Source organism: Xenopus laevis, chromosome 7S (genome assembly GCF_017654675.1).
Source record: "Xenopus laevis strain J_2021 chromosome 7S, Xenopus_laevis_v10.1, whole genome shotgun sequence".
NCBI lineage: Eukaryota > Metazoa > Chordata > Amphibia > Anura > Pipidae > Xenopus > Xenopus laevis.
Window position 1 is genome coordinate 14,345,410 of NC_054384.1, and position 121,896 is coordinate 14,467,305.

General features: G+C 42.0%; 1 protein-coding gene across 1 annotated transcript; it reads right to left on the reverse strand.

Moving 5' to 3' along the window:
* Window positions 1–3,281: 3,281 nt before the first annotated feature.
* Window positions 3,282–120,370, reverse strand: LOC108697391 (receptor-type tyrosine-protein phosphatase epsilon). Its single transcript, XM_018227397.2, has 20 exons — window positions 120,030–120,370; window positions 56,441–56,541; window positions 44,354–44,465; window positions 41,170–41,243; window positions 30,409–30,545; window positions 26,076–26,166; window positions 23,893–23,969; window positions 23,757–23,793; window positions 22,038–22,135; window positions 17,330–17,449; window positions 16,407–16,567; window positions 14,401–14,536; window positions 13,727–13,876; window positions 12,957–13,050; window positions 11,328–11,404; window positions 8,707–8,841; window positions 6,843–6,968; window positions 5,966–6,117; window positions 3,797–3,932; window positions 3,282–3,638 (listed from the first exon to the last, which is right to left on the reverse strand). Exons 2-20 carry the CDS (start codon window positions 56,535–56,537, stop codon window positions 3,564–3,566), a joined length of 2,085 nt encoding a protein of 694 aa, XP_018082886.1. The 5' UTR covers window positions 56,538–56,541; window positions 120,030–120,370; the 3' UTR covers window positions 3,282–3,563.
* Window positions 120,371–121,896: the final 1,526 nt, after the last annotated feature.

Genomic DNA, 121,896 nt, shown 5'->3' on the forward strand with positions numbered 1-121,896 from the left:
AAAATTTGTTTCTTTTTAACCAAAAAAAACCACCAACACAGTTTAAACTTTTAATTCACAAAGCTTTTATTAAGAAATTACTTACCGAGTCTCTGCATGCGCTCCTCTTCTGAAACGGCGACAGGGCGACGATCCATTGTGCGGCGCTCCATTTCTCCTTCCTGCCTTCTATAGGAGATAGCCAGGGAGGAGAAATAGAGCGCCGCATGATTGGCCCCAAAAGTGACAGACCTGGGGTAAATACACCCAGGTCAATTCCGTTATCGGGTGAGCCAAAGTTTAATTGAAATTGCTGCCTAGCATGTAGAATTTGGGGGTTTCACACACCCGGACCATTGCCTTTACATAATCAGCCATTTATCCACTTTTCTTTAGGATAGAGCCGCTTTTTGTCTTATAACTGTTTATACCTAATACTTAAAAAACAATATTAGTGACTTGTATCAATGGGAAATCTGTGTAACAAAAAGAGGCGCAGCATTTATTTCTTTGCATTGATACAATCAAGACATAGAAAACAAAGTATGCATAGGAGAAAGCGACATAATTCCATCAATGACCTCAAAAGCCAGTTGAGTTGTAGAGTCAATCGTTTACAGTTACTTATTGTTAATGTTTCAGCTTTGGGAAGGGCTTTCCCCTCTGTGACCCTATAACTGTTGTGGCCCTTAAACGTCCCCCTAGTTTCCCAAATAATGACAAAACATGCCGTGAGTTGCAGTTTAATAAAAGCTGCAGGAGTGAAATTGAATTTTTTAGTGGTTTCTAAATGACATATATGTTTTTTGTAGCTGCAACTTTAAAGGGAATTTAAAGGCAAAAAATAAAATCCAATTTTTACTTTCTTTAATGAAAAAGAAACCTATCTTCAATATACTTGTAACGTTTTTATAAGAAACCTGACTGTATGCAGTGAAATTTTCCCTTCATTTACAGCTGCAGATAGCAATTGTCAGACGGTCCCTAACTGCCCTGCAGGGAAACAATCATACTTATGAACAGCAGGGGAAGCCCCCGCCTTACTTCCCAGCCATGCAGAACTCAAGCAGCTTTGTTTGTTTCCCTGTAGAGCAGTCGGCGACTGCGTAGAGATTTGTATTGGATTTTATTTTTGCCTTTACATCCCCTTTACTGTTTCCAACTCCAGCTACAGGGACAAAGATCATGGAGCTAGATTTAAATAGATAAACTGGGATTCTATTTGGAGGATTATTTTGCTGCAGCCACTGGTTCTGCAGAGTTGGAGAAAGTTTGTATTAACCAATATAAAAACTATAAAATCCACATTAGATTAAATGACAACACAGGACCCAGTACAGTCTGTATATTCTGATTATTAATCAGTTTTGCTGTATCGGCTTCTGAGAGATATTATTTGACTTGTGCTGTTTTGATCATTTATGACTATCTCTAAGCAGCCCAGATCACACTGAGCATGTGCACAGTCTTGGTCTTGCAAATATGTTTAAAGTTACAAGATGGTGACCCCCTGTGGCCAACTTTGAAAGCATAAATAATTTGTTTAATTAGGCTTCTGGTGCATTAATTCATGCTTATGTTTAGTATACAAAATACAGCATTTCTAGCATTATTCTATTTTAGACTTTTGTTCCCCTTTAAGGCTTGAAATTTCAAATTTTCCAGTTTGGAAGTCATAGTGGAAGATCTATGTGGAAGATTTTTTTTGGCCAGGGTCCGTGACCCTGCCAACCTGAGTTCATTTTAAGTTGCAAGACAAAATAAATAATGATGACCAAGTGAAAGGTTGCTCAGAATAGCTCCATCTATATTAATAAAAGGGTGAACATCCCCTTTAATGGATCATTAACATTATGTTTAAAAAAAAAAAAAATCGTTAGTATAGAAAGAAAAAAAAAAACACAGACATATTAAACTTTTAAATCTAAGGATGCACCGAATCCACTATTGTGGATTCGACCGAACCCCCGAATCCTTTGCGAAATATTTGGCCAAATACCGAACCAAATCCGAATTTGCATATGCAAATTAGGGGTGGGAACGGAAAAATGTTTTGCTTCCTTGTTTTGTGCAAAAATTCACGCAATTTCCCTCCCCGCCCCCTTAATTTGCATATGCAAATGAGGATTCGGTTCAGCCAGGCAGAAGGATTCAGCCTTTTTCAGCAGTTTTCAGATTCGGCCCGAATCCTTCTGCCTGGCCCGAATCGGTGGATTCGGTGCATCACTATTTAAATTGTAAGTCTTTATTATGAAATAAATTACTGAAACTCCGCTTGTGCTCCTCTTCAGAAAAGGCGACACAGCGACGATCCATCATGCGGCGCTCAATTTCTCCTCCCTGGCTATCTCCTATAAGGAAGGGAGAAGAAATCAAGTGCCGCATGATGGATCGCCTTTTCTGAAGAGGAGCGCAAGCAGAGTTTCGGTAAGTTATTTCTTAATAAAAAAAAATAGTGATTTAAAAGTTTAATTTGTCCTTCTGTTTTGTTTTTGTTCTATACTAACGAATTTTTTATTTTTTTTTAAAAATTGATGTTACTGGTCATTTAAGGGCAAGGGCACACTAATCTACTGAGGGAGATTAGTCGCCCCACGTCAAAAACGCTTCTTCTTCGGGCGACTAATCTCCCCAAACTGCCTCCCCCTAGAGTGTAAGTCGCCAATGGGATGGCACTCGGAACGCTTCGGTTTCCGAAGTGGCCCGAAGTTTCCTCGTGAGGCGACTTCGGAAAACAAAGCGTTCCGAGTGCCATCCTGCTGTCGACTTTCATTCTAGCTGGCAGGGAGGCAGTTTAGGGAGGTTAGTCGCCCGAAAAAGAAGCGATTTATCCCTGAGCAATTAATTCCCCCCCAGTATCTTAGTGTGCCCCTGCCCTAATACGTAGTCCACATGGATTAACCATTAATAGTTTTTAAACAAGTGCCCTAAATTTAAGGCCTATTGCAGATTTCATGGTAATTTATCAATTGTGCTTTTGCTCACCTAAAACATGGCGTCCACCAGCCCTACAACGAGCCCCCCACAAACTTGACCCCCTATTGTTGGCTAAGGGAATGGAGAGAAAACACTTCGTTATGACCCTCCAGCTATGAATTAATATTGATACAATGGTAAAAGTGACTTTATAATAAGGTTAATAGACTGAACCATAAATATCTCAGATAATGTTGCTCCCGGAGATCCGCCATCATTTTGTAGCGGTTGCTTTTTCATTATTCTCCACCTGAAAATGGCGAAAAATGTAACATCAAGCCTCTCGGACGCCCAGGGGTTAAAAAAAAAAAGGCAAGCGACCAATAGAAATTGCATATAAGTCTCTTGTAAGATAATATACATTTTCATTTGTAAATAAATAAATATATACATTATTGTACATGTCTCTCCCCGCCCCCCGCGTACGCTTTTTAATCTTTATACAACACGAGGCTGAGACGCTGGATGCACAGTAGGGTTCGAATACAAAAGCGGTTTGTCAAAAGCAGGATAAATTAACCCCAAGACAGTTGATAAAATTACAGGATTTGTACATATTAAAAAAAAAAAAAAAACAAGATCGAGACTCCTCCCCCCGGCTGCAGCTGTCACTTGAAATTGGCGTAATCGGAAAATATGTCAATGAAGTCTTGTACCACTTTATAGCAGAATTCATACTGTTCCTGCAAAAGAAAACAGAAGTTGCCATGGAAACACTCGTTTGCAATTATCAGGGCTCAAGATACAGTAGATACAAGGGGTTTCGGAGCTACTTTAGGAAGACAGTGAGGGCAAGAGAGATACAGGGACGGATTAAACCAGGACCCCCTTGTTCTCTTACCAGTGTTTGCACCATATGTGGCCTCTGCATCCGTAAACTTTTTATGGTCTGGAAAACATCCAGCAATCCTTCTGCTTTCACTCGCTCCAGAATGTTACTTAGTGCAATGAATGTGCCTGTTCTTCCTGCTCCCGCGCTGCATAAATATAGAGATGTATTGTTTAGGTTCACATTACTATAGGCACCATCTCTCCCTACTATACCTGCTATCCCACAGTCACACTCCCTTCCCAGAGACTATTATCCCACTGTTACTATAGGCACCATCTCTCCCTACTATACCTGCTATCCCACAGTCACACTCCCTTCCCAGAGACTATTATCCCACTGTTACTATAGGCACCATCTCTCCCTACTATACCTGCTATCCTACAGTCACACTCCCTTCCCAGAGACTATTATCCACTGTTACTATAGGCACCATCTCTCCCTACTATACCTGCTATCCCACAGTCACATTCCCTTCCCAGAGACTATTATCCACTGTTACTATAGGCACCATCTCTCCCTACTATACCTGCTATCCTACAGTCACACTCCCTTCCCAGAGACTATTATCCACTGTTACTATAGGCACCATCTCTCCCTACTATACCTGCTATCCCACAGTCACACTCCCTTCCCAGAGACTATTATCCACTGTTACTATAGGCACCATCTCTCCCTACTATACCTGCTATCCCACAGTCACACTCCCTTCCCAGAGACTATTATCCACTGTTACTATAGGCACCATCTCTCCCTACTATACCTGCTATCCCACAGTCACACTCCCTTCCCAGAGACTATTATCCACTGTTACTATAGGCACCATCTCTCCCTACTATAACTGCTATCCCACAGTCACACACCCTTCCCAGAGACTATTATCCACTGTTACTATAGGCACCATCTCTCCCTACTATACCTGCTATCTCACAGTCACACTCCCTTCCCAGAGAGTATTATCCACTGTTACTATAGGCACCATCTCTCCCTACTATACCTGCTATCCCACAGTCACACTCCCTTCCCAGAGACTATTATCCCACTGTTACTATAGGCACCGTCTCTCCCTACTATACCTGCTGTCCCAGTCACACTCCCTTCCCAGAGACTATTATCCCACTGTTACTATAGGCACCATCTCTCCCTACTATACCTGCTATCCCACAGTCACACACCCTTCCCAGAGACTATTATCCACTGTTACTATAGGCACCATCTCTTCCTACTATACCTGCTATCCCACAGTCACACTCCCTTCCCAGAGACTATTATCCACTGTTACTATAGGCACCATCTCTCCCTACTATACCTGCTATCCCACAGTCACACTCCCTTCCCAGAGACTATTATCCCACTGTTACTATAGGCACCGTCTCTCTCCCTACTATACCTGCTGTCCCAGTCACACTCCCTTCCAAGAGACTATTATCCCACTGTTACTATAGGCACCATCTCTCCCTACTATACCTGCTATCCCACAGTCACACTCCCTTCCCAGAGACTATTATCCACTGTTACTATAGGCACCATCTCTCCCTACTATACCTGCTATCCCACAGTCACACTCCCTTCCCAGAGAATATTATCCCACTGTTACTATAGGCACCATCTCTCCCTACTATACCTGCTATCCCACAGTCACACTCCCTTCCCAGAGACTATTATCCACTGTTACTATAGGCACCATCTCTCCCTACTATACCTGCTATCCCACAGTCACACTCCCTTCCCAGAGACTATTATCCCACTGTTACTATAGGCACCATCTCTTCCTACTATACCTGCTATCCCACAGTCACACTCCCTTCCCAGAGACTATTATCCACTGTTACTATAGACACCATCTCTCCCTACTATACCTGCTATCCCACAGTCACACTCCCTTCCCAGAGACTATTATCCCACTGTTACTATAGGCACCATCTCTCCCTACTATACCTGCTATCCCACAGTCACACTCCCTTCCCAGAGAATATTATCCCACTGTTACTATAGGCACCATCTCTCCCTACTATACCTGCTATCCCACAGTCACACTCCCTTCCCAGAGACTATTATCCACTGTTACTATAGGCACCATCTCTCCCTACTATACCTGCTATCCCACAGTCACACACCCTTCCCAGAGAATATTATCCCACTGTTACTATAGGCACCTCTATAGGTGTGACCATCATGTACCTGCAATGGACAACGATTGGGTGGTTTCCGGTCTGTTGCTGCTGTTTCTGGACAGCTGCAATGAGGTCTATCATTCCTTTCCCTTCTGCTGGAATCCCTATTTCAGGCCAGCCATGAAAATGAAACTGCCGAACCAACCGAGTCTGCTTCTCCTATAGGGGAAATAAGATTTCAATTCCATATTATTTATTTAAAGCCTCCTGTTACCCCTGAAATACATAGGACGAGAGGTATAAAATGGAGCTGGAGTAAACTTGGTACAAAGTAATTGCTTTATATGTACAAATAAACCAAGTAATAAAATAATGAATCGAATGCCGTAGCTTTCCAAATACCAGAAGAGCACAAATACTATTCTGTCATAGGCTGGGCCGCTATCAACAGAGGGTACAGGGGAAGGCTCTGTGGCAGAGGGGGGGCATCATTCACAGGTCATGAAAGGGGTATGGCTTGCAGGGAGTTGGGACTGTTTGCATTAGGGGCCGTGCAGGGGCCCCATTTCACTAGACTGGTTGACTTAATAATTGCAGCATCCTGCGGTGAGGGCCTTTCTGATTTAATAGTATGCGCCCCATGATTACAAATGGCAGTCCTGGTCATTGGCCACTGAATATTTCTCTACATATTGGGTGGCTTTGGCAATACATCAGGGAGAACCTCGATCTACACCACTTGTAATGTTGGTCTGGATATACAGCAGAAGTATGTTATGGGTGCTAATGGGGCGCACTGTAGCCAATCAGCTGCTAGAATTTTACTCTCCGTCACAGTCAACCTGCCATCATGTCCAGTCATCAAATGTGATTTTAATGAGCCGCCAAGATTCTAGTCTCCATCACAGCCAGCAAACATTAGAAATACTCGGCAAAACTTTTACCTGGCTGCTTGTAACTATGAAGTCTCTCACACTTATTGTGTCCAGGAGTCGGTCACTTTTAATCTCTATATTTATTTCCCCGTGCGTCACGGCGCCTTCCGATGGCCAGTACTGGCAGCATTTTTCCTGTGAAGAGACAGAATCAATTACGCTTTTACCATTGCCTGTACAAAATTGCACCAGTGGAGTTGCCCATAGCAACCAGCCTTAGCATTGTGGTAGACCAGGAGCGCCCATACTTTACTAATGCAAGGTCTGCTTGTGGGGGCTTATTTATTAAAGTCTGATTTTTTTCTCATTGGCCTTTCAAGGGCAGAGACACGGGCAGATTCTTTGGGGTGACTAATCTCCCCGAACTGCCTTCCCGCCGGCTGGAATGAAAATCGCCAGCGGGATGGCACTCACAGCGATACGTTTTCCAAAGTCGCCCGAAGCTGCCAAACGAGGAAACTTAAGGTGGCCATAGACTCCAAGATCCGCTCGTTTGGCGACATCGCCAAACGAGCGGATCTTTCCCCGATATGCCACTAAACTGCATGGCTATATCGGGGGTAATTCAAACGTTCGGCCTTATGGCCGAACGATCGAATTACGATGCGCCAAGCGGCTCCGACGGGTCGGTTGGGTAAAAATCCAACCTTCCCGATCGATATCGTGGCCAGATATCGATCGGGAAGACCCGTCGGAAGCCCCCATACACGGGCAGATAAGCTGTCAAATCGGTCCAAACGACCCATATCGGCAGCTTTATCTGCCCGTGTATGGCCACCTTTAGGGCAACTTTGCACCGATTGCCATCCCGCCAGCGATTTTCATTCTAGCCGGTGGGAAGGCAGTTTGGGGAGATTAGTCACCCCGAAGAAGAGGAGATTTGTTGCCGGGCAACTGATCTCCCTGAATCTGCCCGAGTTTCTCTGCCCTAAAGGAGATAAACACAATTTTTTTGTGGGGAAAAAAAACTCAAATTTTTTTGGGGGATTTATTAAACCCCAAGGGTGTTAAAAGTCCGAATAAAAAAGTACTCCAACTCAGACCTGCCGAGTTCATGTAGAAGAAGATGGAAGAAGTCCCGAAGATTTCCTGATCTGCGCTGGGTTTTGTGTAATAATCCAAAGATTTACAGGCATCAAAAACTGAAAAAGTTGCCGTTTTCAGTGACGAAGTCGCGTTATTCAGAGTTTTTCACGATTTTATCAAGTTTTTTCCCAAACAAGACATTTTCGGGGGAAAGTGCATTGACAAATAAGGGGGGAAAAAAATCTAATTTTGTCTGAGTAGTTTTAAGAAAAATTAGATATTTTTGGATTCTGTCTACCTTTTGAACATCCCTGTTGTAGACTAAGGGGGTTATTTACTAAACTCTGAATGCAAAAATCGAGAAAAATTCGGACTTTTAAAAAAATTGTGAAGTCTTCAGAATTTATTAAATCCCGAGGATGGAAAAGTCAGAATCAGAAAATCCTGCATCTCAGACCTGTCGAGGTTGCATATAAGTCAATGGGAGAAGTCCCAATGATTTTTTGATGTGCGCTGGGTTCGGGTGAAAAATCCGAAAAAAATTGAGAAATTCTGATTTTTTCCAGAAACAAAATTTTCAGGAAAGTGTATTAATAGATAAGCCGAAAAAAAACAGTGCGGATTGGGTCAGAGTTTTTTTCAGAAAATATTGAGATAAATTCGGACTGAGATAATTGTCAGCCTTAGCATTGTGGTATTGCTGGTTCCTATTGTCTTAATAGGTGATATTAGTAAAAAAGAAACTCTGTATATTTCATCCTAAATAACGTGTGACATAAGAGAAAGCTTAAAAGAACAGAAGTACGGCGGGTTGGACTTGGAAGGACAGAAGCACAGCGTCACTTACCTGTTCCCTTTCCTGCAACTCTGTGAGGATGACGATGGTATGAGATTTCCATTCCCACACCATCCTCCAGAAATCTTCCACCGTTTGAGGCAGTGGCCCTTGGGTTGCAATGAAATAGTCTTTCTGCCGGTAGCCCTGGAGAAGGAAAATGACATTAGTAATCGGGCTCTTCCTCTGTGCCCTCATCCCATGATGCACTGCTTTCTACTTCCGGCTACAGAATGTGCCATGCGGGGGTAGAACCTTGTTTAGTGCAATGGCACACGTATCATTTCCAGGTGGTGAAACACTAACAATTGCCCCTCTGTTGACCTGCATGGCACAACCCAGATACCAACGGCACAAATGAACAGAGGGGCAATTCCCAGGAGCGCAGGAAAACACTAATGATGGCCCCACGAGTCACTGCCTTTATAAAATATAGTTCTAGCACAAACTAATCGTCTGTCTCTCATTTTTAATCCTAGACCCCTCCAAAGCTCTTTCCTGAGGCGCACAGCACCATTAGACAGAAGGGCAAGGAGCGTGTTAGGATACTTTTCAATGAGCCTTTTTAATAGGTGAATTCATACCTCATGTATAAAAATAATGGGGACGCCCCCTAGGGGGACCCAGAGCAGTGGCTGAGGGTTACCAGCCTGAAGGCCATTTATAATGAAACTCACCAAATGACCAGGAAAATGTTTTCACCCTTTTCTGAACAAGCCAGAAATATAATTAATCAGCTTAAGTTGGAGCAATATGTAAAGGTGACCATAGACGCACAGATAATATTGTACAAAACAAATTTTCGTTCGATATTTGGTGCATGTATGGTGGGAAAAGAGCCGGCCGATGTCGGCAGAAGACTTGGATGTCGGTCGGCTCATCGATCGGGCTGGGCTGAAAATTTTGTGCTGAATCGTCAGATCCAGGTAGAATTCTATTGTTTGTACCTGTATATCTGACGATTCAGCTCTACACGTGTGTATTGAAATGAACAATCTTTCTTGGAAACATCTTTTCCAAGAAAGATCGCAATTGTTACGTCTATGGCCAGTGTGGGACTGGGATGTCAGGGGCCCACCAGAAAACCTTTGTCTGAGGGACCACTTTCCAAACTATTATTCCTCCTCTCCTCACTCAACCTTTTTATTTTCTTAGTCTTTTACCTCTACATACTATACTATATTCTTCCATTTTTAGGTCTCTTTTTTTCCCATTAATAAATAGGGAATGACCATGAAATAGACCAAATGGTTAGAGGCAAGAGGGCCCACTGACATCTGGGCCCACCGGGAGTTTTCCTGGTATCCCAGTGGGCCAGTCCGACAGTGTCTATGGCCACCTTAAGCCTGGAGAAAATGTGAGTCTTTGCTTAAATTCCATACATAATTACCAAGTCCTGGTAAAACTCCCCCCCCCTCAGTTTAATCAAATATTAGTAGTAGAAACAAAAGTCCAGGGATGCCGGAGTATCTGGGACGCTGCATCATAAAGGAGTGTTTTGAGTATCATTGTTTATGTTTCACATTCCTTTTGTATCTGATCCCAAACAATGCTGTTTTGATTAACCCCTAACTGGTTCTGGACTGAACTTTAACTCAGTGCTTAGTGGCTTCAGATCTGAAAGAAAGTCTCTGTTCCACAAAGCCATTTTAGAAGGCAGAGACACTTGGTCAGATTCTAGTCGCCGCAGGATTTACAGTGGGAAGGCAGTTGCCCCAAAGAAGAGAAGATTTGTCGCCGGGCGACTAATCTCCCTCGAATCTAACCGTGTGTCTCTGCCCAGAAGCCCAGGGGTCTTTATCTGGCAGGCTTCCCATTCAGAGGGATGGTGAGCAAGAGATTACGGGTCACAGCCAGGGTGCGACTGGGCCAGCGGGACACCGGGAAGTAAAGTTATTGGTACAGCAGCCACTGGCAGGACAAGGCTCCTCTTGTCATATGTCTTATTTAAAAGACAAGGGAAGCAATCAGAGCAGTTTATTGCCAATAGATTAGCCGCAATAGTACAAGCTGTAACACTATATTTATTCTGCAGAATGTTTTACAGGGAGGGGAGGAGGGAGTGGAAGAAAGGGAGGAGGAGAGGGAGAGAGGAGCAAACTGAGCATGCTCAAGCCCTAGCCCTGGAGGTTTAAGCTGAAGGCAGGAAGTCTGATACAGAAGCCCATGTGTACACAATAGAAGGAAAGAAATGCAGTGTTTCTTTTGACAGAGGACTCAGAGCAGCATTACTTTAAGGGTTTACTGGTGTATTTATATAGACCTTTCTGATAAAACTTACTTAATTTTAGCTTTTCCTTTAAAGTAAGAAAGATTAATACAAACTAACATTTGTACTGTATCTACTCCCCCCCCCCCCTGTGGACCACTCCAGTGCTGGTGGCCCAGGGACCTTCCCACTTTGTTCTATCAAACCCTAAACACACGGTTTGTGTAGTGCAGGCTCTAGTAGCAATTCTCCAGCATTTATATGTGTATAGTAAGTACAGGTAGGCTCCAGCCAGGGGGTTAGCTCCACAGTTACCCCCATTTAAAATACCCCCCTTTTCTTTGTGGATATGCTTATGTTAACTGAGCCCGTATGACAGTTGCTTTTCCCATAAAACGCATTATATGGCTGATCCTGTACTTACATCAATAAAAGAGGCATTTATGTAGTCTGTGTACTCTTCACCCCTTTTCATGGACAAAATCACTCTGTTGAAATCATCTGAAAGTAGAAGGAATATATTTCAATCAGTTCTGGTGAAAAAAAAAAATGATGACAGTTTGACCATAAAGTGATGGAGTTGTAGGCAGTGTGTATCTGACGGCCCTGACGTATTGTATTGTAAAAAGATATATTCTGCTTTATAAAATATGAAGGTTCTGAATTAATACGAGGAAGTTAGGAGGAAGCCAATGTGCTTTCCCCACTTGATCTTTATTAATACAGATCTGCCAAATGCAAGCGACACTTGCCTGTGACTGTTTTTGAAACCAAAAATTGGGTGCAAAAGTGTGAAAAACATGGTGGGTTGTGTTAATTTTTTTGTCTTTCCTATAATGCTAGGTATGTTTTGCAGAAGGGTCAGTAATATAATTGGTTGGTGAAGAGTGACGTTACGGGGCAGATGTATTAAGGGCCAAATTGAAAATTCAAATTTTTGAATTTTTTTTTTTTGTATGGTCAAAACTCTCAAATTCAAATTGTCAGTAATCCAAACTCGATTCGAATTTTAATTTTGAGATTTATCAAACCTTGCCCCTTTAAAGGACCAGTAACATCAAAAAAAAAATTTTTTTAGCATACATAGGAAAAAAAACACTAAGACAAATTAAACTTTCAAATCTCAGTCTTTATTAAGAAATAACTTACTGAAACTCTGCTTGCACTCCTCTTCAGAAAGTGATCCGGCGATCCATTGTGCGGCACTCAATTTATCCTCCCTGCCTTCCTTATAGGAGACAGCCAGGGAGGACAAATCGAGCGCCGCACGACGGATCATTGCCTTTTCTGAAGAGGAGCGCAAGTGAAGTTTTGGTAAGTTATTTCTTCATAAAGACTTTCAAAGTTTAATTTGTGTTTTTTGTTTTTCGATGTATTTTAACTAATTTTTTTAAAAACTATTTTCATGTTACTGGTCCTTTAAAAATTTGAATTTGACTATTCGCCACCTAAAACCTGCCGAGTTCATGTAGAAGTCAATGGCAGAGGTCCAGTGACCAATTTGAAGATGTTAATAGCCTTCCTGACATTCCAAGTTTTTTTTGGAGAAAAAACTCGATTCGAGTTTCCGGCTTGTTAATATTCGTTCGAGTTTTAGATATTCAAGTTAAATATTAGATGTTGAAAAAATGTACATGAATATGAAAATTGACCTTTGATATATATGCCTCTTCATGTCATTCTTTCACTATAATCCAAGAATATGGGGTAAAGCTGATAATAAGCCAATGCAGAGCACAGCCTTTATGGTTTTATTGGTGGCAGATAGTGATGGGCGAATTTTTCCAGTTTTGCTTCACCGAAAAATGTGCAAATTTCCCACAAAATCCACGAAACGGCGTAAATTCCAACGCCGGCGGCAATTTGACGCGCATTAAAGTCAATGGGCGCCTTTAAGTGTCGCTGGCTGTGGAATTGTCACCGGCGTAAAAAAAACGGCGAAACTAGGAAATTCGCAGCAAATTCGCACCTAGCGAATAAATTCACCCAACACTAGTGGCAAGTAAAATAGAATATAAATTCCAGTTCCTGTAACCTGAGCATCCAGACTTACAAGGAATAATCTGTATTACTCTGGCTTTCTTCATGTTGGCAGGTAAATTTCCCGTTCTCATGTTTTCCTTCATAATTCGAACGCTGGTGAGCTTCTGCAAAATCCACAAAAAGATGTTTAATTTATTACTAGTACTGACTAGTATCCTGCAAACAGAAGCGGGTCTAGTGATTATACTACTTAGACCAGGGATCACCAATCTTTTGAACCCGTGAGCAACATTCAGAAGTAAAAGGAGTTGGGGAGCAACACAAGCATAAAAAGTGTTCTTGGGGTGCCAAATAAGTGCTGTGATTGGCCATTTGGTAGCCCCTATGTGGATTGTCAACCTACATTGAGACTCTGACAGTGCACCTGGTTTTTATACAACCAAAACTTGGCTTCAAGCCTGGAATTCTAAAATAAGCTCCTGCTTTGAGGCCACTGGGAGCAACATCCAAGTGGTTGGAGAGCAACATGTTACTCACAAGCTACTGGTTGGGGATCACTGGCTTAGACAAACCAAGGCCAAGAGCTGAGGTCTTCAGACTTTTTAGGTTGGTCCTCCCTTAGTTCATAAAAACATCTTAGATTGTAATGACTGTAACAGTAACTTTCCCATTGTTAAAGAGATATTCATATATTTCATTCTAAATGGTCAGGAGCCTCGTTGGCAACAACTGGCCTACAGCCTTGAGAAGAGAAAAGCCTAGAAGAGAAATCTGAAAAGTCCAAGGACCTACACTGCCTAAGGGAATTTTTAGTTCTGAGCCTAAAGATTCGATCCTTACCTTGAATTCTTGCTCCAGCCCAATTTTATCAAAATGTGGCGCCGGAGTGTAGAGTGCCTGGAGGTGCTTTTCTAAAGAGGCCACATCAAGCTCCGTGTCCCCATAGAGGTAGTATTCGAGTAAGGCCTGGTAAATAAATGAATACTGCATCTGCAACGGAAGAAAATGGGTCAATAAACACATGTACAACGAGCAGATATTGAATGTATTAATTTCAGTTGGGTCCCTACTATTATAAATGAAGGGTCAGATGATGCCCACTGCCATGTTTCAGTGGTACATGCCATGGCATCTCTCTTTGGGGCTAATAAAGGGGCAATATTTGTGCAGACTGTACTGTATTCATGAGGAACGTGCAGGTTTCTGATCTCCATTTAGAAGCCCAGAGACCTATAACCATTCAGAAAAGGACAAAGCCTAATTGTGCAAAAACCGTGGTAGTTTGCTCCAACTTTTGCCCTCGGCCTGCACTTGCCAAATGACCACTCATGACAGTGTTATATGTTTATTTCTATCTTAATGAGATGTATATTACTCTTGATTCAGATATCTCTCGGGTTCCATGCCGGGATCCTAATAAATTTAAAGGAAACCAACTGGCGCAATGAATTATTTGGCCAAAAATGGGACAGAGATGCAAAGAGACGCATTAAGAATCAAGTGATCACACTTACATCCGTCTGGACCATCAGAGGGCGCTGATTCCTTATTTTTAAGACAAAATCGAAGACATCGACTTTCTTCTCTTCATTCATCATGTCTATAATGGCATCTATTACTATGAAAGTGCCCGTCCGCCCAACGCCGGCGCTAGAAGAAACGAACAAGTGAAATGACGAGTCAGCCGTAATCAATGGTTTGCTTCAGCGCTGAGAATTCAAACAATTCGCAAATTTCTTACATTTCGAAATGTGTTCTGATGTGAGCAACACAATGAAGAATTACAGAGGTTACTAGGAGAACTTCAGCTTGGCCTTGGCAATAACAGACTTTCTAGATTTGAGTTCAAGCCCCGTTTGGTGATGGTCCCCAATTTTCAATGACTTTCTATTTTCTACTAGTGCCCGTTCTTCTAATACTGAAGTGTCCAATTTTTCATGTTTCTAAAGCAGCTCTGGGAGTGGGGGTCGCCGACCCTCTAAACTTTTCTAGATTGATACATTTAGTTGATACAATTCTTATCTTTGTCCCTGCTGAGCAGAATCTCTGGGTTTCATTAAAGGCAGCTGTTAGAATTGATACAATAGTTGCTGATACTCCAGAGATGTTGCTGAGAAATGTATCAACTAAGTGTTGCAAAACTGTACCAGTTTAGAGTCTGCACCTGAATTACTGAGCTGCCAGACTCAAACACCAGAGACAGGGACATTCAACTTTAAAATATAATGGAGATAGGTTTCTTTTTCATTAAAGAACGTAAAAATGCGATTTTATTTTTTTTTCTTTACATGCCCTTTAAGAAAGGAGAAGACAGAACAGGAAAGAGAGATAAGGGAAGAGAACATTGAAAAAAAAAGACTGCAGTGATGCTAATGAGGTAAATGGAAAGGCTGGAGAGAAGGAGGAGTTAAGAGGGATAATTTAATTATGCCTTGAACCAGGCCCGGATTTGCGGCAAGGCCGCATAGGCCCGGGCCTAGGGCGGCATCAATTAAGGGGAGACATGCCTCCCAGCCACACAAGCAGTTTTTTGTCGGAGCACTAGCGCCGATCGGCTAGTGCTCTGAAACCAAGCTAAGAGGATGCACATGTGCGCTATCTTGAGAGAAGGAAGGGGTGACGGAGGACGCCGGCCTCTTAGTGGATGCGCATGCGCGCTATCTAGAGAGTGAGAGGGGGCGACGGAGGACACTGGCCTCTGGGCGCCCTCAGGGCAAATCCGGCCCTGCCTTGAACGCAAGTGCAAAAGCACTAAGGGGCACCCCTTATTTAAGGACTTCTAAGATGCTGAGATGCTGATAATTATCACTGCTTCAATGCCCTTACTGCGCCACAAGGGGGAGTTGCTGTGCAACAAATGCAACTAATTTTGTTCCTATAAGAGGAAAGGGATTGGTATCCTGTGTCTGCCGTCCTCCAACATCCTCCTTCCTTTAAGTCTCCTGTACATAAATGGCCCCAGCTGGATGCTAAAGTACTGCTATTTAGAAACGGTGGCCGGAGACGTTGGTGTGACGTAGCAGGGCTGTGAGATGAATGTTTAATAAGGCATGGGGGAATTGGCAGTCATCTACAGGGTGACACTTTATTCTGCTGATGTTCTGGCTGTGAGTGGAGGCTGTATGAAACAGAGGCAGTGTGGTCACCAGCAGTTTCGTTTTAGCCACGACTTCCTCCTCCACCACCTACAGGAAGAGTGAGTTACAGTTCAATGTTAGTGGTGAGAGACCTGAATTAAAGGTCAACATCGCCCAAAAATTAAACCACTTGATGGACATTTATAGATGATACCTGCAGCATTTGCAAATAAACAAGTCCTTGGCAGCAGAAGGCCTTTCAGCAAAAATAAAGCAGAAAAGGGATAGGATAACAGATAAAAAAAACAGATGCCAAACTTAGACTATCCCCAAGCTGCTCCTTGGTTTATCAGCATGTATCATTTAGAAAATAAGCCAAAGATCCCATACTACCAAGTCACAGACATCCATAGACAAGGTTGTGCTCACTGGACCGTACTTACCTGCAGTGAACAACAATGGGACCAGCATGGACAGGATTCACATGCTTCACTTTCTTTAGGAACTTCAGCATGCCGATCGGTGTGAAGGGCACCCCAAAATCAGGCCAACTTGTAAAGTGCAACTGAGTGATGAGCCGGGGGGCCTTGCAGCCATCATGGACCTGACAGTCAGAAGGGGAAGAAGCCAAACGATTTACCAAGAAATGAGTTTCCGTATAACAGAGAGCATCATGATAACTTGGCATTAGTAAGCTGCCTACTATGTACTGTATAAAAGTAATACTCAGCGTGCCAAGTCATGTGTATTGTTTGCAATATAAATATACTGCTGCCAGTATGCTTCCCTAAGGACTTTTATTTATTAAACCACGGGGATGGGAAAAGTCAGAATCTGAAAATCCGGCATCTCAGACCCGTCGAGGTTGCATATAAGTCAATGGGAGAAGTCCCAATGATTTTTTGATGTGCGCTGGGTTTTTGGCAAAATTAGGAGTTTTCGGGTGAAAAATGGATGAAAAACCTGAAAAGATCGTGAAAATCTGATTTTTCTCGATTTTTTTTCCCAGAAACAAATTTTTCGGGAAAGTGTATTAATAAATAAGCCCAAAAAAAACCTGTGCGGATTTGGTTGGAGTTTTTTTCAGAAAATATTGAGATAAATTCGGACTTTGGGTCAGGGCACACAGGCAGATTCGGAGAGATTAGTCGCCCGGTGACAAATCTCTTCTTCGTCGGGGCGACTGATCTCCCCGAACTGCCTCTCCTGCCTTCCCGCCAGGCTTAAACGTAAATCACTGGCGGTATGGCAATCGGAGTGATTCGTTTTCCGAAGTTGCCTCACGAGGAAACTTCAGGCGACTTCGGAAAACGAATCACTCCAAGTGCCATCCCGCCGCCGATTAAAAAGAGTGCACAAAACTTACCGGCTGTATGCAGAACTTGCGAATGGTGTAATCTACGAGGACTACCACGTCTTCGACAGAAACGCGAATATTTCCATAGATCCAGCAGCCCTGATCAGGCCAGTACTGGTAGCATTTGTCCTGTGTAATGTGAAAGCACAAATGGGACTATTTACCTTCACACTTCTCCCATTGCTTTATACTGTTATACCTGGTTCAGCCATATAAGACATTAACTAACTAGGCACAGCCTGTAAGATACTGGTATGATTTTGTCTCACTCATCCTCCCAGCTCAATGCTCATGTTTCAGCAATCCCACTCAATTGTGTAACACTCCTTGTCATTCATTGCACAGGTGTAGGACCTTTTATCCTGAATGCTCGGAACCTAGGATTTTCCGGATAATGGATCTTTCTATAATTTGGATCTTCCTACCTTAAGTCTACTAAAAAATCATGTTAACATGAAATAAACCCAATAGGCTGGTTTTTATATCTTAGTTGGGATCAAGTACAAGCTACTGTTTTATTATTAGGGAGAAAAAGGAAATAATTTTTTTTAAAAAATATGGATTATCTGGATAAAGCGGAGTCTATGGAAGATGGCTCTTCCGTTATTCGGAGCATTCTGGATAACGGGTTTTTGGATAACGGTTCCCATAACTGTACTGGGATTGGCAAAAATCACTGCTTGACGCTAGGGTTCCTACCATAGCCTTTCAAACCAGATACCAGTTAAAGGGCATGTAAAGGCCAAAATATAAAATCCCATTTTTACTTTCTTAATGAAAAAGAAATCTATCTCCAATATACTTTAATTAAAAAATGTGTACAGTTTTTATAAGAAACCTGAATGTATGCAGTGAATTTCCCCCTTCACTTTTACTTGCTCTGACTGCTGTGGATAGGAAACTTCAGATGGTCCCTAACTGCTCTGCAGGGAAACAATCATACTTTCAGATGGCAGGGGGAGCCCCCCCATCTTACTTTCCAGACTTCGGTAGCTTTCTTTGTTTCCCTGTAGAGCAGCCGGCGACCATATAGAAATTTGTATCCGCAGACCCAGTGCAGTCTGAATATTCTGATTATTAATCAGTTTTGCTGTATCGGCTTCTGGCAGATATTATTTGACTTGTGCTGTTTTGATAATTTATGATGATCCCTAAGCTTAACCCTGCCAACAGATGCCCAGATCCCACTGAGCATGTGCGTAGTCTTGGTCTTGCAGAGATGTATAACAAAGTTACAAGCAGCCAATTTTGAAAGCATACATCATTTGTTTAATTAGGCTTCTGGTGCAGTAAGTTCATGTTTATGTTTAGTATACAAAATAAAGCATTTTTGTCTAATGACAGTAGAACCGTGAAATTCCGTTTCTCAGGGGACATGGCATAACGGGTCATTTACAAGCAGTTGTGGTTGTGAAAAATCCCACGCATTAAAGGAACTTCCATCAAAAGGTGCCACTTGCACTTCCTTATAGTTGCACTGGGCGCCACAGGGGATTCCCGGAGCAACTGCCATCTCCAAACCAGGCAGTAGCTGCAAAGTTCCCACAGTGGCCTTTGTAAATTGCGCTGAAAGAATAAGGAATGCTCGAACACTGAATGCCAGAAATGTCACCAATTGCATAACTGTATATGGAACCTCTCCCCTCGGTGACTGTGCAGCAACACTGGAATTCTAAGGGGGGAAAGCAGCACTTTGCCCCCTAAAACGGTCACTGTTTTATGTAGGGATGCACCGAATGCACTATTTTGAATTCGGACAAACCCCCGATTCCTTTGTGAAAGATTAGACCGAATCCGAACGCTAATTTGCATATGCAAATTAGGGATGGGGAAATTTTTTTACTTCCTTGTTTTGAGACAAAAAGTCATGCGATTTCCCTCCCTACCCCTAATTTGCTTTGCAAATTAGGATTCGGTTCGGCCAGGCAGAAGGATTCTGACGAATTTGAATCCTGCTGAAAAAATCCGAATCCTGGATTCTGCATCCCCAATTTTATCCCCATTATGTAAACCATCTAAACAAATCAGTGTTAAATTGCTCAGAGTGCTCTTCTGAACACCTTGCAATACACATTCAATATTTTTTCTTTGTAGTTTCCAATCTTTGTAGTATATCTGACACAACTGCTCCACCTGCTGTGACTTCTTACAGTCGGCTGAAAACTAATTCTGTGAGAAAAGGATATAAAGCTATGTCCCAGATATGCTCAATAAAAGCAACAACTCCATCTGCTGTTTATTTTGCTGGCAGCCTAGAGTCGGCTAAAAACTAATTCTGTTGGAAAAGTTAAGTCTTCATCAGAGATCATCATGTGACTCTTCTCTGCTCACTAACTTCATATTCTAAGCAAAGGCTTTACTTTTCCAACAGCTGCAGACAGTCAGAAAAATGCAGGTGGAGTTGGTGCTTTTATTGAACATATCCGGAACATATATTTTCATTAACTCCTTAAACTAGGGATCTTATACGCTCAAATGTTGGATATGGTAGTTGTAGTGCTCAAGTGTCCCAAGAATGAGATCCCTGATGGAAAGGGAAATATCCACCAAGGAGGTTGTTAAAATTTTCCTGCCAGGAGGACTGTCAGCCTGAGAGATACATTAATCTTTCCGCCGTCAGACATGTCATCATAACAGAGCAATGCAAAGGCTTCTTCTCCATCCCCTGCTGATTAGAGAGATAAATATGACTCCAGCTGCCTCTCTTGTCTGCTAGAAGTAATATTTCTGTTGTGATTTATGCTCTTATCCTTCCTTGAATCAGAAGGTTAAAGCCAAAGCTGTGGTTATATACTCAGACTCATCTGGGTTCTTTTTTTTATAAAATATTGTTCCTAGGGATGCACCGAATCCAGGATTTTTCAGCAGGATTCGGGCGAACAGAGTCCTAATTTGCATATGCAAATTAATGGCGGAGAAGCAATCGCGTGACTTTTTGTCACAAAACAAGGAAGTAAAAAATGTTTTCCCCTTCCCACCCCTAATGTGCATATGCAAATTAGTATTCGGATTCAGTTCGGTATTCGGCTGAATCCAAAATAGTGGATTTGGTGCATCCCTAATTGTTACAATATCAGGTTTACCTTCAGCAGAGAACTGATCTGATTTATAGCTGTATATTTTAGGGATGCATCGAATCCACTATTTTGGATTCTGCCGAATCCTTCGTGAAAGATTCGGCCAAACTGAATCCGAACCCTAATTTGCATTTGCAAATTATGGGTGGGAAGGGGGAAAATGTTTTACTTCCTTGTTTTCTGACAAAAAGTCACGTGATTTCCCTCCCCGGCCCTAATTTGCATATGCAAATTAGGGCTCGGATTCGGTTCGGCCTGGCAGAAGGATTTAGCGGAATCCGAATCCTGCAGAAAAAGGCCGAATCCTGAATTCGGTGCATCCCTAGTATATTTACTATATACTCTCAGCACCAGCCACTTTTCTGCATTCTGCTGTTGGAGTCGGAGTCAGAAGGCATCTATCTACCTGCCAGCTCTGTCATTAAAGGCTACGCACCCAGAATATTTAAATGCACAGCAGTAATATTCTTCATAAACCTGATAAATATTGTGAAAAGGTTTTCTCCTCTGCTTTTAACAAAGGCTGTGGTGTGAAACATTCATTGGCTACTTACATGCTATTATGAACATGGGGGGCTTTCTACTTCGTTTGTTTTGTTCTTAATGGAAATATATAGTGATGGGCGAATTCGCTGCCAATTTATTTGCCAGGGGCAAACTTCCAACAATTCCGACGCCAGCGGCAATTTAGACGACTATTAAAAGCACGCCATTGATTTAAATGCGCATCGAATTGCTGTTGGCGTCAAAAAAAAAAATTAACCAGCGAATCTGATTAGATTCTCTACCTGTATTCCCTTGTAAACTGCCATGGAACAGTTTGTAGTCCACCTACTGCTTGAGACCTGTTCATCTGAGAATCTTGTTGGATGAAGACCATGTCAACACATAGAGGATTATGATCCCATCACTGAGCCAAGGTCCAAACAACTGAACGAGCATCTGCTCATTTGGTGGCCTTGCCAAACCAGCGAATCTTATAGTATATGCAAGGCTGAACTCTGAGGCCTGACATATACTGGCTCAAAAGATGGATTACAGAATCCGTATTAGTAAGTAATATATTAATAAATAAAATGTTTATAGAAATACAGCATGATAGAGACCTCTAGGCTATGTATTTTAATATGATACAATAACATTTTTCTATCTTGCCTATGACTAAGTGCTGAGTAAGCATGAAACGCGTTAGGCTCCATGAGGGGAAATGCTATGTATTTTAATTATTATACAATAAAAAATTTTTTATCAGCATGAATAAAGAGTTAAAATCCTTTTTTGCACTGACATATACTTGGACACAAACTTTCAGGCCGGTGCTGCACGCGTGTTTTGATTGGTGCCATGATTTTGAAGGCCTATGCTACACGTGGCAGAATAATTTGGGGCTAAAACCCATCCCATGTGAGCACTGACAAGCAGATGCCATGCCTGTTAGGCTTACTAAAAAGGTTTGTATCCCTTTTGATAGCTGTGGCCATGGAAAAGAATAAAAAAAATCGTATATAATGAATATTGCTATTAATTTCACACGGCAGGGCAACTTAGGCCCCTGCTCCATAAACGGAGAGGTTATAAGCAAGTACATACGACTCCACAGATTGTGTGCTATAATGCAATATTAAATATATAAGTGTTACCTCCTTCCTTTCTTTCAGGTTAGTAAGCATGACTATAGTGGCAGATTTCTGCTCCCAGATCATCCTCCAGAAATCATTAACAGTGTCTTGCTTGGGGCCTGCAAGGAAAGAAACACGGCAATGGAAATGATCATTGATGGCACCAGAACTAGTAATTAAAAGTAATATAATGATAAAGGTTCCCTTTACATAATAATAACAACTGCCCCGGGGGGGCGGGGGGGATAACACCACTCTTTGTCTAGCACGTGCCCTGCTTTTAAGGGGTGAGGTGACCGATCAATCTACTGAGTTGCAAGTGTATGGGACTTTTTATAGACTTGCTTGGAAGGTACAAGTCTTGCTTGAGGGGGGGGGGTACTAGGTTTCTGGAAGTTACTAGACTTTCTTGGGGGGGGGGTACTAAACTTGCTTATGGTTATCATACTTGCTTGGAGGGGTATTATACTTGCTTGGGGTACTACATTTGCCTGGAAGGCCCAATAATTGCTTGGGGGTACTAGGTTTGCTTGAAAGGTACAAGACTTGCTTGGGGGTACTACACTTTCTTAGGGGTATCAGACTTGCTTGGAGGGGTATTATACTTGTCTGGAGGGGTATTATACTTGTTTGTGGTACTAGATTTGCTTGGAAGGAACAAGAATTGCTTGGGAGTACTAGGTTTGCTTGAAAAGCACAAAAACTGCTTGGGGGGTACACGATTTATTTGGAAGTTACCAGACTTTCTTGGAGGTACTAAACTGTCTTAGGGGTATCAGACTTGCTTGGAGGGTTATTATACTTGATTGGGGTACTAGATGTGCTTGGAAGGCACAGTAATTGCTTGGGGCTACTAGGTTCACCTGAATAATACAAGACTTGCTTGGGGGGTACTAGGTTTACTTGGAAGTTACCAGTCTTTCTTGGGGGGGGGGTGCTATACTTTCTTAGGGGTATCAGACATGCCTGGAGGGGTATTATACTTGCTTGGGGTACTACATTTGCTTGGAGTACTAGATTTGCTTGGAAGGCACAAGCATTGCTTGGGGGAACTAGGCTTAAAGTGATACTGACACTAAAAAACTACTATGAATGTACATTAAAAGTTACCTAGACAATAGACAATGTTGATAGTTTTTTGCTGAGAGTTTTTTTTATGTAAGTTATTGTTACTGTTTTGCGAACGTGACTGTCCCACCTCAGCCTGTCAGTTAGAGTTTCTAATGCTAACGGACTCCTGCTGCACAAATATGGCAGTCCCCTCATAGAGGAACATGGGGCATCAGACAGGTAATGTAAAAGCATTGTGGAATTACTTTATGGCAAAGTTAGAAGTAGCTTTTCAAAGGCAATATTATGATAGATGTAAAAAAAAGTTTAATTTCTGGTGTCAGATTTAAGGTGACAATAAGATCAGCTCTTTTGGCGAGGTCACCAAACGAGCGGATTTTTCCCCGATATGTCCACCAACGGCAGGTTCAGCCCTAGGGCCGAACAATCAGATTACAATGAAGAGAATGAGCGACAACGGGACAAGGACTGCTTCATCTAGATGCGGCACTCATCTCCAGAAAACTCTATGATCGATATCTTGGCCAGATATCAATCACGGATACCTGTAGGACTACTGGGTACTAGACTTGCTTTGGGAGTTCTATATGCAAGAATGTAAAACCCACTAATTGTAATTAATAAAAGAACAATCACAATGTCACTTAAACATCCAAACAAACCAATTACCTTGGGCTGCTATGAATTTATTCCTTTCCTTATAACCCTGGAAAGAAAAGTAAAAAAAAAAAAAACATGTCATCAGCGGGGGGAAAAAAACCCAACATTGAGTATCCTATAAAAATATAAATAATTTATCTCTTACATCTATATAGGAGGCATTAACGTAGTCAGAACAAGGGACGCCATCAACTGGCATCAAAATAACTCTGGATTGATCATCTGAAAGACCAAAATAACAACAGAAATTAAACACGATTTTAATCGTTTTTTAAACAAAACTCAACATTTTTGTTTTTTATCCCAACAGAATCTCCCACCCGCATCCTATTTGTAGGTATTGCCCAGGTAGCCCTTTGTTTTATCATCTGTTCACTGCCTTAGGGAGGGGGATCATTATGGGTTTTACTTCACTGGATTGTAAGCAGCATTGATTTACATTCATGTTTTTAGGGAACATCAATGAATGCAAGAAGAAGTGTTGTGTGCATCTCTCTCTCTCTCCTTGGTAATTGCCTGTATTTAGAAACAACAGCCTTTCTAGATCAATTGAAAGAAACATACAATTATCTCTCCCAGCTTGGCTATTACTGCCTGGTCTTTGAGGAAGGAATGAATCAGAAAACGACTCCTGGAGATTAATTACAGTATTTTAATACGAGCATTAATTAATGCGGAAAGTATAGTGTATAATTGTTGCAATCGTTCTTTTTCCGTTCAAGCTCCTGTTGAAGGTTCAGCCTTGGTTCAGAGCCCATCTTGAAGGTCCACACTTTGGTCAGGTCCCCCCTTAGCTCATGAAATAGATATAGAGATAGGGCAATATTGATGTATTAGTCCAAGAATATCTGGGAAAGAAAATTCACCCCAAATCTCTATAGAACTGACCTTTAAGATGGGTTTTCAGGTTTATCTAGGAGAGCCAATGGTCATTTTTAGATGTTCTCACCTTAACTGTGCTTCAAGCTGAGCACCCCTTTGTCACTGCTCCAAGCATCCCCAGGGGAGCCAGCCCCACACTTTCTAGCAGTCTGGTTATGTGGCGAAATAATGATAGTATAGGGGTGTAGTGGTACAGATACATGGACAGTTATTGAGGAACCCAATATTACACTAGGGAATTGTGGGAACATCTAACAAGATTCATGACCAACTCTAGGATAGCATCATAGAACTCTGTACACAAGAGTAGCATGGTGACTAGTGATGAGCGAATCGCATTCGCGAAACGCATTGAAGTCAATGGGCCTTTTTTACCAGCAAGACGTTTTTACGCCCCCAACAAATTTTCTTGCTCCAAATGCATTATGGCATTTTTTTTCTTATGGCGACTTTTTTGTCGAAAAGCATTAAAGTCAATGGGTGTTTTTTCTTATGGCCGACTTTTATCACAATGCATTAAAGTTAGGTATGCACCGAATCCATGATTTGGTTCGGGATTCGGCCTTCTTCAGCAGGATTTGGATTCGACCGAATCCTTCAGCTCGGCCGAACCAAATCCAAATCCTAATTTGCATATGCAATGCAAATTAGGGCCAGGGAGGGAAATTGCATGACTTTTTGTCACAAAACAAAGAAGTAAAAATGTTTTCCCTTCCCACCCCTAATTTGCATATGCAAATTAGGGTTCGGTTCGGTATTCGGCCGAATCCTTTGCCAAGGATTCGGGGGTTCAGCCGAATCCAAAATAGTGGATTCGGTGCATCCCCAATTAAAGTCAACAGGAGTTTTTTTCTTATGAGGACTTTTTGTCCAAAAGCATTAAAGTCAATGGGCATTTTTTCTTATGGCGACTTTTTTGTCCAAAATCATTAGTCAATGGGAGTTTTTTTTTCTAGCGACTTTTTTGCCCAAAAGCATTAAAGTCAATGGGTGTTTTTTCTTATGGAGCCTTTTTTGGCCAAAAGCATTAAAGTCAATGGGTGTTTTTTCTAATGGCGGACTTTTGTCACAATGCATTAATGTCAATGGGTTTCTCAACTATTTTTTCCGCTGCAAATTTTTGCAGCAGTTTCATGAAAACATTCGCACATGGAGAAATTTGCCGCAAATCTGTGACTGCCTAATAAATTTGCTCATCACTAATGGTGGCATTCCAAATTGACAATTGATTGAAGGGGAAGAAAAGGTTTGAGAAATAGAGGGAACTGCTCCCCCAGGAAGGCAAGTGTGTTAGAAATACTCTATTATATTAATGCAGACTGTTTTTGTGTTGAGTTTATTTTCAAGCTGATGATGTGCAATATACCTCTATATATTTTATTAACAATACCTAGATAAGTTGTTCTATTCAATCTATTGAAAAGCCAGAAAGGCAAAGAAACTTACAAGGCAGAATGTTGGGGTATCGGTTTCTCTCCTTATTTTCTTCTTTATTCGCTGCTTCATGAGTTCCATGTAAATTACCAGGTTGCAATGACTGATGGGAACAAAATAAACAGGTTTTCTATGTGTCTGTACAACTCCATGCAGACAGGCGAGTGATTTATAGAAGGAGCCTACACCTGGGTCAGCATTTGACAAAAAAACAATTAACAAACATTCCTTCACTGTCGGTTGCTCCACCATATAATGTGGAATGTTCACTTTTTAAATAAAAACATAATTAAAAGGAACCCTGTCACCAGACACAAAAATTTGTATAATAAAAGTCCTTTTAAAATTAAACATGAAATCCAATTTCTATTTTTTATTAAAGCATTCATAGCTGTTGTAAGCTCATTTAAAAATCTCAGCTGTCAATCAAATATTGTCTGCCCCTCCTCTATTCCTTAGGCATAGAGGCGGGGCAGACAATTACTTTCACTTTCCATTCAGCACTTCCTACATGTCACTGTTCTCCCCATATTCCCCCAGTTCTCTTTACCATTTAATTGTGTAACCAGGGCATGGGGATGGACATCGGGTCCCCCATTCTGGTGCACAAACAAGATTCTGAGATGATGCAAGACTTGTCTTAATAACAGTGTCCACAAAATGGCTCCTGCCTGCTTGCTATAATTATGAATTCCCAGAAAGAAGGAAACAAGATTCAAATAATTTATATAGAGTAATTAAAGTTTGTTTTGCTTGACTAATGTCATAAAATAGGATTTTGAATAATTTTTTAGGGTGACGGGTCCCCTTTAAGAAAATTGATTTTAGAGTAAATTTATCTAATGTAATCAATTGCCGTGCTTTATACAGGCATGGGATCGGTTATCCAGACTGCTCGGGACCTGGGGTTTTCTGGATAATGAATCTTTCTGTAATTTGGATCTTCATAAATTAAATCTACTAAAAAATAAACCCAATAGGCTGGTTTTGCTTCCAATAAGGATTAATTATATCTTAGTTGGGATCAATTACAAGCTGTTTTATTATTACAGAGAAAAAGGAAATCTTATGTAAAAAAAAAAATCTGAACTTTCTGGATAATGGGTTTCCATATAAGGGATCCCATAGCTGTATCAAAAATAGAGGGAAGAATAACGGATACTGGCAGTCTTGGCTACAGTTTACTCGGGCCTATCATTGTCTACCACTTGTTTCAACCTATGGATGACTGAAACATTTTTCAGTAGACGCTGAACTCCTGCATGGTCTGAAGTTGTCATTTTTCCTATTGTTTATTGCCATATGTTTCGCATTCCAGACCTCCCATATAACTAGGGGACACGCACCTGAAGGTCAACAGGATGTTACCCACCAACAAGATTTTTATGACCCTGCCTACTCCACTGACAACAATATGGTTTTCTGGTTCTTTAATCTGACCTTAGTTAACACAACCTCCTTCTTGCCTTTTTTGAGCTGAGCTCCTGTAGTTGTGCTGCTTAGAATGTGGCTGGGTGGCTTTCCGTCCCTAAACTCTTGCCACCCAAGTCCCGGGCCTAGATCAGCAATCCAATACCTCCCAACATTTTGGAAATAGAAAGAGGGACCACACCCATTTTTGTGGCCACACCCCCTAATTACCATGTTCATTTTACAAAATGTGGCAGGTTATGAAAGTTTGAACACATTTCTGTGGTTTTTATGCGTTATTACAGTTTTGCTAATGAAGGTGAATTGCCCTTTAAGATGCAAGTTACAGCTTTCCCAAGACACCTGCTTATCTTAAATTGTTACAATTGTTTCTTTGCTTATCTAAAATTGTTACAAATGTATCTAAGTGCAGCTGCCACGTATTGTGGGCTCTCTGCCAAAAGCCAATTAAGTTTTAGAAACTTTATATCTTTTTTAGGGATGCACCGAATCCAGGATTCAGTTTGGGATTTGCCCTTTTTCAGCAGGATTTGGCCAAATCCTTCTGCCCGGCCGAACCAAATCTGAATCCTTAGGGGCGGGGAGGGAAATCTCGAGACTTTTTGTCACAAAGCAAGGAAGTAAAAAGTGTTATCCCCTTCCCACCCCTAATTTGCATATGCAATCCTACAGCATGAAGCGATCTAGAATAATTCACCGTTTTAGTTCTGCTGATGACCTGACAAGTCACTGTCAGTTGCAAAAAGAGGCAGGGCATTTTATTTTTTTATTTAAACGTCTAACCTCTCTGTTGCATGAGGGGTGTAACGTGAATATGAACACACTGCTCTATGAAACTACGAAGACTGCAGCCGTTACTTCTCTTTACCACAGAGCTGCTTCCTTCCTGAAAACCGTATAGTGAGCAGCCAACACAAAATGAAAACTTTACAAAAAAAAAAAAGATAAAAAATCCTAGTAAATGTACACCTTATTTTGCACCCATTTTATCACCCCCCTTATTGTTTTAAATGTAACAATGATATTTTATTTTTTTTATACTTTTATCAGCCTTAGAACCGAGTAACTGCACTTCCAAAGAGTTGGACTGGCCCCTGACAGGATCACAATGTGCAAAGTGCAAAAAATTTCTACACTGCTTTCCTTGCATTGCCACAGGTCTCTGGGCTTATAAATACAGTGTTTTACTCCCTGCTCCCCTAACTTGCACATCAACAGGAGCCTGTCCTTACCCTCGGCTGCACTATGGGCACTGAACACCTTTCAACAGAATTTGTTTCACAGCCAGACCCAGTTAAGAAGTGCTCCCTGATTGGGCCGTGCTCTTGCACCCCTTAGGGCAGCGACACACGTGGCAATTTGGCCCGGCGACAAATCTCCTTTTCTTCGGGGCGACTAATCTCCTTGAACTGCCTTCCCGCCGGCTAGAATGAAAATCGCCATCGGGATGGCACTCTGAGCGCTTCGTTTTCCAAAGTCGCCCGAAGTTGCCTCACGAGGAAACTTCGGGCGTCTTCGGAAAACGAAGCGCTCAGAGTACCATCCAGCTGGCGATTTTCATTCTAGCCGGCGGGAATTCTCCCTGAATTGCCACGTGTGTCTCTGCCCTTAGTACTCTTTACAGAGGGGAATGAAACCCCAAAATTCAATTGATGCAAAGTTATACAGAGTGGTCCTCTAAGCACTACTACTACAATGCAATGCACTGTCTATGCACTTACACTATGGACTTCCTGTATATTAAGTTAACCCTAGGGTTGCCAACTCTCAGGGGTTTTTTCATCAAAATCTGAATTTTTCAGATTTTCTTTAAATTATAAAAGTCAGACCAAACTAGAATTCACGATTTGCCCCTATTTATCAATAAAAAATCAGATTGGGAAAAATTGCTACATTTTTGGATTGGCAAGCAAAAATAACACATTTTTCTCGTTTGACGCCAGCAAACCACAAAAAATTCTCCTTTTTACAAAAAAAAAACGTCATTAAACCCCGAAAACTCCCAACATTTTGTGAGGGTTAAAACATCTTCAAATGGTTAAAGGAGAACTAAATCCTAAAGTTAAAAAACCCCTACCCCGCTACCCTACATAGACCCCCTCCCCCCAGCCTAAGTGTTACCCCAGGCAAATACCCCTGTTTTACTTACCCCTCGGTGCAGATTCAGGCATCAAAGTTCACGGGCGCCATCTTCAGCCGCTTCGGTAATCTTCGGAATGAGACTGGCGGTTCGACATTTTTTTGGAGTTTCGGTACATGCACAGTTGTTGCGAAGCAGAAATTTGCTCCAACTGCGCATGTGCTGCCATGCCGTTCACTTCCCGAAGATTTCCGAAGAGAAGAAGATGGCGCCTGTGAACTCTGATGCCTGAATCTGCACCGAGGGGTAAGTAAAACATTAGGGGCATTAGCCCGGGGTAACATTTAGGCTGGGGGCGAGGAGGGAGGGGGGTCTATGCAGGGTAGGGGTTTTTTAACTTAAGGGAATTCTCCTTTAAGGGGACATCTGCCATTGACTTTTACATAAATTCAGCAGATATTAGATGGCGTATTTTTTCAGATTTAGACTTGAAACCGCTTCGGGGCATAATAAATGGCAAAAAAATTGTGTTTGTTTACCGCAACTTTTTTTTCGCGTTTTCATCGTCAAAATGGATGCCGCGGGAAAAATTGCACGTTACTAACCCCCTCACTCTTTCAGACAGAGCGAGAGAGTAAAGGCCTGCTATAAACAGTCTTTGATTGCAGATATCCCAGAAACCACTACAATTGAAAAAGAATGTAAACTGCAAAAATGCTCAAAGAAGCACTTGAGTAGATTTACATCAAATACTTTTTTAGGTTTAGATCCCCTTAAATCAGAAATGCTAATTTGTATAATGTGACTATCCTTCCAGCAGCCTATGACACTTACAGTATACTCCTCTCGGAAGAGTTTCCCGTCATCCGCCGACCTCATCCTAAACTCTTCCTCCAGCTTTTCCACTGGAATGGGGAAGTACTTCTTATAGACCGTGGGCGAGCTGCTCAGCAACATCACTGTTTGTTGTTCTGTTGATCATAAAACATATGTCATTTGTCAATGATGATGATGAAGTCACAAACAAAACAAACCTGCCCATAAACAGCATGAAAATCCTTGCAAACGTATTCAAGAAATAAAAACCCTGTTGGTTATAGGTATAGAAAGCATCGGGCAACTATGGGGTTGGGATGTTGGCATGAAATCTGTCAACCTGGAGAGATAATGAATGTCTATGGATGGTTATACACAGGCAGATTAAAGCTGTTGATATCAGTCCTTTAGACCGATTAGACAGCTTATCTGCCCATGTAGGGGGCATTCCAACGGGTCTCCCAGATTGATATCAGGCCGAAATTCGGCTGGATATCGATCGGGCAGGTTTGATTTTTTTTTTGGGCGAGTTGATGTCCTCGTCCCGTTGGCACCCATTTCCTTCGTTGTAATCCAACCTAGGGCCGAATGATCGGATTAAGCCGATATCACTCTGCTTTTGGTGGGTTTATCGGGTTAAGATCTGCTTGTTTATCGACCCTGCCAAACGAGATCGTTGGTCACCTTTACTCAAGATATTCGCGTACATTGAATAGTGTTCTTACCAATGACGTATAGTCCAAACCATCAAATATTTTTGTGTGATACATTTAATGTATCTATTGGGAATATTATGATACTATAAGGCCAGGGCCAGACTAGGCAGATCTTGAGAATCCAATTCCTCCACTGCTACTGTTCTGATTAGTGATGTGCGGGCCGGCACGATAACCGTGGGTCGGTTGAGTTTGGGCCGACCTCGCACCACCATTTGCGGGTGGCACCTTACACTGCCGGCTTCCGGTTTTATAGCCACGTGTCTTTTGTGATGTCATTGCCGGCTGGGCCGGCGCGGGTCTATAAAGGGAACCTGGAAGTCGGGCTCGGGCAGGTGCGGGTGGTGAGAGGGCGGATATTGGCCATGTGCGGGTTGGGGAAAAACCCGACGCGCACATTACTAGTTCTGATCTATTTGCCTGCATTCAGAAGCATTGTCTCTGCCCGTATGCAGGAAGACGCGGTGGATATATTTAAAAAAAAAATGCTTTTTCGGGTGCGGGCAAATAAATCAGAAGAGCAGTAACGGAGAAGTGAATTCTCGACCTACGGAGAACTGCCATGTCTGGCCCTAGCCTCAGTATTTTAGTGTGAAACGGGTTAGGGTGTATGTCAGGATGAGGAGGAATTACTGACCCTACAACACTCCTTCAGTATTGGTTTTTGTCACAGCTTGTCTACTCATTTTCTAAATCTGATTTGGCCGCTCCCCACTAACACTGATGATTTAAGAGAGCACAAGCTTACAGTCACATTGACACTAACTATGGTCAGTTCTATCAGGAGCCAGTTAACCTGCCTGTATGATTTTGGAGCATGGAGTTGCCAGGAGAAAACCCATCCGGGTACAGGTAGAACACACAAAGGCTTAGCAGATAGAGCCCCGGGTGGAATAAAACCTCGGAGATGCAAGGTGAAAAAGCTCTGTCCAAGCAGACTGCCTCATTTCTATTAACATTTATTTCATGTGCTTATTTGAAAAGGAAGAGTGTTTTTCATGGAGTGCGGTATTCTTGCTACAGTTCCCCTTCAAGAGAGCCCGGCCATTTCTCACGCAGCTCAGAATAACGGCATAAACAGGAGGAAGCGGTTGCAGTGCAACATTTTTGGGGATATCCATCAGTTTCTAGTCTGTTTAGCTGTGGTTTGAAGTTTTTGGTTTCTTACAAAAGGATGTCCACCTAGCTTCTTCTTTATAAGTTTTACCAAGCACTGGTTTTGTGTATCAATGCACTTCTTGAAATAATTTGGGATTTCTATGGGGCCACAATACCCCCAGCGGAATTTGACACTATTTAAAAGTCGGTTTAATGTTCCCTTCATCTTCCTACAGATGTGTCTCATTATGAATCCTCTCATATCCTGCAGGAATGTACTTTATATTTCTCCCCTGCATCGAGAATTAGGGAACACTTCACAAGTGGCAGCTTTAAGGACAGTTAGGGCAAGAGTTGGGGAAAGTGCCTATTTGCTTTTTTAAATACCGTATATACTCGAGTATAAGCCGACCCGAGTATAAGCCGAGGTACCTAATTTTACCTACGAAAACTGGGAAAACTTATTGACTCTAGTATAAGCCTAGACACAACTACAGCCCTGTCTCCCAGCAGCGCACATTCTGCCAAAGCGACCCCCCCCAGCGATCAACTGGATTTCTTTGCAAAGTTGATGGTGACAGAGAATTGCCAAACAGATTACTGTGTGCATTGTCCCACTGTCCCACTACCATGTGCAGAGGGCGCTGTGTGATATTGCCATCACTGTTAATCTTTCGTATAACCAACAGAGGGCGCTGTGTGATATTGCAGTCACTGTTATTCTTTCATATAACCAACAGAGGGCGCTGTGTGATATTGCAGTCACTGTTAATCTTTCATATAACCAACAGAGGGCACTGTGTGATATTGCAGTCACTGTTATTCTTTCATACAACCAACAGATGGCGCTGTGTGATATTGCAGTCCCTGTTATTCTTTCATACAACCAACAGATGGCGCTGTGTGATATTGCAGTCACTGTTAATCTTTCATATAACCAACAGATGGCGCTGTGTGATATTGCAGTCACTGTTATTCTTTCATATAACCAACAGATGGCGCTGTGTGATATTGCAGTCACTGTTAATCTTTCATATAACCAACAGAGGGCACTGTGTGATATTGCAGTCACTGTTATTCTTTCATACAACCAACAGATGGCGCTGTGTGATATTGCAGTCCCTGTTATTCTTTCATACAACCAACAGATGGCGCTGTGTGATATTGCAGTCACTGTTAATCTTTCATATAACCAACAGATGGCGCTGTGTGATATTGCAGTCACTGTTATTCTTTCATATAACCAACAGATGGCGCTGTGTGATATTGCAGTCACTGTTATTCTTTCATATAACCAACAGAGGGCGCACTGTTATTCTTTCATATAACCGACAGAGGGCATTGTGGGATATTGCAGTCTCTCCCCAAGTGAACTGTTGGTATAGGAATGATTAAAAGTGACTGCAATCTCAGCTACTCGGGTTGGGTACCGATGACCCGAGTATAAGCCGAGGTAGAATTTTTAGCACATTTTGGATGCTGAAAAACTCGGCTTATACTCGGGTATATACGGTACATCTTGAAGTTGATGTTGAAGTTCTACTACAGTGGAATTTTGTGCGAAATCTTCTTTGCCGTCCTAGATATTTTTGAACGCACCAATATTTTTCCTATACTTGTAACCTTGTTATGAGCTAAGGGGGGGCCTTGACCAAAGATTTGGCCTCAAAGAGGGCTTGAACTAAACCTTAACTATAGAAGTAGGGCAGAAATATTGTACAGGTATGGGACCCGTTATCCAGGATGCTCAGGACCTGGGGTTTGCCCTAAGTCTACTAGAAAATCATGAAAACATTAAATAAACCAAATAAGCAGGTTTTGCTTCCAATAAGGTATCAATTATATCTTAGTTTGGATCAAGTACAAGCTACTGTTTTATTATTACTGAGAAAAAGGAAATCACTTTTAGAAATTTAGATAAAATGGAGACAACCTTTACGTAATTCGGAGCTCTCTGGATAATAGGTTTTCAGAGAACAGATCCTATACATTGTGTTTTGGGCTTCTGTACCAGCCCAAGGCAACCACAGCCTTTTAGCAGGGAAGATCTGTGTCTCCAAAGATGCCCCAGTAGCTCCCCATCTTCTTTTCTGCTGATTCACTGCACATGCCCTGTGCTGCTGTCACTTACTGAGCTTAGGGACCCACTCACAATATACAGTACACATAGAATAGAAATGTCACAATATAAGGCTGATTAGTAATTAATACAGATAATTACTACATGGCAGCACAGAAACCAGTGCAATTAGCATCAGAATTTAATAATCAGCAAACCTGTAGCATCATCTTATATTACAGGGGAAGCTAATTTTCTGCTGGATAATTAGTGACGAGCCCTAAGCTTAGCTTCTCAACAGCTGCTCAGAGCCCACTGAGCATGTGAGTGTCACAGACACTTTCCAAGATGGTGACCCCCTGTGACAAGTTTGAAGTCCTGGATCATTGCTGCTATTGATGGGACATGATGAGAAGAAGGCCTGCCATTAGAAAGGTTTCAGGGTGAATGGAAAGCAAAGCAGCAGAAGGGGTTATGCAAGGAGCAATTGCACAAGCTAAAAAGTCACTGGTGATGTGAAAGTCGGAAGCAATGTGGAGTCAAGGTCTCTCAAAAGCCATGTTTTCTGTAATTACTTAATGAATGAGGAACTGGAGGAAAGTCATACAGAAGGCCAGTTCCAGAGAAGTGCAACAGGTTCCACAACGGTCATGGGATGAGAAGGACTTTTCACGTTTGAGATGGCTTACAATTACAGGACCTCACTTACTAACTGTGGACAAGGTAGAAAATGACCTACAGCAACTGTACTGGTAGACAATGATGGCTTCAAGAAAGGGTTAGATTCTTTTTGGCAAATGAGAGAATATATGTTTCCCAGACCTAATAAGCAACTCATATACCTCTTCCCCCACTCCACAAATGCTACCTCTCTCATACAGAGAATTACATGAAAATACAAAGCACTCAATAATGTTGCCCCACATCACACACATCACTTTTTTATTCCCCAAGTCCACCCCCAGGCGTAACCTTCAGCCTGCACACAACCTCCTTTTCTCCTCCTTACTCATTACTTGTTCACATGCTGCACCCATCCTTTGGAACTCCATTCATCATCCCCTAGACATTCCCAGAACCTCATCAACCTTTAATGACCACTTAAAGGGGAAAAAACACTTTTAGACGAGTGCTCATTTAGTTCGGCACTTATAAAAAAGCTGCATAAATAAATATACATTCTTTTTACACAGACCTACTTAAGTCTACAGATGGAAAGGAAACCATGATAATCTGTCTCTGACTCATAAGATCCATTTTCCAACCACCTTAGGCTCACAGAGTCTTTCATCCCTGCTCTCGGCTTTTCCCATTCTGAAGTGATGGATTTTGGGATTTGCAGTCCTTCTAATTTCCATAGTGGACGAAGGTTAGATATTCTAGAGAAGGGGTCCCCAACCTTTTCTACCCGTGAGCCACATTTAAATGTAAAATAAGTTGGAGAGCAACATAATCATGCAAGGAGTTCCTACAGGTGCAAAATATGGACTGGTATTGGCATTTGGTAGCTCCTATGTGGACTTGCAGCCTACACGAGGCTCTGTTTGGCAGTACATTTGGGTTTTGTGCCACTAAAACTTGCCTCTAAGCCTGGAATTTAAAAATAAGCACCTGCTTTGAGGCCACTGGGAGCAACATCCAAGAGATCGGAGAGCAACAAGCTACTCACGAACGACTGGTTGGGGATCCCTGCTCTAGAGAGTAGAGGGAACTGAGAATTTAAGTTTAGCGATGAGCAAAATTTTTTGCCAGGTTTCGCCACAAAAAAGACACCCATAGACTCAAATGTGTGGGAAAAAACTGTCACACATCAAGAAAAAAATTGTTGCCTATAGACTTCAATGCATTTGGTGAATTTTGTACCATTTTTGGCGTAGCAAACTGGGTCAGATTCATCCTAACTATTGAAATTGAATGACTCTGTGAGTATATGGAGGGTTGAAAAATGGTTCCCATGAAAAAAATAACAGATGATCATGGTATCCTTTTAATTTTTGGAGTAAAGTATGTCTGTATGAAAAAACAAAAACTTTTCTATCTATTTTGGAACAGATAGTATTTATGCACCGTTTCTACATAAACCCAACTGATTGAAACCATGTCCCTTTAATACTCACTTTTCCAAACCTATAATCTATAGGGTATTGGGTATAGAAGGTTGCTCCCAGTCTACACAGTTTAAAATGGGGTTCAAAGATTCTAAACATTTCCCCAACTAGTTCCACCCCTTGTTCCTGTTTAATATCATTTATTTTGCAACAAACAACCATGAACCCCCAGGTTCTCATTTTGAGTTCAAGAAATGAATGTGTTGACAAATGACGAAGGATGAAGAGGAAAAAATCCTGCTGACTCTTGGTGTTTGTGCTCTGAGCTTAGGCAGGCCCGGATTTGTGGCGAGGCCACATAGGCCCGGGCCTAGGGCGGCAAAAAATAGGGGCGGCATGCTGCCCAATCGCATTATGGGGACGTGTGCGTCCCCATTCGATTACACTAGCTGTGCCGGCGCTTTTTCGCCGGCGCGCTGGGAAGGGGAAGTGTAGGCAGTCGCGACCGCGCGGCCGCCTGCTCGGACCTCGTGGCCTAGGGGCGGCCGGCAAACAAATCCGGCGCTGAGCTTAGGTTTGTGTCAGTTAAACGGAGAATACATTTCGGAAAGAGACGAGCGTGCCTATATGGCAGTGGAGTATGTGGCTGACAGTTTCCTGTGCTGATAAGCCAAACACTGATGTTTATTACATTCACTCATTTTAGAAACACTTTTTAAGACCATTAAGGGTAGAGACACATGCTCAGATTCGGGGAGATTTAGTCGCCCGGCGATAAATAGTTTCTTCTTCGGGGCAACTAATCTCCCCGAACTGCCTCCCCCGGCTAGGATCTAAATCGCCAGGGGACGGCACTCGGATCGCTTCATTTTTCCGAAGTCGCCCAAAGTTTCCTTTTGAGGCTACTTCAGGTGACTTGGAAAATGAAGGGCCGCTGGGCGACTAATCTCCCCGAATCTGAGTGTGTGTCTCTGCCCTAAAAGCGAAAGCTCACCTAGCTTTGTTCTTTTGTGCATGTGTTAGTGTAGATAGTGGTACAAAACTTTGCAACTGGTCTTTATTTACTTTGTGTTGTTTTTCACAATCTCCCTCTCTTCCAGTGGAAAAACTATAGAGGAAACAGACCCTGCGGTCGCATGGGACATAAGGGCCGGGACTGCTGGGTCTGCTTCCTCTATAGTCATAGAAATCCCCCCCAGCCACTTTCCTTAAAGGGGTTGTTCACCTTTGAATTTTTCTTACATGGGGTCAGTGACCCCCATTTGAAAGCTGGAAATTGAAAAAATGAAAAGAAATTTAAAAATTGTTTACAACAAGCCATTCTATAACATAGTTAACAAACGTGAACCACCGCTTTAAAGGTGAAGCTAAACCCAGACTGTCAGTTTGAGGCCACAAGGTTGCTGTATCGACAGTCATGTACGGCAGCTCTGTGCAGGCAGGTACACCTCTGATCTTTAGAGTTATGTTTAGAAAAATACAAGCAGAGCTTCACAGAGCCACAGTGATGTGCGGGCCGGCCCGATACCCGCAGGTTCGGGTCGACCTCACACCCCCCTTTCCGGGCCCGGTTCCAGGTTGAGCTCTTCTAAACTGCTCTCCCCGCCCGTGACCTTACAAATGCCAGCTTCTGGGTTCAACTTTTATAGACGCGCGCCTGCTCGTCCTGCCCCTTTTGTGATGTCATCGGCGGAACTGGTTGCGTGGGTCTATAAAAGGAACCCGGAAGTGAGGTGCGGGTGGAGGGAGGGCGGGTGTAGGTCCGGAAAAACCCAACCCGCACATCACTACCACAGATACAAGTAGCCAAATTGACTGCCATTGTGCATAGTAAGGCGAGATGTTGCTGACAGCTCTTCATAATAGGGCTTTTTAATAATAGGGCTGTCCAGTGGCGTAACTAGAGTGCGCTGGGCCACCCTACAAAAAAATCTTCAGAGGGGCCCAGCACATATACACACACAAATACTAGTCTGGCATGAAGGACGCTTCATAGGTTTATTGACCCTTGCAACCAAAAAAATGAATCCAGGATTCAGCCTTTTTCAGCAGAATTCGGCCTGTTGTCTTTCTTATGCTTTCTTTTAATGGCCTCTGCTATTCATCTTCCTCTATGACTTCTAAACTGCTGTGTAGTTGCTAGGGTAATTGAGCCCTAGCAACTAGATAGCAGTTGAAATTGCAAACAGAGCAGCAGAACAAAAAATGTTTAAATATTTAAAATTATAATACATGCAAATGATTTTACAATACTACCTTCTATACAATACAGGTATGGGATAGGTTATATGGAAACCCGTTATCCAGAAAGCTCTGAATTACGGAAAGGCCATCTCCCATAGACTCCATTTTATCCAAATAATCCAAATTTTTTAAAATGATTTCCTTGTTCACTGTAATAATAAAACAGTAGCTTGTACTTGATCCCAACTAAGATATAATTAATCCTTATTGGAAGCAGAACCAGCCTATTGGTTTTATTTAATGTTTTCAGGATTTTCTAGTGGACTTAAGATATGAAGATCCCAGTTACGGAAAGATCGGTTATCCAGAAAATCCCAGGTCCCGAGCATTTTGGATAACAGGTCTCATACCTGTATACAGTAATGGAACTAGGTGGGGGCGGGCCCTGGTGTGGGCCGTGCAGCCGGGCTCGCCCCCACCCTCGTCCGTGTGATTTTTCAATGCGGCTGCTGCCCGTGCGATCTGCCGGGGGGGCCCTGCGGGGGTGCTGACCCTGGCCCAGTTGCACCCCCTGCTCCCCCGGTAGTTACGCCCCTGCCTGTATATGGGGTAAGCGCAGTCCCCAACCTCGTTGAATCCAAATAATCTGGATTATTTAGATAAAATAGAGTCCATGGGAGACGGCCTTTCCATAATTCAGATCTTTCTGGAAAATGGGTTTCCAGATAACTGATCCCATACCTGTACTGGATATTAAATGGTCAAATTATACTGAACTCATGATGTCAAATATATAAAACATGCTGAGCACCAGTACAGTAACTTTGAGGGTGACAAAGGCCTCCGGTTGGAAAACTTTTTGCTTTTCTTGGAAGTCCAAGATGAGCCAACACTAATATAAATACCATTCACTCTAAGTACATCACACGGGAGGTTTCTCAAGATTTCTGTAGCCCTGACTGTCAATAATACATAGGAACAAGCAGGAACGGCCCCAGCACTGAGAGACAAGTGATAAGAAACACAGGGCTCTCCATGTGCAGCACAGCGATAGGGAATCACGTGACGATAGAATGAAGGCAGCAGCACCCGTCTCTTGCCTAGTGGGTGCTGAAACATTATCATACTGAGCACATGAACTCCATTGTAATCTGGGAGTTTTCTGCTGCTGCATTTTCTACACAGATTCCTTTGCAGTCTCCCTGGGCTTATTCCAGTATAATACATCTGAAAGCATGGCAGGATAAATGTAGCGGCAATATTACCCTTAATAACCCCAGGACCCATTGTAGGACAAACACAGTGCCGATTTCACCAATAATAATACCAGAACACATGGCAGGATAAATGCAGTGACAATATTACCGGTAATAACCCCAGGACACATTGTGGAACAAAAACAGTGCAAATTTCCCCAATAATAATACCAGAACACGTGTCAGAATAAATGCAGTAACAATATTACCCTTAATAATCCCAGGACACATTGTAGGACAAATACAGTGCAAATTTCACCAATAATGACACCAGAACACATGGCAGGATAAATGGAGTGAGAATATTATCCCTAATAAACCCAGGACACATTGTAAGACAAAAAACAGTGCAAATTTCACCAATAATAATACCAGAACACGTGTCAGAATAAATGCAGTGACAACATTACCCTTAATAACCCCAGGACACATTGCAGGACAAATACAGTGCCAATTTCACCAATAATATTACACATGGCAGGATAAATGCATGGTCACTTGAATGTATAATGCCCCCAGTGGCAAGCCTCAGGTTGTAGGTACCTAAGACAAGCCCCCAAACCCACCCTGCTCGTCTTCTCAGCTGGACTCAGAATCTCCTTCTCACATGCACGGCCGTGTACGCAGGGCCGCCATCAGGGGGGAGAGTTGTAGGGGGCCCCCGAGGGTAAGGGGGGGCGGCCACGCCACACTTACTTGATTAGCTGGGCCCCCATATTTGTGAGAGCTGCTGACTTTGGGAAGGCATGGACGTTTAAGGGGCCCTGGCCACCAATTTTCTTATAATGTGGGGGGGCCCTGACCACCAATTTTGGCCACCAATTTCTTTTTCTCATGTGGGGTCCTAGCCACCTATATTTTTTAATGGGGGGCACTGGCCACAAATGTTTTTTTATGGGGGGCCCTGACCACCAATATCTTTCTATTTTTTATTAACATGTGGGAACCCTAGCCACCAATATTTTTTTTGTTTTTTTACTGTGTGGTGGGGGGGCGGACCTGTAGGTGGGGCTTGCAGTGCTCCGAATTACAGGAAGGCCATCTTCCATAGACTCCATTTGAATAAAATAATCCACATTTTTAGAAATGATTCCCAAATTAGATATATTCAATCCTTATTGGTTTATATTATGTTTTAAATGATTTTTTAGTAGACTACGGTATACAGATCCAAATTATCCGGAAAGGTCCAGAGCATTCTGCATAACAGGTCCCATGGCTGTATAATACCTCCATTCAGTGTGCAGAAGGAAATTATTAGTGTTGGTCTGGGGATCCTTCGTTAAAATCAACCCATCGATTTCTCTCTCTCTCTATATATATATATATATATATATAGATCTATATATATGTATATAATAGTCTAATGCAGTAATAGAAATGTTTGCGGGTAATGAAAACCAGAAATGTGAACCCACCTTGTTCCTCTAGGATTCCATTGGGCATCTTCTTGTCACTGGAGTTGACATCGGCCTTTCTGTGTTTTCTGGACCTTAGAAAAAACAAAGCGCGATCTTTTATGGACGATCTGATGGGTTTGAATTTCTCCATCTAACTCGGCATGTGAATACAGGAAGCCTTGTAACTGCTACTGACCAAGTTCCTTTTATACCGCTGTTAAGCTGCTACTTCTCTACGTCGGTTCCCACCCCAAAAAAATGTGTCACACAACCCACAGACTTATTTTCCTCTTAAATTATGATTAGCTGAAACAACCTAATGGCTCTGTTGCAGCAGTGACTGATGAGGCAAGGGATCCGGTAACCACATTTGTACTTTAGATTAATTTTTAGTATGACCTAGAGACTGATATTCTGAGACAATTTGCAATTGGTTTTCATTTTTTATAATTTGTGGTTTTTGAGTTATTTAGCTTTTCATTCAGCGGCTCTCTAGTTGCTAGGACCCAAATGACCTTAGCAACCATGCATTGATATGAATAAGAGACTGGAATATGAATAGAAGAGTCCTTGAATAGGAAGACGAGTAATAAAAAGCAATAACACTAGATTTATAGCCCTATAGAGCATTTGGGGGTTTTTTTAGATAGGGTCAGAGACCCCGATTTGAAAGCTGGAAATGGAAAGGAATTTTAAAAATTGCTTACAACAAGCCATTCTATAACACAGTAAAGGGTAACAAGCGAGAACCAGCCCTTTAAAGGTAAAGCTAAACGCAGACTGAAGCTCTGCTTGCATTCTTCTAAACATAAAGAAGACCAGAGGTGTAACTTTGCCTGCTCAGAGCTGCCGGACATGACAGTTTCAGGCGTCACGGTTGCTGTATCGACCGTCATGTACGGCAGCTCTGTGCAGGCAAAGTTACACCTCTGATCTTCTTTATGTTTAGAAGAATGCAAGCAGAGCTTCACAGAACCACAGATACAAGTAGCTGTTAAGTAGACAAATTCCACTGCCATTGTGCATAGTGAGGCGAGATGTTGCTGACAGTTATTTAAAATATGGCTTTGTAATAATAGGGCTTTATAATAGGGCTGTCCAGTGGCGTCACTAGAGTGTACTGGGGCCCCTGCAAAAAAAAAATATCTTCAGAGGGGCCTGGCGCACTCTGATTCCCAATCCACTTCCCGTCCTGCCTCCACCCCGCCCATATCCCACCTCCTTCCTGCCCACTTCCCACCTGACTCCGCCCACTCTCACCAGACTTGCATTCCTCTTCCTCAACGCAGGTTAAAGAGCGGCTGGGAAGGAGGGGGTTTTTATTAGCTATAGAGGAAACACAGAAATGGACACTAATCTCCCCGAAACTGCCTTCCCGCCGGCTAGAACCTAAATCGCTGGAGGGATGACACTTTGGCGACTTCGGAAAACGAAGCGATCCGAGTGCCATACCTTCGGTGATTTAGATTCTAGCCGGCGGGAAGGCAGTTTCAGGGAGATTAGTCGCCCGAAAAGAGGTGATTTTTTTGGCGACGGAATCTCCCTGAATCTTCACATGTGTCTCAGCCCTAAAGGAGCAGTAACGTGTTTTGTTCACCCTCACTTTAACTCTATTAAAGGATCTGTTTAAAGTTTAAAGACGAAATCTCCCCAAGTCTTCTTCTGTCTCTGCCCTTACGACATACAAGGAAGAAAGAAAAGGCTCGTGTCACAATGGGGGTTTGAGAAAAACGAAAGTAAAACGTTCAAAGACAAAAGTTCCAGAATTCAGTCAGCAATTTACAGGCACGGTGGGGGGGGGGGTCTAGAAAAATCATTAGAATAATGAAAACAAGGATCTGATTGGCTCAGAGGTGTTACTGTAACGGGATGTTCTATTTTCACTACAAAAACCCCAGGGAAAAATATAATATTAGTCAAAGTGTCAAGGGAGTATTTCTATTGCAAACTCATTTGGGGCTTTGTTTTTAAAGTTATTTGTAAATAGTGTCAAAAGCAGCGGTTTTCTGTCCATTTCTGCACTGCTGGTTCTGTCTCTTACTCATTGTAGTAAAGTTAGCCTTTGCCTCCTACTTCGTTTACAAATACATGTAAAAACACTCGACATTTTTAATTAATGTACATTGGAAAGTTGCTTAAAATTAACATTTCATTTTTTTTTTTTAACCTTTGGGTTTACATACACTTTAAGGCAGAGGAGCGGTTACGTTGCCTTCGCTGAGACGTGCTTGAAAGAACCTCGGAGCGGTGCAGTTTTCTCCTGGTAGGTGCACTGACCCGGGGTTTCAGGTAAGTAAATGTGATTACTTAGGGGTGCCTAACACCCCCTAACTGTCATCCAGTAGATATTCTGTTATACTGATGCTTACTGAGAATGTACTTGCCCAAGGAAGCAATATGGCAGCTCCTATTGCTACGTACTATATAAATGTATATATGTGTATGTATATATAAATATATATATGATAAACAAAAGCTATGAGTATCTTGTAAATTATATCCTTATAAACAGTGAGTTCTGATGTCATCGGTTATAAACGGTGAGTTCTGATGTCATTTCTGTCACATGACTCACTGAAATTTGTGTATTATAATAAATAAAGTGCCCTCAGTTGCAAAATATGAGGATATTGGAAGTTACCTCGGAGTTCCATGACCTTCGGCCTCGTGTTTTTATATGGTCGTGAAACTCCTCTGTAACTTACAATGTCCTTATAATTTACAAGAGGGGGTACTTTATTCACTATATGAATTTATCTATAAAAAGATATTATAAGTCACGAAGAGTTTTATGAACAAATAAAAGCACGAGGCCAAACTCCGAGGTTGCTAATATCCTTATAATTTACAACAGGGGGTACTTTATTCACTATATATGTATATATTTTTATATAACTCTAATATAACTCCAAGGTTACTTCTAAAAACTTCTCATATTTTCCTCAACAAGGGGTACTTTATTTATTATAATACACACGTTTTAGTGAGTCATGTGACAAAAATGACATCACTACTCACCATTTATACATCATATTCATCACCACTCACCTTCTATAAGGATATAATTTACAAAGATAAGATATTCATGGCTTTTGTGTATTTTATATATATATATATATTGCCCCGGAGCAAAAATCAGAAAGCAAACTTGTAACCGTTTTCCTTTGATTTCGTTTCAGGCACAAAACAGAGGGGTCATTACCTTAACAGGTATCCGGCCAGTAGAATAAGGACAAAGCAGACGAGGAGGGGCACCAGCACTGACGTCAGCAGCGAGCGAGTCTCATCATTTGCATCATCAGGGGGAGTGGTACCTGGAAAGATAAGATATATCATTTGCTTTCCTTCCTTATAATATAATTATTATATGTCCACACATGATAGAACAATATATCATATTAGTGTAGGTTATTCTGCACACTAACACCTTATATACTGTACCTACACCTCTGTGTCTATTCATGAGCTGTCGAAGAAAGAACGACCTCCAGTCTCTAAATTATTGTTTTCAGTTTTTGAGTTATTTCGCTTTTTATTCAGCAGCTCTCCAGATTGCAATTTCAGCAGTCGGTAGCTAGGATCCAAATTCCCCTAGCAACCATGCACTGATATGAATAATACCACACAGAATTAGAGTGCTCACCTGAACGTAATTACCCTCTCGGGTGCCGGGTGCTAAACAGTCCACAGGACCTCCTGCTCAAGGTCCAAATAACTCGAACATCCAAAGAAAACTGTAGCACACCGATCAAACTTGTCTTGTGAAGAAAAGTGTTTTTATTGGCTCACGGCAGACATAAAGTTTGGCAACGTTTCGGGCCACGCAGGCTTGATAAAGGGCCCTGCGTGGCCCGAAACGTTGCCAAACTTTATGTCTGCCGTGAGCCAATAAAAACACTTTTCTTCACAAGACAAGTTTGATCGGTGTGCTACAGTTTTCTTCTGATATGAATAATAGACTGGAATATGAATAGGAGAGGCCTGAATAGAAATATGAGGAATAAAACGTAGCAATAACAATATATTTGCAGCCGTACAGAGCGTTTGTTTTTAGATGGGGTCAGTGACCCCTTGAAAGTTGGAAAGAGTCAGAAAAAGAAGGCAAATATATAGAAAGGCCGGTGTTTTTTTCCAGAAAATGTGGCAACCTTAATCTTAATGGACCATTAATCTGATGGCAGTTGCTACACTATTCAAGAGTCAGTTCAGCTACACTGCTTCATGAGCAATGCAGGGAAAGACAAGGAATATTACTTTCAGTGGCAATTACACATACAGATAAGTCCAATGGAAATTTGTACTTAAAGGATCGGTAACGGCAACAACTGAAAGTATTTTAAAGTAATGTAAATATAATATACGGTTGCCCTGTACTGGTAAAACTGGTGAATTTGCTTCAGAAACAATACTATAGTTTATATAAACAAACTGCTGTGTAGCCATGGGAGCAGCCATTCAAGCACAGGATACACAGTAGATAACAGATAAGTACTACTATAGTTTATATAAACAAGCTGCTGTGTAGCCATGGGGGCAGCCATTCAAACACAGGATACACAGTAGATAACAGATAAGTACTACTATAGTTTATATAAACAAGCTGTTGTGTAGCCATGGGGGCAGCCATTCAAGCACAAGATACACAGTAGATAATAATCTATTATTAACATTGGACTCATTGGGCAGCATTTTTACTGGCCCGGCTGATAAAATACCAGGTGGTACCAGTACTACTGTCAATGTGTGCACTGTACTTAGGGGTAATAGTAAATATGATGCTGTCCCCTGCTTTCAGGGCCGGAACTTGGGGTAGATCGGTGCCTAGGGCCCCAAGGTGAGGGGAAGAAATTGTATGGCTCCTGCCGCTCCCTTTCTGCATGGAACACTGCGGATGGGCGCTAGTGGCATCAATGTTACAACAGTAGGGTGGGTGGGTTTGCATATGGCAAGGAGTGGCAGGTGGCTTCAAACAAGTGGTGGGGCATAGATTGGCTTTGGGCAGCCTTGGTCTACTACCCAAATTTTCTCATTCAGAAAGATGCCTGACTATACAGCCAGAGATTAATGTAAATCGTAAGAGCAGCACAGAGATGTCCTGAGATTCAGCCTTCACCATTGTATCAAAGTAGTGGTCCATACCACAGTGGCCTGTGGCTGTAACTGGGATTATGTACGTCCAAGAACCATGTTTTGTAAAAGAAAAATCATAGTAGAACCTACGGCAGCTTCACGCAAGGAAAGATAAACGAGGGATGGTATTCATCCCAGGGAACTAAACAAGCTTAGCTCTGTGGTTGCCAAACCTCTTTACTTAATTTTTCAAGACTTATCCCGTTCTCAGCCTCAAAACTATAGGCTGGTTAGTCTGACATTAGTGGTAGCAAAGCTTTTCGAAGGGATACTAAGAGGTAACATACTTGACTTCATTGCAAATCATAATACTATGAGTTTGTGCCAGCATGGTTTTATGCACAACCGGTCTTGCCAAACAAATTTAATTGCTTTTTATTAGGAGGTGAGCAGGGACCTCAACTCTGCAATGGCAGTGGATGTGATCTACATGGACTTTGCTAAAGCATTTGATACAGTGCCACACAGAAGGTTACTGGTTAAATTAAGGAAAAGATAGACTACAAAGAGTGGTAAATGGTGGTAAATGGAACATTTTCTAATTGGACCAGTGTTGTTAGTGGAGTACCGCAGGGCTCTGTACTAGGTCCCTTGCTTTTCATCTTGTTTATTAATGACCTGGAGGTGGGCATTGAAAGTACTGTTTCTATTTTTGCAGATGATACTAAATTGTGCAGAACTATAGGTTCCATGCAGGATGCTGCCACTTTGCACAGTGATTTGTCTAAGTTGGGAAACTGGGCAGCAAACTGGTTCAATGTTGATAAATGCAGGTTATGCACTTTGGCAAAAATAATATAAATGCAAGTTATACACTAAATGGCAGTGTGTTGGGAGTTTCCTTAACTGAGAAGGTTCAAGGGTTTTTTGTAGATAGCACGTTGTCTAATTCTGGGCAGTGTCATTCTGTGGCTACTAAAGCAAATAAAGTTCTGTCTTGTATAAAAAAGGGCATTAACTCAAGGGATGAAAACATAATTTTGCCTCTTTATAGGTCCCTGGTGAGGCCTCATCTGGAGTATGCAGTTCAGTTTTGGACTCCAGTCCTTAAGAGGGATATAAATGAGCTGGAGAGAGTGCAGAGACTAAGTGCAACTAAACTGGTTAGAGGGATGGAAGACTTAATGAGGGTAGACTGTCAAGGTTGGGGTTGTTTTCTCTGAAAAAAAGGCGATTGCGAAAGGACTAGGGTTGCCACCCACCCGGTATTTTACCGGCCTAGCCGGTAAAACACCTGTCAGGGCCGGGGCTGGTATTACAAATTTACCGGCAATGTAATTGCTAGTAATTTGTAATACCCTTAAAAAAAGCCCTTTGCCCGCCCACAATTTGCTAAGAACTTACCTTTTTTTTCTGGCTTCTGGCCATTGTGTGTGTTGCTCCACCCCTTTTGCTTCACTTTACGAGGCTCCTCCCCCTTTGAGTCATGGGCCGTCCCCTTTTGTTCCCACCTCCCTACCGACCGGTAAAATGTTTCAGAAAAGGTGGCGACCCTAGAGGGGACCTGATTACACTTTATAAGTACATTTGAGGGCATCTACAAAATATAAGGGGTTAAACTGTTTCATTTTTAATACTTTTATAAATAAAAAAGGCGTTGTGACACGCAAGCAATCTCAGTGGTAACTTGATCACTGGTCCAGGACACCAGCAAACTCCTTCCAGACCGGATTTGCTTTTATCAATCCAATATTGTGGGATGTCATAGAGATTTTATACAGCTTCTCCGCTATGTGATCTCAATAGAAGCTTTGAGCTTTGAATTCCCTCTAAACATAACAATTATGCTGCTCCATTAGAAAGACAAATGATGTATCTGAGCTGTAACTGCCTATGGATGACAATGTAATAGAGCTGCCGTACACTCCGGTGTAATAGCCGATTATTATGAATTATTAGATGTGCATTAGGCACAGTTGGGTGGATCCATTGCTGCTGGGAGGGGGTAGATATAATAATATAGCTACTACCCCCTGTACAAAGTGAGTTATAAATGCTGTAATTATAAATTTAGTAGCACCAAACATACAGGAATTCACCCAAACAAGGACCCAGTTCTCTATTTATCACTGTCCTCTGCACCAGCGACAAACCACAAAACAGGAATTAATAGTCAATTTAATCAAGAGCAGCAAACCCTACCAACCAGGAGGCTCAGTTGCTAAGTTTGATTCGTACTTTAGTGTTATCTGGAATGATTGTTGCCTCAATGAATGTGGATACTACCGGGCAAAATAAATGGAACCAATGAGCCAAACAGTTGTGGACATGCAAATGTTTCCACAATCGTTGCACAAAAATATTCCAGAAGAAAAAGGCTTTTTAGCTAGAGGTGCCAAAGTTAGGTGCCTTCAATATTTACTTACTGATACCGTGGGCTGGTGTACCTATCAGCAGAAAACTGCACCAGCCTGGGGTTGTTCCAGCAAGTACCACGGACCAATCATCTTTTTCCACTTCTTTCTTCATATTGCTCAAGAGCAATAGTGTGAAATAGGCAGCTTTTTGTTTAACTTCAGCTTTTTGCTTTACTGGAAATGTACAGCTGTACAAAGAAGAAGCAGGAAGAGGATGGTTCCTTGGTGCTCCCTGGAGGAACCCTGGGTCGGAGCAGATTTTTACTCTTGGGGTGCTCTTTTTTGCTCTTCTTTAACTTGAAGGTGCTCATAAATGTTGCCAAAGTTGCACTCAGCGTCGCTCAGTCTGTCCTGCCCCTGGTTCCGGATTGATCATTGTAGGCTTATTGACCTCTACTGTTAGCGGTTGTTCCCGGGTTCCCAGAGCAGCCTGAGTTAATTGGTACAGCTTAGTTGCATCTAAAGAATCAGATGCAGAAGTGATGAAATCTGAGCACCAAAGACTTTCAGCAGAACTCTGTCCAAGTTCAAATACACTTTAATGCATTGGCTGCAAAGCCCCGTTGCAACTGCCATTACACTACAATTATGGGGGGGAAACACTGTGGTGGAATTGAACTTTACACATTGCACTCATTTTGGCTCGTAAATGAGCAATATTTAGATTGCCAGTACAATAGCATTACCAACCCTAACTTGTGATATACTTTCTAGGCCAGTGAAATACCAGCCAGGTGGCAACCCAAGCCTCTGCAGAACTTTAAAGGAGAAGTAGAACATTTTTAAAGAATAGAGTCTCTGCAGAACCAGAGAAACCGGACACTCAAGAAGAACGCAACTCCCCCATACCTGGCCAGGTCAACAACCCTGTTCCAGGGCAGAGAAGGCAAAAATATCTGGGCCTCAGTGATGCGAATGCCCCTAACAATTCTGGACTAATCTATGTGGCCCATCTTTCCTCTCGCTGTGGTTCGCGAGAGGTTCCTGAGAGGACTGCGCAGCGTATACGGCAGAGATCACCGTGCCAACTCCATCCCCTGCTTTCTCTCATTACCCGACTCTCCAGACTTAATTTATAGCTGCTGTCACACACTGTATATGCATGAAAAGGAGAATCTGGTTGCCGTGGTGACACTCAGCAAAGGTGGGAGCCGCCGGAGTGTGGAGGTATTTTTATGTTCCGACTTGTATTCATGAACGTTGCAGCAAAGCTCAGGGACCTGTTATCCGCTTCTAATAACGTGCAATCGTCTGTGTCACCGTAAGTGTAAAACTTTAATTATTGCCTGCCTTGGTATCTATGGCTCCAGCATCAAAGTGCCATTATGATCGCAGACAACTGGGATTGTGTACATTTTTATAATGCCTTCTTGTATAAGGGAATAGTGAATAAGCCTCCTTATGTCTGGTCTAGAGGAGGTCCTGAGGTAGACTAATTGCTATGGGAATTTTTTCTTTCTTACTACAAAATCTAAAGTGTTTTCGACGAGTGTAGATGTGGTTCCTTGGAAGTCCACCTTGGAGTAGATCTGCCATGGCTGTTCTAGTGCAAGTACAGTAAGCTGATACTGGATCTAGATATTGAAACGTTGCAATGAAGGCAGAAAAGGTCTCAAGGATTCTTTATTCACCGAGTATAGGAGGAGGTTCAGGTGCACTACCTTCAACCTTCAGCTGAGGGAGCATATTAGTAGTATGAGCAGACACTCAAGGAACAATTCTCCACACAAGTGTAATAAAGTCTTTATTTGGTATGTATGGCATCGTCTTACGCGTTTCTTATCTCCAGACACTTAATCATAGGCTTCATGAGCGATGGTCCTTAAGTGCCTGCTCATACTACTCATACTAGATATTGAACCTACCATGTCACTTACCCTGTTCTTGTTAAAAGACAAGGAAGCCCCAATAAACATTGTGTCTACCTATAGCTATAAGCTCTGATTCATCTCAATTAACATCCTTTCTATAATATTGTAGTACTATAGAAATCTCCCATACTCCTTCATCTTCCACTGTCCAAGGCCACTGACTGTGTGCACTACAAAGGTACCAGGGAAAGGAGTATATATGGAATGGATGGGGTAATTTTCAGAGAAAACTGGAGTGGGCACAGTACATCACACTTCAGGTGTCAACTCTAGTTCTTCCTATAGTGAGCCAGAAAGGCCTAAAATTAGGCCTTTTCTGAAAGGAAGTTAAACTATAAGCCCAGAAAATACACATGGGCAAACTCTGACCCGTTAGCTGCTGGCCCCTAATTACTATCAGAAATAAACGGCTCTGTTGGAGCACAGTACAATGCTGCTCAGTAATGAGGGGTGACGTGCTGATGCCACAGCTGCTGTAACAAAATAAATTTTAATGCACCATAGAACCTGATGTAAAGGCCATAAAGGAACAATTCCAAACTAACCAGACATTGCCAAAGACAAACTACACCCCTGCATCATTTTAAATATCGGTGCCCCGGTACTGTCCTGCTTACTTGACCATAAAGCAAAGCTTGCAGTGTGGTTGGTGTTCCAATGATGGATGGTGACGTTACTTCCAGTTCTGCGGGTCTCCGGGATGGGTTAAAGTTGCAGGTAAGGTTGGGTAGAGGGTCCGCAGGTCTGGGTTGGATTGTGGGTCTTGGAGTTGGTGCCGCAATGTTTGACTGTGTTACTTTCAGTTTCCAGCTCAATGGCACTGACCTCTAACCAAAAGTGTGTATAGTGAAGGAACAAGGAGCCTGGATTTCACTGCACATCTTAGCCATCAGTGACATAGAGCGAGATTCCAGAAGGGACATGGTTGAACATGGTGGTTGCCAACCCTACTGTCCAGCTCAGCTTTAGGAGGTCAATTAGGGGGGAGAGCAAGGTTGTCTTCTGAACCACTTATTGTGTGGTTTTGGAGGGTGGGGGGGGGGGGCTGGGGTAACAATATTTAAAATGTCATACAGGAGAATGTAATTGTCCCTATTAAGACAAAGGTGCCAAGAGAAAAATACCATCTGCAGGAGGCCCGGTTATTTATAATCTAACCAGCATCTTCTCTCTTTGGGTTTATATTCTTAGCAAGCGATACCAAGCCTAGGGAGAACAAGTCAGTACAATAAGTTGATATAGGCACGACAACTGCCAGTCAATCAATCAGGAAGAGTTTCAGAATCTGAAAAGCAGGTAGGAGGACAGGTTTTTTTTTTTTAGTAATAATAATTTACACTGATTGGCAAGTAGTGCAGCTCCAAAGAAATTCCATATAGAATGTGTGGGAGGAAGATTACTGCAGCAGATAAGCACAAAAAATATTCAGCAGCACAAGTTTCGATTCCCGCGAAAACTGCACATACAGAAAATGAAATGTAGACTTTTACATATATATATGTATCTATTTCTATATATTAACTTGGCTTATGCACCGCCATACAAGCACGTAAGTACCAATTGGTTCATACATCTCCACATCTTGTGGACTCCTATATGACCAGAATGCATTGTTCATTATTCAGCTTTAAGGGAAAATACATTTACCAGATTGTATTGTTACCACCATCTCTATCACAAACATCAAATCCCAATAGGTGTCATCTAGTTCATGGTAGGGTCCTACATTCAGCTGGATACCCTCGGAATACCCGCAACACTCTAATGTTATGGGTATAAAGTCCACCCCCCATTCCCTGACCATGCGGCTACTCTGCAGGTACTCTGCCTGGATAACCAGGTCGATTGCAGTCTTGCAATCCCACCACCTTCATGAGTGAAGACATTTTTCTTACCCTGACCTCGTTGTGATGTCACTTCTGGTCAACAAGGACACGACTTCTTGTTCTGCAGTTCTCTGGGTCAGGTTAAAGGTGGATGTAGGGTGGGAGGGGACAGGTAGCAGGGACAGGGAGGGCATATAACACGGCTGTGGGTCTGGGTTGGGTTGTGTGCTAAGTCTCAAGGAGTATCTAGAAGAGAAAATAGGCAATCTCCTAAAATCTCACCCTACAAGTCCTACAAGCCTCATCTCCAGGCCTGGCCAGCCACATAGTTTGGTGAAAACTGCCTTGTGGTATAAAGGGCCAGGGTCACCATCAGATGGGGACAGATAGGAGTCCTGACAGAAGCCTGGACTCAGTGGTGGGCTCAGACAGATAAATACCTCCCAAAACATAAAGATTTGCACACCCTGAAAGGGTTATGGGGGTGTACTAAGGCATTTTTGAATGTAATGAGGCATGGGCCAGGCATAGTCTATTTAGATATCTTTTATCTAAGGGTCCTATTCTAAAAAGTTGAGAAGGGCCATCAGGGTGGCTCAGGCCGGACAGTAGTTGGCAGTGGGCACTGCAGGGGGCTAAGTGGATTCTATTCGAAGCCAATAGAATCCTAAAAATTTACAAATTGAATTGTTCCTCTTTTGACATGGAGTTTGTTCAGGTCTCTACACGTTATACAGTGGTTTGGCATTGCCTAATCACAGGTCCAGTGGGCCAGTGATTGAACTGTTCGATCTGCCTGTGTGGGCCAAGCATTGCTTGCAACAACAATCTTTGCCAGACTCTTTTGGTATTTACACTTTCAGGTTTAATTACAGTACATATCCTGGTCTGCTGAAATAATCTCGACTGCGGTCTAAATAATGATCATTTCTCTTAGCGATCATCGGAATGAGCCCATTTGCGAAAAACACGTTAAACGCAATAATTTATGGGCAAGATGAGATCAGCAGGAAGGAGCGTTTACAGACATTGTCAATTTTTAGGGAGTAGCAGCTGCTCCGCTTATTTTTCCAGGTTGCTCCTTCCCCCCTGTTGTTTCCTGTGCGGCACAGGCACTAGTGTTGTCTATACACACCACGGTGAAGATGAGGCATTGAGGTCACAATGGTCGGGATTAGTGCTGAAGGTGGAAAGAACTTTAAACAATATACTGGAATTCCCCAGCTTTGGCAGGGAATTAGCTGATCGTAGAGTTACGGTAGAATGATGATATAAATATGCACATGCAAATCAGACATGTGTCAGCATCATCCATAAAGGAATGCGCCTGTTTAGATGTCTCGGCCGAGCACCTTTGATGGGCATGCTGCTCTCAGCACAGTATTCTCTATGAGAATTGGCAACAGTTCAACTGCAGTTTTGTGACTTTATCACAATAGTGAGCCTACGAGAAGCTCTTTCTCCTCTTTGTCCGACCTTTTCTGTAAAAGAATGATGCTGAGCTATTGGGAGGAGGGAGAATGGATGGTTCTCGGTTTATCTGTATAATTACCATCTTTAAAGGAGAAGAAAGGCAAATGTATTGACTTACCTGTAACCCCGGGCCGGTGCTCCTATCGGCAGAAAACTGCACCGGCCAGAGGTTATACCAGTGAGCACCAGGGAGCGATCCACTTCCAGCTTCTTCTTTCTTCAAATTTCCCGGGGCAGACGCATGCGCAGTAGAACGAAATAGACGACTTTTTAGTTAAAGTTCGGCTCTTGGTTCTACTGTGCATGCGCAGCCACGCTAAGAAAGAAGAAGGCGGAAGAGAATCGCTCCGTGGTGCTCACTGGTATAACCCCCGGGCCAGTGCAGTTTACTGCTGATAGGAGCACCGGTCCGGGGTTTCAGATAAGTCAGTACAATCACTTAGGGGGTGCCTAACATTTGGCACCCCCTAGTGCACCAAGCCTTTCCTTCTCCTTTAAAGGAGAAGGAAAGGTGCCGAAGCAGTTTATTGTCAATAGATTAGCCACAATAGTGCAAGCTATAACACTATTTATTCTGTAGAATGCTTTACCATACTTGAGCAATCAGCTCTAGAAACTCTCTGTTTGTTTAGGATAGGAGCTGCCATATTCACTTGGTGTGACATCACATCCGGCCTGAGTTTCCCTGCTCAGTCATAGCTCTGGGCTCAGATTACAGCAGGGAGGGGAGGAGGGAGGGGGAGAGGAGCAAACTGAACATGCTCAAGCCCTAGCCCTGAAGGTTTAAGATGAAAACAGGAAGTCTGATACAGAAGCCCATGTGTACACAACAGAAGGAAAGAAATGTGGTGTTTCTTTTGACAGAGGACTCAGAGCAGAATTACTTTGAGGGTTTACTCGTGTATTTATATAGACCTTTCTAATACAGCTTACTTTTAGCCTTTCCTTCTCCTTTAAGAAAAATTACTTTTTTGAAAAGTCCTGCACTTTCTGCCTGAAAAGTCTATGGAAATATGGTGTACTGGTCACTATCCGCCCTAAGTCATTAGAAATAGATTAGGATATACTTCTTCTAGGTATTGCTAGACTTTTCAAGGCATTTTGCTTCCACACTTTGTTGCCACAAAAGCTTTAATATTTGACATAAACCGTATCTAAGCTGCCAGATGTCTTCAGTCTTGTGCAGTTAGAGAAGTCGCACAAAGGCTTCTGAATGCTGCAATCTTCTCTAGCAAAATGATTGCATTCTAAATGCCTAGACCAGCCAGTGAACAAGAACCGCAGACAATACCGCCCTACCAATGCTAGATGATCTCTGGACACATCCTTGGCACCCAGCCTTTAGGTGCCTAGTACACTTTGTTTTAAAATTTGCCTGGTAGCTTTATGTATAGAATATTCCTTGTCTTTCTGCAGCAGATGCTTATTATACCATAACCTTTTCTTGGGTAGGAGCAGTGTCGGACTGAGCGGGTCTGGGCCCACCGGGGGCCGGGCTGCTGTATCAGGGCCCCTTCAGGCCCCCCTCCCGAGCCGCAAATCCAGCTCTGCCCTCCCCCCTGATCGAAGAAATGTGCTCATTATTTCTTCAATCGGGGGCTGGAGGTCAGGTGAGCAGGTGGGTCTAGGCCAGCAGGGCCCATGAGGGCTGGCGGATCAAGGCCCTCACCCCCGACTTTCTTTGAATATTCACCTCCATTGCAGGTATCTGTAAGCCAAGGAGTGGAAGAAGTGTGGATGACATGAAATAGTGTAAAGACATTCATATAAAAGCCCATCAGGTATGAGCAATAATCAGTTGGCCAAATGGCCATGTGTATCGAGAACATACAAGGGACAACATGTGGTACGGCTGTTTTCTATTGTTACAGTTGTCAATCCAAAGAGCACAAATGATTGAAACTATTCCACGTCACTTCTTCATCTTCCAATTTCCACACTCATTGGACAACATGAGAACATTTTCAAACCTGTCCAATTCCTGAACCGAGCAATAGCCATACTACATGGCCACAGCGGGCCACCATACAAGTACCAATAATATTGTACTTTATACACAGTTGTGCGCGATGCATCAAAGCCGGCTGGACCAGTGCTAGGTTACATGTGTGAGTGCGAGAATCTTTGTGAATCAATGGTCTCTGACTATGCAAATGTTGTACAGGAGAATATTGGACAATATTAATAAATTAATTATTTTTAAAAAAAATTAAAGTTTGGTAAAACCTTGCAAGGAAAATATATGTAGATCATCTTGATTCTAAAACATGAACAAACGGGAAACGACTCAAATGTAGTGATAGGCGAATATTGCCTGGCACGAATTTGCGGCGAATTTGATACCGGCGAATAAATTTGCGAATCTCCTGCGTCAATTTCCGATTTTCACAATTTTTTCGTGAAAACGTTTGAATTTCGCAATTTTTTCTTGCACTTTCCCGATTTTTCGCCGTTACTTTTGCGGGAAATTCGCGAATTTTTCGGCGAAACGGGAGAAATTCACCCATCACTACTCAGATGAGGAATCTTGGAAGATCTCATTATAATCATAATTATATGGAATAAATTGTAGAGCTCATCATTCCAACTCTGACCAATGTACACAACCGTTGAAGAGACAGTCCTGACTTACTTGCTTCTGTTGTGTAGGTTTCATTATCGGCTGCGGCCAATACGTCACAGAATGTGAGAGTGAAATAGAAAAGCAACGAGTAGGGATATCCCATCATGGTTCTGAAAAGAAAGAGAAGAAAAGATGAGCAGACTGTTAATAAAGAGTGAGATATAAGAGACTTCTCACCTTCAGGTAATATTTTTACATGGAGCATTTTGACTGCTATTGCCATCGAGGTCAAAACGCCTTCCTATGCCTCCTGCACTGAACAGCCAGAAAAAGATACAAGGTTTCTAACTTAATTGGCTTTTGGAAGAGAGCCCAGAAGAGCCAATTAAGTTAGAAACAGTGTATCTTTTTCTGGCTGTTCAGTGCAGCAGATCAAAGAGAAACGCGGGAAATAGTACAAATCTGGGACTGCGAGTTGAGCTGTCAAAAGCGGGACTGTCCCGCTCAAAACGGGACAGTTGGGAGGTATGTGGTGGAACAGAACAAGTTTCTGTCATTTGTGTTCTTTTAAAGGAGAAAGAAAGGCTGTATTTACTTGGGGTGCCAAAAGTTAGGCAATACAATCCCCAAGTGATTGTATTTATTTACCTGGCACACAGGGCCGGTGCTCCTATCGGCATAAAACTGCACCGGTTCGGGGTTATACCAGTGAGCACCACGGAGCGATCCGCTTCCGGCTTCTTCTTTCTGGGCAGACTCATGCGCAGTAGAACTAAATAGTCGACTCCTTCGTTAAAGTTCAGCTTTTCACTCTACTGCGCATGCGTCTGCCCCGGGAAATTTGAAGAAAAAGGAATCGGAAGAGGATCGCTCCGTGGTGCTCACTGGTATAACCCGGAACCGGTACAGTTTTCTGCTGATAGGAGCACCGGCCCAGGGTGTCAGGTAAGTAAATATAACCTAACATTTGGCACTCCCAAGTAAATACAGCCTTTCCTTCCTTTAAAGGAGAAGGAAAGGTTAAAACTAAGTAAGCCTTATCAGAAAGGTCCATCTAAATATACCAGTAAACCCCCAAAGTAATGTTGCTCTGAGTCCCCTATCAAAAGAAACACTGCATTTCTTTCCTTCTATTGTGTACACATGGGCTTCTGTATTAGACTTCCTGCCTTCAGCTTAAACCTCATTGCCCAGGGCAAGAGCATGCTCAGTTTGCTCCTCTCCCACCACCCCCCTCCCTTCTCTGCTGTAATCTGAGCCCAGAGCAGGGAGAGACTCAGACAGGAAGTGATGTCACACCACATTAATACTGAAGCTCCTATCCTAAACAAACAGAGTTTCTAGAGCTTTTTACTCAGGTATGGTAAAATATTCTACAGAATAAATATAGCATTCTAGCTTGCACTATTGTAGCTAATCTATTAGCAATAAAATGCCTCCGTAGCTTTCCTTCTCCTTTAAAGCTAGAAACGTTCAACATAAAGACCCTGCACAACAAAGTCTGTCCCTGCAGCTGGGCCTTTAAAGCCCATACGGATTCCCTGGAGAAGAAAAGAAATGTTGTTCTGCAAATAAAATGCCTTTGATTCAGTCGCGCTGCTTCTCAGAATTTGGTGTGGGGAGCCCGAAACAAGAGAGCACTGTTTATCAAACCGCATGAATACTATTGTTTTAAACCCGTGAAAGGCCTTATTTTTGGAAACTTCAACAAACGCCGAATGTGAGAGACATTCCCCAAACCCCAACCAGCAGAGTCTTTCCCATTACAGTATTCGGCAGTTTTATACAGTGCAGACATTACAGGGAATAATATTGTACCATGTATTGTAAAGTTGAATCATATCTAACAGACATCTATGTCGATTCTAATATCCTTATGTTTAATCTACAACATTATTTCTTATAATGCACAGATCATATAAGTAACATGGCTAAAGGAGAACTAAACCCTAACAATGAATGAGGCTAAAAATGCCATATTTTATATACTGAACTTATTGCACCAGCCTAAGGTTTCAGCTTGTCAATAGCAGCAATGATCCAGGACTTCAAACTTGTCACAGGGGGTCACCATCTTGGAAAGTGTCTGTGACACTCACATACTCAGTGGGCTCTGATTGGCTGTTGAGAAGCTAAGCTTAGGGCTCGTCACTAATTATCCAGCAGAAAATGAGCTTCCCCTGTAATATAAGCTGATGCTACAGGTTTGCTGATTATTATATTCTGATGCTAATTGCACTGGTTTCTGTGCTGCCATGTAGTAATTAATCTGTATTAATTACTAATCAGCCTTATACTGTGGCATTTCTATTTTATGTGTACTGTATATTGTGAGTGGGTCCCTAAGCTCAGTAAGTGACAGCAGCACAGAGCATGTGCAGTGAATCAGCAGAAAAGAAGATGGGGAGCTACTGGGGCATCTTTGGAGACACAGATCATTACTGCTAAAGGGCTGTGGTTGCCTTGGGCTGGTACAGAAGCACAAAACATAATGTACAACATTTCTAGCCTACTTCTTCGGTTAAGTTTTAGTTCACCTTTAAGCATCACTCATGCCTATCAACACCAAGGGGTTAACGGCGAAGTGGCCGTCACTAGCGAAAATTCTCCAAAAAAGACAATCCACAGGGACATCGCCAATTTACTAAAAGGCGCAGAGGACAAGACTCAGCCCTAATGACGTTTCGGGCCCTTTCGCCAGGCGAATTTTCACTCAGGCGAACGATCATTACTCCACAAATTCATCAAAGTGTGAATTTTCCACAACGTTACCCTTTTCGCCAGAGTCTGCCTCGCCCGGTTATACCTGGTGAACTAAGATGAAGCTACATCTCATGTCAGTGACATCATATCCCGTATGCCAGAAAGTCATAAAAAAAAGACAAAAAGCTGGCGTTTTTTCATATTTTAAAGCGGGATTGCCTTCAAAAGTTCTTACTATTAAAAATTTTTGTGTTAACAATGGTTTTCCAACCACTTAAAGGCAATGCCACATTTGTTTTAGGGTGGGCTCATGTCTAGGACATATGCAAATTAGGATTTGGATTCAGTTCGGTATTCAGCGGAATCTTTCACCAAGGATTCCGTGATTCGGACGAATCCCAAATAGTGGATTCAGTGCATCCCTAACAACTAGTATCCAATACAAGAGATAAAGAGGACCCTGGCCAAGGAACGACTCCACCTTCCAATTTCCACTTCTTCTTGAACCCCCAAAGTGACTTGTTGGCCTGGCCCATCATGTACTTCTTCCCTGAGGAGCTAGAGCACCAATATTCCCCACAAGGGTGATCACAGAGATTACTTTTCTACCCTTAATAGCGAATGCCTCAATTAGGGCAGTGAGAAATATAAGAGAAATTGCTGTATTCTCTCTATCTCAGGGGAAATGATTGGAAAGAAACCTAGGGTTGCCACCTGTCTGGATTGCACCCGGACAGCCCAGTTTTTGGAAAGGTTGCTCGGGTGAAAAGTGCCTGTCCGGATTTCCAAATTAGAAAATTCGGACAGGCCATTGAAGTGAATGACACATCGCTCAGCCAATCGCTGATTGCCACTTCATCCGCCCCACCCCCATCATCTGTCATCTGTCCAGCCCCCTACACCACCCACCACAACATCATTCGGCCTGCCCCCAACATCACAAGCCGCCCCCCAACATCACAAGGCCCTCCCATGATGTCACCGAGCCTGCCCCATGCTCGGTTTCCCCAAAGAAGAAAGGTGCAACCAAAGAGAAACCCCAGTGCTAAACAGGCTTTATTTACCATGACAGGCTGGATAACAGAGAAAGTTAATAGCATGGGCAGACACTCTTTCCTTTGGAAGCATTGCATTAAATGTGTGAATAGGAATGTGAATTCTAAGTGGGTGGAAAAGCAGATTTATTATTGGCAGCACAAGTCATTTACATTTCCAGCAGATCCGTCAACGAAAACTGTACTGTAACAATTAATATATTATATTGTACGACTAATTGGAAACAATTAAACCAGCTATTATTTCTGGAATTATAAGTGATTCATTTCAATCAACAGACTGGGGAATGGGGCAGATTCACTAAAGGGCGAAGTGACTAACGCTGGCGCAAATTCGCCAGGGTGACGTCATTTCGTAACTTCACCAATTCACTAACGGGTGCTGGCATAAATTCACTAGCGAAGTGGACCTACTCTAGCGCTACTTCTCACCCTTACGCCAGGCGAAGTTGCGCTATGGGACCTAACTACGTTAATTCACTAACTTGCGCATTTTACTGAACGTTACCTCTTGCGCCAGACTTGTCTTCGCCACCTCAGACCAGGCGAAGTGCAATAGAGTAGATAGGGATTGCTTCAAAAATAGTTGACATTTTTTCTAAGTCCCAAAAAATGCTGGCGTTTTTTCCTTTTTTAAGGGTGATAGGTTGAAAAAGATCTTAAATTTTTTTGGGGGTACCCTCCTTCCCCCCTACATTTCCTAACATACGGCACCTAAACTATACAGTGGGCACATGTATAGGGCAAAATAACAACTCTATTTTATTAAGGTTCCCAGGCTTGTGTAGTGTAATGTATTTGCTGCTACATATACATCCATTCAACTTTAACTTGGCGCCGTATGCATATTAGGCATCGCTAGCGTAACTTCACTTTGCTTGACGAATTAACACTTGTGCAAATTCGCTACCGTTCGCCTCCCTGAGCGCAACTTCGGATTTTAGTGAATTAGCGGCGCCCTGGCGAAAATTCGCCTGGCGAAGTGAATTTTCGCTAGCGCATTTTCGCTGCTTAGTGAATTTGCCCCTTAGTGTTCCCTGCATGCCGGGGGTTATGTGTATCAGTGCTGATCATATTTGGTGGCTGAGCCACAGGGGTCCCCCAGCAGTGGTACTTACCACACGTGGTCAGTTATAAAACCTTCTCCGAGCCGAAAAAGTATAAATCCCTGAAAGTGTTAGAATAGTAGCTTAGCTTTGCCAATCAATTCCTGTTAAAATACGTCGCTTAGACATGGCAGTCCCCTCTGTTTAGCAGGAAAAGATCTATTTTTAATGGTTTTACATTTCTGTTTTTGACATTTTTAAGAGGAAAACGAACAAAGTACACTTGGGGCCCCATTTATAAAGCTGTGTCAAAAGCTTTATGCCTGCAAAAATGGTTTAAAATGTGCCGGCAACTATATGGAGTTTAGAATGTATAAAGCTTTCTCTTTAGCTGGCCCCTCCCTGCATGGTTCACACCTAAGATTCAGGTTGTAAAAGAAATACATAATTCACACTTGTAATCCTATGCATTTGGCACCCTCTAAGACCCTGTATTGTTCAAACCTGTGAATACCTGTACTGTTAACACCTGTAAGGACCTGCATTAATCACACTTCAGACTGTGACCACATTGTTCACCTGTTCACATCTCAGACAGCAGCACTGACATTGTGTCACTGTACATAGTATAGTAGAGTGGAGGGGTCCTGATAGGTCTCTTACCCTGCTTTGCCTGTGTGTGCCATACTCTGCCTGCCCTATGCTCCCTGTGTGTGCCATACTCTACCTGCCCTATGCTCCCTGTGTGTGCCATACTCTGCCTGCCCTATGCTCCCTGTGTGTGTCATACTCTGCCTGCCCTATGCTCCCTGTGTGCCATACTCTACCTGCCCTATGCTCACTCTGTGTGTCATACTCTGCCTGCCCTATGCTCCCTGTGTGTGCCATACTCTGCCTGTGTGTTTTAGACCATTTGTTTCCATGACCTCAGACCTGGTTTAACCCATTCAAGCCAATATTGGGCTGCACATATTACAGCACAACACTGTGCAATTATTAGTGCCCTCTCTGATTCCAATAAAGGCTTCATTCTAAAAGCCCAGGGAAGGAGGTGATGGAGGAATGTTGAGAAACTATAGGGTAAAAGCAAAACAATGATCAATTATTTATTTGGCTCATGTTGAGCATAGGCGTGTATTGTCTGTTTAACCCAGTGACTGGTTAGCCTATCCTGCAATAACATTATGGGACCAGAAGAGATGCCTTCTCCTCACAGTATCATAAAGAAGGTCCAGCAGCTGAACCCCACGGTCTGCTAGTCCAGGACTATATAGGTCTTTGATTTGGCCAGGGCTCCCCTTACAAAAAGGTTACAGACATATAAAATCATTGGGGTACCAGTCATTCCGCCATAATTCCAATAATATGCAGAATATCTTCTAGTATTCATCCCCAATCTCACCTTAAATTAACTGAATTTAGTTTGTAGTGTAACTTTATTTCTTCCATTCATCTCACCTGGCCAACCCAGTTATTGGATAAGATTGATTTAGGGTCATCTAAGATTTCCATAACATTACTGCTATAATGTGCATGGTTTTTAAATGTTTCAGCCTCTGTAAAATCACTCCAGTAACTCACTATAACCGGTTCCTTTGCTCCGCCAGATTCATAAGTTTTTATATTTGTGACAAATTCGTTGATTGTGTATGCAGAACCCATTAAACTATTACTCGCTGCCAGGTTTTATTTTTTTAAATGGCTATAATTCCAGGGGATGAAATGAAACCTGATCTCATTGACTTCATACCTAATTTCCCAGCAGTTCAGCTCATTAAAGTAATGTCAGATCTTCTCTTGACTGATCTTCGTATTAACGCACAATGGCCTCTACTTTGTATTTATTTAATACAGGCCTCAGAACATGAAACACTTTGATGATCTTAATTTTTTTTGAAAGAGATCGGCACAACTATGTAATATCACAAGGAACCTTTATGCCCTATCAGTATAGGCATGAATTACCGTTCAGCATTGATATCATGCGTCCAACTGTTACATGAAGTAGTAATGCGACTTTAAATTTGATTGCATCGTTATAACCCTCCCCTGCTTGGCACACGGCTTAAGTACCCTCATGTGTGCGCAACAACAGGCAAGATGCATCACGAGAAGATCCATCCTAACCCCTAAATGTGGCCCAAAAATCATATATTGTCATAAAGCCTTTGCCCCCTGACATTGCTGAATATGCATAGAGAGGGCTATGAGTCAGAGCATGCCAGTAGGTACCTAGAGAAGGCCAAGGCACACTCAGCATGTGAACTGGCAACAATCAGAAGAAGAAGCCAAAAAGGTATAGGACTAAAGGTGGCCATAGACGTAACAATTATGATTGTTTGTTTTCAATACAGACATGATAGAGCTGAATCGTTAGATATACACGTAGAAACAATAGAATTCTCCTCCATCTGATGATTCAGCAACAACAGTGGCTGATGTTGTTCAGGTGCCTTCAAAGGCGATGAGCCAATGGATATTCAAGTCTTTTGCCGATATCAGTCGTTTCCTGCCATTCATGCACAGAATATCGTACAATATTACGTCTTCTACAATATTATCTGTGTGTCTTTGGCCACCTTAAAGGGGAAGGAAACCTAGTCGGCGCAAACTCCCCCCCTCCCGTTTGTTGCCCAACCTCCCTCCTCCCCCCTGGCCTACCCGTCCCACTGGGCAAATGCCCCTAACTTGTTACTTACCATTCTGCGCAGGTCCAGTCCAGGGAGTTCACAGACGACATCTTCTTCCAAGCGATCTTCTTCCTGCTTTGACCGGCGCATGCGCAGTAGGATCATTTCGCCAGTACGATCTACTGCGCATGTGCGTGAGATCCGTACCGGCGAAATGCTCCTACTGCACATGCGCCAAAACGCCGTTCACAGCAGGAAGAAGATCGCGTGGAAGAAGAGGTCGTCTGTGAACTCCCTGGACTGGACCTGCGCAGAAGGGTAAGTAACAAGTTAGGGGCATTTGCCCAGCGGGACGGGTAGGCCAGGGGGGAGGAGGGAGGGTGGGCAACAAACGGGAGGGGGGGTGGGGGGTTTGCGCCGACTAGGTTTCCTTCCCCTTTAAGGCAGTGACCTCTAACCAGTGGATCACAAGCAACATGTTGCTCACCAACCCCTTGGATGTTGCTCTCAGTGGCCACAAAGCAGGTGCACCAAATAACCAATCACAGCCTTTCTTTGGCATCCCCAAGGACTTTTTTCATGCTTGTGTTTCTCCCCAACTCTTTTTGTCATTTGAATATGGTTCATGGGTAAAAAAAAATTTGGGGACCCTTAGACAAAGGGATCCATTTGTAGTCACCTGGATCCTTCATGGCAGAGGGCTTCTCATTCACTAATCCCTGTGCATCAGGTATATCATAATTACACAGGGGCAGAGAATAAGGTCCAGATAAAGTCTAATACCAGGTATCCTCTAAATTTACTCTAATCTGGTGCAACCCATAAAAGAAAGAAGTGAAAATCATTATGATTTGCCTTCAGTTTCCTCAACTGCTTTAGAGTCCAAACATCCTGTTTATAAAACTGCTGAGTATTAATCCCGTAACATAATGGGATCCTGTGAATTCCCCTAAAAGGGCCTTGGGTTCCTGTATTAAGAGGGAAAAAATGATTCAGTGTGTGGGAGCCAGAGGCCATGAGCCTTCATCACGATCACATAACTCCACAACGGCTTGTCCAACTGCTCTCAGTTACGTTGAAGCTGTTTTGACTGGAGACATGACGGCAATGGGTGTATCAGCTCTTTTCCCCGTGATCTAAACGATATTTCCTTAGTAATTAAACCACATAAATAAATGTTGTCATGTTCATATGAGCCTCGATAGCTCGCTCTTTATCAACGGCTGCTTAAATAAATAACATATACTCAAGGGAAGTCACTTTAAACCAATTGTTATAAAAAATAAGGGGTGCTGTACAGACTTTAATTTCTACATTGGTTTTACATTGCATGATCTTAAATTTTCCCTCAATCCCACCGATATATAATGCTTACCGTATATACTCGCGTATAAGCCGAGTTTTTCAGCACCCAAAATGTGCTGAAAAACTCGACCTCGGCTTATACGCGGGTCATACCGTAGCAACAGTAGCCAATCCCTCACCGGCCGCAGATACGCTCCTTCCGCGGCCCCAACACACCTCCCTCTCCCATAGCGCAGGACTGTCTGTGTGATCGCCGCCCGGAGCAGGTCCAGGCCGGCGCCGCTACCCACGTGGCGGCCATGGGCGCCACCATTTTGGGAGCGAACGCCGGCAGGGAAGGACGCGCCGCCCGGAGCTCCGGGCGGCGATCACACAGACAGTCCTGCGCTATGGGAGAGGGAGGTGTGTTGGGGCCACGGAAGGAGCGTACGGTACCTTTTTTCTGCTTTCCTAGGTGCAGCACCTCATTGATCTTCTGAGCAGCCATGACAGGTGGGAGGTCACAGGGAAAACAAGTGGCAATTGTCCAGCTAATAGTTCTGACTCTTTTAAATCGTTTTAGATAGATTTCTATGCCATAAAACATGATTACACATTTACACATTCACATTTTGAAATCTGACATGGGGCCCCTAGGCTTATACACGAGTCAATACATTTTTCCAGTTTTCTTAGGTAAATTAGGTACCTCGGCTTATACACGGGTCGGCTTATACACGAGTATATACGGTAATACATTTGCCTGATTTTACACCAATTATTCTGGTCCCCCCAAAAAACTACGGTGTACAGGTGATTTACTCTGCTGCAGGTTGTGTTTTCATGGGTCCCGATGTAAAGGAAGAAATGTCAGAGATGGCATATCCAAAAAGTAGGGATGGCCGAATCCTTGTGCCTGGCCGAACCAAATCCTAATTTGCATATGTAAATTAGGGGCGGGTAGGGGAATCAAATGACTTTTTGTCACAAAAGAATAATTTTTTCCTCTTTTTCCTTTCCTGCCCATAATTTGTATATGCAAATGAGGTTTCGGTTCGGTATTCGGCCAAATCTTTCACCGGGGATTCAGCCGAATCCCAAACAGTGGATTTGGTGCATCCCTACCAAAAAGGTAAACGTAATAGGTTTAGCTGCTTGTTAATTCTAGTACAGGACTGTAAAATTGATCTCAATTAATGTACAAGAGTGAAAACTCTCCCAAACTCAACCAAAGCTCTATGGTGGGGGTCACCATCTTTTTTTCAACTCGTGAGCCACATTTAGATGTAAAAAGTTGGGGAGCAACACAAGCATACCAATGTTCCTGGGTGACCACGTTTTCGCGAGAGTAAGGGATGCAGAACCTCTACAGCAGGGATCTTAAACCTCAAACTTTATTACCAGTGAGTCACATTCAAATCTAAAAGAAAAGTTGAAGAGCAACACAAGCATGCAAAAAGTTCCTGAGGGTGCCAGTAATGGACTATGATTGACTATTGGAAGCCCCAATGTGGATTAGTAGCATACAGGAGGCTAAGTTTGGCAGTACACCTGGTTTTTATGCAACCAAAACTTGCCTCCAAGCCTGGAATTCAAAAATAAGCACCTGCTTTGAGGCCACTGGGAGCAACATCCAAGGAGTTGGTGAGCAACATGTTGATCACAAGATCACTGCTCTATGGGAGCAAGTAGCAGACAGGAGAGGGGATGCCAACCAGGGTGGTACTGGGAACTACTGAGGCTGATGTTTCAGGCCCCCTGCCGCAACCCTAATTTATCCCAATCTCACGTGCGAGTATGTAAGTATTGTGCTTTTGCCGTGACCAGCAGCAGGAAGATGATTTTCACAGGGACGAGGGTCTGGACGAGAGACGGGCCCACCGGGTTTTTTTCCCTGTGTTCGACCCTGATGTCTACGTGCCTCCCTATGCCCACCACTCATGATTAAAGCCCTGCCAAACACAGACACTGCACCTATCGGAGGAACGCAGGCTCTGTTTTGGAGTGCATACACCTGCAGTAAGTCATCTACATGCAGGGCCGGTTACAGAGTGAAAAAAACATGGCGGATTCCCCGCTGCTTTTGCACTTAGCCCCCTGTTGTGCACATAGTAGATGACCCCGAAAGACCCTTGTGTCACTATACTTTTAAAAACGTCAGTCGTGGAGTTTTAGACAATCTGCCCATTTTGTTTCGATTGTTTGTCATACAGCAGAGATTATTTAAAGATTAAAGTATTCCTTGCCCTTGAGCAAAAAACACTGTCAGCAGTTGGGGCGAAGATGAAGCATCTGCCACTTCCCGGGAGTACAGATTGCGTCTATGGTTTCAGCTAATGCCACTGATGCTTGGAAAGACTATGGGATATCTTTTATAGAATTGATACAAATCCGAACCTGTGGTTATATCATAACACACATCAATAAGCCCAACCCATAGCACTGCCACGTGATATGACTATTTCCCAAAAGATGACGTCGACCCCAAATCAAGTTTAAGGTGATCTTGACTTCCAAAGACAGACAAGGCTTGGCTGGTGCACTTAAAGGAGAAGGAAACCCCCTGGGCGCAAAACCCCTCCCCCATCCCCTGTGTTGCCCCCCCCTCCCTCCTCCCCCCTGGCCTACCTGTCCCCCTGGGGACTCACCCCTCTGCGCAGGTCCTGTCCACGGAGTTCACAGTCGCCATCTTCTCCCACGCGCGTCTTCTTCCTGCTTTGACCAGCGTCTTCTGGCGCATGCGCAGTAGGAACAGTTACCGGTACGGATCTACTGCGTATGCGCCGAATGTCACAAAGTTTTCCGATTTCACTTTGTGACATTTGGCGCATGCGCAGTAGATCCGTACCAGTAAAAGTTCCTACTGCGCATGCGCCAGAAGACGCCGGTCAAAGCAGGAAGAAGACGCGCGTGGGAGAAGATGGCGACTGTGAACTCCATGAACAGGCCCTGCGCAGAGGGGTGAGTAACAAGTTAGGGGCATTTGCCCAGGGGGACAAGTAGGCCAGGGGGGAGGAGGGAGGGGGGGCAACACAGGGGAGGCGTTTTTACGCCCAGGGGGTTTCCTTCTCCTTTAACTTAACACAAAGCAATGTGACACAACCAATTATAGGAATAATGAAAAGTCTTAGAGCGGCCATTACTTTTTGTAACTGTACACTCATTTATGTTGCCTTTTGATTCTTTTGTGTGTTAATTGGCGCTATACCTACTTCTTTACTGTCACGACAGCGGCCATTCATACTTTCTAAACAACATACACTACAAAGTCAGGATCCAAAATCTCACTATTTTATTGTATACGTAGATGAGTTTTTCCTTGCATGAAAATGACTCCATCACCAGTGATGAGCGAATTTGCATCAATTTTGACACCTGCGTCAATTTTGACGCCTGCATTAAAGTCAATGGGTGTCCGGATAATGTTGACGTGCGACAGTTTTGACACAAGCGACTACTCCGACGCGCATCCACATTTTTTTGACGCTGGCAAATTTTCGCCGCAGTTTCGTGAATGTATTCGCCAGTGGCGAAACGCTCAAATTCGCCACAAATTCGCGCCTAGCAGCAAATTTATTCGCCCATCACCATTGTATTTGGGCTTGAAAACAATTTGTAATATTTAGTAGCATTTTGTAGTTTCCTCAGCAATTGGTTTACTACATTTGCCAATAAATTCCGTCCTTTATGTCCCAGTTTCTAGCTATCTTAAAGGAGATCTAACCCTAAAACATTAACTGAATGGCCCTCTGGGAACGTTTGCCATTTACATGAATTTTCCTTTTGTAGTGGTTTCTAAGATATAAGCAGTTTTAGACAGTGAATACCAGGCTTTTGACTCAACAGCTGTCTTTGAAGGTCAGAAACCATAACTGTCCATGCGACTTCTGTGCACTTCCAGTACAGTATTGAGTGGTGGTGCATCCAGATGCCATTTTCACAATGAATCTCTACCATTTGTGTGAATATTCCAATTATCAGTTTAATTTATAAGAATTCTGAAGTCAACAGACCTTGTTATAAAGCCCGAGCCAGTCTGCTCGTGTTGCTACACTCCCTATGGCTACAATGCTAATGTCTGATGGAGACAGCTGCTGGAATGAGGTCAAAATGCTGAAGAGCAATATTGAGGTCTGCCTGTCACTGCCATATGTGCTTTAGGCATCGCATTTCCCATAAATGACTAGGGAAGTCAGTGACAGGCAGCTGGGGACATTTTGACTGCCAGTTTTGGGGCTGACTATAGCAGCAGTTTAAACTAAGGTGCTGTACGTATAGGGCAGGCAGTGAGAGAGGTCTACCTTCAAAGTTACATAGTTATAGGAGAACTAATCGTTAACTAAAGAAGTAGCTAGAAATGTTGTACATTATATTTTGTGCTTCTGTACCAGCCCAAGGCAACCACAGCCCTTTAGCAGTAAAGATCTGTGTCTCCAAAGATGCCCCAGTAGCTCCCCGTCTTCTTTTCTGCTGATTCACTGCACATGCTCTGTGCTGCTGTCACTTACTGAGTTTAGGGACCCACTCACAATATACAGTACTCATAGAATAGAAATGTCACACTATAAGGCTGATTAGTAATTAATACAGATAATTACTACATGGCAGCACAGAAACCATTGCAATTAGCATCAGAATTGAATAATCAGCAAACCTGTAGCATCAGCTTATATTACAGACCAACCTCATTTTCTGCTGGATAATTAGTGACGAGCCCTAAGCTTAGCTTCTCAACAGCTGCTCAGAGCCCACTGAGCATGTGAGTGTCACAGACACTTTCCAAGATGGTGACCTCCTGTGACAAGTTTGAAGTCCTGGATCATTGCTGCTATTGACAAGCTGAGACTTTAGCCTCGTGCAATAAGTTCAGCATTTTTAGCCATATTCATTTTTAGGATTTAGTTTTCTTTTAAGTTGGGTTGTTCAACCCCTCTAAATGAAATCCAGTGAACATATTGTACATACACTCACATCAACCCCTCCATACCCACATAAACTATAAATACCAATATTTAGAGGCAGATTTATCAACGGTCAAATAAACCAACCAAAATGTATTTAAAAAAATGGAAAGGTTTTTTTCGGGTGAATAGGCTGTTTTCGTTCGAATTCGAAACAAAGTAACATCGTATTCGATCGAATTAGAGTCTACGTTTTTCCAAAAAGTCCTCCAATTGACTCCATATAGTTTCTAGGAGGTCCCCCATAGGTTAAAACAGCAATTCGGCAGGTTTTAGATGGCCAATGGTCGATGTTGAATTCTTAAAGAGACAGTAACATGATAAATTTCGATATTCGAATTTGGACTATTCCCTAGTCAAAGTACACAAAAAATAACTTGAAATCTTTATTTTTTTAATTCGAATTTTCACTTTGACCTTTAATAAATCTGCCCCTAATTGTAAATTTTAGTATCACAATAGCCTTTGATATTATGTCTGTCCAAAAAATCATCCAAGCCATTCTTATAGTCATTAACTGAATCAGCATCACAACATCACCCGGCAGTGCATTCCACAACCTCACTGTCCTGACTGTGAAGAACCCCCTACGTTGCTTCAAATGAAAGTTCTGTTCCTCTAGTCTAAAGGGGTGGCGTTTCAGCTTTTTCACCTGTTGGCACTGAGCTCTGACACGTGAATTTTGAATATTCACTAAGGGCTGAGCCTCTGTGCCCCTTTGTGCTCTAACACATATCGTCATAGCAAATTACGCTTTTTGAGTGCCGTTAGTTATGAATGTTTCTACACCCTGCATCTCCCATACCAATCGACTGAATCTGCCAATCTTATTACTGTATTTCCCATCAGTAAACCACACTTAGAGGCCCATTTATCAAAGGTCGAATTTCGAATTCATGTGAGTTTTTTAAAATTCGAATATACTTACAATTCGACTGGAGGTTATTTAAGAAAAAATTAGAATGGCTAATATTCGATCAAATGGTTCCGACCCACAAATTCAAATTGCATTTGATTCGTATTCGATTCGTACGAATCAAATTTTTCTCACGAAAAAAAAAATTGAATGTCAGGAAGGTTATTGATATCTCCAAATGGCTCGACGGACCTCTGCCATTGACTTGTTCATGAACTCGACAGGTTTTAGGTGACGAATATTCGAACTAGGACTTTCCATGGTCGAGGTGTGATAAATCTCACTTTCGAATTTACATTCGAATAAGGGGATTAAAAATCAAATGCGTGAAGTTTTGAACTCGAAAATTTTAATTCGAATTGACTACTCCACCCTTGATAAATCTGCCACTTAACTTCAACATTTTTCTTTTGCTTAAAGGGGACCCGTCAACCCAAAAAAAGTATTCGAAATCCTATTTTATCATATTAGCCAAGCAAAATGAAATTTAATGGCACTATAGGTATTATTTGAATCTTGTTTCCTTCAGTCTGGGAATTCATGATTATAGCAAACAGGCAGGAGCCATTCTGTGGACACTGTTATTAAGACAAGCCTTGTATCATCTCAGAATCTTGTTTGTGCACCAGAATGGGGGACCTGATGTCCATCCCCATGTCCTGGCTACACAATTAAATAGTGAAGAGAACGGGGGAATGTGGAGAGAGCAGTGACATCTAGGAAGTGCTGAATGGAAAGTGAAAGTAATTGTCTCCCCTGCTTAAGGCATAGAGGAGGGGCAGACAATATTTGATTGACAGCTGAGATGTTTAAATGAGCTATGGATGCTTTAATAAAAAATAGAATTTGGATTTCATGTTTAATTTGAAAAGGACTTTTATTATACATTTTTTTATGTCTGGGAGACAGGTCCCCTTTAAATAATACTATGGTAAGAATTTAGTTCCGCTATTAGCCGTGCAATTAATGAGCAGGCGACGGGAAGCCATTTCCTCGAACAGCCTCATTTTCTGGCACGGCTTCGACGCTGATGGAGCTGTAATATCGTGTAATGCCTGAAAAATATTTGCATTTAATTATAGAACCAAAGTCCATGCAATAGGATATGCGAGATAACAGGGCTTTTACTTATATATCTGTTTGGGGAGGGAAGGCATGCGACGTAAACAAGCTGAACTTTAGCTTTGGTTTCCTTTTCAACACAGATGAATCAGCCGCTGCTCAGCCATTTTTCCTTATCTGCTCTTTACATGCCGCCATAATTCCAATGCTTCTTCCTGGTTTCGCTTGTAATGCAGGTCACGCGTTACGTGAATTGCCGCTTTTATCATTTTCAACATCCTGCAGATGCTGCTGATACGGAAAGAGTCAGTATTAAGGAATAAGGCCAACGTTATAGGAGTTTGTGTGGATCCGATCAAGTAGAACGGTTTTCTTCTTGACTGACGTTGGCTTGGTTTAAATGACCATAGAGCTGGCCTTTAGTTTTTCTTTTTTTTTACCGTAATTCAATTGTTTTATTCTTACTCAATTTAGAAGTCCAACTCGTATCTGATTACCAGGGTCAGAGAGACACCCTCCTCTGTTCATATCCCAGCCTGACATTCCCATTCCCATCAAAATGTAAAAACTTTAAAAAGTGGGGGTTTTTTTTAAAAAAAAAATGGAATTTCATTCAGTCATTATATGAATCTGTATCAGGAAAATATTAAAACCGGACAAAGCATCTGCCAAATGGAAGAAAACATCGGCACGCAGCCTTTGATCATAAGGGCTCCCACATAAAACAGGAGCTACTAGGGCTTTTGCAAAGATTTTGGACATATTTGTATGTCATAAATACAGATTTGTACATATTTCATGATTCTTCTATTCCCTGCAATGCCTGTTTTGCCCATTGTGACCTCACCCCATACCTATTGCTTCTTAAAATGCCTTAAAATACCATCAACTAAACCACCCATGATCCTACTGCTCCAAAACGCTACTCTCTGTTCAATCCCTCAAGCAGTTATCAACTTTTATTCACTAATACCTCACATTCTCTACACATATTTTTCAGTCAACATTAGGTCAGGGTGGGCTTTTAGATGTATTTAGCCAGCATTTGCCTAGAACTCACCCTAACAAAGTAAGCCCACTGGCTAGTACTTCAGGCCTCCTCAAAGGGGGGCAACCCTACACTTAAAGGAGAAGGAAAGCTACAGGAGCATTCTATTGCCAATAGATTATCTGCAATAGTGCAAGCTATAAAACGATATTTATTCTGCAGAATGCTTTACCATACCTGAGCTCTAGAAGCTGTTTGTTTAGGATAGCAGCTGCAGTATTAGCTTGGTGTGACATCACTTCCTGCCTGAGTCTCTCCCTGCTCACTCAGATTACAGCACAGAAGGGGGAGGAGCAAACTGAGCATGCTCACGCCCAGGGCAAGGAGGTTTAAGCTGACAGCAGGAAGTCCGATACAGAAGCCCAGGTGTACACAATAGTAGGAAAGAAATGCTGTGTTTCTTTTTACTGGTGTATTTACATAGACCTTTCTGATAAAGCTTACTTAGTGTTAACCTTTCCTTCTCCTTTAAACCTGTTCTCCGAGTGAGCCTCCATAGTTCAATGTGGAAAACCACACATATTTCACTAGTTTCATTATTAAACACTGATATAATTTAAACACAAATAGATTATTGCTAGACGGCATTAGATTATGTATGTGGCTGTCTACTCGCGCAAACCAAAATAACTTGGAAAAAAAATTACAGTTCAAATGATGTATATTTTTCCCCATCTAAAGATTTATTTTGGAACTTGAGCTCGCTGCCACCATGCTTGAGGAAGTGGTAGGAAAAACCCAACCCACCAAAATGTCTGGTTCAAAAGGGAAATTCCTTTCACATTGTAAGTAAATCAGATTTCCTACCACCTAATCTATAGGTGACCCTGTAAAATGTAGCACTGCAAATGTTTTCCGATGATTCCTTCTGTCTCAGGCTTGTATATTTCATTATAATTTCATTGTGCACCAGTTTAGTTACTCTGTCTCATTAAATCCTGCAGATACTTCACCATGACTCTAAGACTTGGTTCTGCCATTTACGGGTTTACCCCAGGTTCTCCACCATACAGGTATCATCCGATTGTTTCACTTCAGTGTCTGATCGCTACAATCGCTTTTAGGCAATCACACTGTAACGGACAGTGTCCCAAACCCAGAAATAATTACAAGGTCCCAGTCTTGGCTCATACTTTTGCCTATAGAAGTCACCTTAGCTGTATTTATAACAGAAATGCATTCTAGGGAAACGAGATTATTTAATCATCAGATGTTCTTGTACTGCATGCATTGCCAGTGATCCTTATCACCTTTCTGACACTTAGGTCCTAACCACGGCTGGGACAATGTAAATCTCATGATTCATGGGCAGCCATTGGGAAGTTCAGCCTTTGTAAATTAGGGGCGAGGAGGGAAATCACATGACTTTTCATCACAAAACAAGGAAGTGAAAAAAATATTCACACTTTTTCCTTTACCGCCCCTAATTTGCAGATGCAAATTAGGATTCAGATTCGGTTCGGTATTCGGGCAAATAGTGGATTCGGTGCATCCCTACATTTTATAGACGCGCGCCTGCTCGCTAGCCCCTTTTGTGATGTCATCGGCAGGGCGGCGTCTATAAAAGGAACCCGGAAGTTGGGTTCGGGCAGGCACGGGTGGAGGGAAAAAATACTGCTCCGTAGTTAGTGACTTCCGGTTTCCTTTTATAGACGCACGCCTGCTTGCCAGCCCCTTTTGTGATGTCATCGGTCGGGCGGCGCAGGTCTATAAAAGGAACCCAGAAGTCGGGCTCGGCAGGCGCGGGTGGAGGGAAAAAATACTGCTCAGTAGTGATGTTCGGGTCTGGTTTTTCCTGACCCACCATCCCTCCACCCGCGCCCGCCCGAACCCGACTTCCAGGTTCCTATTATAGACATCATCGGCGGGGCAGTTTGGCGCGCATCTATAAAAGGAACCCGGAAGTCAGGCTCGGGCAGGTCGTGGGCGGTCGGGAAAAACCCGAACCGCACATCACTAGTGAGCAGTATTTTTTCCCAACTCACTTTTCCCCTCCCAGTTCCACTTACTGGTATGAGCCCATTAACGATACTATATCAGGGGGGAAATTATGTTTACGCACACTCACCAGAGAAATCACTAGATAAATGACAGTGGAAGACTGTGGAATCCCAAAGGGATGTGCAGTGCAGAGAGAAGATTCCGTCAGTCTTTCCAATATCTGTTTACAACCCCAACTCCTCTTCAGGCTGCCATTGCTGCAACATATACATCCATTCAACTTTAACTTCCCGCCGTATGCAAAGTAGGCAACGCTAGCGCAACTTCGATTAACTTGGTGCGGTAATGGTAGCGCAACTTTGCCAGCGTTCAACACCCTGGACGCAACTTCGGATTTTAGTGAATTAGTGCTGCCTACGCCTGGTGAAGTGTTGTGAGCGAAGCCGTCGCTGGTGAATTTACGGAGGTTAGTAAATTTGCCCCATAATGGGATCTGTGAGTAATGAATTAATACACAGCCTATGATTAAGTGACAGATGGCATGAAACGCGTTAGCTATGTATTCATTAATTTTGTGTCCTAAAAAAAATTCTCAGTTCTTTAACAAGCCTGTTTGTGGTATCTGTGAGTACCTGCCGTTTTCTCCTTTGGTTGGATCCCTCCACCTCGAGCTGTAGGTCTGAGGCATGAGCTCCCAGACCCCATGTATCACTGGTGAGATAATCAACTTATTGGTTTTACATTGGCATTTTTTCTTTAAATGCAAAGTGCAATTGCCCAGTTTTAGTTGAATGAGCCTGAAAGATATTTACCGTTTGTCAGATAGTGATTAATATAATCTAAAAAGAGCGTTTTCTCCTTCCTCTGAATTTCGCAATCCATAACCATTCCCCAATAATCGAACAAGCCAGAGAGGCCGATGGTGAAAGGAACGAAACAGGAAAATGAATCATCTCGGCCCAGTGTACAGAACATGCCCCGGTGTTTAGATCTCGGGACACAGTTGTGAAACCCTGACGTCACAGACCTGATAACATACGAGTGGATAGTCACACAGGGAGTGTATTTGGTTTCATGCACCCAATTCATGACTTGCTGAATGAGTGACTCACACGTTCTATTTATGCTCTGACTGTAAAAAATAAACAGACACTCCCAGAGGAACAGTTGGTAAAAACATACATCTCATTTCCTGGATACTTCAGGGAATTATACCCTGCGACACTAAATCATGGGCTGCTGGGAGTTTTGGATAAGCGACAGCAGGACAGTCATTGATCCCTATTACAAGCTCAGGGTTGCTCCTCACTGGAAAAATTATTTATTAGAGCATAGATGGGCAAAACAAAGAATCTCTAGGGGGGTTATTTATCAAAATCCAAATTTTTCTGATGCTTTAAAGGAGAAACAAACCCGTAACATAAAAAAACCCTACCCTTTGTAGACCCCCCTCCATTCTCCCCCCAGCTTAGGTGTAGTCACATATATATACAGAGGACATGGGAACAGCAGATAGCTCAGCGCTATACAACTGGAGGTGGCCTATCAAGTATTTTGTGGTGAAGATAAAATATGGTCCACTTCCGAAATGTAGCATTGCTCCCTTCAGCCCTGTTTCAGTTAATAAGGCAGTGAATATCTGATTTAAAGGGGTTGATCACCTTTGAGTTAACTAGAGAGTGAAATTCAGAGACAATTAGTAGTTGATTTTAGGGATGCACCAAATCCACTTTTTAGGATTCGGCCGAACCCCCGAATCCTTTGCGAAAGACTCGGCCAAATACCGAACCAAATTCGAACCCTAATTTGCATATTTTTTAATTCCTTGTTTTGTGACAAAAAGTCACGTGATTTCCCTCCCTGTGCCTAATTTACATAAGCAAATTAGGATTCAGATTCGGTTCGGCCAGGCAGATGGATTCGGCCGAATCCGAATCCTGCTTAAAAAGGCCGAGTCCTGGCCGAATTCCGAACCGAATCCTGGATTCGGTGCATCCCTAGTTGATTTACATTTTTTATTATTTGTGGTTTGCAATTTCAGAAATCTGGTTGCTAGGCCCAAAATTACCCTAGCAACCATGCATTAATTTAGAGACTGGAATATGAATAGTAGTGGGTCTGAACAGAAAGATGAGTAATAAAAAGTAGCATTAACAATAAGGGGCCCATTTACTTAGCTTGAGTGAAGGAATAGAATAAAAAAAACTTTGAATTTTGAATGATTTTTTTGGCTACTTCCACCATCGAATTGGCTACTTCGACCTTTGACTACGACTTCGAATCGAACGATTCGAACTAAAAATCATTCGACTATTCGATAGTCGAAGTACTGTCTCTTTAAAAAAAACTTCAACCCCCTAGTTCGCCACCTAAAACCTACCGAACTGCAATGTTAGCCTATGGGGAAGGTCCCCATAGGCTTTCGAATGTTTTTTAGGTCAAAGAAAAATCGTTAGATCGATGGATTAAAATCCTTCGAATTTAAAAGATTCGAAGGATTTAATCGTTCGATCTAACTATTTGCGGTAAATCTCTTCTTACATTGGGCAGTCGAATATCGAGGGTAAATTAACCCTCGTTATTCGACCCTATGTAAATCTACCCCTAAATGTGGAGCTTTAAGGTGGACCTGTCACAAAGACACAAAAATCTGTATAATAAAAGTCCTTTTCAAATTAAACATGAAATCCAAATTCTATTTTTTATTAAAGGATTCATAGCTTGTTGTAAGCTCATTTAAAAATCTCAGCTGTCAATCAATGATTGTCTGCCCCTCCTCTATGACTTAAGCAGACAATTACTTTCACTTTCCATTCAGCACTTCCTAGATGTTACTGCTCTCCCCACATTCCCCCGTTCTCTTCACCATTTAATTGTGTAGCCAGGACATGGGGATGGACATCAGGTCCCCCATTCTGGTGCACAAACAAGACTCTGAGATGATACAAGGCTTGTCTTTAATAACAGTGTCCACAAAATGGCTCCTGCCTGCTTGTTATAATTTTGAATTCCCAGATTGAAGGAAACAAGATTCAAATCATTTATACAGTGTAATTAAAGTTTGTTTTGCTTGACTAATGTGATAAAATAGGATTTTTAATAATTTTTTGGGGCGACTGGTCCCCTTTAAAGAGCATTAGATGGGGTCAGCGACCCCCATTTGAAAGCTGGAATGAGTCAGTAGAAGAAGCCAAATAATTAAAAAACGATAGAAAATAAATAATGAAAACCAATTGAAAAGTTGCTTAGAATTGGAGATTCTATAACATACCTTTGGATATTTCATTTGATTTCCTTTACAAATCTATTATTAATTCTAGCACCGACCCAAAACATCTGCTGCCATTTAAGGATACAACAATTTCACTTTAATTTTCTTTTAGTGAAAGGACGCGGCAGTGACAGCCATTTCTTACAATAACATTAAGTAAAACAAGTATAAATGACTCTCTGGCACTGAACACAAAGGTATCACCTGCTGAGCGGAGCTTTCATCAGATCTTGTAACAGTTTCATGCGGAAACTTCTCGAAAGGCAAACGCGATTCGGCTTCTAGCTCCCAATAAAACTTTCTTTTTTCTGAATTACAATTAAAGAACTGTTGAGTTTTGTTTTTATTAAAGCGGAACTTACGGAACAGTTTGCAACACGATTCTAAATAACGTTAAATGATAGATGTAAAAAAAAATGCAAACATTCCAAATGTTCATATTTTTTTATGTTTAGAAATATTATTTATCGATTATCACAAAAAGAACATTGTATAATATTAATAGACCAAAGTACCTTTTATTTTCCTATTTCTATTCATAAGTTTTATCTAATTCAGTATTTTATGTGGTGTATTTCAGAAGGCTGGAGGGGCGAGGATTAATGAGATACATAATTACCACCTTTTATTATACTATTTCATTTTTCAAACGCTTTCTAGCACATGCAAGGTTCATGTAAAGTCAGACCCAGGGAGTTATTTACTAAACTCCGAATGCAAAAAAAAACGATTTTTTGATGTGCGCTCGGTTTTTGGCAATACCTCGAAGTTTTCTGGCATAATTCTGAGTTTTCGGGTGAAAAAATCTATATATAGGATCCATTATCCAGAAATTCCTTATCTTGTACCTTGTTCTTGATCCCAACTAAGATATAATTAATCCTTATTGGAAGCAAAACCAGCCTATTGGCTTTATTTAATGTTTACATGATTTTCTAGTAGACTTAAGGCATGAAGATCCAAATTACAGAATGATCCATTATCCATAAAACCCCAGGTCCTGAGCATTCTGAATAACAGGTCTCATACATATATATATATCTTGGGAAAACTCAATAAAATCTAGTGGTTTAACTGGATTGTATGTTTTTTCTGGCTGTTTCCCGAATTTTTGGATTTTTAGGCTAATTCCAGAGCAGACCACAGAAACTGCCAGATAGGATAGGGACCTCTGCCACTGTCTTATATACAACCTCGGAAGTTCTGAGATGCCGGATTTTCGGATTCTGACTTTTTCCATCCTCAGGGTATAATACAATTAGAAAAATTTTAGGTTTTTTTCCACTAAAAATTCTGATTTTATAGTTAATTTTTCGAGTTTTTGCCATTTGGACTTTAATAACCCTGTGAGTTGATACAATTAGTTGATACATTTCTCAGCAGCATCTGTGTAATGTCAGCAACTATTGTATCAATTCTAACAGCTGCCTGTAATGAAACTCAGGGATTCTGCAGGGACAAAGATAAGAAATGTATCAACTAAATGTATCAATTTAGAACAGTTAAAGAGTCGGCGACCCCCCCCCTCCCAGAGCTGCTTTAAAATGGTGAAAAATTCAACTTTAGAAAAACTTTCATAAATAGAAAGTAATTGGAAAAAGTCTTTATTTCTGGTGAACTATCTGAAACCAACTGAACTGAAAAAAGTGTTTAAAGATATATTACCCCTTTAAATAGCATTCATTAGTCTATATAAGAAAATTGCACCTGCTTCTTTATATGACTGGCTCTAGCCTTCTCGGGAAGCCTGATATAATAGCTGTAATTGTACAACAAAGAGACGCTTACAGCAAATTGTATTTCTTGGTAAAACCAAGAAACTTCCCGTGACATAACTCTTGGCTGCATAGAGGTGAATAAGGGCTCTTACACACGGGCGTTCCGACCTGCGCTCCCCTGCATTCCGTTTTTTGGCGTTCAGCCGCAGGGGAGCGCAGGAATAGACGCAAGTCATTATTTGAAATGGGGCTGTACTCACTCAGGCGCGTGTAGGCGCCGAACGCAGGAAAAATGCAGCATGTTGCGTCTCAACCTGCGTTCGGCGCCTACACGCGCCTGAGTGAGTACAGCCCCATTTCAAATAATGACTTGCGTCTATTCCTGCGCTCCCCTGCGGCTGAACGCCAAAAAACGGAACGCAGGGAGCGCAGGTCGGAACGCCCGTGTGTAAGAGCCCTAAGGCTCCCTGTTCAACATCTTGTACTGAACCTTTGAATGTAAGCGGATACAGCTTATTCCTGGAAATAGAATATACAGTATTGTCAAGCCCCAAGGACCTCTTGACTATGATCACTTCATGCTCAAAGTCGTAGGAATAGGAGGTATTTTCCACTTGCTATCAAAAAAAAAAAAATGGATTCATGAATCCAGACATAAACTATCTATTCCCATGCCTAGAACCCATAAGGCATAACCCACGATTTTGAAAATAATCTCGTATGGGACATACATCCTGCAGCCCCATTGTCCATGTTCTCCACTGACGCTCAGCTGTAAAAGATACTGGAATGCTGAGATTGTTTCAGGGAAGAGGACTGCACGAGGGCAAATTTAATGGGCACTACATTCAGATAGAGCAGGGTCCCCAACCGGCGGGCGGCGGACACTACCGCACTGGGCTGCCGAGCAAAAATTGGATGTCAACGCGTCCAAACTTGTTACCGCCCCCCACCACCCCGATTCCTACACTCCCCCCCCGTCCAAAATATGTTGGGGACCCCTGAGATAGTAGTAGTAATATTCAAGACATTTTTTGAGCTTTTGTGGTCAGCCCATTTGGACCCCAGGTTTGGCCATCCTTCTAAAGATGACTGAGCATCTACTGCAGTGTCATCCCCGGGCCCCCCAGCAGCAAGCACTCTCTGCCCCCCCAAAGCCACAAAACCCCTCTGGCCCCCCGTTCCCAGCATGGCTGCAACCAGGAGAGCAGTGGTGTAGGGAGTGGGTCTGGGCCAACGAGGCCCACCAGGTTCAGGTTTTTCCCAGTGCACTGCCGGCCCAGTCCAACCATGATCTACTGATCTCCTTTTCCTTTGGAGGGGAGGGGTACCCTTAATATAAATTAGAAACATGCACAGTTACTTCTTACTACCAAGATAGCATATACCCCATAACTATATAATTAATTCTAATCAGGGGTATCCTACCTAGGAAATCACTAACATAGAAACTAAACATTTGCTAAGGCATTACACAATTATCAGTAACTGTGTTTGCGTTTTTTTTTTTTTTTCCTGGCCAAATATTTTCAAGCCATTGTCTAAAAACCAATCAAAATAATAAGAATTCCTCTAAAAACCCGTTAAGTACAGTACTTTTTTTGGTTTACAACCTATAACACCATCTCAGAAAACGAAAATCTGCTGCTAAACATTTTGAAACAAGAGGTTTTTTTTAAAAGGGTTTTTTTTCTAACAGTGTGCTGAGGCAAGACACTAAAAGTCCCGAGTAAGACATGAGAATCTTACCTAGCAGAGCAGAAGATGACATTTAAGAACATTACGCTCCTTCCCAAGCCATCTGTTTAACTCCTCCTTACATACGGTTAATTAAGCAAGCAAAAAGCAAGATACCAGAACTCAGAAGTTTGAAGGCAAAGCTACACACTCCGGTGAACTTGAAACAAGCAAATCATATGGTTATTCAGCTGTATCGAACTGCGTTCAAGTGTCAGCTCTTATTACAAGCAAGAAGCAGAATATACAAAATGAATCAAGATCTTCTTTTTATGGAATGAAGTGGCTGCGTTCTGGCCAAGCTTCTCAATAACTGACTACTGGGTCGATTTAAAGGGAAAAAAAGATCAGCACAGCTATGAATGAGTGCAAAAAAAAGTGGCTTAGAGAGCCAATTTGTATGGTTTTGAAGGGGTTGGGTGATAATTAATCAGTGTTTGGGCTCACGCAGATTCAAGAAGATCAAATTCTGAGGCAAAGGCATCTCAGCATAAATAGCAAAAGCTGGAGACCCTGATCACTAGATGATTGGCCAAGTAATCGATCCCTCAATGAAATTTACCAACAAGCCAATAATAAATTGCTTTTTCCTGTCTATAGAACTTAAAGGGAAACCCAAGAGCCACATACTCCATCTCCACTCCATCTACATAGTTGTCCTCTGGTGGAGCTGCAATGCAGTTTACCAGGGGAATTTAACTACATCATGCAAAAGCAACAATTCCAACAGTGACCTTCTTGAAAGCCCTACATACTGACCCATTAACGGATAAGCTATTGTCAACAAACAGAATTATATCTTGATCTCTGACACAATGGTCCATATTTTTTTAGTGACAACGTTTTCGCGAGAGTAAGGGATGTAGAACCTCTACAGCAGGGATCTTAAACCTCAAACTTTATTACCAGTGAGTCACATTCAAATCTAAAAGAAAAGTTGACGAGCAACACAAGTATGCAAAAAGTTCCTGAGGGTGATGGACTATGATTGACTATTGGAAGCCCCTATGTGGATAAGTAGCATACAGGAGGCTACGTTTGACAGTAAACCTGGTTTTTATGCAACCAAAACTTGCCTCCAAACCAGGACTTCAAAAATAAGCACCTGCTTTGAGGCCACTGGGAGCAACATCCAAGGGTTTGGTCACTCACGAGCCACTGTTTTGGGATCACTCCTCTACAGTGTCAGCATGAGGCTATCTTTATGCTGCACCAATGCAAAAGTCCGACTTTTTGTTTTGTTTTTCAAAGCCTTTGCTTGAGGCCACGTAGATAAATCCAAACCATAAACAGAAGACCGGGCTTCCTTCTTCTGTAGGCTGGAAGTTCTAGTGTAACAAACACTAGGAGGATTCGTACGACCGAATCTTTGCGTCTATGGGCAGCTTTAGAAACATCGACCGGTGTGGGGGTGGGGGATATAGTCACACAAAATGAAAAGAGCAAACAAACTCTTTGCAGAACATTAGAAGCACTCCTCTAAAAGCATGTCAAAGGCTACTTGGGTCTGGCCTCTTATTTTTGTAATTGCAATCTTATCTGTGGTCACATTTCAGGAGGCTGCGCCACATCAGAAGAAAGAATTCCATTTTATTGATTTTCAGAAGGTAAATATTCCATATTTATAATTGTTTCATCATATACAATAGAGAATATATATATTTAAACACACATTTCTGGAACAAAGGCCCTTCTTCATGGTGCGTTTATGCTTGGGGTTTACAGATATTGTTTTCACCACATCATCAGCAAGGCGTGTATGTTTTATTTTGTTTTATTATGCCTGACAATATTTTTATACTTGTGTTTAACAGACAGTATAACTCAGTGCAATGTGACACTAGCAAATAGAGAGGAACGGCCCAATAAGGAAGAAAAGAAGCGTTTGCTTTAGGTCTAAAGTTCACTTTCACGTCTAATAACTCACAGCAACCAATCAGATGTTGCCTATCAAACTGAAAACAGTAAATGCTACCTGATGATTGGTTGCTAGCAGTTACCAGAGCTTTTTTTTTTCTAATAAATTGGTTTCCTACAACAAGAATGTTATCTAAAATAGCCTCATAAATCTCTTGGCAAGCACTTCATCTGTCTCTACCTTTGAGTTTGCTTTGTAAGTTCTGAAGTTACCACCTCATGCGCTGAAATTTTTTTAATCATCTTTTTAAAAACTGTTTGGGAGAGGGGGACTGGCCCGGCAGGGGCCCACCGGGTATTTTCCCGGTATCCCGCTGGGCCAGTCCGACACTGGATTCTTTTCTCAAGCTAACTTGGATACTATGTGGCAAATTTACTAAGCAGCGAAAATTCGCCAGCGACGGCTTCACAGGCAGCGCAACACTTCGCCAGGCGAAAATTCGCTCAGACAATGCTAATTCACTAACATGCGAAGTTGCGTCCAGGGCGTCGAACGCTGGCGAAGTTGCGCTAGTGTTAATTCGGCAAGCAGATCGAAGTTGCGCTAGTGTTGGCTAATTTGCATACGGCGGGAAGTTAAAGTACAATGGACGTATATGTTGCAGCAAATACATTACACTACACAAGCCTGGGAAACCTTGAGCCCAGTGTATAGTTTATGTGCCATATGTTAAGGGGGGGAACCTGGTTACCCCAAAAAATTTGTACGCTCTTTTGCAGCCTATCACCCTGAAAAAGGAAAAGACGCCAGCATTTTTTTGGGACTTAAAATTTTCAACTAAAGTTTGAGCAACTCCTTTCTACTCTATTGCACTTCGCTGGTCTGAGGTGGCGAAGGCAAGTCTGGCGCAAGAGGTAACGCTCAGTAAAATCCGCATCTTAGTGAATTTGCGCAGTTACATCCATTCACCAGAGCGCAACTTCGTCTGGCGATTGAGTGCGAATGAGCACCAGCGTCAGTCTCTTTCGCTATCGAAGTTATGCCTGCACCTGTTAAATCAGAAAGTACCGAAATGACGTCACGCTGGCAATTTTTTTTTAGTAAATTTGCCCCTATAACCTTGAGGAAAAACCATCTCATTGGTTATATGGGCATTTCTTTCATGCTGTCAAGTGATATCTCTAAAGCTGGCCATAGACGCACAGATCCTATCGTACGAATCGAGGATTAGTACTATTTTCGGATCGTGTGTGGAGAGTGCCGACATCTTTCGTCCGGCAGAGATCGGTCGTTTGGTCGATCAGACAGGTTTGATTTTGACCCGACAGATCCCACCGGAACCCATTGCGCATCATAATCGGATCGTTTGTACCGTACGGCCGAACGTTCAGATTACCCCCGATATAGCCATGCTCGTTAATGGCCACCTTAACACCCTTTTATGCCCATAAAATCTTTTGTCATACAATCCCAAGTTTATAAAAGCTCTTTGTTCAGGGTTCAGACTCTTTGGGGCAAATTCACTAAGATTCGTAGTTGCGCCAGCGCTCCGCAAATTCACTAAAATCCGAAGTTGCGCACAAGGGTAGCGTAAGGTTGCGAAGTTGCGCTAGCGTTGATTCGCTATGTGAAGCGAAGTTACGCTAGCGAAGGTTAATTTGCATACGGCGCCAAATTCAAATTTCAATGGAGGAATACGTATCAGCACTACAAATGCCTGGGAAACCTTCAAAACATCAAATAAAATTGTTATTTTGCCCTACACATGTGCCCACTGTATAGTTAAGTTGCCATAAGTCAGGAAATGTAGGGGGGAAGAAGGGGAGCCCCAAAATTTTTTTCGATCTTTTTCAGCCTATCACCCATAATGTAGAAAACACGCCAGCGTTTTTTGGGACTTAGAAAATTTTTTAACTTTTTTGGAAGCAATCCCTATCTACTCTATTGCGCTTCGCCTGGTCTGAAGTGGCGAAGGAAGTCTAGCGTAAAAGGTAGCGTTCAGTACACTGCACGCGTTAGTAAATTTGCATAGTTACGTCCGTAGCGAAAATTCGCCAGGCGTAAGGGTGCGAAGTAACACTAGCGAATCTACGCCAGCGTTCGTTAGTGAATTTGCAAAGTAATGAAAATGCCCAACGCTAGCGAATTGAGGCTAGCGTTCGGCGCTTCGGCGCTTAGTGATTTTGCCCCTTTGTGAGTTCATAATCTACAGAGCTTTATCTTTTCACCTCAAGTGGTCTCTGGTTCTTGAATTTCCGAAACACTAGTGATCACGAAAAGAACTTGAATAAAACTGGTCCCTACAACATTTTGAATATTATTCATTTATTGGTATTGGTATATTATTCAGAAAATATTGGAAATTTGGCAGAATTTGCACTTAATAAGTAAAACCAATAGTCGCCAATACCCTTAAATAAAAATATAGCCCTGTTGTTTCAATGAACACCTGAAATTTCAAATTAAACATTTATATACCCTGAATTCTAGGAGGTTTTTAAAGGTTTTCGTTATTGAGTTTTCTATTAACATGAGATAAAAGAGGCAGAAAGAGAGAAAGAAGAGCAAGATGAGCTTTCCCAATTATACATCTTTTGTGTCCCTTTTAAGTAATACATATCCTGCACCTGTTCAAACACGATCAAGGTACCATACCCGTTTGAGGGTCCGCAAGCCATTTGTCTCAAAGTTTCCCAAATTTTTCAGGGCATCGACGGGCAGCATATGTCCTTTTTTGCCTAGGGAGGGTGTCATCAAGTAGTTTTATCCAGAAGCTAAGTGTAGGAGGTTTTGAAGCTTTCCACATCAGTAAAATGGCTTTCCTGGCATAGTGGAGAAGCTGTTGTCGGCAAAGTATCACTGAAGCGGATGGTAAGTCCTTCAAGTAGTCCAAGGAGGCAGAATTCCGGTGTTCTGATGTTGGCTAGACCCAGGGAGATATTAATGTACATAAGCATTGCGGTCCAATATTGTTGGATCTTAGGACAACCCCAGAAAACATGAAGGTAGCTACCAGCTTCCACATTACATTTAAGACCTACATCTGGGTGACCCTGATACATACGTGCCAGCCTGTGTGGGGTTAGGTACACTCTGTTTAAGAATTTTAACCATATACTGTATATCTCTAGTATTTACACTGTATCCCCAAACGGGAACAGAAATCATTGTTTGAAGGGCAGTGGTGACTAGATGACTTGCCTTTGGCATAACCATTTGTAGCCGCCATCTTGATTCTTGCTTTACTTTCTTTCCTTTAATTCCAAGCAAGGCATCATTGTCACATGTCACATTACCAGCAACAGCCTCAGTGGCTATTTCGGAGCTAAGTGGCTACAGGAACAATGTCCTTTCTGGCCAGGTAGTAGTTTTCAGACTGTTTAGGTCTCTATTTGATTTGGTCACTGCCTCCCTTACCTTAAAACAAGGTTATAGATCAGTCCCCCTAATATTTAGGATAGTAAATACTGTCAGTCTTCAGTCCATGTTTTAACCCAGTTGGGCTTCAAGTACAGCTCCCAGTAATATCTGGGACAGAAATTAATAATTTCACCTTAACAGACTTTTACACTACCAAACCTCACTTACTGCCCAGCTTCACAGTTCCCCCAAGAGCTCAAATCCAAATCAAGCCAATGGTACAATATCTGGACCCAAACAGCCACTGTTATTATCAGAAACATTGAGAAAGACTTAGGGGCCCATTCACCAAGCTCGAGTGAAGGATTCAAAGTAAAAAAACTTCGAATTTCGAAGTGTTTTTTGGGCTACTTCAACCATCGAATGGGCTACTTCGACCTTCGACTACGACTTTGAATCTAAGGAATCGAACTAAAAATCGTTCGACTATTCGATAGTCGAAGTACTGTCTCTTTAAGAAAAAACTTCGACCCCCTAGTTCGCCACCTAAAAGCTACCGAACCCAATGTTAGCCTATGGGGAAGTTTTTTGGCTAAGTTTTTTTGGTCGAAGGATAATCCTTCGATCGTTGGATTAAAATCCTTTATATCGTTCGATCGAACTATTTGCGCAAAAATCCTTCGACTTCGATATGCGAAGTCGAAGGATTTTAATTCCCAGTCGAATATCGAGGGTTAATTCTCCAAAATCAGTAATTATGTGTTTTTATCATAAACACAAATAATAAGGAAGTTTGCATCCTTAACAATATTAATGTAAGTAGGTCAACAGGCTGCTTGATTACTGTTTATGCTCTGCCAAGGTTAACATTACAACAAAATTTCCTTGTTCTAGAGCAGTGATCCCCAATTCGGTGTGCCCCGTTAATTGCGTGCTAGGCTGGGCGGAGTTTAAAGCTTAGACAATAACCTCAGTGTGCAGTAATGTTTATTTCTAGGAGCAAAATAAAGGCATCAATGTGTAAGAGCAATAAGGCAGTTGGAGTAGGGTTACATGTGATAAAGTAGAGTTAAAGGGGCAGATTCACTAACCAGCGAAAAGTCGCCAGTGACCATTTCGCACCCATCGCTACACTTCGCCAGGCGAAAATTTGCTCAGACAACGCTAATTCACTAAAATGCAGAGTTTCATCGTGCGTGTAGAATGTTTGCGACTTTTCGCTAGAGTTCATTTCTTCCTAGCCCAAATTTGCTTGTCTAGCCAAAATTGTCTTGTGCTCAATTTTTCAATTCGAAATTCGACCCTTGATAAATATGCCCCTTAATGTTCCATATGTTAGAAACTGTATGGGGGAAACCCGGTTACCCAAAAAAAAAATTTAAGGCCTTTTGCAGCCTATCACTCTGAAAAAAGGAAAAGACGACGGTGTTTTTTTGAACTTTGATGCTTTTTGCACTCAGAATATGATGTAAGTAACAGAAGATTGAGGAAGATCTATGCACTGCAGTGCCTGGTCTGAGCTGGCGAAGGCAAGTCTGGCGAAAGAGATAACGTTCAGTAAAATCTGCATTCGCCAGAGCGAATTGTTGCCTGCCGATAGAGTGAGAATGTGCACTAGCGCCTATCTCTTTCGCTAGCGAATTGGGCCTGCACACGTTAGTAAATTGGCGATGTCCCTGCGGGCGGTAACGCTGACGAATTGTTGCCAGCGTTTATCACTTCGCCCTTTAGTAAATCTGCCCCAAAGTTTGACAAACACAAGCCAATACAAGCTGCTGACAGACCTCGTTGATAGCTTTTTGGCTCAGATATGGGGATTTCTGATGCTCCCCGACCTATAATCGCCCAGATATCGGGCAAAATGATCAGACAGATCAGTCCGATGATTACACGTATGGCCAGTCTTTACAACCACAAGAAAATGTATGTGATATTTCTCATAGATCTTGAGGATGGGGAGGCACAGTATCTGTGTCCCAAGGCACTAATAAAAGTATTTTGAGATACAACTATTTTAAAATGTCCTTTTCTCTTTAACAACACAACTATATTTAAACCTTTTTTTTTTTAATTTCTTTAGTATATATATAAAAATACAAATATGTTTCCAGCAAAGCCATCGAGAGCAAAAGTCCCCTATCATAGATTTTTTCTCCCATGGTTACTGACCTAAATCTGGGTAATTCTCCCCTAAGGGCATGACACGTGCGTTCGGGAAGAGAACGTGGATTCCTGCAAAAGTGGGCTTTTCATAAACAGAACGTCTTTCACATGGTCTCCCAAGCGGCTTCCCACATTTATTTTTTAAAAGGTTTTAGCATTCCTCCAAAGTTCTGGTTTCCAAATGCAATTAATTATTAAAGCAATTGTCATTAGGCCAATGGGCTCCCAAGTAGCTTTCAAATGTGTGTCAACGAGATAAGGCCAGGCTTTCTCTTGAGCAATTCGGAATTCATTTAGGATTATCAAGTAGAAAATATGTTTCGTTTGTGCGCCACAAAATAGAAAGATGTTATAATATAATTCTAAGTTTGGTGTTAGGATGTAACTTGTTTCTCATTCAAAACAAACACCTTTTTATCAAGCCTCAAATTTATCTGGTTGAGTTTTAAAGAGCAAAATTGTGAATTTTTAGAGGGAATTTCGAGATTTAGTATGCTCCTGCAAATAATCCGAATCTGAAAATAATCCAGCTAAAACCTTTCGAAATCACGTAGAAGTCAATGACAGATGGTCCCTTTATCAATTGGAACGTGTTTTTTTTACCTTCAGGATTCTCAATAGTTTTGGGCTGGTTGCACTGGTTTTTGTTCGATTAATTCGAAAGTTTTCGTGGGACAATGTGATTAATTCACGTTTTCGGAGTGACATTTCGAAAAAGTTGCACTATTCGAATCGACGCTCGATTTTGTCGCATCGATTTTATCGGGAATAATTATTGGTAAATTAAGGGCATTCTGGTTTGGGAGTTTAGTCTTATTTTTTTTTTTTTGAGAAAAAGTTGAATTTTAGTAAATAACTCCTATATGGTAAGTGCAAATTTGATACAGGTATGGGATACGTTATCCGGAAACCCGTGAAAGGCCATGTCCCATAGACATGTTCTCTGTAACAATAACAGTATCTTGTACTTGATCCAAACTAAGATATAATAAATCCTTATTGGAAGCAAATCCAGCCTATTGGCTTTATTTAAAGGGATCCTGTCATCAGAAAACATGTTTTTTTCAAAAACACATCAGTTAATAGTGCTACTCCAGCAGACTTCTGCACTGAAATCCATTTCTCAAAAGAGCAAACAGATTTTTTTATATTCAATTTTGAAATCTGACATGGGGCTAGACATTTTATCAATTTCCCAGCTGCCCCTTGTCATGTGACTTGTGCCTGCACTTTAGGAGAGAAATGCTTTCCGTCAGGCTGCTGTTTTTCCTTTTCGATGTAACTGAATGCGTCTCAGTGGGACATGGGTTTTTACTATTGAGTGCTGTTCTTAGATCTACCAGGCAGCTGTTATCTTGTGTTAGGGAGCTGTTATCTGGTTACTTTCCCATTGTTCTTTTGTTTGGCTGCTGGGGGGAAAAGGGAGGGGGGTGATATCACTCTAACTTGCAGTACAGCAGTAAAGAGTGATTGAAGTTTATCAGAGCACAAGTAACATGACTTGGGGCACCTGGGAAACTGACAATATGTCTAGCCCCATATCAGATTTCAAAATTGAATATAAAAAATTCTGTTTGCTCTTTTGAGAAATGGATTTCAGTGCAGAATTCTGCTGGAGCAGTACTATTAACTGATTCATTTTGAAAAATGTTTTTTTTCCCCATGACAGTATCCCTTTAATGTTTACATTTTCTAGTAGACTTAGGGCTATTCCACACGGGGAGATAGCGACGCGTTTGCGGTCGCGGCGACAAAGCGCCGCGACAGTCGCCGCGACCGGCGCAGGCGACAGTTTTGTATGGGCGCCTATGTAAAAACGCCTGTGCTAACCACACGAGGCGATGCGCTTTTCAACAGTCGCCTGAAAATGCCTCGCCAGGCTTTTTCAGGCGACTGTTGAAAAGCGCATCGCCTCGTGTGGTTAGCACAGGCGTTTTTACATAGGCGCCCATACAAAACTGTCGCCTGCGCCGGTCGCGGCGACTGTCGCTGCGCTTTGTCGCCGCGACCGCAAACGCGTCGCTATCTCCCCGTGTGGACTAGCCCTTAAGGTATGAAGGACCAAATTACGGAAAGATACTTTATCTGGAAAACCCCAGGTCCAGTGCATTCTGAATAATAAGTTCCATACGTGTACTAAAATAAAATTTGCTTAAAATGAATTGTTCTGCGGTTTTCTATCTATTTCTTGTTCACATGTGGCTGATCGTGGACTTTAGCACTGCATTTTTGGGCAATTCGCATTGGAGTTTGTTCAGATTTTATTATTGTGCACATAAATGAGTCAAAATAGCATGCTCCAAAATATGTAAATAAATATGGTTAGAAATACCCACTGTGCCAGCCTAAGAATTCAGCAGCCCTATAACAGTAATAACAAAGGCTTTCAAAGTTGTCCACAGCAGTTCGACATCTTCTGATCCTATTATAAATCTTTTGAGTGTCAGGGACACTGCACATGCTCAGTTTGTTCCGCTGTTGAGAAGCTAAGCTTAGGTGTCGTAGGAAATTATCAAAACATTATTAGGAAGTAAGGCTACATCCGTCATAGCAACTGGTTCGACAGGGCTGATGATGAATCGGTTCTGATGGCTTCTGTCCTGCCATGTAATGTGTGTAATTACTAATCAACCTTGTATTGTGAATTTTATACACACTGTATACAGTGAGTTAGCCACTAAGGTGTGCAGTGAATCAGTAGAAAAGAAAAAAGGCAATTCCTGAGGGCATCTATGGAGGCCTAGATCTTCATTGTTCAAGGTGATGGCCTTTAGCTTGAGCACAATTCCAGACAATAAGATGTGACATTTCTAGACTAATTCTTTGTTTAGCTTTAGTTCTCATTTAATGAAAACCAATACAATACAGGACCAGAAATTGTGTGGCCCTTCTGGGACCATTATGGTGATGCCCTCTGAACTCAAGACTCAACTTAAAACTTCATTGCAACCAGCTCAGCATTTAACAGCATTTATCCTTTTTAAAGGAGAAGGAAAGCTATGGAGGCATTTTATTGCCAATAGATTAGCTGCAATAGTACAAGCTAGAATGCTATATTTATTCTGTAGAATGTTTTACCATACCTGAGTAAAAAGCTCTAGAAACTCTCTGTTTGTTTAGGATAGGAGCTGCAGTATTAACATGGTGTGACATCACTTCCTGCCTGAGTCTCTCCCTGCTCTGGGCTCAGATTACAGTAGAGAAGGGAGCGGTGGGGGGAGAGGAGCAAACTGAGCATGCTCTTGCCCAGGGCAATGAGGTTTAAGCTGAAAACAGGAAGTCTGATACAGAAGCCCATGAGTACACAATAGAAGGAAAGAAATGTGCTGTTTCTTTTGACAGAGGACTCAGAGCAACATTACTTTGGGGGTTTACTGGTATATTTATATAGACCTTTCTGATAAGGCTTACTTAGTTTTAACCTTTCCTTCTCCTTTAATGGAAAAATATACCCCCATTTTTGACATGCCTTCATTTATTTGAATAAAAATGCATTAACGCCATCTGAATCTAAATATTTCTCGGGTTCACGTGAGAGCAGCGATCACGAGGAGACGCAGGTGAGCTCAACCATCTCCACATCACGGTTTGTAGAATAAATGTTTCTGTGCTCGTTGGACCCAGTTCCTACCTCCCTTAGGCTCATGGTGTAAAGCAACTCTCCTTCTCCTTGTTCCATTGTGAAATGATGGGTTCTGGGAGTTGAAGTCCCTCTGCCTAATCAGAAAATCTGTGCCCCACCACCCATAGAAAGCAAAGGGACTTCAATTTCTTCCCATTATGCACCAATATGTGTCATTGAACAGGAGCACATCAACTACAGCTTTATGACTATTACCCTATCCTACCCTTATTCTAGATCATGAAAATTCCTTCCAACAACAAATAACAGTAATTAAAGCATGATACCTAATCCAAAAACAAATCTTGGGTCACAATATTTCCTCCCAGCTTTAATCTGTATCCCATCCCAAAACGGTCACTAAATGAAATACAAAAAAATGCTAAATTCCAATACAATGATGGCATCATCCTCTCATTTAATAGCTGAATAGCTTCATGGCCCCCACTCTCATATAGATCCAATGAATTTAGTTCATGTGTGCTTCAATATCAGAACAAGCTCTTTGCAGCCTCGGGTTCAAACTGTACCCCCTGCCAGGGCAAACTTTACATGTATCCAATGAAAACAGCAGCACTCCGGTATTATTGAAAAAAGTGAAGAACTTTACTTAAAATGCCCTAGGCAACGTTTCAAAGGGCCTGTGTGGCCCAAACGTTGCCTAAGGTATTTTAAGAAAAGTTCTGTACTTTTTTCAATAATATCGGAGTGCTCCCACTCTCCGATAGAGTTCCTATAAAAGATGTAACAAACACTGGGGTAACTAGGATTTAACAGCTTCACAGCAATATTTTTTTTTAAGGATCCCCATACCTGTGGGTTGCCTGTCGCCTCGTCTGAGGTGGGAAGTTTAATACGCTGCTACAGAGTTCAGTTTAGTTCTTTGTAAGTTTGCTTTATGTAGCAAAAAAGGTCTCTAAAGAAGTAAGGGGATCTGCATCACAAGCCTACATTGCCCCTTAGATGTTGGCTTTCTGCCATTTGCCTGTGATCTACATTGCCTGAAAATCAAACTTGAAGTTCTCCAGCCTTTACAAATTACAATGCCCAGAACCCCCACCAATGGCTGGCCTCATCATTAACTTCAGGATTGTGATTTATAAGTCTACGATTTACAAAAAACGATGCAGCACACGGTTATTTCCCATTCCCACAGCAACACAGTAGGTGTCAGTGGGATCTGCTTATTTTAACACAAAGCTCTCTGAAAGGAAAATAAACAAGGCCAGAGAATGGAGTCAAAGCTGTTGGGTATTAAACCTGGTTTACAAACTGAGCCACGTTGAGGGCTTCTTCCTTCCCCTCACTCCCACATGTTGCCCAAGTTAAAAATCCCTAGTCACAAATTTAACCAACTCTTCTTATCTCTGATAAAAAAAAATTCTACATCCTAAATCATTGGCATTTGGAGGATTAAAAGGCAAAGGATGTGTTTAAAGGAGAAGGAAACCCCCTGGGCGCAAAACCCCTCCCCTCCTCCCCTGTGTTGCCCCCCCCTCCCTCCTCCCCCCTGGCCTACCTGTCCCCCTGGGCAAATGCCCCTAACTTGTTACTCACCCCTCTGCGCAGGTCCTGTCCAGTGAGTTCACAGTCGCCATCTTCTCCCACGCGCGTCTTCTTCCTGCTTTGACCGGCGTCTTCTGGCGCATGCGCAGTAGGAACAGTTACCGGTACGGATCTACTGCGCATGCTCCGAATGTCACAAAGTTTTCCGATTTCACTTTGTGACATTCGGCGCATGCGCAGTAGATCCGTTCCGGTAACTGTTCCTACTGCGCATGCGCCAGAAGACGCCGGTCAAAGCAGGAAGAAGATGCGCTCGGGAGAAGATGGCGACTGTGAACTCCGTGGACAGGACCTGCGCAGAGGGGTGAGTAACAAGTTAGGGGCATTTGCCCAGGGGGACAGGTAGGCCAGGGGGGCGGGAGGGGTTTTGCGCCCAGGGGGTTTCCTTCTCCTTTAAAAAGGCTCAATGGTTAGCACCTCTTCCTGACAGCACTGCCATTCTGAGTCTGATTCTGGCCTGAGCACTACCTGCAAGGGGTTTGCATATTCTCACTGTCTCTGTGTGGGTTTCTTGCTCTGGGTACTCTGGTTTTCTCCCACACTGCCACCTACATTGGGCAGTGCAATATTTATGAGAGGCGAGAGGAGGGAAGCACGTAGACCTTCCCAAACTTGTGTGCCATTCAGATGTGCAAGTTAGGGAGCAGGCGACAATTGGGTCCTGTATGCCCTATGGCAGGTGGTACAGACAGGTGGTCGGGCTCCACTGACGCTGCACCCTACATAGTGCTCTAGAATTTTTCATCCGGCATAAGGGAGTCATATTTCTATGAAGTGAGACAGCCACAACAAGTTAACCCACTAGCACAGACTAATGGAAGAGTAAAAGAAATGGTAAAACCCGTGTTTACAGTAAGCATGCATCTGATCCAGAATTTAATTCAGGATTTGGCCAAATTCTATCACTTTTTTTTACAGCATTTAGATTTGGCTAAATCCTTTGGGTTCAGATTTGGTTAAGGGAACATATTTTTGATGAAAGAGGATGCAATGTTTGAGTTATGTAAAATCTGACTATACGAATTAGGGTTCGGCATTCGGCCAAATCTTTTGGGAAGGATTCAGCATTTGGCTGAATCCAAAAATGATCTTTCAGAAACGGAAGAAATGCCATAAAAACTATGAATTGGTTCCTACATACATATTAATTCCATTTGTATTTGAAATTACACTAAACCAAGCTTTCTGGTGTATATATGTGCCTCCTCAAACAGGAATTCTCTGAACCAGGCTCAGGTAACGTGATCCTCCAGGTTCTATCAAGTACAGAAGTCTCCTACAGCTCAGCACCATTTGGAGGAGCCCAGGGAGCCAATCACTGCTCAGCAGACGAAGTGCATTCGTCTAAGAATAAATACAAGTTATTGATGCATTTATAATGCAAGTGTAGGAAATAATGAATGCTTTGCCGTTGACCTGATTTGACACTGGCCAATGCTAGCTATTAGTTTAGCTGCAGGACATTGCCATTGAAAACGGTAGGGCAGATATACAGGACATAGATATATTTGTAGTAAATGACAGTTAAATATGCTAGACTGAATTAAAGGAAAAGTATTTCTACCAAGAACTTAGGAGGAACAGCAGGGAAATACTAGCATTGCAGCGTTGGGTTCCTAGGTTCAATTCCAGCCAGGGTTCTATCTGCAAAGGGTTTTTATGTTCTTGCTGTGCTTATGTGTTTTTACTCCGGGTTCTCCTGTTTCTTCGCTCACTCCAAAAGCAAACAGGCAAGTAAAGTGACTCCACTGACCAAAGTGTGTGCTAATGTGATAGGGACCAATGTCTGTAAGCTCCACTTGTGCAGGGACAGATGTAAATGGTGTATAATCTCTGTAAAGTGATACAGAATATGCTGTCGCTACAAACGTGTCTGTTGTAACAGTTTCTTGGCCGTGTGTATCTACCTTTCAATTGGGCAGGGCTGTAATTCATCTGTATCCAATCAGAATATCAGAAAATACAAAGGCCTAGATCCAGCTTGTAGTCAAAGAAATGCTAAAATGGTCTCAGTTCCAACAACAGGTGAAAAACTACAATAATAGCAGCACAAGAGAAAAAAAAATAAGGATTTAAAGCAACTCCATAATAATGTAATTAAGTCGTAACAAAACTAAATTCCTGCCGGGAGGTTCAGACAATCTGCTCACACTGAATAGAGTCCAACAATCTGTGGAATGCAGAATCTTGTCCAAAATACCACAAGGCATGACCAAGGCTAAGAATGGTTAAATACAGAACTAAAAACAAACCTAAGGTTAAAACATGGTCACATTCAATCATGGCCAAAACATTGGCACCTTTGCCCTTTTAAAAATATAAATAACAAATTGATTTAAATTAAATTCAACTACTGTTTATACGTTTGAAGCTGAAAAAACAGTTTTCCAAAATTCTCAGTTTCACTTATGATTAGAGAATAACTTATTTTGCACACCCTTTATAAGAAAAATGGGTATCGGCAATGTCCTGTAGCCACGAATGAACTTTCTGCATTTCTCGTCTCACCATTTAGAGCATTCTTGTTTTGAAAACTTCTACTTCATATTTCATATTTGAGGAATGTCTTCTTGTAAGAACTGCTGTTTTTATATCTCTCCGCAAGTGTTCAATAGGATTCAGATCTGGACTTCTTACTGGGGGCTTGGGTTCAATATCATGCTCCAAAATGCCTTGGTTATCTAATGAATGGTACTATTCCCAAAGTGAAAGCACCCAGTTGCAGGGCCTTTAAAGCAACCCCAAATCGTCAGCAATCCTCCTTGATGTTCGATTGTAGGGATGTTACTCTTTTCTTTGACGGCATCATTTATATTCCTTCGCAAATAATTTGTCCACAGGACATTCTCCCTGAAAGATTTTGGTTTGTTCTGGTGTGCTTTGGCGAACTCTTGGTCTTTCTTATGTTTCTCTGTCAGTGAGGTCTTCCTGGGTCTCCTACTATACAGCCTCCTTTCAATGAGTTGGCAACAGATGTGCAAGTTGAAACCTCCTACCTGAAGGTTAGCTTAAAACTTTTAGGCAGTTAATTATGGTTCTTTGTTACACCAATTGAAACATTCTACTAGACCTTCTCTACAATATATTATCTTAAGTTTCTTTTGTGTGAGGTCACAGAGTTTGACTTCAATGCCATGGACCTCAAACTTCCTAAGAACCTTGCGTATGGTGGACACAGGAACATTACGGTCTCATGATCCTTAGTTTATCCCTGCTTTCTTTCCTGTTCTCAGATGGTTCACTGCTTTCCTTTCTTTTCTTCATGTTCAGTGGATAATACGTTTCTTCCACTTTTTTTATTGTTCCACCACAAATAGAAAAAAATACATACATAACATATGAATACTATAGCTTTAATATTTTCCACGATTTCTGGCAAAACTGGTCCATTACTTGAAATAAGTGCAAAGATGCCAATATTTTTGGTCACAGCTGCTTGCCATGCAAGAAACCCTGCTAATATGAAAGGGCACACAAGGCCAGAACTGGAAGCCATTAATACTGAATTATCATTTATTTAATAATGCATTAACACATTTCACAGTTCTGTACAATGTGAAAATGAAGCAAAAGCAAAATACTCATTTATAGAAAGTTCACACCTGCCAGTGTTTAGCTTCAAGCTCCTGCTCTTTGACCAAACCGTTGCACAAGACTAAAATAAAACTTGCAAGCCACAGCAGGAGCCACTCGTGTGAATATATTCCTATTGCTTCTTTTCTGGTGTCGGACTGCAACACGTTGTGTTATGTAAGTACTATTTATTCTCCGATCACTGTAACAGAGCAGAAACGACAGTTTGTGTAGAATTTATATTCTATTTATAAGTAGGTGAAATAAAGCTATTATACACAAATGCACATTTTGCATTCCGCTGGATATGGGATGTTGCATGCTCGATTAATCTATAGGCAACCACACATTGGCAGATATACTTAACACCCCACCCCCATAGGGTACTGATTTATAAAGGAGAGTCCTATATCATGGACATCAAAATGGATGGGGCTTAGTAGCAAGTGGGTAGAGTTTTTGGCAGACCAGAGGTGTAACATGCTTTTCAGCTTTTTAAACAGTCAAAAGTTGGTTGATGTGGTTCTAATCTTCTAAATGTAACATTTTAAGCTGGTCATGCGCATGAAGATCAGTTTGGGTGGTGAGGTCACCGAATGAGTGGAACTTCCCCAAGTGATGGACAAAATGTGGTTTATGTGGCCCTTGAGATAGTTATCATGGAGGACCTGTACACAGCTGTCAGGAGAGAACCTAATTCACAGATCTGTGCATTACTCAACCAGCTTTCTCAGTTGATAATCAAGGAAGTATATATTTGTTTCCACACACAAGCCAATAAGCTTTTGACACACTTGGGAGTGAAAGAAGAATCAGAAACTCATACCAAGTCCTGCAGAATCACCCCCAGAAACTGCTTTCCTCTGGGGCCGGTACCAGTGCAACATTTGGGTCAACACTCAACCTTGGCATAAGAACCCATTTAATGTATTGATTTCCACCACCCAAGCAGTTTGAAAAAATGTTGCCTATTTTACCACCATTTGTTTTTTGAGAAAAGTCTCTAAAACATACTAACATAAGGTGCTCTAGTTCTGTGACCTATAGCGAGCATTCACAACTTCATTTTCCATTTTGCAGTAGCCTGGCCAAAGCTACAGGTATCTGCACTGATGCAATATGGCACCCAAGTGAATCAACCCTATGGACCAATACTCCCCGGCCAATAAAAAAAGACATATTCTAAACACATTCAACCAGAAAAGTGAATGTATTTATTAAAAAAATAGGTAACTGTTTTATAATACCTTGGGACATCAACTGGACAGTTACCTGCCTAAAATATTTATTTTTCCCAAAACAATGATAAACAATCTCGTGCTGTGTTTTAAGGCAGCTAAATGAATTAGTTCAAACATAGTAATAATTAACTAAAGATACCTCGCCCCTGTTTATTCAGCTTTCTAGTTGTGCCTATGTGTAATGTCTAGCCCACAATTAAAGGTAAATAATTAACATCCTGCCTTTTGACAGTACAGGTATAGGATCCCTTATCCGGAAACCCGATATCCAGAAAGCTCCGAATTACGGAATGGCTGTCTCCCATAGACTCCATTTTATCCAAATAATCCAAATTTTTAAAAATGATTTCCTTTTTCTCTGTAATAATAAAACCGTAGCTTGTTCTTGATCCCAACTAAGATATAATTAATCCTTATTGGAAGCAAAACCAGCCTATTGGGTTTATTTAATGTTTAAATGAATTTCTAGTAGACTTAAGGCATGAAGACCCAAATTACAGAAAGATCCATTATCCGGAAAACCTAAGGTCCTGAGCATTCTGGATAACAGGTCCCATACCTGTAATACATGGTGGACCATTCTACATCTTGTGCATGGTGAAAGCCACTTACCAGGGAGGTCCAACTTATCCTCCCTTCTTTCTCCTCTCTGTCGGGATATTGTGCACTTCAAAAATGAACAGTTAAACTATTTGCTGATGAAACTAAATGTATGAACAAATCCCAGTTCCCTCTTTCTAAGCCTCAGAATAGCAAATTTACTGAGCTTGCTGTCTGAGTTTACAATCCTCTGCCTCCTCCGGTCTGAACTTTGCTTTTATCCTACAAGAAAAGGACTGGGATAAAATATTTCATGCTGGAGCAAAATGCCCTCCCACAGCAAGAAACAGAACAATAAAAAGTTCTATTCTGCACTTCTGATTATTTCATGTGATTAAAGGCAGCAATGTACACGTTATAGGGTCAGCAGGTGTAAAATGCTCAGAGATCCGGACATGGGCAGAGTAAGAGAGCAGAAAATTTGGGACTTTCTGCCCTGAATTCTAATGTATATGCTGGTTAGAATATTATCAGGGCCAGAGCAAGGAGTAGGCAGAAGATGCATGTGCCTAGGGCGCAAAGGTAGAGGGGCACCAGACACTTAACTCGTCCTAGTTTGGGCCGCTGTGGCCCCCCAACTTCAGTGCTTGCACTCTTCCACGCATGCACGATTCTCTGTTGCGTTCGCACGCTCATTTGCGCATGCCCGCTTCCACTGTCCAATCGTTCGTTCACGAATGCGGACAAGGAGGGGCAGCATGGTCGGCAGGGTTGTCTAGGGCAACTGGCCAAATTGGCCCGGCACTGCGTATTATGGACTAATTAGGAATTCAACCTAACCCCATAAAAAAACAACACCTTGTACTTAATCCCAACCAAGATCTAATTAATCCTTATTGAAGACAAAACAATCCTATTGACTTTAATTAATGTTTCAATTCTTTTTTTTAGATATGGTGATCCAATTTACATAAAGACCCCTTTATCTGGAAACCCCATGTCCTGAGCATTCTGGATAACAGATCCCACACCTGAAAAAAAAGTGTGTGTGTTTTAACATGTATAGCCTGAAACAAACTCTGGCTCCGGGATCGGGCTGAAATAGTAACAGGGCTTTGATATAAATCAACTAAAAAAAGTCATATAAGGTGTTTAGGGACATATAACCAAGGTGTGGCCTATCATCCGGAAGCTGTTCCTGAAATTTGGGAACACCGTGTCCAGGAAACCATTTCATCTCTCATTCATCAACACATATCAGCTCTCCAAGTTCTAACAAGACAACAAACTTTATTACAGGTTTCTATTCTCGGCAGCGAATAAGATGGGCTTTGAAGACGGAGAGAAACATTGGAGTTAATCAAGCAGCAAATGGCAAAGTGTAATTGAGGGTAAATACAGAGCCACTTTGCTTTTATTAATTAAAACAAACATGTTTGTGATGATGCACTGCTCCCTTCTATCCAAACACATGCTGAACTCCAAGTATCAATGTTTTTTGTGCAGTTTTGATTTGAACAGATTAGGTGTACTGGAGGCCTCTAAGGCCAAGGACTTGGTTGAAGTTTAGAATTTTCTGGCAAGGAAAAATATCAAGAAATCAAACTTGACCTATTTAAATGAGGAGGAGCTGGAGAAAGAGGTGGAAGATGAGGAAGAACAAGAAAAGAAGAAGAAGAGGAATAAGAAGAAGAAATGCCATTGTTTTAAGTAGGAAAACTGCTCACTAGCTGCCACCCCCTCCACTGTGACTATGACCCTCCATTGTAACCCCAAATGCACTGGCCTGGGTTAACATAAGGCAGGTAGGACAGACAGCTAAAGGATTCCCAGCATAACCCTGGCATACATTGACCTTTGTTAACATAAAGCATTTTATCTTGCTGGTGTCTCCAAACATGCTTCTCTTGTAATGCCTGCAAGTTGCTAGCTATGTATTGTGAAAACGGTTCCTTATGCAATTATTGTTATGGTTAATTATAGTTATGGCAGGATTTAGTGATGGTAATACTTGTACTTAGGGACAGTCAGCATTTCCCTGCTGCTGCTGATGTCATACTGTAAGTTTGTTCCTGCTATGTCTTCCTGCATGGCCCATTCCATGTGTGCTGAGTCAGGATGCAATCATTTCCTCAAACCCGCAATATGTTTCTGCTGATTCAGGGATATGTTTGTAGGACTGAGCTTTGGTAACGGTTCGGTTTCTCCGTACGGCAAGATGATTCGATGTGAGGAATGATCAGCATCATTACAATTCCCAATATGTGTGTGTCATGAGGCTCTCCTAATTGATTCAAAATTAATTCGCTCAGAACTATGGAAAACTATAATCCATGGCTGATCAATAATCTCCATCTGGAACGTTGGAAGGCTCCCATCCAAGCAGCAATATAACAAAGTTCCCCCCCCCTGTAAAAAATATTTGGAGGTGGCCAGGCGGACACACAGCCAACACTACCTGAAACACGCCCCCTGCGTCCCCCAATCTGCACCCACTCACCCCATGGTATACAGGAGAGCAACTGGGTGGAGGGATTTCTATACTACAGAAGAAACAGACCCTGTGGTCGGGACCCCCTTGTCCTCTGGGTCTGCTTCCTCTATAGTTACGCCTTTGCATCCATGAACACAAATATAGTAACAGATCTATATATTGCGTTGTTTTCCCACTTACATGCCCACCGCATACCCCATTTGGATCCTGCACTAACTGGGTTAGCACTTTATCCAAAGGCCATGCAACAGGTTGTTGTACTCTGAAATGGAGCACAGAGGCTTGAGGCTATTTAAACACAGCCGAATGCAGTGTGCAAAGTGCAAAAAAATGGTTGATTGTGTTTAACTTCGCATGTGAGGTCTTGTCCATGTGTGTCCATCCCCTACCAAGAACCCGGCTGAGTTTGCATGGCTCATTTACAGAACCTGGGATCAAAAATCTGGCTCAGTGTCATGGCCATAATTCCTTCTTCTGCGCTGTAGATCAGTGGGACAGTTTAGGAGCCAATAACAAGCACAAAAGCAGTGCGACTGTTAAAAAATGGATGTAACGGAGAGCACATAGTAATTGTCCTGTGCTTCCACAAGGTTGCCTATGCATTGATGCACAACTTTGCCTGTTGAAACTATATGAACCTGGAGCTACCACTGCCTTGGACCTGGAGGTAGCTCCAGGGTGACCACAGTGGGTTGTGTTTATTTGCTCACCAGACTTATGCCCAGTTCATCGGAGGCAAATGTCATTTTGAACACGTGCCCCAAAAGTGACTCCCCACTCTGAACGTGCTTGGGGCAACCTTGTATCAGGTTGGCATTGAAATTGCATCTGTTTTGATGCACTGCATGCTATTATGCCGGATGCAACTGGGGAAAAATGCTGCATTATGGGTAAAAAGAATTGCAGATCTGCTTCCAAAATTGCACTCTGTAAATGACCCTTTTTTATACTTTTCAACACTGCTAGAATCTGAAAGAATAGGGTTCAGGTGAATAGACCCTTTAGTGCACTTGCGGTTCTTTCCAGGGTCTAGATAAATGACCCCCTATGAAATTCAAAGAAAAGCCTGTTAAAAAAAACAACACAGAATGAGCAATATAATAATAGATTAAACCGTTCATGGTGGTAATATATTTCAATATATTTCAAAGTATTATAACACGCGGTTTCCTGTAAGTGCAAGACACATCTTATCCCTTGACCACTGATATAAGTGATATTAATTGCAGAGCCTCAGACTCCCACTGCTGTTGCTCTACAGAAGATGCTACTTTAAATTAACGGTCAATAACGTTTATACTGATTGGGTTTTTCCTTTGGAAAGCTGTGCAGCTGCAGCTGGCATCCGCCTCATGAGAAAATACTTTCTACCAACCCCATTTTGGGAAGATTCCACAGACCCTGTATATCTACAGAATTACATTTTTTCCCCTACCCTTCAGCTTATGCCACTTTGCAAATCCACATTCCCTACAAGATGTATCTCCCTTTCTCGGCAGCAAGCAACGCGTTGGGGACATGTCTGGATGAGCAGGAGTTAAACATCCATTTTATCAGAGAGAATTGGCTCTCTCCGAAGGGAAAAGAATTCATATCGACATTCTCTATCAAGCAGTCACTGTTTCCTCTTCCAGTTCCTGTGCAGCTGCATTGAGGCAAAATATTCAATGGTTGGAAGTACTTAGCCAGTGTCATGAAATTTGGGTGGGGGGGGAGGGAGAGGTTTAAGTAGGATATAGACAAACCTATGATGGGACTCAACAAATGTCTCTGAGCCATACTATATGTGATAAGGACCACAAGACACCACAACAAGATGATTCCCTCAAGGAACACACAACATCATTACAATTCCTACCACATGCACATCATGTGACTCTTCTAATTAATTCCCACTTTACTCGCTCAGATCTAAAAAAAAAAAAAATACAATATATGACTGATCAATATCTTCCATCTTGAACATGTCGGAAGGCTCCCATCCATGCACATGATTATTAGATTGTCATTCAAAGATCTATATATTGCCTCTTTTTCCCTTACACAGAAACGCAGTTTCAGCACGGACTCGATTTTAAAGCCTATAGCTGATATAATTAAAGTTTAATATGTTGGGGCAGATTTCTAGCGCATAGCAGACCATTTTTGATTTGTGCATTTAATTTTTTTACAAATTGGCTTTATCTGAGAGAACAAAAAATGAATGGCTCTTCACTATTGTTCAACCGCTAATAATCCTGACTTGACCATATGGATGAACAATAATCCCCCAGTTAGGATTATTTGGTTTGTCAAATGGAGCTAACTAAAACTAAAAGCTGCTTTGTTGTCCATGTGTAACCAACCATGAAGTAGACTTCTGTAGAATAATTCTGAAACCAACTAGAGCATAAAGCTGTCCATACATAGGACCAACACCATTGGTCTACTCGCCCAGCTTGACAGAGCCATCAGTTTATTGCTCCATATATGCAGCTAAAACAATGGCCTCTCAATCACTGGTTAGAGCATTTTTAGGTATCCATTGAGACCGTCTTGAAAATGTTAGTTGTCTTCTGATGGGTCTGCAGAGAAACGTAATGTGATCCAATCATTGACCGAAGGCCAATGAGTGGATCACCCCATTTTGGTCCATTACCTTGGTGGCTAGACCAAGCATTGGTCAAATGCAAATATCCTCTTGCCAAATGTGTAAATCTTAGTGTGGATGGCCAATTTTTCACCTGAGAAAGGGGATTATCTCTGAAAGCTTGTGCCTTTGTTTATGCATTTCAACAAATGTTGTAGAGTATCAGCCCAAGGACCAGTCCTGATTTGAAGCTTGGAGCAGCCTGGGACTATGAGCCACAGCAGAAAATACTAGTCAGTAAACTGTGTGCTAAAGTGTGTTTGTGTGTGGTCAGATATAAAACTTTCACAGTTACACCGACTTGGCCCTTCAATGCTTTCGCAATTCATATCTACACTGAGAGGCAGCTACCAAGTTCAACAGGAATGAATAAAAAGAAAACGGAAGGCAGCTCTACATGATGTTCATAGATATAGCTAGTTGCTGAATCCTAGATAGACTTGCAGGAACTTCAGGTTGAATGAAGTGAAGAGAGTATCTGGTTTTTCTGGTGGCCAGCAACGATGGGCAAGTTCTACCCATGACACTCAAATGGAAAAGAAAGATCAGCACTTCCCAAGGCTGTACTTCTAGTTGCTCAGAAAGTGCTGTATACTTGGTGGTACAGCCACTAACTTTGAATCTTCATACAAAGTCAGCTTTGGATTTATGAGGACCATCCTCTTTGTAACCAGCTAACACTCATATCCAAAACTCTAAGCTGGCCATAGATACAAAGATTCGATTGTTCGAAACCTTGAATGATCAGACTTCCCCATCTCGCGACCTGCCATAACCTTTCAGATCAAATAAATTAGTAAAAGAACAGATCATGCGATGTTCTGCCCCTGACAGCAATCGTACGAAAGTTATGTCTGACAAACTAGTGGCAGTCTCCCACTGAAAATCATACGATCGGCAATACATGCAGAGATATTATCGGCAGCCGACAGAAATCTTTTAACCAAACGACCGATCCACGAAAATCGGGACTCTCCAAACACAGTCCGAAAATCGTACGAATCCTCGATTCGTACGATCGGATCTTTGCGTCTATTGCCAGCTTTACAGGAACCTGCTACATTAGATAGGGCAGAGTTCTTCTCAATTCAGTCTTGCTTTTGCAGTTGCTGCCAACTTATAACAAGGTCACAAACCATGGCCCTAACAGACACTATGCAATCCTTTCTAGGACAACTAAGAAGTAAATATTTAGTGGGCCATCCCAACAGTTTTTGAACCACTGAGATAATGATCAATCTAGGGGCCTAAATTGTTTTAAACTTTAAGGGGGAAATGTAATCAAATTTGTGGATAAAAAAAGTACATGTCGCAATGTAATATTATTCATTAGGCTTTTATTATATTGTGAATCTTTAAGGGGAAGGAAACCTAGTTGGCGCAAAAACCCTCCCCCCAGTGTGTTGCCCACCCTCCCTCCTCCCCCCTGGCCTACCCGTCCCGCTGGGCAAATGCCCCTAACTTGTTACTTACCCTTCTGCGCAGGTCCAGTCCAGGGAGTTCACAGACGACATCTTCTTCCAATCGATCTTCTTCCTGCTTTGACCGGCGCATGCGCAGTAGGAGCATTTCGCCGGTACGATCTTCTGCGCATGTGCCAAAAGTCACGAAGTGAAATCGGAAAACTTCGTGACTTTTGGCACATGCGCAGTAGATCCGTACTGGCAAAATGCTCCTACTGTGCATGCGCCAAAACGCCGTTCAAAGCAGGAAGAAGATCGCGTGGAAGAAGATGTCGTCTGCGAAATCCCTGGACTGGACCTGCGCAGAAGGGTAAGTAACAAGTTAGGGGCATTTGCCCAGCAGGACGGGTAGGCCAGGGGGGAGGAGGGAGGGTGGGCAACACACGGGAGGGGGGAGGGTTTTTGCGCCGACTAGGTTTCCTTCCCCTTTAATTGTGCATTGTGAAACTTTCACACTTGCTTGAAGGTGGTGTAAACTTTTGGAGCAAACGTAACATCTTTTTTCATTAAAAGAGAAGGAAAGGTCTTTTTACTTGGGGTGCCAAAAGTTAAGCACTCCCAAGTTATCGCATTTACTTACCTCACACCCCGGGCCGGTGCACCTATTAGAAGAAAACTGCACCAGCCCGGGATTCTTCCAGCGAGCACCACGGAGCAAACGTCTTCTGGCTTCTTCTTTCTTCTCGAGGATGCACATGCACAGTAGAGTGAAAAGCCGAACATTAACGAAAAAGCCGATTATTTCCTTCCACTGGGCACGCTTCTGCCCCGTGAAATTTGAGGAAAGAAGAAACTGGAAGATGGTCGCTCCATGGTGCTCGCTGGAAGAATCCCAGGCCTGTGCAGTTTTCTTTCTAAAAGGTGCACCAGACCGGGCTTTCAGGTACGTACATGCAATCCCTTGGAGGTGTCTAACTTTTGGCACCCCCAAGTAAAAAGACCTGTCCGTCTCTGTCACAAACAATTAAATTCGCAATCACTATCATACTGTCGCATGAGGGGCAACGTGTTTGCAAAGGCAACTTTTTCACTTTACATTTATTGTGAAAGAACTGTGAACGATTTATATGTTATTACATTCCCCCATAACTGTCTGACAACAAGAATACAGCTGAACTACAACTGCTGCTCGAACTACCGTTACACAGGTTTATTATGCCCTACGGTACATAGAATAGAAAGCCTGTTTCTATACGTATATAAACACAGATAGTCAGGTTTCCAATCAATAGAGGCGGATGTGTTGATGGCTGGGTCAGAGTATGAGGTATCCGTAATGGTGAACATAATTCTGCAGGATAAACATTCAATCACTGTAAGGACACACCATCCAGTAAGAACCGGATTATAGGGGAGTTTTTTGGGGGGAGGAATACAATAAAGAACTTTAAAAAGCTAGGCCCAATGCCCATGAAGAATTGTTAGCTGAGATTCAGTCTGTAGTAACTTCCCCAAAACACTTTCTAGAGATGATCATCTGAAAATCACACCTCCCCTCTAATATCAGGTCAGAAGAGTCCGCTGAGAGTTCTTCAAGGATGTCTCTGCTAGTAATGGATCTCCAGCGATTCCATACAGAAACTTTGGTAACGGCCCACCAACTCTTAAATAACCAGACACGGGGTATTCGAGGACTCTCTTGCTTTGCAAAAAAAAAAATTTGATGTAAAACATTTCAAAGCAAGTTAACCAGAAGTCAAAATATTTATTCTAATATTTAAATAATTTTTTAAGTTTGAATCTTTTGAAGTCGTTTGGAGGAGTGAAGTCTTTGAAGGCTGCGTTTTGTGTGAAGCTTCTCCCAAAGGACAGTTTTTGTTCAGGCAAGACATGAAACGCTTTGCTTTCAGCGCATTTCTGTAAAAATATAACAAGATAAGCTAAAAATGGCTTCATCTTGTCATAATGCTGGTTTTTCAGCTGAAACGAAAGACATGAATATTTGGGGCTTCACACTGTGACCCACATGGTGATCAGGATTCCAGCAGACCAGGTCTCCTTCTGTATTTGTAAATATGTTTCTTTGGAACCTTCTCTCTATTTTTATTTAAAACATAAGAAGTGTTAAAGGAACAGTAACGCTAAAAAATGAAAGAAATGATGGGGGCTTGTTCAGTGTCTAAGAGTTAAGGTGCCCATAAACAGGCTTACTACTAACCCAAAGCAACTACTGTAACCATTTACTGGTTATCATTCTGAAAGTAAAAGCATACAATTGACCTGTATATGGGTCCCATGATGGGGGCTTGTTCAGATATCAGTGGTGCCAGTTGGAATATCTATTCGCCCAAAAACAGCATCAGAACTTGGATTAAGCTTGCAACCAACATCTCGGGCCCTACATGAAATGCAGTAATTTGCCTGAGGACCAACATCTAAATCAACTAGTTTGGCCATTCAAGAACCAAGTCAGGTAACCAGTAACAATGGCTTGGCTAATTTAAAGCGACACCTCACTTTTTCCATACGCCACTGCGGAAATGTAAGGCAGAACCCACATCAAAATACCCTATTACAGCATACAGCCCGCAGCCAGATGGCACACTCATGTAATGTGTGAAGACAAAGCTCTAACACCAATGGAAACTGAAAGATACTGTAAATAGATAAAACAATTCAGTGAAGTGACAACATGAATACTATTGGCTACAGCAGCCATTAGGGGTATTTTAGGGGGGGTACAGCTTTAAGAGGTGTCATGTTCTCTATTCCAAAACTAAGAACAAACGCCAAGGTCTTAACGTGAGACAACCAAGGTGAGGGTTCTGGCAAGGGAACCAGAACGTGTGGGAATGGAGAAGGAGTAAGCATAGTTGTGGAACAGGCCAGGGTCAATACCAATCAGGCAGCGCAGTACAGAATCAGGAACGAGAAGCATAGTCAAGGAGGATGGCCGGGTCAAACCAATCAGTCAGTGCAGTACAGAGTCAGGATCTGGAATACTGGGGGCCCACCGGGGCTACAAAATGAAGGGCCCTCCTGGCAGTCCCTGGAGTCCCTCTACAACTAATCAGCTGCTTGGGGAGCAAATCTAGGCCTGCGGGGGCCCTAGAGGGCCAGGGGCCATCGGTCCGACCCTGCACGTCCATGAAACATTATGTTTAATAACAGCAAAGTATTTTATCCTTCCTTTTCTGCCATAGGATGTTAAAGGTTTGTTCTGTTGCCACCAGAAGGACAGCCATCAGACTCTGCAATGCATTTTACCCCCATATCAGCAGACGGGTAAGACTGGTCGTGTGGGCACCCGCACAGCAGTAATGACAAGCAGATATAACCATTATGCTAATGGGACCATTCAGTAGCTAATGTGCTTTCTATGAAAAACGCCTAATCTCACAATTGCTTTAATAACCCACAATTCATTATAAACCAACCTTTATTTTACTGAAAGGAGAAAACCTGTGCCTTGTGTAGAGCAATTTATTAGAGTTGCGCAAACCAATTACTAATCAAATCTCACATTGTTCACATTCATGTTTTTTTCCTTCCAAATTCTATTTAAAAAAATCAGCCTACGTGTGGCCGCCCCATGTTGCACAATGTAAACAACAGAGACGCTGTGCCTTGTTGATTGTGGATCAGTGACTTTTTATTAGTGTCTCCTGTTTCCTTTGATGACAGCATATACTGCAGGCATGATAATCAGCCTTTACTCTACAGAACCTTAGAAGGAGGCTTTTTCATCTAGGCATGATATTGATACAACAAGCAGATACTTAGTAAACTGAAGAGCTAGCGAAGAGCCCTGCTCCATATGAAAGCAGGTAGCATTTGAATTGGTGATTGAGAAACTATGGCTGACTAACCAAGGCTCATGAAGCAAGAAGCTTTAGGGAATGTGGTCAAAAATATTTATTGGGCAATGTTGAAGAGCCAAGCTTTATTGGGTTAACTTACAGGCATCACTTTAATCCCATACAAGTCCTTTGCCAGGGCTAAAGGTGGCCATACACGATAAGACCCGATCGTTCTTAACCAGATATGCCCACCAAAGGCAGAGCGATATTGGGTTAATCCAAGGGCCAAATGATCGGATTACAATGACGGAAATGGGTGCTGACAGTACGAGGACTGCATCAACTAGCCAATGTGGTCCTCGATCACAAAGAAAAATCAAACCTGCCCGATCGATATGTGGCCAATTTTTGGCCTGATATCGATTTGGGATGCCCGTAGCAATGCCCCATACACGGGTAGATAAGATGACAAATGGGTTTAAAGGACCGATAGACAGCTTTAATCTGCCTGTGTATGGCCACCTTAAATTGCCTTCCATCTGTTTTTGAACAAGAAACCTCAGTTACCGCTAACCCTTGTTATCAGTCTTCTGCTCAGTTGCAACACTACCACAAAGGGAACAGGCACATCTCAAAGGTGGAAAAAGACCAGGCAGCTACTGGTGGGACCAAAACCATACATGGTCTAATGATGGTGTGACAATGTACAGTTTTGTATTCCTGGTGCACTGTGAGCCAATCAACTACTGTTGGGCCCAGTAAGTTCTAATGATACCACTAGAAGTACCACTGTATACTGACAGAAATGCACAATATAGCAAACACCAACAGCCCTTATTTCAGTAAAATATGGGCTATAACCTGTTGTAAGCAACTGCCTGATGAAGGTTCTGCTCCATCGGTACCACTGCAAACGTTTATTCGATAACTAATTCTACAGTTCAGGCACACGTACCACTCTGGCATAATCTATGGTTGAGATCTAAACCCAAAACAATAACCACGTTGGGCAACAATGTACTTTGTTGACCAATATGACCTATGAACACTCACCCTACTTTGCACAGGCTTGCTGGGGGTTGGAGTTGAGATTGTTGTATGTATGCCTATCGATGGCCTGAGCAACCAAAACGTGGAAAAACATACAAATCTCATATTCTAAGGCACATTGTAAGGTGACATACAACAACATTTAGACATAGAAATCTAACAAATAAATGAATATATCAAATAACCGTTAATATACAGGCTGTAATTGTTATTGATGTGCATTTCCAGCATCCACTGACTACACCCTGATACCCCAATGCCACTTAAGACACCCATGATGCCCAGGTACCAAACTTTTTCTACATTTTTGGAAATTAACTTTTGATGAACAAGATTTGGTAACGCCCCTTGTCATTTAACTCTGAAAGCTCACAGTACACGTCTGATTTGCAGCTTCTAGTACACACATTACCTTAATGCCTGAATATGGCCTGGCCCCCTCCTAGCCAAACGGTCTATCAACTGCTCGTGACTGCAGAACAAAAATGTCTGGTTCCAGCTCCAATCGGTTTAAGCAAGTGCTCACTGCTGGCAGATGCTTTATGGCTCCTAAAAACACATATTTCTTCATACTTCTGCTTTCTTACATTAGGAAAAAGGCCCTTTTTAACCAATCAAGGATCAGTAGTAAGCAGAGAAGACAAACCAACACTAGTGATGAGCAACTCTGTCCCGTTTCGCAGGAAAATTTGTGAAATTCTGAAAAAAATTGCGAAAGGCATTGAAGTCAATGGGCAACCAAAAAATTATTTTGCCTGCAACAATTTTTTCTCACTCCAAAGTCAAAGGGCGTCAAAAACATCTGAGCGACAATTTTATCTTGGCGACTTGAGTTTTTTGTCTAAATGCATTGAAGTCAATGGGCATCACAAAATGTTTGCCTGCGACAATTTTTACACTTTTTTGTTGCAGCCAATTTTTCCGCTGCAAATTTTTGCCACAGTTTTGGTAAAAAAAAAATTGCCGCGAATCCATGCCTGCCGAATAAATTCACTCATCACTAACCAAAACTGAATATCTTCCTATAAGGAAGTAAAGCCAATTTGAGGTGGGTGGTGAGGGGGGTGCAGTATATTTAATAAACACAATAAACTGGGTATGTGGATATGCAGATTATTAGTGAAAGAAGGAAAATCTCATGCATATGTTAAAATTTCATAATATTTATATATAGTGGTATTTCTCTAACAACTGTATAAATCACGGTTACTAGATTTGCTCCTTAGGGAATGCACCACAGAATAAATTGATCAACACCGTATTTATTCCGGTGCTCTTCTCGCTGCTATGCAGTGTAACGTATCCCCAATACGATTGTATAATTGTATAATTCTTATACAGTCCATACTGCTCTGTTTTCAATTGTTTAAGAAAATAATTTCCCAAAACTATGCACGGTGAGATTAAATATGAATGTATTAGTTCTGCCATTAAAATGTTACCGGGGCTCAGACAGTTAAAGGGTTGGTTCACCTTTAACTTAGCTTTTAGTATGTTATAGAATGGAAAATTCTAAGCAACTGTCCAATGGGTCTTCATTTTTAGTTTTTGAATTCTTTGCCTTCTTCTTCTGGCTCTTTCCAGCTTTCAAATGGGGGTCACTGACCCCATCTAAAAACAAATGCTCTGTAAGGCTACACATTTAGGGGCATATTTATCAAGGGTCGAATTTAGAATGGAAAAAACTTCGAAATTTGAATTCAAAAAGGCCAACCGAAATTAAGTAGAAGTTTTTTTGAGTTTTTGATCGATTAGGTCCGTATTCGGCCGAATTAGAATCGCTCGAATCGAAGGAATAGCGCATTCGATTAAATTCGATTCAAAGTTTTTCCCCAAAAAAAACCCTTCGCGAAAGCTTTGTCCAAATACCGAACCGAATCCGAATTTGCATAAGCAAATTAGGGGTGGGAAGGGGAAACATTTTTTACTTCCTTGTTTTGTGACAAAATATCACGTGATTCCCCTCCACACCCCTAATTTGCATATGCAAATTAGCATTCGGATTCGGCCGAATCTTGAACCGAATCCTGGATTCGATGCATATATATATATATATATATATATATATATATATATATATATATATATATATATATATGTTTGTTTCCCCTTTTGGCTGCTTATTTCCTTCTTTCTCTTAGAGGAAGTTTCTCAGCCTGTATTCTCAGGGGCCCCGTATTAAACAAGGGAAACGGCTTTGCAACCCAAACACTGGTTCATAAATAATTGAAGGCCAAGTCAACCCCAAAATAAAAATGTGCCTAATAAAAGAAAACATTATTCTAAGAAACTTTACAATATACATTGATTGTAAATTTTCTATGGTTTTAAAGTCATTCATATTTATGTATTACTAGTGAAAGCAGTGTCTGTCCCTTTCTATTCACTGCACTGGTGGCTCAGACTGTTGATTCAATGTAAGACAAGGCAGCTGATTAACAGACCTGACTTTGCTGCTGGGGAATAGGGATGGACGAATTTGACCCGTTTTGTTTCGGCAAATTTTTTGTCGCGCGTCTTTTTATTTTGACGCACAACGCCATGCAAGTCTATGGGTGTCATTTCCGCAGTGAAACAAGGCGAAAAAATTCGCCCATCCCTACTGGGGAACTAAGACTAAGAACTAATATATATATATATATATATATACTGTATATATATATATATATATATATATATATATATATATATATATATATATATATATATATATATATATATATATATATATATATATATATCAGGGGTGCACTGAATGCTGGATTCGGTTCAGGATTCGGCCAAATCCTTGTGTCTGGCCGAACTGAATCTGAATCCTAATTTGAATATTTAAATTAGGGTCGGGGAGGGAACTCACATGACTTTTCATCACAAAACAAGGAAGTGAAAAAAAATGTTCACGCTTTTTCCTTTCCCACTGCACATGCAAATTAGGATTCAGATTCTGTTCGGTATTTGGCCAAATCTTTCACAAAGGATTCGGGGATTTGGCCCAATCCCAACTAGTGCATTCGGTGCATCATATATATATATATATATATATATATATATATATATATATATATATATATATATATATATATATATATATATATATATATATATATATATATATATATACATATACATATACACACACATACATATATTGCATGCTGGTTCCGGCAGGAATGTGACAGTTTGTATAAATGAGCAGATGTCCCTGGCACATGCTGTCAGCAGGGAGCTGTATTTCACTTTTACACCTGCATTTAATACAGGGATTTGTTCCTATGAGAGCACAGTTTCAGGTCTGGTGCACATCTGTGCTTTATAAGTGGCCTGTCCTACTGCTCTCTTATGAAAACAGCACACCAAGCACCCTTAACCGTAGCCTTGCCTTGAAACTGCACACAGTAATTATATTCTATGAGCAGGTTTGCTGTGGCACACTCCGGCTGGGTCTTCTTGCCATACCCTAACCATGCCCTATATCATTGTTCCCCACACCTATCTAACTTTAGTTTTGTCCTGTTTGTTCTTAGTTTCATTATATTTCACTGTACTAGCTAGAGAGCTGTGCTTAGTACAAAAGGATGTTTATACAGGTATGGGATCCATTATCCGGAAACCCGTGATCCATTATGAATTACAGATAGGCCATCTCTGTTATGGAGTCTATCTCACATAGTGTACAAATAATACAAATCCAAATAATACAAATTTGTAAAAATTATTTTCTTTTTCTCTGTAATAATAAAACAATACCTTGTAAGATATAATTAATCCTTATTGGAGGCAAAACCAGCCTATTGGGTTTATTTAAGGTTTACATGATTTTCTAGTAGACTTAAGATATGAAGATCCAAATTACAGAAGGATCCCTTATCCAGAAAAACCCCAGCTCCCGAGCATTCTGGATAACAGGTCCCATACCTGCAGTAAGTTATTGTATCTCACTGTACAGGCTATAAAAGCCGTATGAAAGACTGGGTGCTTATGACAAGGGAATGCCTATAGTTTTATTGTATCTCATTTTTATTTTTTTTAAAAAAAGGCTGGAGGCTGTTTTTCTGCAGAATTCGGATTCGGCCGAATCCTTCTGCCCGGCCAAACTGAATCCAAATCCTAATCTGCATATGCAAATTAGGGGCTAGGAGGGAAATCACGTGACTTTTTGTTACAAAGTGGTCCAGCATAATTTCATGATATCTCAGCAATAGGATCCAATATCCAGAAATCCGTTATCCAGAAACTTCCGAATGATGGGAAAGTCATCTCCTATACACTCCATTTTAATCAAATAATTAAAATTTTCAAAGAATATTTCCTTTTTTTTTTCTCTGTAACAATAAAACAGTACCTTGTACTTGATCCAAAACAATCCTATCAGGGTTTATTTCATGTTAAACTGATTTTTTAATAGGCTTTAAGGTATAGTGATCCAAATTTTGTAAAGATATCTTCTCCAAAGAAAACCCAAGGCCCCGAACATTCTGGATAACTGTTCCTATACAGGTATGGGATCCATTATTCGTAAAAACCCATTATCCAGAAATGGAAAGGCCATCTTCCATACACTCCATTATAATCACATAATCCACATTTTTGAAAATGATTTTCTCTGTAATAATAAAACAGTAGCTTGTACTTGATCCCAACTAAGATATAATTAATCCTAATTGGAAGCAGAACCAGCCCATTGGGTTTATTTAATGTTTAAATGATTTTCTATTAGACTTAAGGATCGAAGATCCAAATTGCGGAAAGATCCATTATCCTGAATGTCCCTGGTGCCAAGCATTCTGCATAACAGGTCCCATACCTGTACAAACTTTGAGGGTTTATTTGACTGTTTGCATGGGTTCACCTGTTGCTTATATTCCTCTCTATCAATCTCCAGTTCTAAACTGCTGTTTGGTTGCTGGGGAATTGAATCTCTAGCAACAAGACAGCAGTTAACATTCCATTCTAAATTGCTGAGCCCTATAAAATTTACTAGGGACGACAGATGTAATATTTACTGCCATGTGGCTGCTGTACAGTCTGACTGATACAGCAGCCCTGTGACCATGGACTTTGGTTTGAGTTTTATATTTTTATGGTCAGGTGTCATGTAAATGCCACATACAGGCAGTTATTATAAAAGCTGCAACCCCCCCCCCCCCCGGCAACCCATCACTAATAAGCTCTGACTGCAGACCAGAAAAAAGCTAAACTGTCAGTGACCACAATGAGTTGTCACTCTGGATTGCTGGGATTTCAAATTTGCTCCAGTTTTGTTTATCCCTTATTTACACAGAAATGACGGTGCAGGTGAATAGGGAAGGTTACAGCTCCGGGCGAGACCCTGAGCGGATTCCACTTATTTGTGCAATTTAATGGGATTGCCAATAAATATTTCAGCAGCCACAAGCTGTGTGCAAAGTCAAGTTAAATACTGGGGAGCCCGGGGTCCCACTCTCTCTAACTTAAAGGGATTCTGTCATGATGTTTATTATCTAGTGTTTATTTCTAAATTACAGTGCAAATAATTCACTCTACAATATAAAATTTCATTCCTGAACAAACAAGTGAATTTTTTTTTTGTAATATTGGTGTGTAGGTGCATCTCAGATCATTTTGCCTGGTCATGTGATTTCAGAAAGAGCCAGCACTTTAAGATGGAACTGCTTTCTGGCAGGCTGTTGTTTCTCCTACTCAATGTAACTGAATGTGTCACAGTGGGACCTGGATTTTACTATTGAGTGCTGTTCTTAGATCTACCAGGCAGCTGTTATCTTGTGTTAGGGAGCTGCTATCTGGTGACCTTCCCATTGTTCTGTTGTTAGGCTGCTGGGGAGGAGGGAGGGGCTGATATCACTCCAACTTGCAGTACAGCAGTAAAGAGTGACTGAAGTTTATCAGAGCACAAGTCACATGATTAGAAGCAGCTGGGAAACTGACAATGTCTAGCCCCATCTCAGATTTCAAAATTAAATATCTCAGGGCTTTTAATTGCTGGTGCCACCCAAAACTTGATATACACTAATGTGCGAGATAAAGGACAGCGGCACTGTCAACCAAAAAGGGAAATGACGCCAAAGGGGAAGTTAAACAAAATGTAATTTTAGAGACTTTTCATAGCAGAGCATTTAAAGGGCAATTTTGTATCAATGGCACGGTGTGAGCAACTTGCTGTTAATACTGATCTATTTAGCTGCAGAATGACCCTACCAACTGGAGAGCAGTACCCATGCCAAACTGGAGGAAAGTGGAATAAAAGTGATTTGGGAAAGCCGACTTTATAATTTATAAAAAAATACTGCATCCCTGTTGTGGTTTCTAAAGATATCCTTTATATTATACAACTCTGAGTACATCATTTTCTATACATATCATATACACAATGGGGTACCCTGTGCACATTCATCAAAACAAACCCCTTTTATCCCATGACAGAACCCCTTCAACTGCACAACAGAATCAGGAAGGGTGGGGATTCAGAAACCTGGAGTAACAGTACTAGGGATTTACAACCCGTAGAAACAAATCAACAATAATCTTTGACTGCTCAATTGCAGCAAGACAAAAGTAGTATTATGATTGGTTGTTATGGATTTCTACACTTGAGTATTATTTAATCAGAGTATTTAAAAATACATAATTATAACAGTAATACATTTTGTTCAAGCAGCAGCATCTTCAGGACATGAATGATACTTTGTATACTAAGCAGCACAGGCAGCTTCAATAGAGTTCATGCAGTCACAGGTAAGAACTTGCTATTACCCTGCTACAAATGTGACAGTTGCATATCCATGGTTTTAATGTAACCTTCACCGTGGGCAGAAGCCGGATCACCCCTCAAACAAATCAAGTGCTTGGCATGCACTAGAATAAGCCCCAGCCAATCACATTCAGCATTTCCTACAATAAACATTTACGGGGTTATTTATCAAAGTTGGAATGTCAGAAACTCGAAAAATTTGAGTTTCAGGATTCGGTTCGGGATTCGGCCAGAATTCTGACTTTTTCAGCAGGATTCGGCTGAATCCTTCTGCCCGGCCGAACCGAATCCTAATTTGCATAATTAGTAACTTTTTGTCATAAAACAAGGAAGTAAAAAATGTTTGCCCCTTCCCACCCCTAATTTGCATTTGCATATTAGGATTCGGTTTGGGATTCGGCCGAATCTTTCCCAAAGGATTCGGCCGAATCCAAAATAGTGGATTTGGTGCATCCATACTTTTTACTATAAAACCAGAATTTTTATTGCAAATTTATTTTTAAAACCCGAGGCTGCAAAAAGTCTGAATCAGAAAATCCGGCATCTCAGACCAGCTGAGGTTGTATATAAATCAATGGGAGAGTCCCTGTCCTATTTGGAATTTTCTGTGGTCTATGCTGGAATTGGCCTGAAAATCCGGCTATTTCGAATTTTTCAAGCAAAAAACTCCAGAAAAAAATCGTAGGATTTGGGAAGAAACTCATATGATTTTTTTTTCGGGTTTTTCCTCGTAACTATTAATTTATACTTTTTTCTAAATAATAAATAAGATCAAATTGTGGATTCTAGTTAGATAATAGACAGACAGACAGATGATAGACAGACAGATGATAGATGATAGACAGACAGACAGGCAGATAATAGACATATAAATAGATAGACAGATAGATAGATAGATAGATAGATAGATAGATAGATAGATAGATAGATAGATGATAGATAGATAGATAGATAGATGATAGATAGATAGATGATAGATAGATAGATAGATAGATAGATAGATAGATAGATAGATAGATGATAGATAGATAGATAGAAAATTGACAGACAGAAAGATAGAAAATTGACAGACAGAAAGATAGAAAATTGACAGACAGAAAGATAGATAATAGACATATATATATATATATATATATATATATATATATATATATATATATATATATATATATATATATAGATAGATAGATATTAGACAGACAGACAGATAGATGATAGATAGACAGACAGACAGACAGACAGATATTAGACAGACAGATAGATGATAGATAGACAGATGATAGATAGATAGATAGATAGATAGATAGATAGATAGATAGATAGACAGACAGACAGATAGATAGACAGATGTGCAAGTGTTTCCCCAGTCTTCGCTGTAAGTGCAGTGATTAATGGGTTAACGAAGGTCAGAAATCTGGTAGAATAATCCAACTGCCCTTAGCTAAACAGAGGCCACTTGGCAGAGGTTACCTTCCCAAAGGAACAGGGCCGTACTATAAACCCTACTGACCCTTATATAAAATCTGGGATATTCATGACATTGGGGCCCCCGCTTGCTCTTGGTGTTAAGGGGCCCAGTCAAAATAAGAGAGATGTCCGTATATTGGACTTATTATTCCAAAAAGCTGCTCCTCCTTTTTTCAGGTACAGCAGCCCCACTGATCTGGATCAGCCCACTCACAGGTCACACTCACAGGTCACACTCACAGGTCACACTCACAGGTCACACTCACAGGTCACACTCACAGGTCACACTACAAGGCTTAAGGGAACCAACAGTGAGTTGTAGTTTAACAACATCTGTAGGGGCCACAGGTTGTTCCTACACTGCCCTTTAAACACTGTGTCAGCACAAATCGGATATCACACTGACAAACACACACATATACACACACATATACACACACATATATACACACACATATATACACACATATATACAAACACATATACACACACACTCCTCATCATCAGATATAGGAATAAACCTGTGCCCCACATACACATAAGGGGGTGGATCGTTTTTGGCTCCTGGAACATGTGGAATAATAGAGCGGCTTCTCCACGCCCCCACCCTCCCCGCCCTGCGGATACCCGAGCAGAGTGGCCTATGGAGTGCAGCAAGTTCAGGCGCTACATGTGCAGGTGCAGCAGTAGATGTGACTCGGGGGGTGATTTCGGCTCAGTCATTCTCGGCCACAGGAGGAGCAGGGGGTTAAGACTGGTGAGTGGAACTTACCTGAGTGCGCTGGGGTGCGGGCAGGTATCACAGAGGCGCTATTCGGGCGCTAGCGCTGCGTTCCTGTCCTGCCTGCGCCTCATTTCCTCAGCGATATTCCTCCTCACTCTCCCGACCCGATACAGCGCCCCATGTGCTCAGGCGCCGCAATCACAGCCGTAACCCGTTCTCTATTTGCCAATGTCCACCTGGGGGTCTAGTTCATCCAGCGCAATGTACGTGCGCTCTCCGGCCGGATCAGCGCAGGATTCTGCTCAGCGATATGGGGAGGGGTTTGTATATGGAACTGCGACCCGTCATCTTCTCCTCACACCCAGTCTATTCCAGCGTGCTGTAGTAAGGCCACGCCCCCTGGCCGCCGATTGGCGAACAGATACTACAGCACTGTTTCACATGCGGCATGAACTGTCAGCAAGCCCCGCCCATCTGTCTAGCCCAGCTCCCGCCCTTTAGCAGAGACCTTGCCCTCTCCCTCAGCAGCAGTAGTGACCCAAGGCTTGCCAGGTTGTCGGTTTTCCAGCCAAATTGGGCTACTAATCTATAGGTCCGGCTGGTTATAAAAAATAAAAACTAGTCAAGGCACGGATTTGGACTAGTTTTTGGGCCTTTGGCTGATTTACACTTTGGAAACCATTCACAGTTCTTCTCTCCCTAATGTGCCAAGCCTGTGTCTCCCAATGCATGCTGGGTAATGTAGTTTTTGTTTAACAATTTGCCAACTGCCAAGCTTAATGTCAGACTACAATACCCAGCATGCAACAGGACTGACTTGTGTAGAAGTCGGGAGTTATCAGATTTAGGGCTCTGCACCCCAGTCTCCTGTCATGGGAAAACATGTTTTTTTCAAAACTCATCAGTTAATAGTGCTGCTTCAGCAGAATTCTGCACTGAAATCCATTTTTCAAAAGAGCAAACAGATTTTGTTTTATTCAATTTTGAAATCTGACATAGGGCTACACATATTGGCAATTTCCCAGCTGCCTCCAGTCATGTGACTGATAAACTTCAATCACTCTTTACTGCTGTTAAGGTGTCCATCGAAGCAAAGATCCATTCGTTTGTCGACATCGCCAAACGAGCCGATCTATCACAAATATGCCACTAACGGGCATGGCTATATCAGGGGTAATCTGAACGTTTGGCCCTATGGCTGAACAATCGGATTACAATGAGAGCGCAATGGGCTCCGGCGGGACGGTCCGGACAAAATCAAACCTGTCCGATCGACCAAACGACTGATCTCCGCTGTACGAAAAATGCCGGGACTCTCCACACACGGTCCGAAAATCCTATAAATCCTCAATTCGTACTATAGGATCTTTTCGTCTATGGCCACCTTAAAGCAAGTTGGAGTGGTATCATCCCCCCCTTTCCCCCTCCCCCCAGCAGCCTAACAATTGAACAATGGGAACGTAACAAGATAACAGCTCCCTAATACAAGATAACAGCTTCCAGGAAGATCTAAGAACAACACTCAACAGTAAAAGTCAAGTCCCACTAAGAATGATTCAGTTACATTACGTAAGAGAAATAACAGCCTGCCAGAAACTAGTTCCATCCTAAAAATGCAGGCACAAGTTACATGACTGGGGGCAGCTGGGAAACAGACAATATGTCTAGCCCCATGTCAGATTTCAAAATTGATTATAAAGTAATCTGTTTGCTCTTTTGAGAAATGGATTTCAGTGCAGAATTCTGCTGGAGCAGCACTATTAACTGGTGCGTTTTGGAAAAAATATGTTTTTCCATCCATGACAGTATCCCTTTAAGCATTCTCAAATTTTCCGGTGACTTTCCTTAATTTTAGACGATTTTTGGCCAAAAATCTGCCGGCTGCCAAAATGTCTAGAGTTTGAGCTGTTTTACC

Coding starts and splice junctions, on each gene's coding strand:
- LOC108697391 (XM_018227397.2), bottom strand. CDS start 56,537: ATGATGGGATATCCCTACTCGTTGCTTTTCTATTTCACTCTCACATTC. Junction 22,136..23,756: donor TAAATTCATAGCAGCCCAAG/GTAATTGGTTTG, acceptor CTTTCCTTGCAG/GCCCCAAGCAAGACACTGTT. Junction 6,969..8,706: donor AGTTGCAGGAAAGGGAACAG/GTAAGTGACGCT, acceptor GTCTCTTCACAG/GAAAAATGCTGCCAGTACTG.